This window comes from Phyllobates terribilis, unplaced genomic scaffold (assembly GCF_046119375.1).
Source record: "Phyllobates terribilis strain yellow unplaced genomic scaffold, ASM4611937v1 Scaffold_3__8_contigs__length_932513732, whole genome shotgun sequence".
In the NCBI taxonomy this organism is placed as follows: Eukaryota; Metazoa; Chordata; class Amphibia; order Anura; family Dendrobatidae; genus Phyllobates; species Phyllobates terribilis.
In genome coordinates, this window is record NW_027362763.1 from 654,068,072 (window position 1) to 654,212,250 (window position 144,179).

General features: G+C 49.2%; 2 protein-coding genes across 2 annotated transcripts; one reads left to right on the forward strand and one right to left on the reverse strand.

The window, feature by feature from the left end:
* The first annotated feature begins 30,354 nt into the window (after positions 1-30,354).
* CMTR1 (cap methyltransferase 1) lies at positions 30,355-95,766 on the forward strand. Its single transcript, XM_073671687.1, has 25 exons — positions 30,355-30,492; positions 37,540-37,627; positions 38,278-38,418; positions 45,333-45,478; positions 46,277-46,435; positions 46,692-46,784; positions 48,167-48,238; positions 48,961-49,055; positions 49,664-49,736; positions 64,945-65,143; positions 65,531-65,649; positions 65,741-65,837; positions 65,938-66,070; positions 78,110-78,289; positions 80,874-80,930; positions 91,669-91,726; positions 92,519-92,587; positions 92,673-92,804; positions 92,886-93,008; positions 93,158-93,249; positions 93,715-93,783; positions 94,143-94,190; positions 94,336-94,448; positions 94,530-94,638; positions 95,065-95,766. The coding sequence occupies exons 3-25, from the start codon at positions 38,286-38,288 to the stop codon at positions 95,225-95,227; spliced, it is 2,532 nt and encodes an 843-aa protein (XP_073527788.1). The 5' UTR covers positions 30,355-30,492; positions 37,540-37,627; positions 38,278-38,285; the 3' UTR covers positions 95,228-95,766.
* A 31,201-nt stretch (positions 95,767-126,967) lies between these two features.
* CCDC167 (coiled-coil domain containing 167) lies at positions 126,968-142,186 on the reverse strand. Its single transcript, XM_073673287.1, has 4 exons — positions 142,032-142,186; positions 138,695-138,789; positions 129,006-129,058; positions 126,968-127,497 (listed from the first exon to the last, which is right to left on the reverse strand). The coding sequence occupies exons 1-4, from the start codon at positions 142,071-142,073 to the stop codon at positions 127,394-127,396; spliced, it is 294 nt and encodes a 97-aa protein (XP_073529388.1). The 5' UTR covers positions 142,074-142,186; the 3' UTR covers positions 126,968-127,393.
* Between the last annotated feature and the right edge of the window lie 1,993 nt (positions 142,187-144,179).

Here is a 144,179-nt window from a genome sequence, read left to right on the forward strand (position 1 = left end):
CAGTGCTGTTTGTATACAGTATATGAGGTAATAATGGTGGTATACAGGGTCCAGTACCTGTGCATAGTGATCAGTGCTGTCTGTATACAGTATATGAGGTAATAATGGTGGTATACAGGGTTCAGTACCTGTGTATAGTGATCAGTACAGTCTGTATATAGTATATGAGGTGGTAATAGTGATATACAGGGTCCAGTACCTGTGTATAGTGATCAGTGCTGTGTGTATACAGTATGTGAGGTAATAATGGTGATATACAGGGTCCAGTACCTGTGTATAGTGATCAGTACTGTCTGTATACAGGATATGAGGAAATAATGGTGGTATACAGTTAAGTACCTGTGTATAGTGATCAGTACTGTCTGTATACAGTATATGAGGTAATAATGGTGATATACAGGGTCCAGTACCTGTGTATAGTGATCAGTGCTGTCTTTATATAGTATATGAGGTAATAATGGTGGTATAAAGGGTCCAGTACCTGTGTATAGTGATCAGTACTGTCTGTATACAGTATATGAGGTAATAATGGTGGTATACAGGGTCCAGTACCTGTGTATAGTGGTCAGTGCTGTCTGTATACAGTATATGAGGTAATAATGGTGGTATACAGGGTCCAGTACCTGTGTATAGTGATCAGTACTGTCTGTATACAGTATATGAGGTAATAATGGTGGTATACAGGGTCCAGTACCTGTGTATAGTGATCAGTGCTGTCTGTATACAGGATATGAGGTAATAATGGTGATATACAGGGTCTAGTACCTGTGTATAGTGATCAGTGCTGTCTGTATACAGGATATGAGGTAACAATGGTGATATACAGGGTCCAGTAGCTGTGTATAGTGATCAGTGCTGTGTGTATACAGTATATGAAGTAATAATGGTGATATACAGGGTCCAGTACCTGTGTATAGTGATTAGTACAGTCTGTATACAGGATATGAGGTAAAAATAGTGATATACAGGGTCCAGTACCTGTGTATAGTGATCAGTGCTGTCTGTATACAGTATATGAGGTAATAATGGTGATATACAGGGTCCAGTACCTGTGTATAGTGATCAGTGCTGTCTGTATACAGTATATGAGGTAATAATGGTGGTATACAGGGTCCAGTACCTGTGTATAGTGATCAGTGCTGTGTGTATACAGTATATGAGGTAATAATGGTGATATACAGGGTCCAGTACCTGTATATAGTGATCAGTGCTGTCTGTATACAGTATATGAGGTAATAATGGTGATATACCGTGTCCAGTACCTGTGTATAGTGATCAGTATTGTCTGTATACAGTATATGAGGTAATAATGGTGGTATACAGGGTTCAGTACCTGTGCATAGTGATAAGTACAGTCTGTATACAGTATATGAGGTAATAATAGTGATATACAGGGTCCAGTACCTGTGTATAGTGATCAGTGCTGTCTGTATACAGTATATGAGGTAATAATGGTGATATACAGGGTCCAGTACCTGTGTATAGTGATCAGTGCTGTCTGTATACAGGATATGAGGTAATAATGGTGGTATACAGGGTCCAGTACCTGTGTATAGTGATCAGTGCTGTGTGTATACAGTATATGAGGTAATAATGGTGATATACAGGGTCCAGTACCTGTGTATAGTGATTAGTACAGTCTGTATACAGTATATGAGGTAATAATGGTGGTATACAGGGTCCAGTACCTGTGTATAGTGATCAGTGCTGTGTGTATACAGTATATGAGGTAATAATGGTGATATACAGGGTCCAGTACCTGTGTATAGTGATTAGTACTGTCTGTATACAGTATATGAGGTAATAATGGTGGTATACAGGGTCCAGTACCTGTGTATAGTGATTAGTACAGTCTGTATACAGTATATGAGGTAATAATGGTGGTATACAGGGTCCAGTACCTGTGTATAGTGATCAGTGCTGTCTATATACAGTATATGAGGTAATAATGGTGGTATACAGGGTCCAGTACCTGTGTATAGTGATCAGTGCTGTCTGTATAAAGGATATGAGGTAATAATGGTGGTATAGAGGGTCCAGTACCTGTCTATAGTGATCAGTGCTGTGTGTATACAGTTAATGAGGTAATAATGGTGATATACAGGGTCCAGTACCTGTGTATAGTGATCAGTGCTGTCTGTATACAGGATATGAGGTAATAATGGTGGTATACAGGGTCCAGTACCTGTGTATAGTGATCAGTGCTGTCTGTATACAGTATATGAGGTAATAATGGTGGTATACAGTTAAGTACCTGTGTATAGTGATCAGTGCTGTCTGTATACAGGATATGAGGTAATAATGGTGGTATACAGGGTCCAGTACCTGTGTATAGTGATCAGTGCTGTCTGTATACAGGATATGAGGTAATAATGGTGATATACAGGGTCCAGTACCTGTGTATAGTGATCAGTGCTGTCTGTATACAACATATGAGGTAATAATGGTGGTATACAGGGTCTAGTACCTGTGTATAGTGATCAGTACTGTCTGTATACAGTATATGAGGTAATAATGGTGGTATACAGGGTCCAGTACCTGTGTATAGTGATCAGTGCTGTCTGTATACAGGATATGAGGTAATAATGGTGATATACAGGGTCCAGTACCTGTGTATAGTGATCAGTGCTGTCTGTATACAGGATATGAGGTAATAATGGTGATATACAGGGTCCAGTACCTGTGTATAGTGATCAGTGCTGTGTGTATACAGTATATGAGGTAATAATGGTGATATACAGGGTCCAGTACCTGTGTATGGTGATTAGTACAGTCTGTATACAGTATATGAGGTAATAATAGTGATATACAGGGTCCAGTACCTGTGTATAGTGATCAGTGCTGTCTATATACAGTATATGAGGTAATAATGGTGGTATACAGGGTCCAGTACCTGTGTATAGTGATCAGTGCTGTCTGTATAGAGGATATGAGGTAATAATGGTGATATATAGGTTCCAGAACCTGTGTATAGTGATCAGTGCTGTTTGTATACAGTATATGAGGTAATAATGGTGATATACAGGGTCCAGTACCTGTATATAGTGATCAGTACTGTCTGTATACAGTATATGAGGTAATAATGTTGGTATACAGGGTCCAGTACCTGTGTATAGTGATCAGTACTGTCTGTATACAGTATATGTGGTAATAATGGTGATATACAGGGTCCAGTACCGGTGTATAGTGATCCGTACAGTCTGTATACAGTATAGGAGATAATAATGGTGGTATACAGGGTCCAGTACCTGTGTATAGTGATCAGTGCTGTGTGTATAAAGGATATGAGGTAATAATGGTGATATACGGGGTCCAGTACCTGTGTATAGTGATCAGTGCTGTCTGTATACAGTATATGAGATAATAATGGTGGTATACAGGGTCCAGTACCTGTGTATAGTGATCAGTTCTGTCTGTATACAGTATATAAGGTAATAATGGAGATATACAGGGTCCAGTACCTGTGTATAGTGATCAGTGCTGTTTGTAAACAGTATATGAGGTAATAATGGTGGTATACAGGGTCCAGTACCTGTGTATAGTGATCAGTACTGTCTGTATACACTATATGTGGTAATAATGGTGATATACAGGGTCCAGTACCGGTGTATAGTGATCCGTACAGTCTGTATACAGTATAGGAGATAATAATGGTGGTATACAGGGTCCAGTACCTGTGTATAGTGATCAGTGCTGTGTGTATACAGGATATGAGGTAATAATGGTGATATACGGGGTCCAGTACCTGTGTATAGTGATCAGTGCTGTCTGTATACAGTATATGACATAATAATGGTGGTATACAGGGTCCAGTACCTGTGTATAGTGATCAGTTCTGTCTGTATACAGTATATAAGGTAATAATGGAGATATACAGGGTCCAGTACCTGTGTATACTGATCAGTGCTGTTTGTATACAGTATATGAGGTAATAATGGTGGTATACAGGGTCCAGTACCTGTGCATAGTGATCAGTGCTGTCTGTATACAGTATATGAGGTAATAATGGTGGTATACAGGGTTCAGTACCTGTGTATAGTGATCAGTACAGTCTGTATATAGTATATGAGGTAGTAATAGTGATATACAGGGTCCAGTACCTGTGTATAGTGATCAGTGCTGTGTGTATACAGTATGTGAGGTAATAATGGTGATATACAGGGTCCAGTACCTGTGTATAGTGATCAGTACTGTCTGTATACAGGATATGAGGAAATAATGGTGGTATACAGTTAAGTACCTGTGTATAGTGATCAGTACTGTCTGTATACAGTATATGAGGTAATAATGGTGATATACAGGGTCCAGTACCTGTGTATAGTGATCAGTGCTGTCTTTATACAGTATATGAGGTAATAATGGTGGTATAAAGGGTCCAGTACCTGTGTATAGTGATCAGTACTGTCTGTATACAGTATATGAGGTAATAATGGTGGTATACAGGGTCCAGTACCTGTGTATAGTGGTCAGTGCTGTCTGTATACAGTATATGAGGTAATAATGGTGGTATACAGGGTCCAGTACCTGTGTATAGTGATCAGTACTGTCTGTATACAGTATATGAGGTAATAATGGTGGTATACAGGGTCCAGTACCTGTGTATAGTGATCAGTGCTGTCTGTATACAGGATATGAGGTAATAATGGTGATATACAGGGTCCAGTACCTGTGTATAGTGATCAGTGCTGTCTGTATACAGGATATGAGGTAACAATGGTGATATACAGGGTCCAGTAGCTGTGTATAGTGATCAGTGCTGTGTGTATACAGTATATGAAGTAATAATGGTGATATACAGGGTCCAGTACCTGTGTATAGTAATTAGTACAGTCTGTATACAGGATATGAGGTAAAAATAGTGATATACAGGGTCCAGTACCTGTGTATAGTGATCAGTGCTGTCTGTATACAGTATATGAGGTAATAATGGTGATATACAGGGTCCAGTACCTGTGTATAGTGATCAGTGCTGTCTGTATACAGTATATGAGATAATAATGGTGGTATACAGGGTCCAGTACCTGTGTATAGTGATCAGTGCTGTCTGTATACAGTATATGAGGTAATAATGGTGATATACAGGGTCCAGTACCTGTGTATAGTGATCAGTACTGTCTGTATACAGGATATGAGGTAATAATGGTGGTATACAGGGTCCAGTACCTGTGTATAGTGATCAGTGCTGTGTGTATACAGTATATGAGGTAATAATGGTGATATACAGGGTCCAGTACCTGTATATAGTGATCAGTGCTGTCTGTATACAGTATATGAGGTAATAATGGTGATATACAGGGTTCAGTACCTGTGCATAGTGATAAGTACAGTCTGTATACAGTATATGAGGTAATAATGGTGGTATACAGGGTTCAGTACCTGTGCATAGTGATAAGTACAGTCTGTATACAGTATATGAGGTAATAATAGTGATATACAGGGTCCAGTACCTGTGTATAGTGATCAGTGCTGTCTGTATACAGTATATGAGGTAATAATGGTGATATACAGGGTCCAGTACCTGTGTATAGTGATCAGTGCTGTCTGTATACAGGATATGAGGTAATAATGGTGGTATACAGGGTCCAGTACCTGTGTATAGTGATCAGTGCTGTGTGTATACAGTATATGAGGTAATAATGGTGATATACAGGGTCCAGTACCTGTGTATAGTGATTAGTACAGTCTGTATACAGTATATGAGGTAATAATGGTGGTATACAGGGTCCAGTACCTGTGTATAGTGATCAGTGCTGTGTGTATACAGTATATGAGGTAATAATGGTGATATACAGGGTCCAGTACCTGTGTATAGTGATTAGTACTGTCTGTATACAGTATATGAGGTAATAATGGTGGTATACAGGGTCCAGTACCTGTGTATAGTGATTAGTACAGTCTGTATACAGTATATGAGGTAATAATGGTGGTATACAGGGTCCAGTACCTGTGTATAGTGATCAGTGCTGTCTATATACAGTATATGAGGTAATAATGGTGGTATACAGGGTCCAGTACCTGTGTATAGTGATCAGTGCTGTCTGTATAAAGGATATGAGGTAATAATGGTGGTATACAGGGTCCAGTACCTGTGTATAGTGATCAGTGCTGTCTTTATACAGTATATGAGGTAATAATGGTGGTATACAGGGTCCAGTACCTGTGTATAGTGATCAGTACTGTCTGTATACAGTATATGAGGTAATAATGGTGGTATACAGGGTCCAGTACCTGTGTATAGTGGTCAGTGCTGTCTGTATACAGTATATGAGGTAATAATGGTGGTATACAGGGTCCAGTACCTGTGTATAGTGATCAGTACTGTCTGTATACAGTATATGAGGTAATAATGGTGGTATACAGGGTCCAGTACCTGTGTATAGTGGTCAGTGCTGTCTGTATACAGTATATGAGGTAATAATGGTGGTATACAGGGTCTAGTACCTGTGTATAGTGATCAGTACTGTCTGTATACAGTATATGAGGTAATAATGGTGGTATACAGGGTCCAGTACCTGTGTATAGTGATCAGTGCTGTCTGTATACAGGATATGAGGTAATAATGGTGATATACAGGGTCCAGTACCTGTGTATAGTGATCAGTGCTGTCTGTATACAGGATATGAGGTAGTAATGGTGATATACAGGGTCCAATACCTGTGTATAGTGATCAGTGCTGTCTGTATACAGGATATGAGGTAATAATGGTGGTATACAGGGTCCAGTACCTGTGTATAGTGATCAGTGCTGTGTGTATACAGTATATGAGGTAATAATGGTGGTATACAGGGTCCAGTACCTGTGTATAGTGATCAGTACTGTCTGTATACAGTATTTGAGGTAATAATGTTGGTATACAGGGTCCAGTACCTGTGTATAGTGATTAGTACAGTCTGTATACAGGATATGAGGTAATAATGGTGATATACAGGGTCCAGTACCTGTGTATAGTGATCAGTACTGTCTGTATACAGTATATGAGGTAATAATGGTGGTATACAGGGTCCAGTACCTGTGTATAGTGATTAGTACAGTCTGTATACAGGATATGAGGTAATAATGGTGATATACAGGGTCCAGTACCTGTGTATAGTGATCAGTGCTGTCTGTATACAGGATATGAGGTAACAATGGTGATATACAGGGTCCAGTAGCTGTGTATAGTGATCAGTGCTGTGTGTATACAGTATATGAGGTAATAATGGTGATATACAGGGTCCAGTACCTGTGTGTAGTGATTAGTACAGTCTGTATACAGTATATGAGGTAATAATAGTGATATACAGGGTCCAGTACCTGTGTATAGTGATCAGTGCTGTCTGTATACAGTATATGAGGTAATAATGGTGATATACAGGGTCCAGTACCTGTGTATAGTGATCAGTGCTGTCTGTATACAGGATATGAGGTAATAATAGTGATATACAGGGTCCAGTACCTGTGTATAGTGATCAGTGCTGTCTGTATACAGTATATGAGGTAATAATGGTGGTATACAGGGTCCAGTACCTGTGTATAGTGATCAGTGCTGTCTGTATACAGGATATGAGGTAATAATGGTGGTATACAGGGTCCAGTACCTGTGTATAGTGATCAGTGCTGTCGGTATACAGTATATGAGGTAATAATAGTGATATACAGGGTCCAGTACCTGTGTATAGTGATCAGTGCTGTCTGTATTCAGGATATGAGGTAATAATGGTGATATACAGGGTCCAGTACCTGTGTATAGTGATCAGTGCTGTCTGTATACAGTATATGAGGTAATAATGGTGGTATACAGGGTCCAGTACCTGTGTATAGTGATCAGTGCTGTCTGTATACAGTATATGAGATAATAATGGTGGTATACAGTTAAGTACCTGTGTATAGTGATCAGTGCTGTCTGTATACAGGATATGAGGTAATAATGGTGGTATACAGGGTCCAGTACCTGTGTATAGTGATCAGTGCTGTCTGTATACAGTATATGAGGTAATAATGGTGGTATACAGTTAAGTACCTGTGTATAGTGATCAGTGCTGTCTGTATACAGGATATGAGGTAATAATGGTGGTATACAGGGTCCCGTACCTGTGTATAGTGATCAGTGCTGTGTGTATACAGTATATGAGGTAATAATGGTGATATACAGGGTCCAGTACCTGTGTATAGTGATCAGTGCTGTCTGTATACAGTATATGAGGTAATAATGGTGGTATACAGGGTCCAGTACCTGTGTATAGTGATCAGTGCTGTCTTTATACAGTATATGAGGTAATAATGGTGGTATACAGGGTCCAGTACCTGTGTATAGTGATCAGTACTGTCTGTATACAGTATATGAGGTAATAATGGTGGTATACACGGTCCAGTACCTGTGTATAGTGGTCAGTGCTGTCTGTATACAGTATATGAGGTAATAATGGTGGTATACAGGGTCCAGTACCTGTGTATAGTGATCAGTACTGTCTGTATACAGTATATGAGGTAATAATGGTGGTATACAGGGTCCAGTACCTGTGTATAGTGGTCAGTGCTGTCTGTATACAGTATATGAGGTAATAATGGTGGTATACAGGGTCTAGTACCTGTGTATAGTGATCAGTACTGTCTGTATACAGTATATGAGGTAATAATGGTGGTATACAGGGTCCAGTACCTGTGTATAGTGATCAGTGCTGTCTGTATACAGGATATGAGGTAATAATGGTGATATACAGGGTCCAGTACCTGTGTATAGTGATCAGTGCTGTCTGTATACAGGATATGAGGTAATAATGGTGATATACAGGGTCCAGTACCTGTGTATAGTGATCAGTGCTGTCTGTATACAGGATATGAGGTAATAATGGTGGTATACAGGGTCCAGTACCTGTGTATAGTGATCAGTGCTGTGTGTATACAGTATATGAGGTAATAATGGTGGTATACAGGGTCCAGTACCTGTGTATAGTGATCAGTACTGTCTGTATACAGTATTTGAGGTAATAATGTTGGTATACAGGGTCCAGTACCTGTGTATAGTGATCAGTACTGTCTGTATACAGTATATGAGGTAATAATGGTGGTATACAGGGTCCAGTACCTGTGTATAGTGATCAGTGCTGCCTGTATACAGTATATGAGGTAATAATGTTGGTATACGGGGTCCAGTACCTGTGTATAGTGATCAGTACTGTCTGTATACAGTATATGAGGTAATAATGGTGATATACAGGGTCCAGTACCTGTGTATAGTGATCAGTGCTGTCTGTTTACAGTATATGAGGTAATAATGGTGATATACAGGGTCCAGTACCTGTGTATAGTGATCAGTACGGTCTGTATACAGTATATGAGGTAATAATGGTGATATACAGGGTCCAGTACCTGTGTATAGTGATCAGTGCTGTCTGTATATAGAATATGAGGTAATAATGGTGGTATACAGGGTCCAGTAACTGTGTATAGAGATCAGTGCTACCTGTATACAGTATATGAGGTAATAATGTTGGTATACGGGGTCCAGTACCTGTGTATAGTGATCAGTACTGTCTGTATACAGTATATGAGGTAATAATGGTGATCTACAGGGTCCAGTACCTGTGTATAGTGATCAGTGCTGTCTGTTTACAGTATATGAGGTAATAATGGTGATATACAGGGTCCAGTACCTGTGTATAGTGATCAGTATTGTCTGTATACAGTATATGAGGTAATAATGGAGAGATACAGGGTCCAGTACCTGTGTATAGTGATCAGTACTGTCTGTATACAGTATATGAGGTAATAATGTTGGTATACGGGGTCCAGTACCTGTGTATAGTGATCAGTGCTGTCTGTATATAGTATATGAGGTAATACTAGTGGTATACAGGGTCCAGTACCTGTGTATAGTGATCAGTGCTGCCTGTATACAGTATAATGAGGTAATAATGTTGGTATACGGGGTCCAGTACCTGTGTATAGTGATCAGTACTGTCTGTATACAGTATATGAGGTAATAATGGGTGATATACAGCGTCCAGTACCTGTGTATAGTGATCAGTGTTGTCTGTTTACAGTATATGAAGTAATAATGGTGGTATACAGGGTCCAGTACCTGTGTATAGTGATCAGTACAGTCTGTATACAGTATATGAAGGTAATAATGGTGGTATATAGGGTCCAGTACCTGTGTATAGTGATCAGTACTGTCTGTATACAGTATATGAGATAATAATGGTGGTATACAGGGTCCAGTACCTGTGTATAGTGATCAGTGCTGTCTGTATACAGTATATGATATAATAATGGTGATATACAGGGTCCAGTACCTGTGTATAGTGATCAGTATTGTCTGTATACAGTATATGAGGTAATAATGGAGAGATACAGGGTCCAGTACCTGTGTATAGTGATCAGTGCTGTCTGTATACAGTATATGATATAATAATGGTGATATACAGGGTCCAGTACCTGTGTATAGTGATCAGTATTGTCTGTATACAGTATATGAGGTAATAATGGAGAGATACAGGGTCCAGTACCTGTGTATAGTGATCAGTACTGTCTGTATACAGTATATGAGGTAATAATGTTGGTATACGGGGTCCAGTACCTGTGTATAGTGATCAGTGCTGTCTGTATATAGTATATGAGGTAATACTAGTGGTATACAGGGTCCAGTACCTGTGTATAGTGATCAGTGCTGCCTGTATACAGTATATGAGGTAATAATGTTGGTATACGGGGTCCAGTACCTGTGTATAGTGATCAGTACTGTCTGTATACAGTATATGAGGTAATAATGGTGATATACAGCGTCCAGTACCTGTGTATAGTGATCAGTGTTGTCTGTTTACAGTATATGAAGAAATAATGGTGGTATACAGGGTCCAGTACCTGTGTATAGTGATCAGTACAGTCTGTATACAGTATATGAGGTAATAATGGTGGTATACAGGGTCCAGTACCTGTGTATAGTGATCAGTACTGTCTGTATACAGTATATGAGATAATAATGGTGGTATACAGGGTCCAGTACCTGTGTATAGTGATCAGTGCTGTCTGTATACAGTATATGAGATAATAATGGTGGTGTACAGGGTCCAGTACCTGTGTATAGTGATCAGTACTGTCTGTATACAGTATATGAGGTAATAATGGTGGTATACAGGGTCCAGTACCTGTGTATAGTGATCAGTACTGTCTGTATACAGTATATGAGGTAATAATGGTGGTATACAGGGTCCAGTACCTGTGTATAGTGATAAGTGCTGTCTGTATACAGTATATGAGGTAATAATGGTGATAAACAGGGTCCAGTACCTGTGTATAGTGATCAGTACTGTCTGTATACAGTATATGAGGTAATAATGGTGGTATACAGGGTCCAGTACCTGTATATAGTGATCAGTACTGTCTGTATACAGTATATGAGGTAATAATGGTGATATACAGGGTCCAGTACCTGTGTATAGTGATCAGTGCTGTCTGTATACAGTATATGAGATAATAATGGTGATATACAGGGTCCAGTACCTGTATATAGTGATCAGTACTGTCTGTATACAGTATATGAGGTAATAATGGTGATATACAGGGTCCAGTACCTGTGTATAGTGATCAGTGCTGTCTGTATACAGGATATGAGATAATAATGGTGGTATACATGGTCCAGTACCTGTGTATAGTGATCAGTACTGTCAGTATATAGTATATGAGGTAATAATGGTGATATACAGGGTCCAGTACCTGTGTATAGTGATCAGTGCTGTCTTTATATAGTATATGAGGCAATAATGGTGGTATACAGGGTCCAGTACCTGTGTACAGCGATCAGTGCTGTCTTTATACAGTATATGAGGTAATAATGGTAATATACAAGGTCCAGTACCTGTGTATAGTGATCAGTACAGTCTGTATACAGTATATGAGGTAATAATGGTGATATACAGGGTCCAGTACCTGTGTATAGTGATCAGTGCTGTCTGTATACAGTATATGAGGTAATAATGGTGATATACAGGGTCCAGTACCTGTGTATAGTGATCAGTACTGTCTGTATAGAGTATATGAGGTAATAATGGTGGTATACAGGGTCCAGTACCTGTGTATAGTGATCAGTGCTGTCTGTATACAGTATATGAGGTAATAATGGTGATATACAGGGTCCAGTACCTGTGTATAGTGATCAGTGCTGTCTGTATATAGTATATCAGGTAATAATGGTGATATACAGGGTCCAGTACCTGTGTATAGTGATCAGTGCTGTCTGTATAAAGTAGATGAGGTAATAATGGTAATGTACAGGGTCCAGTACCTGTGTATAGTGATCAGTGCTGTTTGTATATTGGATATGAGGTAATAATGGTGATATACAGCGTCCAGTACATGTGTATAGTGATCAGTGCTGCCTGTATACAGTATATGAGGTAATAAGGGTGATACACAGGGTCCAGTACCTGTGTATAGTGATCAGTACTGTCTGTATATAGTATATGAGGTAATAATGGTGGTATACAGAGTCCAGTACCTGTGTATAGTGATCAGTGCTGTCGGTATACAGTATATGAGATAATAATGGTGATATACAGGGTCCAGTACCTGTGTATAGTGATCAGTACTGTCTGTATACAATATATGAGGTAATAATGGTGATATACAGGGTCCAGTACCTGTGTATAGTGATCAGTACTGTCTGTATACAGGATATGAGGAAATAATGGTGGTATACAGTTAAGTACCTGTGTATAGTGATCAGTACTGTCTGTATACAGTATATGAGGTAATAATGGTGATATACAGGGTCCAGTACCTGTGTATAGTGATCAGTGCTGTCTGTATACAGGATATGAGGTAACAATGGTGATATACAGGGTCCAGTAGCTGTGTATAGTGATCAGTGCTGTGTGTATACAGTATATGAGGTAATAATGGTGATATACAGGGTCCAGTACCTGTGTGTAGTGATTAGTACAGTCTGTATACAGTATATGAGGTAATAATAGTGATATACAGGGTCCAGTACCTGTGTATAGTGATCAGTGCTGTCTGTATACAGTATATGAGGTAATAATGGTGATATACAGGGTCCAGTACCTGTGTATAGTGATCAGTGCTGTCTGTATACAGTATATGAGGTAATAATAGTGATATACAGGGTCCAGTACCTGTGTATAGTGATCAGTGCTGTCTGTATACAGTATATGAGGTAATAATGGTGATATACAGGGTCCAGTACCTGTGTATAGTGATCAGTGCTGTCTGTATACAGGATATGAGGTAATAATAGTGATATACAGGGTCCAGTACCTGTGTATAGTGATCAGTGCTGTCTGTATACAGTATATGAGGTAATAATGGTGGTATACAGGGTCCAGTACCTGTGTATAGTGATCAGTGCTGTCTGTATACAGGATATGAGGTAATAATGGTGGTATACAGGGTCCAGTACCTGTGTATAGTGATCAGTGCTGTCGGTATACAGTATATGAGGTAATAATAGTGATATACAGGGTCCAGTACCTGTGTATAGTGATCAGTGCTGTCTGTATTCAGGATATGAGGTAATAATGGTGATATACAGGGTCCAGTACCTGTGTATAGTGATCAGTGCTGTCTGTATACAGTATATGAGGTAATAATGGTGGTATACAGGGTCCAGTACCTGTGTATAGTGATCAGTGCTGTCTGTATACAGTATATGAGATAATAATGGTGGTATACAGTTAAGTACCTGTGTATAGTGATCAGTGCTGTCTGTATACAGGATATGAGGTAATAATGGTGGTATACAGGGTCCAGTACCTGTGTATAGTGATCAGTGCTGTCTGTATACAGGATATGAGGTAATAATGGTGGTATACAGGGTTCAGTACCTGTGTATAGTGATCAGTGCTGTCGGTATACAGTATATGAGGTAATAATAGTGATATACAGGGTCCAGTACCTGTGTATAGTGATCAGTGCTGTCTGTATTCAGGATATGAGGTAATAATGGTGATATACAGGGTCCAGTACCTGTGTATAGTGATCAGTGCTGTCTGTATACAGTATATGAGGTAATAATGGTGGTATACAGGGTCCAGTACCTGTGTATAGTGATCAGTGCTGTCTGTATACAGTATATGAGATAATAATGGTGGTATACAGTTAAGTACCTGTGTATAGTGATCAGTGCTGTCTGTATACAGGATATGAGGTAATAATGGTGGTATACAGGGTCCAGTACCTGTGTATAGTGATCAGTGCTGTCTGTATACAGTATATGAGGTAATAATGGTGGTATACAGTTAAGTACCTGTGTATAGTGATCAGTGCTGTCTGTATACAGGATATGAGGTAATAATGGTGGTATACAGGGTCCAGTACCTGTGTATAGTGATCAGTGCTGTGTGTATACAGTATATGAGGTAATAATGGTGATATACAGGGTCCAGTACCTGTGTATGGTGATTAGTACAGTCTGTATACAGTATATGAGGTAATAATAGTGATATACAGGGTCCAGTACCTGTGTATAGTGATCAGTGCGGTCTGTATACAGGATATGAGGTAATAATGGTGGTATACAGGGTCCAGTACCTGTGTATAGTGATCAGTGCTGTCTGTATACAGTATATGAGGTAATAATAGTGAGATACAGGGTCCAGTACCTGTGTATAGTGATCAGTGCTGTCTGTATACAGGATATGAGGTAATAATGGTGATATACAGGGTCCAGTACCTGTGTATAGTGATCAGTGCTGTCTGTATACAGGATATGAGGTAATAATGGTGATATACAGGGTCCAGTACCTGTGTATAGTGATCAGTGCTGTCTGTATATAGTATATGAGGTAATAATGGTGATATACAGGGTCCAGTACCTGTGTATGGTGATTAGTACAGTCTGTATACAGTATATGAGGTAATAATAGTGATATACAGGGTCCAGTACCTGTGTATAGTGATCAGTGCTGTCTATATACAGTATATGAGGTAATAATGGTGGTATACAGGGTCCAGTACCTGTGTATAGTGATCAGTGCTGTCTGTATATAGTATATGAGGTAATAATGGTGGTATATAGGGTCCAGTACCTGTGTATAGTGATCAGTACAGTCTGTATACAGTATATGAGGTAATAATTGTGCTATACAGGGTCCAGTACCTGTGTATAGTGATCAGTGCTGTCTGTATACAGTATATGAGGTAATAATGGTGGTATATAGGGTCCAGTACCTGTGTATAGTGATCAGTACAGTCTGTATACAGTATATGAGGTAATAATGGTGGTATACACGGTCCAGTACCTGTGTATAGTGGTCAGTGCTGTCTGTATACAGTATATGAGGTAATAATGGTGGTATACAGGGTCCAGTACCTGTGTATAGTGATCAGTACTGTCTGTATACAGTATATGAGGTAATAATGGTGGTATACAGGGTCCAGTACCTGTGTATAGTGGTCAGTGCTGTCTGTATACAGTATATGAGGTAATAATGGTGGTATACAGGGTCTAGTACCTGTGTATAGTGATCAGTACTGTCTGTATACAGTATATGAGGTAATAATGGTGGTATACAGGGTCCAGTACCTGTGTATAGTGATCAGTGCTGTCTGTATACAGGATATGAGGTAATAATGGTGATATACAGGGTCCAGTACCTGTGTATAGTGATCAGTGCTGTCTGTATACAGGATATGAGGTAATAATGGTGATATACAGGGTCCAGTACCTGTGTATAGTGATCAGTGCTGTCTGTATACAGGATATGAGGTAATAATGGTGGTATACAGGGTCCAGTACCTGTGTATAGTGATCAGTGCTGTGTGTATACAGTATATGAGGTAATAATGGTGGTATACAGGGTCCAGTACCTGTGTATAGTGATCAGTACTGTCTGTATACAGTATTTGAGGTAATAATGTTGGTATACAGGGTCCAGTACCTGTGTATAGTGATCAGTACTGTCTGTATACAGTATATGAGGTAATAATGGTGGTATACAGGGTCCAGTACCTGTGTATAGTGATCAGTGCTGCCTGTATACAGTATATGAGGTAATAATGTTGGTATACGGGGTCCAGTACCTGTGTATAGTGATCAGTACTGTCTGTATACAGTATATGAGGCAATAATGGTGATATACAGGGTCCAGTACCTGTGTATAGTGATCAGTGCTGTCTGTTTACAGTATATGAGGTAATAATGGTGATATACAGGGTCCAGTACCTGTGTATAGTGATCAGTACGGTCTGTATACAGTATATGAGGTAATAATGGTGATATACAGGGTCCAGTACCTGTGTATAGTGATCAGTGCTGTCTGTATATAGAATATGAGGTAATAATGGTGGTAATAATGGTGGTATACAGGGTCCAGTAACTGTGTATAGAGATCAGTGCTACCTGTATACAGTATATGAGGTAATAATGTTGGTATACGGGGTCCAGTACCTGTGTATAGTGATCAGTACTGTCTGTATACAGTATATGAGGTAATAATGGTGATCTACAGGGTCCAGTACCTGTGTATAGTGATCAGTGCTGTCTGTTTACAGTATATGAGGTAATAATGGTGATATACAGGGTCCAGTACCTGTGTATAGTGATCAGTATTGTCTGTATACAGTATATGAGGTAATAATGGAGAGATACAGGGTCCAGTACCTGTGTATAGTGATCAGTACTGTCTGTATACAGTATATGAGGTAATAATGTTGGTATACGGGGTCCAGTACCTGTGTATAGTGATCAGTGCTGTCTGTATATAGTATATGAGGTAATACTAGTGGTATACAGGGTCCAGTACCTGTGTATAGTGATCAGTGCTGCCTGTATACAGTATATGAGGTAATAATGTTGGTATACGGGGTCCAGTACCTGTGTATAGTGATCAGTACTGTCTGTATACAGTATATGAGGTAATAATGGTGATATACAGCGTCCAGTACCTGTGTATAGTGATCAGTGTTGTCTGTTTACAGTATATGAAGTAATAATGGTGGTATACAGGGTCCAGTACCTGTGTATAGTGATCAGTACAGTCTGTATACAGTATATGAGGTAATAATGGTGGTATACAGGGTCCAGTACCTGTGTATAGTGATCAGTGCTGTCTGTATACAGGATATGAGGTAATAATGGTGGTATACAGGGTGCAGTACCTGTGTATAGTGATCAGTGCTGTCGGTATACAGTATATGAGGTAATAATAGTGATATACAGGGTCCAGTACCTGTGTATAGTGATCAGTGCTGTCTGTATTCAGGATATGAGGTAATAATGGTGATATACAGGGTCCAGTACCTGTGTATAGTGATCAGTGCTGTCTGTATACAGTATATGAGGTAATAATGGTGGTATACAGGGTCCAGTACCTGTGTATAGTGATCAGTGCTGTCTGTATACAGTATATGAGATAATAATGGTGGTATACAGTTAAGTACCTGTGTATAGTGATCAGTGCTGTCTGTATACAGGATATGAGGTAATAATGGTGGTATACAGGGTCCAGTACCTGTGTATAGTGATCAGTGCTGTCTGTATACAGTATATGAGGTAATAATGGTGGTATACAGTTAAGTACCTGTGTATAGTGATCAGTGCTGTCTGTATACAGGATGAGGTAATAATGGTGGTATACAGGGTCCAGTACCTGTGTATAGTGATCAGTGCTGTGTGTATACAGTATATGAGGTAATAATGGTGATATACAGGGTCCAGTACCTGTGTATGGTGATTAGTACAGTCTGTATACAGTATATGAGGTAATAATAGTGATATACAGGGTCCAGTACCTGTGTATAGTGATCAGTGCGGTCTGTATACAGGATATGAGGTAATAATGGTGGTATACAGGGTCCAGTACCTGTGTATAGTGATCAGTGCTGTCTGTATACAGGATATGAGGTAATAATGGTGGTATACAGGGTCCAGTACCTGTGTATAGTGATCAGTGCTGTCGGTATACAGTATATGAGGTAATAATAGTGATATACAGGGTCCAGTACCTGTGTATAGTGATCAGTGCTGTCTGTATTCAGGATATGAGGTAATAATGGTGATATACAGGGTCCAGTACCTGTGTATAGTGATCAATGCTGTCTGTATACAGTATATGAGGTAATAATGGTGGTATACAGGGTCCAGTACCTGTGTATAGTGATCAGTGCTGTCTGTATACAGTATATGAGATAATAATGGTGGTATACAGTTAAGTACCTGTGTATAGTGATCAGTGCTGTCTGTATACAGGATATGAGGTAATAATGGTGGTATACAGGGTCCAGTACCTGTGTATAGTGATCAGTGCTGTCTGTATACAGTATATGAGGTAATAATGGTGGTATACAGTTAAGTACCTGTGTATAGTGATCAGTGCTGTCTGTATACAGGATATGAGGTAATAATGGTGGTATACAGGGTCCAGTACCTGTGTATAGTGATCAGTGCTGTGTGTATACAGTATATGAGGTAATAATGGTGATATACAGGGTCCAGTACCTGTGTATGGTGATTAGTACAGTCTGTATACAGTATATGAGGTAATAATAGTGATATACAGGGTCCAGTACCTGTGTATAGTGATCAGTGCGGTCTGTATACAGGATATGAGGTAATAATGGTGGTATACAGGGTCCAGTACCTGTGTATAGTGATCAGTGCTGTCTGTATACAGTATATGAGGTAATAATAGTGAGATACAGGGTCCAGTACCTGTGTATAGTGATCAGTGCTGTCTGTATACAGGATATGAGGTAATAATGGTGATATACAGGGTCCAGTACCTGTGTATAGTGATCAGTGCTGTCTGTATACAGGATATGAGGTAATAATGGTGATATACAGGGTCCAGTACCTGTGTATGGTGATTAGTACAGTCTGTATACAGTATATGAGGTAATAATAGTGATATACAGGGTCCAGTACCTGTGTATAGTGATCAGTGCTGTCTATATACAGTATATGAGGTAATAATGGTGGTATACAGGGTCCAGTACCTGTGTATAGTGATCAGTGCTGTCTGTATATAGTATATGAGGTAATAATGGTGGTATATAGGGTCCAGTACCTGTGTATAGTGATCAGTACAGTCTGTATACAGTATATGAGGTAATAATTGTGCTATACAGGGTCCAGTACCTGTGTATAGTGATCAGTGCTGTCTGTATACAGTATATGAGGTAATAATGGTGGTATATAGGGTCCAGTACCTGTGTATAGTGATCAGTACAGTCTGTATACAGTATATGAGGTAATAATGGTGGTATACAGGGTCCAGTACCTGTGTATAGTGATCAGTGCTGTCTTTATACAGTATATGAGGTAATAATGGTGGTATACAGGGTCCAGTACCTGTGTATAGTGATCAGTACTGTCTGTATACAGTATATGAGGTAATAATGGTGGTATACACGGTCCAGTACCTGTGTATAGTGGTCAGTGCTGTCTGTATACAGTATATGAGGTAATAATGGTGGTATACAGGGTCCAGTACCTGTGTATAGTGATCAGTACTGTCTGTATACAGTATATGAGGTAATAATGGTGGTATACAGGGTCCAGTACCTGTGTATAGTGGTCAGTGCTGTCTGTATACAGTATATGAGGTAATAATGGTGGTATACAGGGTCTAGTACCTGTGTATAGTGATCAGTACTGTCTGTATACAGTATATGAGGTAATAATGGTGGTATACAGGGTCCAGTACCTGTGTATAGTGATCAGTGCTGTCTGTATACAGGATATGAGGTAATAATGGTGATATACAGGGTCCAGTACCTGTGTATAGTGATCAGTGCTGTCTGTATACAGGATATGAGGTAATAATGGTGATATACAGGGTCCAGTACCTGTGTATAGTGATCAGTGCTGTCTGTATACAGGATATGAGGTAATAATGGTGGTATACAGGGTCCAGTACCTGTGTATAGTGATCAGTGCTGTGTGTATACAGTATATGAGGTAATAATGGTGGTATACAGGGTCCAGTACCTGTGTATAGTGATCAGTACTGTCTGTATACAGTATTTGAGGTAATAATGTTGGTATACAGGGTCCAGTACCTGTGTATAGTGATCAGTACTGTCTGTATACAGTATATGAGGTAATAATGGTGGTATACAGGGTCCAGTACCTGTGTATAGTGATCAGTGCTGCCTGTATACAGTATATGAGGTAATAATGTTGGTATACGGGGTCCAGTACCTGTGTATAGTGATCAGTACTGTCTGTATACAGTATATGAGGTAATAATGGTGATATACAGGGTCCAGTACCTGTGTATAGTGATCAGTGCTGTCTGTTTACAGTATATGAGGTAATAATGGTGATATACAGGGTCCAGTACCTGTGTATAGTGATCAGTACGGTCTGTATACAGTATATGAGGTAATAATGGTGATATACAGGGTCCAGTACCTGTGTATAGTGATCAGTGCTGTCTGTATATAGAATATGAGGTAATAATGGTGGTATACAGGGTCCAGTAACTGTGTATAGAGATCAGTGCTACCTGTATACAGTATATGAGGTAATAATGTTGGTATACGGGGTCCAGTACCTGTGTATAGTGATCAGTACTGTCTGTATACAGTATATGAGGTAATAATGGTGATCTACAGGGTCCAGTACCTGTGTATAGTGATCAGTGCTGTCTGTTTACAGTATATGAGGTAATAATGGTGATATACAGGGTCCAGTACCTGTGTATAGTGATCAGTATTGTCTGTATACAGTATATGAGGTAATAATGGAGAGATACAGGGTCCAGTACCTGTGTATAGTGATCAGTACTGTCTGTATACAGTATATGAGGTAATAATGTTGGTATACGGGGTCCAGTACCTGTGTATAGTGATCAGTGCTGTCTGTATATAGTATATGAGGTAATACTAGTGGTATACAGGGTCCAGTACCTGTGTATAGTGATCAGTGCTGCCTGTATACAGTATATGAGGTAATAATGTTGGTATACGGGGTCCAGTACCTGTGTATAGTGATCAGTACTGTCTGTATACAGTATATGAGGTAATAATGGTGATATACAGCGTCCAGTACCTGTGTATAGTGATCAGTGTTGTCTGTTTACAGTATATGAAGTAATAATGGTGGTATACAGGGTCCAGTACCTGTGTATAGTGATCAGTACAGTCTGTATACAGTATATGAGGTAATAATGGTGGTATATAGGGTCCAGTACCTGTGTATAGTGATCAGTACTGTCTGTATACAGTATATGAGATAATAATGGTGGTATACAGGGTCCAGTACCTGTGTATAGTGATCAGTGCTGTCTGTATACAGTATATGATATAATAATGGTGATATACAGGGTCCAGTACCTGTGTATAGTGATCAGTATTGTCTGTATACAGTATATGAGGTAATAATGGAGAGATACAGGGTCCAGTACCTGTGTATAGTGATCAGTGCTGTCTGTATACAGTATATGATATAATAATGGTGATATACAGGGTCCAGTACCTGTGTATAGTGATCAGTATTGTCTGTATACAGTATATGAGGTAATAATGGAGAGATACAGGGTCCAGTACCTGTGTATAGTGATCAGTACTGTCTGTATACAGTATATGAGGTAATAATGTTGGTATACGGGGTCCAGTACCTGTGTATAGTGATCAGTGCTGTCTGTATATAGTATATGAGGTAATACTAGTGGTATACAGGGTCCAGTACCTGTGTATAGTGATCAGTGCTGCCTGTATACAGTATATGAGGTAATAATGTTGGTATACGGGGTCCAGTACCTGTGTATAGTGATCAGTACTGTCTGTATACAGTATATGAGGTAATAATGGTGATATACAGCGTCCAGTACCTGTGTATAGTGATCAGTGTTGTCTGTTTACAGTATATGAAGAAATAATGGTGGTATACAGGGTCCAGTACCTGTGTATAGTGATCAGTACAGTCTGTATACAGTATATGAGGTAATAATGGTGGTATACAGGGTCCAGTACCTGTGTATAGTGATCAGTACTGTCTGTATACAGTATATGAGATAATAATGGTGGTATACAGGGTCCAGTACCTGTGTATAGTGATCAGTGCTGTCTGTATACAGTATATGAGATAATAATGGTGGTGTACAGGGTCCAGTACCTGTGTATAGTGATCAGTACTGTCTGTATACAGTATATGAGGTAATAATGGTGGTATACAGGGTCCAGTACCTGTGTATAGTGATCAGTACTGTCTGTATACAGTATATGAGGTAATAATGGTGGTATACAGGGTCCAGTACCTGTGTATAGTGATAAGTGCTGTCTGTATACAGTATATGAGGTAATAATGGTGATAAACAGGGTCCAGTACCTGTGTATAGTGATCAGTACTGTCTGTATACAGTATATGAGGTAATAATGGTGGTATACAGGGTCCAGTACCTGTATATAGTGATCAGTACTGTCTGTATACAGTATATGAGGTAATAATGGTGATATACAGGGTCCAGTACCTGTGTATAGTGATCAGTGCTGTCTGTATACAGTATATGAGATAATAATGGTGATATACAGGGTCCAGTACCTGTATATAGTGATCAGTACTGTCTGTATACAGTATATGAGGTAATAATGGTGATATACAGGGTCCAGTACCTGTGTATAGTGATCAGTGCTGTCTGTATACAGGATATGAGATAATAATGGTGGTATACATGGTCCAGTACCTGTGTATAGTGATCAGTACTGTCAGTATATAGTATATGAGGTAATAATGGTGATATACAGGGTCCAGTACCTGTGTATAGTGATCAGTGCTGTCTTTATATAGTATATGAGGCAATAATGGTGGTATACAGGGTCCAGTACCTGTGTACAGCGATCAGTGCTGTCTTTATACAGTATATGAGGTAATAATGGTAATATACAAGGTCCAGTACCTGTGTATAGTGATCAGTACAGTCTGTATACAGTATATGAGGTAATAATGGTGATATACAGGGTCCAGTACCTGTGTATAGTGATCAGTGCTGTCTGTATACAGTATATGAGGTAATAATGGTGATATACAGGGTCCAGTACCTGTGTATAGTGATCAGTACTGTCTGTATAGAGTATATGAGGTAATAATGGTGGTATACAGGGTCCAGTACCTGTGTATAGTGATCAGTGCTGTCTGTATACAGTATATGAGGTAATAATGGTGATATACAGGGTCCAGTACCTGTGTATAGTGATCAGTGCTGTCTGTATATAGTATATCAGGTAATAATGGTGATATACAGGGTCCAGTACCTGTGTATAGTGATCAGTGCTGTCTGTATAAAGTAGATGAGGTAATAATGGTAATGTACAGGGTCCAGTACCTGTGTATAGTGATCAGTGCTGTTTGTATATTGGATATGAGGTAATAATGGTGATATACAGCGTCCAGTACATGTGTATAGTGATCAGTGCTGCCTGTATACAGTATATGAGGTAATAAGGGTGATACACAGGGTCCAGTACCTGTGTATAGTGATCAGTACTGTCTGTATATAGTATATGAGGTAATAATGGTGGTATACAGAGTCCAGTACCTGTGTATAGTGATCAGTGCTGTCGGTATACAGTATATGAGATAATAATGGTGATATACAGGGTCCAGTACCTGTGTATAGTGATCAGTACTGTCTGTATACAATATATGAGGTAATAATGGTGATATACAGGGTCCAGTACCTGTGTATAGTGATCAGTACTGTCTGTATACAGGATATGAGGAAATAATGGTGGTATACAGTTAAGTACCTGTGTATAGTGATCAGTACTGTCTGTATACAGTATATGAGGTAATAATGGTGATATACAGGGTCCAGTACCTGTGTATAGTGATCAGTGCTGTCTGTATACAGGATATGAGGTAACAATGGTGATATACAGGGTCCAGTAGCTGTGTATAGTGATCAGTGCTGTGTGTATACAGTATATGAGGTAATAATGGTGATATACAGGGTCCAGTACCTGTGTGTAGTGATTAGTACAGTCTGTATACAGTATATGAGGTAATAATAGTGATATACAGGGTCCAGTACCTGTGTATAGTGATCAGTGCTGTCTGTATACAGTATATGAGGTAATAATGGTGATATACAGGGTCCAGTACCTGTGTATAGTGATCAGTGCTGTCTGTATACAGTATATGAGGTAATAATAGTGATATACAGGGTCCAGTACCTGTGTATAGTGATCAGTGCTGTCTGTATACAGTATATGAGGTAATAATGGTGATATACAGGGTCCAGTACCTGTGTATAGTGATCAGTGCTGTCTGTATACAGGATATGAGGTAATAATAGTGATATACAGGGTCCAGTACCTGTGTATAGTGATCAGTGCTGTCTGTATACAGTATATGAGGTAATAATGGTGGTATACAGGGTCCAGTACCTGTGTATAGTGATCAGTGCTGTCTGTATACAGGATATGAGGTAATAATGGTGGTATACAGGGTCCAGTACCTGTGTATAGTGATCAGTGCTGTCGGTATACAGTATATGAGGTAATAATAGTGATATACAGGGTCCAGTACCTGTGTATAGTGATCAGTGCTGTCTGTATTCAGGATATGAGGTAATAATGGTGATATACAGGGTCCAGTACCTGTGTATAGTGATCAGTGCTGTCTGTATACAGTATATGAGGTAATAATGGTGGTATACAGGGTCCAGTACCTGTGTATAGTGATCAGTGCTGTCTGTATACAGTATATGAGATAATAATGGTGGTATACAGTTAAGTACCTGTGTATAGTGATCAGTGCTGTCTGTATACAGGATATGAGGTAATAATGGTGGTATACAGGGTCCAGTACCTGTGTATAGTGATCAGTGCTGTCTGTATACAGGATATGAGGTAATAATGGTGGTATACAGGGTTCAGTACCTGTGTATAGTGATCAGTGCTGTCGGTATACAGTATATGAGGTAATAATAGTGATATACAGGGTCCAGTACCTGTGTATAGTGATCAGTGCTGTCTGTATTCAGGATATGAGGTAATAATGGTGATATACAGGGTCCAGTACCTGTGTATAGTGATCAGTGCTGTCTGTATACAGTATATGAGGTAATAATGGTGGTATACAGGGTCCAGTACCTGTGTATAGTGATCAGTGCTGTCTGTATACAGTATATGAGATAATAATGGTGGTATACAGTTAAGTACCTGTGTATAGTGATCAGTGCTGTCTGTATACAGGATATGAGGTAATAATGGTGGTATACAGGGTCCAGTACCTGTGTATAGTGATCAGTGCTGTCTGTATACAGTATATGAGGTAATAATGGTGGTATACAGTTAAGTACCTGTGTATAGTGATCAGTGCTGTCTGTATACAGGATATGAGGTAATAATGGTGGTATACAGGGTCCAGTACCTGTGTATAGTGATCAGTGCTGTGTGTATACAGTATATGAGGTAATAATGGTGATATACAGGGTCCAGTACCTGTGTATGGTGATTAGTACAGTCTGTATACAGTATATGAGGTAATAATAGTGATATACAGGGTCCAGTACCTGTGTATAGTGATCAGTGCGGTCTGTATACAGGATATGAGGTAATAATGGTGGTATACAGGGTCCAGTACCTGTGTATAGTGATCAGTGCTGTCTGTATACAGTATATGAGGTAATAATAGTGAGATACAGGGTCCAGTACCTGTGTATAGTGATCAGTGCTGTCTGTATACAGGATATGAGGTAATAATGGTGATATACAGGGTCCAGTACCTGTGTATAGTGATCAGTGCTGTCTGTATACAGGATATGAGGTAATAATGGTGATATACAGGGTCCAGTACCTGTGTATAGTGATCAGTGCTGTCTGTATATAGTATATGAGGTAATAATGGTGATATACAGGGTCCAGTACCTGTGTATGGTGATTAGTACAGTCTGTATACAGTATATGAGGTAATAATAGTGATATACAGGGTCCAGTACCTGTGTATAGTGATCAGTGCTGTCTATATACAGTATATGAGGTAATAATGGTGGTATACAGGGTCCAGTACCTGTGTATAGTGATCAGTGCTGTCTGTATATAGTATATGAGGTAATAATGGTGGTATATAGGGTCCAGTACCTGTGTATAGTGATCAGTACAGTCTGTATACAGTATATGAGGTAATAATTGTGCTATACAGGGTCCAGTACCTGTGTATAGTGATCAGTGCTGTCTGTATACAGTATATGAGGTAATAATGGTGGTATATAGGGTCCAGTACCTGTGTATAGTGATCAGTACAGTCTGTATACAGTATATGAGGTAATAATGGTGGTATACACGGTCCAGTACCTGTGTATAGTGGTCAGTGCTGTCTGTATACAGTATATGAGGTAATAATGGTGGTATACAGGGTCCAGTACCTGTGTATAGTGATCAGTACTGTCTGTATACAGTATATGAGGTAATAATGGTGGTATACAGGGTCCAGTACCTGTGTATAGTGGTCAGTGCTGTCTGTATACAGTATATGAGGTAATAATGGTGGTATACAGGGTCTAGTACCTGTGTATAGTGATCAGTACTGTCTGTATACAGTATATGAGGTAATAATGGTGGTATACAGGGTCCAGTACCTGTGTATAGTGATCAGTGCTGTCTGTATACAGGATATGAGGTAATAATGGTGATATACAGGGTCCTGTACCTGTGTATAGTGATCAGTGCTGTCTGTATACAGGATATGAGGTAATAATGGTGATATACAGGGTCCAGTACCTGTGTATAGTGATCAGTGCTGTCTGTATACAGGATATGAGGTAATAATGGTGGTATACAGGGTCCAGTACCTGTGTATAGTGATCAGTGCTGTGTGTATACAGTATATGAGGTAATAATGGTGGTATACAGGGTCCAGTACCTGTGTATAGTGATCAGTACTGTCTGTATACAGTATTTGAGGTAATAATGTTGGTATACAGGGTCCAGTACCTGTGTATAGTGATCAGTACTGTCTGTATACAGTATATGAGGTAATAATGGTGGTATACAGGGTCCAGTACCTGTGTATAGTGATCAGTGCTGCCTGTATACAGTATATGAGGTAATAATGTTGGTATACGGGGTCCAGTACCTGTGTATAGTGATCAGTACTGTCTGTATACAGTATATGAGGCAATAATGGTGATATACAGGGTCCAGTACCTGTGTATAGTGATCAGTGCTGTCTGTTTACAGTATATGAGGTAATAATGGTGATATACAGGGTCCAGTACCTGTGTATAGTGATCAGTACGGTCTGTATACAGTATATGAGGTAATAATGGTGATATACAGGGTCCAGTACCTGTGTATAGTGATCAGTGCTGTCTGTATATAGAATATGAGGTAATAATGGTGGTAATAATGGTGGTATACAGGGTCCAGTAACTGTGTATAGAGATCAGTGCTACCTGTATACAGTATATGAGGTAATAATGTTGGTATACGGGGTCCAGTACCTGTGTATAGTGATCAGTACTGTCTGTATACAGTATATGAGGTAATAATGGTGATCTACAGGGTCCAGTACCTGTGTATAGTGATCAGTGCTGTCTGTTTACAGTATATGAGGTAATAATGGTGATATACAGGGTCCAGTACCTGTGTATAGTGATCAGTATTGTCTGTATACAGTATATGAGGTAATAATGGAGAGATACAGGGTCCAGTACCTGTGTATAGTGATCAGTACTGTCTGTATACAGTATATGAGGTAATAATGTTGGTATACGGGGTCCAGTACCTGTGTATAGTGATCAGTGCTGTCTGTATATAGTATATGAGGTAATACTAGTGGTATACAGGGTCCAGTACCTGTGTATAGTGATCAGTGCTGCCTGTATACAGTATATGAGGTAATAATGTTGGTATACGGGGTCCAGTACCTGTGTATAGTGATCAGTACTGTCTGTATACAGTATATGAGGTAATAATGGTGATATACAGCGTCCAGTACCTGTGTATAGTGATCAGTGTTGTCTGTTTACAGTATATGAAGTAATAATGGTGGTATACAGGGTCCAGTACCTGTGTATAGTGATCAGTACAGTCTGTATACAGTATATGAGGTAATAATGGTGGTATACAGGGTCCAGTACCTGTGTATAGTGATCAGTGCTGTCTGTATACAGGATATGAGGTAATAATGGTGGTATACAGGGTGCAGTACCTGTGTATAGTGATCAGTGCTGTCGGTATACAGTATATGAGGTAATAATAGTGATATACAGGGTCCAGTACCTGTGTATAGTGATCAGTGCTGTCTGTATTCAGGATATGAGGTAATAATGGTGATATACAGGGTCCAGTACCTGTGTATAGTGATCAGTGCTGTCTGTATACAGTATATGAGGTAATAATGGTGGTATACAGGGTCCAGTACCTGTGTATAGTGATCAGTGCTGTCTGTATACAGTATATGAGATAATAATGGTGGTATACAGTTAAGTACCTGTGTATAGTGATCAGTGCTGTCTGTATACAGGATATGAGGTAATAATGGTGGTATACAGGGTCCAGTACCTGTGTATAGTGATCAGTGCTGTCTGTATACAGTATATGAGGTAATAATGGTGGTATACAGTTAAGTACCTGTGTATAGTGATCAGTGCTGTCTGTATACAGGATGAGGTAATAATGGTGGTATACAGGGTCCAGTACCTGTGTATAGTGATCAGTGCTGTGTGTATACAGTATATGAGGTAATAATGGTGATATACAGGGTCCAGTACCTGTGTATGGTGATTAGTACAGTCTGTATACAGTATATGAGGTAATAATAGTGATATACAGGGTCCAGTACCTGTGTATAGTGATCAGTGCGGTCTGTATACAGGATATGAGGTAATAATGGTGGTATACAGGGTCCAGTACCTGTGTATAGTGATCAGTGCTGTCTGTATACAGGATATGAGGTAATAATGGTGGTATACAGGGTCCAGTACCTGTGTATAGTGATCAGTGCTGTCGGTATACAGTATATGAGGTAATAATAGTGATATACAGGGTCCAGTACCTGTGTATAGTGATCAGTGCTGTCTGTATTCAGGATATGAGGTAATAATGGTGATATACAGGGTCCAGTACCTGTGTATAGTGATCAATGCTGTCTGTATACAGTATATGAGGTAATAATGGTGGTATACAGGGTCCAGTACCTGTGTATAGTGATCAGTGCTGTCTGTATACAGTATATGAGATAATAATGGTGGTATACAGTTAAGTACCTGTGTATAGTGATCAGTGCTGTCTGTATACAGGATATGAGGTAATAATGGTGGTATACAGGGTCCAGTACCTGTGTATAGTGATCAGTGCTGTCTGTATACAGTATATGAGGTAATAATGGTGGTATACAGTTAAGTACCTGTGTATAGTGATCAGTGCTGTCTGTATACAGGATATGAGGTAATAATGGTGGTATACAGGGTCCAGTACCTGTGTATAGTGATCAGTGCTGTGTGTATACAGTATATGAGGTAATAATGGTGATATACAGGGTCCAGTACCTGTGTATGGTGATTAGTACAGTCTGTATACAGTATATGAGGTAATAATAGTGATATACAGGGTCCAGTACCTGTGTATAGTGATCAGTGCGGTCTGTATACAGGATATGAGGTAATAATGGTGGTATACAGGGTCCAGTACCTGTGTATAGTGATCAGTGCTGTCTGTATACAGTATATGAGGTAATAATAGTGAGATACAGGGTCCAGTACCTGTGTATAGTGATCAGTGCTGTCTGTATACAGGATATGAGGTAATAATGGTGATATACAGGGTCCAGTACCTGTGTATAGTGATCAGTGCTGTCTGTATACAGGATATGAGGTAATAATGGTGATATACAGGGTCCAGTACCTGTGTATGGTGATTAGTACAGTCTGTATACAGTATATGAGGTAATAATAGTGATATACAGGGTCCAGTACCTGTGTATAGTGATCAGTGCTGTCTATATACAGTATATGAGGTAATAATGGTGGTATACAGGGTCCAGTACCTGTGTATAGTGATCAGTGCTGTCTGTATATAGTATATGAGGTAATAATGGTGGTATATAGGGTCCAGTACCTGTGTATAGTGATCAGTACAGTCTGTATACAGTATATGAGGTAATAATTGTGCTATACAGGGTCCAGTACCTGTGTATAGTGATCAGTGCTGTCTGTATACAGTATATGAGGTAATAATGGTGGTATATAGGGTCCAGTACCTGTGTATAGTGATCAGTACAGTCTGTATACAGTATATGAGGTAATAATGGTGGTATACAGGGTCCAGTACCTGTGCATAGTGACGGCAGAGCCGCCACCTGTGCAGTTACATGCAGTCATGTGCAGTCTATGAGGTAATTCACATCTCTGTAGAATATGATGAGATTTCGGTAGTTTTCGGGCAGGCGCGCTGCGGGCAGCTTCTGACGTTATCGGTCAGCGTCGGGGGCGGAGTTGTCAGTCAGTGACGTCATTGGATGGCGCCAGGAGGCGGGAAGGACCCCGGCTCTGAGGGAGTAAACAGCCAGAGAAACGAAACCTGAGATCGCAGCAGCCGACAGTGCATCCTGTGTGTGTAACCTGCGTATAATGGCGGCTTCTCTCTGTATACAGTGTGTGATATCGTCTAGCTGTGTATAATATGATGCTCTGTGTATTTAGCACGTATTCCTCCTGTATAATGTACATACACCTATATAAAGTGTACCCCCCTGTATAATGTGTATATATACTTTTATATACAGTGTATCCCTCTCTGTGTAATGTACATATATCTCTATATACAGTGTATCCCCTCTATAATGTACATATACCTCTATATACAATGTATCCCCTCTATAATGTACCTATATCTCTATATATAGTATATCCCCCTCTGTATAATGTACATATATTTCTACATACAGTGTATCCCCCTCTCTATAATGTACATATACCTCTATACACAGTATATCCCCCTCTGTATAATGTGCGTATACCTCTATATACAGTGTATCCCCCTCTGTATAATGTACATATATCTCTATACACAGTGTATCCCCCTCTTTATAAAGTACATATATTTCTACATACAGTGTATCCCCCTCTCTATAATGTACATATACCTCTATATACAGTGTATCCCCCTCTGTATAATGTACATATACCTCTATATACAGTGTATCCCCCCTGTATAATGTACATACACTGTATATAGAGATATATCCCCCTCTGTATAATGTACATATATTTCTACATACAGTGTATCCCCTCTCTATAATGTACATATACCTCTATACACAGTATATCCCCCTTTGTATAATGTACATATATCTCTATATACAGTGTATCCCCTCTCTATAATTTACATATATCTCTATATATAGTGTATCCCCTCTATAATGTACATATACCTCTATATACAGTGTATCCCCCTCTGTACAATGTACATATACCTCTATATATAGTGTATGCCCTCTTTAATGTACATATATCTCTATATACAGTGTATCCCCCTCTGTATAATGTACATATATTTCTACATACAGTGTATCCCCCTCTCTATAATGTACATATACCTCTATACACAGTATATCCCCCTCTGTATAATGTACATATATCTCTATATACAGTGTATCCCCCTCTGTATAATGTACATATACCTCTATATACAGTGTATCCCCCTCTGTATAATGTACATATATCTCTATATACAGTGTATCCTCCTCTGTATAAAGTACATATATTTCTACATACAGTGTATCCCCCTCTCTATAATGTACATATACCTCTATATACAGTGTATCCCCCTCTCTATAATGTACACATACCTCTATATACAGTGTATCCCCTCTGTATAATGTACATATACCTCTATATACAGTGTATCCCCTCTGTATAATGTACATATATCTCTATATACAGTGTATCCCCTCTGTATAATGTACATATACCTCTATATACAGTGTATCCCCTCTGTATAATGTACATATATCTCTACATACAGTGTATCCCCCTCTGTATAATGTACATATATCTCTATATACAGTGTATCCCCCTCTCTATAATGTACATATACCTCTATATACAGTGTATCCCCCTCTGTATAATGTACATATACCTCTATATACAGTGTATCCCCTCTGTATAATGTACATATATCTCTATATACAGTGTATCCCCCTCTGTATAATGTACATATATTTCTACATACAGTGTATCCCCCTCTCTATAATGTACATATACCTCTATACACAGTATATCCCCCTCTGTATAATGTACATATATCTCTATATACAGTGTATCCCCCTCTGTATAATGTACATATACCTCTATATACAGTGTATCCCCCTCTGTATAATGTACATATATCTCTATATACAGTGTATCCTCCTCTGTATAAAGTACATATATTTCTACATACAGTGTATCCCCCTCTCTATAATGTACATATACCTCTATATACAGTGTATCCCCCTCTCTATAATGTACACATACCTCTATATACAGTGTATCCCCTCTGTATAATGTACATATACCTCTATATACAGTGTATCCCCTCTGTATAATGTACATATATCTCTATATACAGTGTATCCCCTCTGTATAATGTACATATACCTCTATATACAGTGTATCCCCTCTGTATAATGTACATATATCTCTACATACAGTGTATCCCCCTCTGTATAATGTACATATATCTCTATATACAGTGTATCCCCCTCTCTATAATGTACATATACCTCTATATACAGTGTATCCCCCTCTGTATAATGTACATATACCTCTATATACAGTGTATCCCCTCTGTATAATGTACATATATCTCTATATACAGTGTATCCCCCTCTGTATAATGTACATATATTTCTACATACAGTGTATCCCCCTCTGTATAATGTACATATATTTCTACATACAGTGTATCCCCCTCTGTATAATGTATATATATCTCTATATACAGTGTATCCCCTCTATAATGTACATATACCTCTATATACAGTGTATCCCCTCTATAATGTACATATATCTCTATATACAGTGTATCCCCCTCTGTATAATGTACATATTTTTCTACATACAGTGTATCCCCTCTCTATAATGTACATATACCTCTATACACAGTATATCCCCCTCTGTATAATGTACATATATCTGTATATACAGTGTATCCCCTCTCTATAATTTACATATATCTCTATATACAGTGTGTCCCCTCTATAATGTACATATACCTCTATATACAGTGTATCCCCCTCTGTATAATGTACATATACCTCTATATACAGTGTATCCCCTCTATAATGTACATATATCTCTATATACAGTGTATCCCCCTCTGTATAATGTACATATATTTCTACATACAGTGTATCCCCTCTCTATAATGTACATATACCTCTATACACAGTATATCCCCCTCTGTATAATGTACATATACCTCTAGTTACAGTGTATCCCCCTCTGTATAATGTACATATACCTCTATACACAGTATATCCCCCTCTGTATAATGTACATATACCTCTATATACAGTGTATCCCCTTGTATAATGTACATATACCTCTATATACTGCATATCACCCTGTATAATGTACATGTACCTCTATATACAGTGTATCCCTCTGTACAATGTACATATACCTCTATATACCGCTCATCCACCTGTATAATGTACATATACACATTGAATGCACAGTCATCGTTGAAAGTGTTGGCGCCCTTAAAATTGATCCAGAAAATGTAGTATTTCTCCCAGAACATTAGTACAATTAGGCTGTGTGCCCACTATGCGTTTTTAAGCGTTTCCGCAGTGGCAATTCCGCTGCAGAAACGCTTAAAAAACGCTTGGTAGAAGGTCTGCCATGTTCCCCAATGATAATCCGCATGTATTGTGCACATGCTGCAGAAATTTCCGCTGCGGATTATCATTGCGGAAAAAAACGCAGCACTACCAATTATTTTGCGGAAGCGCGGCGTTTTCGCCGCCATTGACTTGCATTGGAACGCATGGATTACGCACCACTACATGTGTACATGCAGAATCCATGCGTTTCAATGTGCGGATGGTACCCGGGTGTGGAGGACAGGAGACTCTCCTCCGGACCCGGGTACCATAGAACCTGTAAAAAAAAGAATAAAATAAATGTTATATTTACCTTCTGATGGTCCCCGCTGCGCTCGTCCTCCCATGCCGGCAGATCGCGGTGGACTGAAGGACCTGCGCTAACGTCATAGTCATGTGACGGTAGGTCCTTCAGTGCAGTGTACCGCGATCTGCCGGCAGCCAGGACGGAGCGAAGCAAGACTCCGGGGGCCATCAGAAGGTAAGTATAGATTTATTTTTTTATTTTTAACCATTTTTGAGGGTCACACTATATAAATCCATGCCGTATGCATGGATTTATATAGTGTGACCAAGTTGACAAGCACTTTCCAAGTGATGCTAAAATCTCTTGGAAAGCGCTTGTCAACCCGCATGCGGAAATGCATGAGAAGAACGCTTCACATCCGCATGTCCCTGGCAGGAAAAACGCATGTACAATCCGCAGGTACAATCCGCATGTACAATCCGCGTGCACAATCCGCATGCATTTTTTCTGCCAGGGGAGATTCAGAAACGCTCAGGAAAAATCCGGAGTATTTCTGCATCGTGGGCACATAGCCTTACACATGTTTTGTTGTACACGTGTTTATGTCCTTTGTGTGAATTGGAACAACACACAAAAAAAAGAAACAAAGTAAAAAAAAAAGTAGGCAAATTGGACATAGTTTCACACAAAACCCCCAAATAGGTCAGACACAATTGTTGGCACCTTTCCAAAATTGTGGGTAAAAAACTTTGTTTCCAGCATGTGATGCTCCTTCAAACTCACCTGTTGCAAGTAACAGGTGTGGGCAATATGAAAATCACACCTGAAACCAGATAAAAGGGGAAAAGTTGACACAATCTTTGCATTGTGTGTCTGTGTGCTTCACACTAAGCATGGAGAACAGAAAGAGGAGAAGAGAACTGTCTGAGGACTTGAGAACCAAAATTTCTGAAAAATATCAACAATCTGAAGGTCACAAGTCCATCTCCAGAGATGTTTATGTTCCTTTGTCCACGGCTGTACAACATAATCAAGAAGTTTACAACCCATGGCACTGTAGCTGATCTCCCTGGACGTGGACGGCAGAGAAAAATTGTGAAAGGTTACAACGCAGGATAGTCCGGATGGTGGATAAGCAGCCCCAATCAAGTTTCAAAGAAATTCCAGCTGTCCTGCAGGCTCAGGTGCATCAGTGTCAGCGCGAACTATCCGTCCACATGTGAATGAAATGAAACACTATGACAGGAGACCCAGGAGGACCCCATTGCCGACACAGATACATAAAAAAGCTTGACTGCAGTTTGCCAAAAATGTACGTCAGTAAGCCAAAATCCTTCTGGGAAGGCATCTTGTGGCCAGATGAGACCAAGATAGAGCTTTTTGGTAAAGCACATCATTTTACTGTTTACCGAAAACTTAATGAGGCCTACAAAGAAAATAACACAGTACCTACAGTCAGATATGGTGGAGGTTGAAAGATGTTTTGGGGTTGTTTGCTGCCTCTGGCACTGGGTGCCATGACTGTATGCAAGACATCATGAACTCTGAAGATTACCAAAGGATTTTGGGTCACAATGTAGTGCCCAGTATCAAAAAGCTGGGCTTGCGTCCTAGGTCATCGGTCTTCCAGCAGGACAATGACCCCAAACATACTTCAAAAAGCCACCAGAAATGGATGGAAACAAAGCTCTGGAGAGTCCTGAAGTGGCAGCAATGAGTCCGAATGTAAATCCCATTGATCACCTGGGGAGAGATCTTACAATTGCTGTTGGGAGAAGACGTCTTCACATATGAGAGACTTGGAGCAGATTGTAAGAAGAGTCCAAAATCCCAGCTGAGAGGAGTAAGAAGCTGATGGTTATAGGAAGCGACTGATCGCAGGGATTTATTCCAAAGGGCGCAACCAAATATTAAGGAGGGGGCAACAATTTTGTCCCGCCCATTTTGGGGGTTTTGTGTGAAATTATCTCCAATTTGCCTTTTTTTTTGTATTGTTCCAATTCACACAAAAGAAATAAACATAATAATAATCTTTTTATTTATATAACGCCAACATATTCCGCAGCGCTTTACCATTCAGACAATTTACAGACATTAATCGGTACTGTCCGCATTGGGGCTCACAGTCTACATGAATGATGTATAACATAACATGTGGAATTGCAATAATGTTCTGGGAGAAATACTTCATTTTCTGGATTCATTTTAAGGGTGCCAACACTTTTGGTCATAGCTGTAAGTCAACACTCCCCTGATAAAATGTCAGGTTTTTTGTGATGTAAATAAATCCTACCAAGAAGGATAATTTCAGGACTGTTTCCACCTATAGGCTGTGTGCCCACTATGCGTTTTTTAAGCAATTCCGCTGCAGAAACGCTTAAAAAACACTTGGTAGAAGGGCTGCCATGTTCCCCAATGATAATCCGCATGTGCTGTGTACATGCTTTGGAAATTTCCGCTGTGGATTATCATTGCGGAAAAAAACGCAGCACTACCAATTATTTTGCGGAAGCTCGGCGTTTTCGCCGCCATTGACTTGCATTGGAACGCATGGAATCCGCATCACTGGATCTGTACATGCAGAATCCATGCGTTTCAATGTGCGGATGGTACCCGGGTGTGGAGGACAGGAGACTCTCCTCCGGACCCGGGTACCATAGAACCTGTAAAAAAAAAATAAAAATAAAAAATAAATATATACTTACCTTCTGATGGCCCCCGGTGTCCTTGTCTTGGATTGCCGGCAGCTCGCGGTAGCCTAAAGGACCTTCTTCATCTGCTCCCGGCGGCGCCGCTCTTATCGGTCTGCAGCAGTCTGTGACCTGCCTTATCTCTGGTGTTTGCTGGGTCGATCCGGAGGTCTCTACTCAGTGTAGGTCTATGAGAGCCCGAGCGTGGCGCCTATAGACTTACCCTGAGAGCTTGTGACCGCTGCCTCAGCCTTCATGCCAGTCCGAAGTTCTGGTCGCAAGATGGCGGCGTGGGAGCGAAGCAGCGTCAGGAGCAAGTAAAGATGGCGGCTGTTAAGTATAATACTAGGGTCAGGGAACTTAGGTCAACAGCTCCCCACTCCAGTGCTGAAATAATAAAAAAAGCAACGCTGGAGTGGTGCTGTAAGAGACAAACAAATCTTTTCGAGTGGAAAAAGAAAAATGAAGAACTAACCTGATGTAGTTGCATAAATCTGCAAACCCTTCCACTAATAAGATGTGTATTATAATCACTATTAGGTGAATGATTATAGTAATATCTGTTATTTATGTTGCTTTACAGACGCTGTTTTACCTTCTGTTTTACCTTCTGTTTTACCTTCTGTTTTACCTTCTGTTTTACCTTCTGTTTTACCTTCTGTTTTACCTTCTGTTTTACCTCCTGTTTTACCTCCTGTTTTACCTCCTGGTTTACCTCCTGGTTTACCTCCTGGTTTACCTCCTGGTTTACCTTCTGTTTTACCTTCTGTTTTACCTCCTGTTTTACCTTCTGTTTTACCTTCTATCTGTGAATTCAGTCCGATCTCTTTGGTCTTTTATGTCTTGCACAGCGCTCCTCCGCCCTGACACGCTGGAGATGACCTGAGTCCATGTCCCCGGGGTCTTTCATCAGCTCCTGAGCGGCGACCTGTACCCTCTGTGAGTATAGCGCCCACTAGAGGCTTTATGTTAGTGGTCAGGGCTGGTTATAGTCCTGACCTGTGCTGCAGGGTATCAGTCGTCTGTGCAGGAATCCCATCCCCGGATGACGAGCTGATCTCCGGGGTCTTTGCTGCCAAGTGGCCCCACATTTTATTTGCATAAGATTTAAAGCATTTATGTGCAAACTATTTTTATCAAGGGACCTCTGAACCAGTTATGTCTGTCATATATCTGATAGATGCAGAACCCACCACTCGGACCCCGCAACAATTTCCAGAGGGTCCCTGACTCCGGTCCCACCTATGGCAGCTGACTGTGAATGTGGAGGTGACTGTGCATGGCCTGCTTAGGAATTAGCAGAGCTAGCAGTTTTTGTTGTTTGTGTCACTTCCATGTGTGGCCCCCTCTACATTTATCCTCCTCTTGGACCCTCGATCAGGAGGTAGGTGCTTGTCTTAGGGGTGGGATCCGCACCTATCAGATAGATCTAGTATATCCTGTTTATATGCCATTAATGTCTGCGCTGGCAATGATAAAGCTGATCATCCTGTTCACTGTTCTATCACTGCTACCTGCACAGGTCCAGAGTCGCTGATCATAGTTCTTGTGTGTACTTATAGCCAAGGATTTTGCTTGTCTGTCTTTAGAATTAAGAATGAAGCGACGCGCGGAGCGAGAGCTCCAGAGCAGCACTCAAAACCGGCAGAAAAAACGTATTGAAGAGCTGGGCCTCAACCTGAGCTCGACCTCTGATGATGACACTCAGTACAGCAATCATGGCACCCAAGGTAAGCCAGCCGCTGTGAGGGATGTGACGGTGCGATATCCCGGTAAGTGCCCCTGTGACCTCTCACCTGACAGATTACACGTGTCATACGGGGAAACACTACTGGTATCTGAGTCTTGCTGCAGCCCCTGTGACCCTGGACAGGACATTCTTTACCCCCTGCCCGGGTACAGGACATTCTTTACCCCTCTGCCCCTGTATGGAACATTCTTTACCCCCTGCCCCTGTATGGAACATTCTTTACTCCCTGCCCCTGTATGGAACATTCTTTACCCCCTGCCCGGGTACGGGACATTCTTTACCCCCTGCCCCTATATGGGACATTCTTTACCCCCTGCCCGGGTACGGGACCTTCTTTACTCCCTGCCCCTGTATGGGACATTCTTTACCCCCTGCCCGGGTACGGGACATTCTTTACCCCCTGCCCCTATATGAGACATTCTTTACCCCCTGCCCGGGTACGGGACCTTCTTTACTCCCTGCCCCTGTATGGGACCTTCTTTACCCCCTGTCCCTGTATGGGACCTTCTTTAACCCCTGCCCCTGTATGGGACATTCTTTACCCCCTGCCCCTGTATGGGACATTCTTTACCCCCTGCCCCTGTATGGAACATTCTTTACCCCCTGCCCCTGTATGGGACATTCTTTACCCCCTGCCCCTGTATGGGACATTCTTTACCCCCTGCCCCTGTATGAGACATTCTTTACCCCCTGCCCCTGTATGAGACATTCTTTACCCCCTGCCCCTGTATGAGACATTCTTTACCCCCTGCCCCTGTATGGGACATTCTTTACCCCCTGCCCCTGTATGAGACATTCTTTACCCCCTGCCCCTGTATGAGACATTCTTTACCCCCTGCCCCTGTATGAGACATTCTTTACCCCCTGCCCCTGTACGGGACATTCTTTACCCCCTGCCCGGGTACGGGACATTCTTTACCCCCTGCCCCTGTATGAGACATTCTTTACCCCCTGCCCCTGTATGGGACCTTCTTTACCCCCTGCCCCTGTATGGGACATTCTTTACCCCCTGCCCGGGTACGGGACATTCTTTACCCCCTGCCCCTGTATGAGACATTCTTTACCCCCTGCCCCTGTATGGGACATTCTTTACCCCCTGCCCCTGTATGGGACATTCTTTACCCCCTGCCCCTGTATGGGACCTTCTTTACCCCCTGCCCCTGTATGAGACATTCTTTACCCCCTGCCCCTGTATGGGACATTCTTTACCCCCTGCCCCTGTATGGGACATTCTTTACCCCCTGCCCCTGTATGGGACCTTCTTTACCCCCTGCCCCTGTATGAGACATTCTTTACCCCCTGCCCCTGTATGGGACATTCTTTACCCCCTGCCCCTGTATGAGACATTCTTTACCCCCTGTCCTTGTATGAGACATTCTTTACCCCCTGCCCCTGTATGGGACATTCTTTACCCCCTGCCCCTGTATGGGACATTCTTTACCCCCTGCCCGGGTACGGGACATTCTTTACCCCCTGCCCCTGTATGGGACATTCTTTACCCCCTGCCCCTGTATGGGACATTCTTTACCCCCTGCCCCTGTATGGGACATTCTTTACCCCCTGCCCGGGTACGGGACATTCTTTACCCCCTGCCCCTGTATGGGACATTCTTTACCCCCTGCCCCTGTATGGAACATTCTTTACCCCCTGCCCCTGTATGAGACATTCTTTACCCCCTGCCCCTGTATGGGACATTCTTTACCCCCTGCCCCTGTATGGGACATTCTTTACCCCCTGCCCCTGTATGGGACATTCTTTACCCCCTGCCCCTGTATGGGACATTCTTTACCCCCTGCCCCTGTATGGGACATTCTTTACCCCCTGCCCCTGTATGGGACATTCTTTACCCCCTGCCCCTGTATGGGACATTCTTTACCCCCTGCCCCTGTATGGGACATTCTTTACCCCCTGCCCCTGTATGGGACATTCTTTACCCCCTGCCCCTGTATGGGACCTTCTTTACCCCCTGTCCCTGTATGGGACCTTCTTTACCCCCTGCCCCTGTATGGGACCTTCTTTACCCCCTGCCCCTGTATGGGACCTTCTTTACCCCCTGTCCCTGTATGGGACCTTCTTTACCCCCTGCCCCTGTATGGGACCTTCTTTACCCCCTGTCCCTGTATGGGACATTCTTTAACCCCTGCCCCTGTATGGGACATTCTTTACCCCCTGCCCCTGTATGGGACATTCTTTACCCCCTGCCCCTGTATGGGAAATTCTTTACCCCCTGCCCCTGTATGGGACATTCTTTACCCCCTGCCCCTGTATGAGACATTCTTTACCCCCTGACCCTGTATGGGACATTCTTTACCCCCTGCCCCTGTATGAGACATTCTTTACCCCCTGCCCCTGTATGGGACATTCTTTACCCCCTGCCCCTGTATGGGAAATTCTTTACCCCCTGCCCCTGTATGGGACATTCTTTACCCCCTGCCCCTGTATGAGACATTCTTTACCCCCTGCCCCTGTATGGGACATTCTTTACCCCCTGACCCTGTATGGGACATTCTTTACCCCCTGCCCCTGTATGGGACATTCTTTACCCCCTGCCCCTGTATGGGACATTCTTTACCCCCTGCCCCTGTATGGGACATTTTTTACCCCCTGCCCCTGTATGGGACATTCTTTACCCCCTGCCCGGGTACGGGACATTCTTTACCCCTGCCCCTGTATGGGACCTTCTTTACCCCCTGCCCCTGTATGGGACCTTCTTTACCCCCTGCCTGGGTACGGGACATTCTTTAGCCGCTGCCCCTGTATGGAACATTCTTTACCCCCTGCCCCTGTATGGGACATTCTTTACCCCCTGCCCCTGTATGGGACCTTCTTTACCCCCTGCCCCTGTATGGGACCTTCTTTACCCCCTGCCCCTGTATGGGACCTTCTTTACCCCCTGCCCCTGTATGGGACATTCTTTACCCCCTGCCCCTGTATGGAACATTCTTTACCCCCTGCCCCTGTATGGAACATTCTTTACCCCCTGCCCCTGTATGGGACCTTCTTTACCCCCTGCCCCTGTATGGGACATTCTTTACCCCCTGCCCCTGTATGGGATATTCTTTACCCCCTGCCCCTGTATGGAACATTCTTTACCCCCTGCCCCTGTATGGGACATTCTTTACCCCCTGCCCGGGTGCCGGACATTCTTTACCCCCTGTCCCTACACTGGACATTCTTTACCCCCTGCCCGGGTACTGGACATTCTTTACTCCCTGCCCCTGTATGGGACATTTACCCCTTGTCCGGGTTCGGGACATTCTTTACCCCCTGCCCGGGTACGGGACATTCTTTACCCCCTGCCCCTGTATGAGACATTCTTTACCCCCTGCCCCTGTATGGGACCTTCTTTACCCCCTGCCCGGGTGCCGGACATTCTTTACCCCCTGCCCCTGTATGGGACATTCTTTACCCCCTGCCCCTGTATGGGACATTCTTTACCCCCTGCCCCCTGTATGAGACATTCTTTACCCCCTGCCCAGGTACGGGACATTCTTTACCCCCTGCCCCTGTATGGGACATTCTTTACCCCCTGCCCCTGTATGGGACATTCTTTACCCCCTGCCCGGGTGCCGGACATTCTTTACCCCCTGCCCCTGTATGAGACATTCTTTACCCCCTGCCCCTGTATGGGACATTCTTTACCCCCTGCCCCTGTATGGGACATTCTTTACCCCCTGCCCGGGTACTGGACATTCTTTACCCCCTGCCCCTGTATGGGACATTCTTTACCCCCTGCCCCTGTATGGGACATTCTTTACCCCCTGCCCGGGTGCCGGACATTCTTTACCCCCTGCCCGGGTACCGGACATTCTTTACCCCCTGCCCGGGTACTGGACATTCTTTACCCCCTGCCCCTGTATGGGACATTCTTTACCCCCTGCCCGGGTACTGGACATTCTTTACCCCCTGCCCCTGTATGGGACATTCTTTACCCCCTGCCCGGGTACTGGACATTCTTTACCCCCTGCCCCTGTATGAGACCTTCTTTACCCCCTGCCCGGGTACCGGACATTCTTTACCCCCTGCCCCTGTATGAGACATTCTTTACCCCCTGCCCCTGTATGGGACATTCTTTACCCCCTGCCCCTGTATGGGACATTCTTTACCCCCTGCCCCTGTACGGGACATTCTTTACCCCCTGCCCCTGTACGGGACATTCTTTACCCCCTGCCCCTGTATGGGACATTCTTTACCCCCTGCCCGGGTGCCGGACATTCTTTACCCCCTGCCCGGGTACCGGACATTCTTTACCCCCTGCCCCTGTATGGGACATTCTTTACCCCCTGCCCGGGTACTGGACATTCTTTACCCCCTGCCCCTGTATGGGACATTCTTTACCCCCTGCCCGGGTACTGGACATTCTTTACCCCCTGCCCCTGTATGAGACCTTCTTTACCCCCTGCCCGGGTACCGGACATTCTTTACCCCCTGCCCCTGTATGAGACATTCTTTACCCCCTGCCCCTGTATGGGACATTCTTTACCCCCTGCCCCTGTATGGGACATTCTTTACCCCCTGCCCCTGTATGGGACATTCTTTACCCCCTGCCCCTGTATGGGACATTCTTTACCCCCTGCCCGGGTACGGGACATTCTTTACCCCCTGCCCGGGTACGGGACATTCTTTACCCCCTGCCCGGGTACGGGACATTCTTTACCCCCTGCCCCTGTATGGGACCTTCTTTACCCCCTGCCCGGGTACGGGACATTCTTTACCCCCTGCCCCTGTACGGGACATTCTTTACCCCCTGCCCCTGTATGGGACCTTCTTTACCCCCTGCCCGGGTACGGGACATTCTTTACCCCCTGCCCCTGTATGGGACATTCTTTACCCCCTGCCCGGGTGCCGGACATTCTTTACCCCCTGCCCCTGTATGGGACATTCTTTACCCCCTGCCCGGGTGCCGGACATTCTTTACCCCCTGCCCCTGCACTCTGGGCACCAGCATGAGTGAGCTGTTTCCTCCAGGTTCTGTACTCTGCTTTACCCGGACAGTGACAGGTCCTTTCGGTGACCGACTGGACTCACCAGCAATACCGGGGAATCCTGACAGTGTGCCCCCCACACGCTGTCAGGATTTAGCAGTCACAGAATATCTACAGACTTTTATCAGAAGACCAGACAACCCTTCTAGCCTCCCTGACAAACCACTTGATATTGTCTCTTAATTATATAATAAATAATTGAAGAAAACAATATAAAGTTCGCCAGCGCTCATGGGGCATCACCGTATAGGAAAACTGCAGAGAAATGGCAAAATCAGAACTGCTCCCCTTATGATGCCATGTTAAGGGCATGACAACCATAGGGAGGTGCCAATATGGAAATGGGGATGGTGCAGCCTATGTCCCATGCAATAACCACCTCACGTGACATGTCAGGAGACCTACATCATGGGGACCTGTAGTCAGTCCGTACATCGCGGTCTGTACACGCATCATGAGGCATGGACATGTGAATGAAGCCTAAAAGGACATTCAAGAGTTAAATAACTGAAGAATGACGGCTCTTGTTTTGTATCACCTGGTCAGGTAGATTCACTGATCCGCAGGTTTGGGGGAGCCACAAAGACCAGAGGTGTTGAAGCAGGGGACTTGCTAAGACCTTATGGGACATGCTGTGGCCCAGCTTTCCCAGCATCACTGGACAGTAGCCCAGCATCACTGAGCTGTGGCCCAGCTTTCCCAGCATCACTGGACAGTAGCCCAGCATCACTGAGCTGTGGCCCAGCTTTCCCAGCATCACTGGACAGTAGCCCAGCATCACTGAGCTGTGGCCCAGCTTTCCCAGCATCACTAGACAGTAGCCCAGCATCACTGAGCTGTGGCCCAGCTTTCCCAGCATCACTAGACAGTAGCCCAGCATCACTGAGCTGTGGCCCAGCTTTCCCAGCATCACTAGACAGTAGCCCAGCATCACTGAGCTGTAGCCCAGCATCACTGAGCTGTGGCCCAGCTTTCCCAGCATCACTTGACAGTAGCCCAGCATCACTGAGCTGTGGCCCAGCTTTCCCAGCATCACTGAGCTGTGGCCCAGCATCACTAGACAGTAGCCCAGCATCACTGAGCTGTGGCCCAGCATCACTAGACAGTAGCCCAGCATCACTGAGCTGTGGCCCAGCTTTCCCGGTATCACTGAGCTGTGATTGCAGTGAGCCGAGTAGTGGGAAATCTGGGTTGAAGCATCGTAGTCTGGTGTGTCCTGTTGTGATCATAGCGGCTTCAGAATTTGTATAGAGGTTTTAACATTATACTGAACTGTTGCCCTTTACCTCAGGGGACTCCTTCACCTCGGGGGGGGGGGGCTCCTTCACTTAGGAGGACTCCTTCACCTTGGGGGGCTCCTTCACCTCGGGGGGGGACTCCTTCACTTAGGAGGACTCCTTCACCTTGGGGGGCTCCTGCACATACAGAGAGCTCCAGAGGCCCAGGACAGTGCATTAGATTAGCAATGCAGGAGCTGCGGTGGTGGCGGTGTACTGCTGTGAGGGTCCAGCCCTGATGTTGGCCATACTGTACCTTCTTTCACTCACACCCCAGAGCTTCGATATCTGATACCTGGCGATCACAGATCCTAGGCCGGGCCCAAGTATAATGTATATGTCGCACATAGTATAGCCAAGGTAAAGATGAAAAGTAAAGAGAAAGGAAACAGCAACATCTACTGGAGAATACAATAATAGTGGAGTGAGGAGAAGGTAAAGGAAACCTGAAGGACAGATCTAGAGTCTGCAGAAAGCAGCACCATGAAAGCTGCCGACCTATAGATCACCTGGAGCCCGAGAACCTCGCGCCCCGACGCCACAGAAGTTCATCATCAAATCATAACTGACCTCAGGGACTTGTCACAAGAGATTCTTCCTATAAATGTTAATTTTTCCTTTTTTCTCTTCAGAGTCTTCCACGAGTGGCTCCGACAGCGACACTGATGAGAAGAGACCGGTATTCGGCTCCGGGGGTAAAGAGAGTGCCTCAGACCCACTGGTGGAGGGAACGTCTTCTCGATACGCCATGTTTAACAGCGTCTCGCAGAAGCTCATGGTAACTATCGATTTACAGAAATGTTTCTTGGCAACGAATCTTCTCAGGGTCTGTTTCTTACAGACCGAGGGGAGATACCTTACCGATGTGTGATAGACTGCGTCTGGGTGTCCGCCTCCGGTAGGCGAATACATCCAAAAATGATGCACGATCACTCTGCCGGCAACATTGTAGCTCATGGCCCCGTCGGCGCATACGTCCGAATCTTGGTTTGTGGGGGGGGGGGGGGGGTGTGTGTTTGGACGTAAGCGCTGACGGGACCAACGAAAGTGGGCAAAAAAACGCTAAAATTTGCAGGTGTTATTAACACTTTTATTTGTTTACAGCTTGTAGGCCTGGAGACCCGACTACCCCTGCTGTAAACGCATCGGTGGCCAAACATTTGCAGTGCTTACAAGCTCTTCCCTGTCGATCTTGTAAGTTCTGCTGTAGCGCACTGTTATCTTCTAACCCCGACTAGCTTTCAGCAGCGCAGTGCTTACAAGCTAGACCGAGTAGTGGTGGTCGGTCTCCTAGGTAACAAGTTATAAACAGTAGAAAAAAAAAAATGTTAATATCGAATTTGGAAAGTCCGGCGATGGTTTGTGTAAGACGGCTGCCTCTTGTCCTAGACACGTCTTGAGCCGCATTAAACAACATGCCTCCGCGTAGAGACTGACTGCCAGGAAGATTTGACAGAGGGACCTGTCTTATGTATGGTGGGGCTCTGACTGCACCACTCGTCACTGTCATGGTGACAGACGCCCTCTGACAACTCTCTGGTTCTGGGGTGTCACCGATTCTTCTTTCTTCTATCAGGCAAAGATGGGTTTTCGTGAGGGTGAAGGTCTGGGAAAATTTGGACAAGGGCGAAAAGAGATCGTGGAGGCCTCGAAGCAGAAGGGCCGCAGGGGTCTTGGTCTGATCCTGAAGGGGTTTGAGAAGGAGCTGAACATAGACTGGAGGGACATGCCTGAGGTAAGCAAGGAGGAGGAGGACACACATGAACGCTGAGCCACGGGAGGAGGAGGAGGAGGACACACATGAACGCTGAGCCATGGGAGTAGGAGGAGGACACGCATGAACGCTGAGCCATGGGAGGAGGAGGACACGCATGAACGCTGAGCCATGGGAGGAGGAGGACACGCATGAACGCTGAGCCATGGGAGGAGGAGGAGGACACACATGAACGCTGAGCCACGGGGAGACCCAACCTTGCTCTCTGATATTGCAGGCCACCGCTTATGAAGAAGTGGACTGGTTCCCAGAGTGCAGCACTGAGATCCCGGACGCTGACGAGCTGTCCGACTGGATGACCGTGGGCAAGGTAATAAGTGCGGTACAGAAGTCTTATCGAATGTGCACATTGTAGATTCAGACTGATGGCAGCAAAGCCACGAAGGAAGGAACAGATGTAGATACAAGGGGTAAAAACACGTGACATAATCAGAATGTGTGTAACACCTTGGATTTTTCATAATACCCCCCCTTTTTTTTTTTACTGATTACAGCTTTACACCCCCCTCAGCGTTCTCTCTGCAACTTTATCAATGACTTATCATGGCAGCCATGGGTGCCCGCAGAAGGCCATCATGGGTGCCCGCAGAAGACCATCATGGGTGCCCGCAGAAGGCCATCATGGGTGCCCGCAGAAGGCCATCATGGGTGGCGGCAGAAGGCCATCATGGGTGCCCGCAGAAGGCCATCATGGGTGCCCGCAGAAGGCCATCATGGGTGGCGGCAGAAGGCCATCATGGGTGGCGGCAGAAGGCCATCATGGGTGCCGGCAGAAGGCCATCATGGGTGCCGGCAGAAGGCCATCATGGGTGCCGGCAGAAGGCCATCATTTGCTGCCATAGGGCTTCACAGGAAAATGTCAGTTACACTAGATACTGCGATATAAAGCAGAATAAAGCGATCACAGGTTCAAATCTGCTAAAGAGACTAAAAAAATAAAGAAAATGAAGAAAACAAATAATCAAAAAGTATAAAGTTTTACATTAAAGTATAAAAATGAAACGCCAGGATCGCTGATCTTTGTTCGCTGCACTTCCTACAAAAAAATGCAATAAAAAGCGATCAAAACATCATATGTTACCCCACAATATTATCAATAAAAACTTACAGGTAGGCGCTCAATAAAAAAGAAAAATAAAAAGTTTAGAGGTTTTCAGAAAGCAATGAAAAAACAATTTCTTGTTTTTTTTTTTTTTTTTTTTTTTTTTTATACAAAGCTCACTTTTTTTTTTTTTAGCCAATAAATCATAAATAGAAACCTAATAAGTTTAGGTATCGCCCGTAATCCTACAGACCCGGAGAATCATGTTTTTTCTGGTCATTTTTAGTGCACCATGAACGGTTGTGAAAACGAAACCCAAAAAGTTACGGCAGAATTGCTTCTTTTTTTTTTTCACCTTTTCACCCCACTTGGATTTATATTTCTCAGTGCAACGTGTGGGAAAAAAAAATGGTGCCATTTAAAACTACAACTCCATTCCACAGAAAGTGGGTAAGAAGTGATGCGACAGGTGTGAATGGAGCCAACATGAACGCGATAGCGATCTCCCCTGTGAACTACCTACAGTTTTTTTTAGGGTGACTCTGAATTTAAGGGTGCTGGTGATCCAAAATACATTATTAAGGAATGTAGTAAGTGACGCTCTCCCAGGTCAGTGACTTAACGCTTTTTACCGCCATCTTGTGTTTCAGAGGAAGGAGATCATCGACGACGAGACGGAGTTCTGCCGAGAGCCCCTTCTCAGAAGTCTCCTGGAGTGCAAGGTCTGAACCCTCCCGTGTCACCAGACTTCTGCCCCTCCCGTGTCGCCAGACTTCTGCCCCTCCCGTGTCGCCAAACTTCTGCCCCTCCCGTGTCGCCAGACTTCTGCCCCTCCCGTGTCGCCAGACTTCTGCCCCTCCCGTGTCGCCAGACTTCTGCCCCTCCCGTGTCGCCAGACTTCTGCCCCTCCCGTGTCGCCAGACTTCTGCCCCTCCCGTGTCGCCAGACTTCTGCCCCTCCCGTGTCGCCAGACTTCTGCCCCTCCCGTGTCGCCAGACTTCTGCCCCTCCCGTGTCGCCAGACTTCTGCCCCTCCCGTGTCGCCAGACTTCTGCCCCTCCCGTGTCGCCTGACTTCTGCCCCTCCCGTGTCGCCTGACTTCTGCCCCTCCCGTGTCGCCTGACTTCTGCCCCTCCCGCGTCGCCTGACTTCTGCCCCTCCCGTGTCGCCTGACTTCTGCCCCTCCCGCGTCGCCTGACTTCTGCCCCTCCCGCGTCGCCTGACTTCTGCCCCTCCCGCGTCACCTGACTTCTGCCCCTCCCGCGTCGCCTGACTTCTGCCCCTCCCGTGTCGCAATGACTTCTGCCCCTCCCGTGTCGCCTGACTTCTGCCCCTCCCGCGTCGCCTGACTTCTGCCCCTCCCGTGTCGCCTGACTTCTGCCCCTTCCGTGCCGCCTGACTTCTGCTCCTCCCGAGTCACCTGACTTCTGCTCCTTTCCCTGTAGAGTGCGTTTGATGAGTTGGAAGGTGAAGAGATGAGAAGAGCCAGGACGCGTTCCAACCCGTATGAGATGATCCGGGGGGTCTTCTTCCTGAACAGGTCAGCGCTGTGGGGGTTTTCCCTTCTAGACCTCTATGGTCAAAATGTGGTTCATGTCGTCATTTTCCGAGGCTCATAACGTTTTTATTTTCCTGCGGATGGCGCTGTGTGACGGCTTGGTTTTGGCGTGGTGATCTCTATCAGAAGCAGGTGATGGCCGGAGTGAAGTCCGTACACCGGCCCCTGTCCATCTGGCCACGTCATTGAGCAGGAATGGGTTAATAGCACAGGCTGATTAGAGAGTTCTGTCTGACAGGTTACTAAGGTTACATTGTAGCAACCTCATCATATCTCAGGTTGCCAGGCAACGAGTCCATCTTGGAACCAAAGACAGATACGTCTCCCAGTGCTGTCTCTGCTGTCTCTGTCTCTGCTGTCTCTGTCTCTGTTGTCTCTGCTGTCTCTGCTGTCTCTGTTGTCTCTGCTGTCTCTGTTGTCTCTGTTGTCTGCTGTTGCTTTAACCATATTTAATAAAAATAAATTGTCGGAGGAGGAGGAGGAGGAGGACGTCTATAACAACGGCTGACCGCATGGAGCGATGCCTGCCATCACTGTATATAATGGTTTCCTGCCATTGAGGTTAATATTTCTCATGATCTCTTCTACAGGGCAGCAATGAAGATGGCGAATATCGACCACGTGTTTGATTACATGTTTACTAACCCCAAGGACTCTCAGGGGGTGAGGATTTACCTTCATTTTTATAGCTAACTCCACCAGCAGAATAGTGAGTGCAGCTGTGGAGTATAATACAGGATGTAACTCAGGATCAGTAATGTAATGTATGTACACAGTGACTGCACCAGCAGAATAGTGAGTGCAGCTCTGGAGTATAATACAGGAGGTAACTCAGGATCAGTAATGTAATGTATGTACACAGTGACTGCACCAGCAGAATAGTGAGTGCAGCTCTGGAGTATAATACAGGATGTAACTCAGGATCAGTAATGTAATGTATGTACACAGTGACTGCACCAGCAGAATAGTGAGTGCAGCTGTGGAGTATAATACAGGATGTAACTCAGGATCAGTAATGTAATGTATGTACACAGTGACTGCACCAGCAGAATAGTGAGTGCAGCTCTGGAGTATAATACTGGAGGTAACTCAGGATCAGTAATGTAATGTATGTACACAGTGACTGCACCAGCAGAATAGTGAGTGCAGCTCTGGAGTATAATACAGGATGTAACTCAGGATCAATAATGTAATGTATGTACACAGTGACTGCACCAGCAGAATAGTGAGTGCAGCTCTGGAGTATAATACAGGATGTAACTCAGGATCAGTAATGTAATGTATGTACACAGTGACTGCACCAGCAGAATAGTGAGTGCAGCTGTGGAGTATAATACAGGATGTAACTCAGGATCAGTAATGTAATGTATGTACACAGTGACTGCACCAGCAGAATAGTGAGTGCAGCTCTGGAGTATAATACAGGAGGTAACTCAGGATCAGTAATGTAATGTATGTACACAGTGACTGCACCAGCAGAATAGTGAGTGCAGCTCTGCAGTATAATACAGGAGGTAACTCAGGATCAGTAATGTAATGCATGTACACAGTGACTGCACCAGCAGAATAGAGAGTGCAGCTCTTGGGTATAATACAGGAGGTAACTCAGGATCAGTAATGTAATGTATGTACACAGTGACTGCACCAGCAGAATAGTGAGTGCAGCTCTGGAGTATAATACAGGAGGTAACTCAGGATCAGTAATGTATGTACACAGTGACTGCACCAGCAGAATAGTGAGTGCAGCTCTGGAGTATAATACAGGATGTAACTCAGGATCAGTAATGTAATGTATGTACACAGTGACTGCACCAGCAGAATAGTGAGTGCAGCTCTGGAGTATAATACAGGAGGTAACTCAGGATCAGTAATGTAATGTATGTACACAGTGACTGCACCAGCAGAATAGTGAGTGCAGCTCTGGAGTATAATACAGGATGTAACTCAGGATCAGTAATGTAATGTATGTACATAGTGACTCCACCAGTAGAATAGTGAGTGCAGCTCTGGAGTATAATACAGGAGGTAACTCAGGATCAGTAATGTAATGTATGTACACAGTGACTGCACCAGCAGAATAGTGAGTGCTGCTCTGGAGTATAATACAGGATGTAACTCAGGATCAGTAATGTAATGTATGTACACAGTGACTGCACCAGCAGAATAGTGAGTGCAGCTCTGGAGTATAATACAGGATGTAACTCAGGATCAGTAATGTAATGTATGTACACAGTGACTGCACCAGCAGAATAGTGAGTGCAGCTCTGGAGTATAATACAGGATGTAACTCAGGATCAGTAATGTAATGTATGTACACAGTGACTGCACCAGCAGAATAGTGAGTGCAGCTCTGGGGTATAATACAGGATGTAACTCAGGATCAGTAATGTAATCTATGTACACAGTGACTGCACCAGCAGAATAGTGAGTGCAGCTCTGGAGTATAATACAGGATGTAACTCAGGATCAGTAATGTAATGTATGTACACAGTCACTGCACCAGCAGAATAGTGAGTGCAGCTCTGGAGTATAATACAGGATGTCACTCAGGATCAGTAATGTAATGTATGTACACAGTGACTGCACCAGCAGAATAGTGAGTGCAGCTCTGGAGTATAATACAGGATGTAACTCAGGATCAGTAATGTAATGTATGTACACAGTGACTGCACCAGCAGAATAGTGAGGGCAGCTCTGGAGTATAATACAGGATGTAACTCAGGATCAGTAATGTAATGTATATACACAGTGACTGCACCAGCAGAATAGTGAGTGCAGCTCTGGGGTATAATACAGGATGTAACTCAGGATCAGTAATGTAATGTATGTACACAGTGACTGCACCAGCAGAATAGTGAGTGCAGCTCTGGGGTATAATACAGGATGTGACTCAGGATCAGTAATGTAATGTATGTACACAGTGACTGCACCAGCAGAATGGTGAGTGCAGCTCTGGAGTATAATACAAGATGTGACTCAGGATCAGTAATGTAATGTATGTACACAGTGACTGCACCAGAAGAATAGTGAGTGCAGCTCTGGAGTATAATACAGGATGTAACTCAGGATCAGTAATGTAATGTATATACACAGTGACTGCACCAGCAGAATAGTGAGTGCAGCTCTGGGGTATAATACAGGATGTAACTCAGGATCAGTAATGTAATGTATGTACACAGTGACTGCATCAGCAGAATAGTGAGTGCAGCTCTGGAGTATAATACAGGATGTAACTCAGGATCAGTAATGTAATGTATGTATACAGTGACTGCGCCAGCAGAATAGTGAGTGCAGCTCTGGAGTATAATACAGGAGGTAACTCAGGATCAGTAATGTAATGTATGTACACAGTGACTGCACCAGCAGAATAGTGAGTGCAGCTCTGGAGTATAATACAGGATGTAACTCAGGATCAGTAATGTAATGTATGTACACAGTAACTGCACCAGCAGAATAGTGAGTGCAGCTCTGGAGTATAATACAGGATGTGACTCAGGATCAGTAATGTAATGTATGTACACAGTGACTGCACCAGCAGAATAGTGAGTGCAGCTCTGGAGTAAAATACAGGATGTAACTCAGGATCAGTAATGTAATGTATATACACAGTGACTGCACCAGCAGAATAGTGAGTGCAGCTCTGGGGTATAATACAGGATGTAACTCAGGATCAGTAATGTAATGTATGTACACAGTGACTGCACCAGCAGAATAGTGAGTGCAGCTCTGGAGTATAATACAGGAGGTAACTCAGGATCAGTAATGTAATGTATGTACATAGTGACTGCACCAGCAGAATAGTGAGTGCGGCTCTGGAGTATAATACAGGATGTAACTCCGGATCAGTAATGTAATGTATGTACTCAGTGACTGCACAAGCGGAATAGCGAGTGCAGCTCTGGAGTATAATACAGGATGTGACTCAGGATCAGTAATGTAAAGTATGTACACAGTGACTGCACCAGCAGAATAGTGAGTGCAGCTCTGGAGTATAATACAGGATGTAACTCAGGATCAGTAATGTAATGTATGTACACAGTGACTGCACCAGCAGAATAGTGAGTGCAGCTCTGGAGTATAATACAGGATGTAACTCAGGATCAGTAATGTATGTACACAGTGACTGCACCAGCAGAATAGTGAGTGCAGCTCTGGAGTATAATACAGGATGTAACTCAGGATCAGTAATGTAATGTATGTACATAGTGACTCCACCATTAGAATAGTGAGTTCCGCTCTGGAGTATAATACAGGATGTAACTCAGGATCAGTAATGTAATGTATGTACACAGTGACTGCACCAGCAGAATAGTGAGTGCAGCTCTGGGGTATAATACAGGATGTAACTCAGGATCAGTAATGTAATGTATGTACACAGTGACTGCACCAGCAGAATAGTGAGTGCAGCTCTGGAGTATAATACAGGAGGTAACTCAGGATCAGTAATATAATGTATGTACACAGTGACTGCACCAGCAGAATAGTGAGTGCAGCTCTGGGGTATAATACAGGATGTAACTCAGGATCAGTAATGTAATGTATGTACACAGTGACTGCACCAGCAGAATAGTGAGTGCAGCTCTGGAGTATAATACAGGAGGTAACTCAGGATCAGTAATGTAATGTATGTACACAGTGACTGCACCAGCAGAATAGTGAGTGCAGCCCTGGAGTATAATACAGGAGGTAACTCAGGATCAGTAATGTAATATATGTACACAGTGACTGCACCAGCAGAATAGTGAGTGCAGCTCTGGGGTATAATACAGGATGTAACTCAGGATCAGTAATGTAATGTATGTACACAGTGACTGCACCAGCAGAATAGTGAGTGCAGCTCTGGAGTATAATACAGGATGTAACTCAGGATCAGTAATGTAATGTATGTACACAGTGACTGCACCAGCAGAATAGTGAGTGCAGCTCTGGGGTATAATACAGGATGTGACTCAGGATCAGTAATGTAATGTATGTACACAGTGACTGCACCAGCAGAATAGTGAGTGCAGCTCTGGAGTATAATACAGGATGTAACTCAGGATCAGTAATGTAATGTATATACACAGTGACTGCACCAGCAGAATAGTGAGTGCAGCTCTGGGGTATAATACAGGATGTAACTCAGGATCAGTAATGTAATGTATGTACACAGTGACTGCACCAGCAGAATAGTGAGTGCAGCTCTGGAGTATAATACAGGAGGTAACTCAGGATCAGTAATGTAATGTATGTACACAGTGACTGCACCAGCAGAATAGTGAGTGCAGCTCTGGAGTATAATACAGGATGTAACTCAGGATCGGTAATGTAATGTATGTACACAGTGACTGCACCAGCAGAATAGTGAGTGCAGCTCTGGAGTATAATACAGGATGTGACTCAGGATCAGTAATGTAATGTATGTACACAGCGACTGCACCAGCAGAATAGTGAGTGCAGCTCTGGAGTATAATACAGGATGTAACTCAGGATCAGTAATGTAATGTATGTACACAGTGACTGCACCAGCAGAATAGTGAGTGCAGCTCTGGAGTATAATACAGGAGGTAACTCAGGATCAGTAATGTAATGTACACAGTGACTGCACCAGCAGAATAGTGAGTGCAGCTCTGGAGTATAATACAGGAGGTAACTCAGGATCAGTAATGTATGTACACAGTGACTGCACCAGCAGAATAGTGAGTGCAGCTCTCGAGTATAATACAGGATGTGACTCAGGATCAGTAATGTAATGTATGTACACAGTGACTGCACCAGCAGAATAGTGAGTGCAGCTCTGGAGTATAATACAGGATGTAACTCAGGATCAGTAATGTAATGTATGTACACAGTGACTGCACCAGCAGAATAGTGAGTGCAGCTCTGGGGTATAATACAGGATGTAACTCAGGATCAGTAATGTAATGTATGTACACAGTGACTGCACCAGCAGAATAGTGAGTGCAGCTCTGGAGTATAATACAGGAGGTAACTCAGGATCAGTAATGTAATGTATGTACATAGTGACTGCACCAGCAGAATAGTGAGTGCGGCTCTGGAGTATAATACAGGATGTAACTCCGGATCAGTAATGTAATGTATGTACTCAGTGACTGCACAAGCGGAATAGCGAGTGCAGCTCTGGAGTATAATACAGGAGGTAACTCAGGATCAGTAATGTAAAGTATGTACACAGTGACTGCACCAGCAGAATAGTGAGTGCAGCTCTGGGGTATAATACAGGATGTAACTCAGGATCAGTAATGTAATGTATGTACACAGTGACTGCACCAGCAGAATAGTGAGTGCAGCCCTGGAGTATAATACAGGAGGTAACTCAGGATCAGTAATATAATGTATGTACACAGTGACTGCACCAGCAGAATAGTGAGTGCAGCTCTGGGGTATAATACAGGATGTAACTCAGGATCAGTAATGTAATGTATGTACACAGTGACTGCACCAGCAGAATAGTGAGTGCAGCTCTGGAGTATAATACAGGAGGTAACTCAGGATCAGTAATGTAATGTATGTACACAGTGACTGCACCAGCAGAATAGTGAGTGCAGCTCTGGAGTATAATACAGGAGGTAACTCAGGATCAGTAATGTAATGTATGTACACAGTGACTGCACCAGCAGAATAGTGAGTGCAGCTCTGGGGTATAATACAGGATGTAACTCAGGATCAGTAATGTATGTACACAGTGACTGCACCAGCAGAATAGTGAGTGCAGCACTGGAGTATAATACAGGATGTCACTCAGGATCAGTAATGTAATGTATGTACACAGTGACTGCACCAGCAGAATAGAGAGTGCAGCTCTGGAGTATAATACAGGATGTAACTCGGGATCAGTAATGTAATGTATGTACACAGTGACTGCACCAGCAGAATAGTGAGTGCAGCTCTGGAGGATAATACAGGAGGTAACTCAGGATCAGTAATGTAATGTATGTACACAGTGACTGCACCAGCAGAATAGTGAGTGCAGCTCTAGAGTATAATACAGGATTTAACTCAGGATCAGTAATGTAATGTATGTACACAGTGACTGCACCAGCAGAATAGTGAGTGCAGCTCTGGGGTATAATACAGGATGTAACACAGGATCAGTAATGTAATGTATGTACACAGTGACTCCTCCAGCAGAATAGTGAGTGCAGCTCTGGATTATAATACAGGATCAGTAATGTAATGTATGTACACAGTAACTGCACCAGCAGAATAGTGAGTGCAGCTCTGGAGTATAATACAGGATCAGTAATGTAATGTATGTACACAGTGACTCCTCCAGCAGAATAGTGAGTGTAGCTCTGGAGTATAATACAGGATCAGTAATGTAATGTATGCACACAGTGACTGCACCAGCAGAATAGTGAGTGCAGCTCTGGAGTATAATACAGGAGGTAACTCAGGATCAGTAATGTAATGTATGTACATAGTGACTGCACCAGCAGAATAGTGAGTGCGGCTCTGGAGTATAATACAGGATGTAACTCCGGATCAGTAATGTAATGTATGTACTCAGTGACTGCACAAGCGGAATAGCGAGTGCAGCTCTGGAGTATAATACAGGAGGTAACTCAGGATCAGTAATGTAAAGTATGTACACAGTGACTGCACCAGCAGAATAGTGAGTGCAGCTCTGGAGTATAATACAGGATGTAACTCAGGATCAGTAATGTAATGTATGTACACAGTGACTGCGCCAGCAGAATAGTGAGTGCAGCTCTGGAGTATAATACAGGATGTAACTCAGGATCAGTAATGTATGTACACAGTGACTGCACCAGCAGAATAGTGAGTGCAGCTCTGGAGTATAATACAGGATGTAACTCAGGATCAGTAATGTAATGTATGTACATAGTGACTCCACCATTAGAATAGTGAGTTCCGCTCTGGAGTATAATACAGGATGTAACTCAGGATCAGTAATGTAATGTATGTACACAGTGACTGCACCAGCAGAATAGTGAGTGCAGCTCTGGGGTATAATACAGGATGTAACTCAGGATCAGTAATGTAATGTATGTACACAGTGACTGCACCAGCAGAATAGTGAGTGCAGCTCTGGAGTATAATACAGGATGTGACTCAGGATCAGTAATGTAATGTATGTACACAGTGACTGCACCAGCAGAATAGTGAGTGCAGCTCTGGAGTATAATACAGGATGTAACTCAGGATCAGTAATGTAATGTATGTACATAGTGACTGCACCAGCAGAATAGTGAGTGCGGCTCTGGAGTATAATACAGGATGTAACTCCGGATCAGTAATGTAATGTATGTACTCAGTGACTGCACAAGCGGAATAGCGAGTGCAGCTCTGGAGTATAATACAGGAGGTAACTCAGGATCAGTAATGTAAAGTATGTACACAGTGACTGCACCAGCAGAATAGTGAGTGCAGCTCTGGGGTATAATACAGGATGTAACTCAGGATCAGTAATGTAATGTATGTACACAGTGACTGCACCAGCAGAATAGTGAGTGCAGCTCTGGAGTATAATACAGGATGTAACTCAGGATCAGTAATGTAATGTATGTACACAGTGACTGCACCAGCAGAATAGTGCGTGCAGCCCTGGAGTATAATACAGGAGGTAACTCAGGATCAGTAATATAATGTATGTACACAGTGACTGCACCAGCAGAATAGTGAGTGCAGCTCTGGGGTATAATACAGGATGTAACTCAGGATCAGTAATGTAATGTATGTACACAGTGACTGCACCAGCAGAATAGTGAGTGCAGCTCTGGAGTATAATACAGGAGGTAACTCAGGATCAGTAATGTAATGTATGTACACAGTGACTGCACCAGCAGAATAGTGAGTGCAGCTCTGGAGTATAATACAGGGTGTAACTCAGGATCAGTAATGTAATGTATGTACACAGTGACTGCACCAGCAGAATAGTGAGTGCAGCTCTGGAGTATAATACAGGAGGTAACTCAGGATCAGTAATGTAATGTATGTACACAGTGACTGCACCAGCAGAATAGTGAGTGCAGCTCTGGGGTATAATACAGGATGTAACTCCGGATCAGTAATGTATGTACACAGTGACTGCACCAGCAGAATAGTGAGTGCAGCTCTGGAGTATAATACAGGATGTCACTCAGGATCAGTAATGTAATGTATGTACACAGTGACTGCACCAGCAGAATAGAGAGTGCAGCTCTGGAGTATAATACAGGATGTAACTCGGGATCAGTAATGTAATTTATGTACACAGTGACTGCACTAGCAGAATAGTGAGTGCAGCTCTGGAGGATAATACAGGAGGTAACTCAGGATCAGTAATGTAATGTATGTACACAGTGACTGCACCAGCAGAATAGTGAGTGCAGCTCTAGAGTATAATACAGGATTTAACTCAGGATCAGTAATGTAATGTATGTACACAGTGACTGCACCAGCAGAATAGTGAGTGCAGCTCTGGGGTATAATACAGGATGTAACACAGGATCAGTAATGTAATGTATGTACACAGTGACTCCTCCAGCAGAATAGTGAGTGCAGCTCTGGATTATAATACAGGATCAGTAATGTAATGTATGTACACAGTAACTGCACCAGCAGAATAGTGAGTGCAGCTCTGGAGTATAATACAGGATCAGTAATGTAATGTATGTACACAGTGACTCCTCCAGCAGAATAGTGAGTGTAGCTCTGGAGTATAATACAGGATCAGTAATGTAATGTATGCACACAGTGACTGCACCAGCAGAATAGTGAGTGCAGCTCTGGAGTATAATACAGGAGGTAACTCAGGATCAGTAATGTAATGTATGTACATAGTGACTGCACCAGCAGAATAGTGAGTGCGGCTCTGGAGTATAATACAGGATGTAACTCCGGATCAGTAATGTAATGTATGTACTCAGTGACTGCACAAGCGGAATAGCGAGTGCAGCTCTGGAGTATAATACAGGAGGTAACTCAGGATCAGTAATGTAAAGTATGTACACAGTGACTGCACCAGCAGAATAGTGAGTGCAGCTCTGGAGTATAATACAGGATGTAACTCAGGATCAGTAATGTAATGTATGTACACAGTGACTGCGCCAGCAGAATAGTGAGTGCAGCTCTGGAGTATAATACAGGATGTAACTCAGGATCAGTAATGTATGTACACAGTGACTGCACCAGCAGAATAGTGAGTGCAGCTCTGGAGTATAATACAGGATGTAACTCAGGATCAGTAATGTAATGTATGTACATAGTGACTCCACCATTAGAATAGTGAGTTCCGCTCTGGAGTATAATACAGGATGTAACTCAGGATCAGTAATGTAATGTATGTACACAGTGACTGCACCAGCAGAATAGTGAGTGCAGCTCTGGGGTATAATACAGGATGTAACTCAGGATCAGTAATGTAATGTATGTACACAGTGACTGCACCAGCAGAATAGTGAGTGCAGCCCTGGAGTATAATACAGGAGGTAACTCAGGATCAGTAATATAATGTATGTACACAGTGACTGCACCAGCAGAATAGTGAGTGCAGCTCTGGGGTATAATACAGGATGTAACTCAGGATCAGTAATGTAATGTATGTACACAGTGACTGCACCAGCAGAATAGTGAGTGCAGCTCTGGAGTATAATACAGGAGGTAACTCAGGATCAGTAATGTAATGTATGTACACAGTGACTGCACCAGCAGAATAGTGAGTGCAGCTCTGGAGTATAATACAGGAGGTAACTCAGGATCAGTAATGTAATGTATGTACACAGTGACTGCACCAGCAGAATAGTGAGTGCAGCTCTGGGGTATAATACAGGATGTAACTCAGGATCAGTAATGTATGTACACAGTGACTGCACCAGCAGAATAGTGAGTGCAGCTCTGGAGTATAATACAGGATGTCACTCAGGATCAGTAATGTAATTTATGTACACAGTGACTGCACTAGCAGAATAGTGAGTGCAGCTCTGGAGGATAATACAGGAGGTAACTCAGGATCAGTAATGTAATGTATGTACACAGTGACTGCACCAGCAGAATAGTGAGTGCAGCTCTAGAGTATAATACAGGATTTAACTCAGGATCAGTAATGTAATGTATGTACACAGTGACTGCACCAGCAGAATAGTGAGTGCAGCTCTGGGGTATAATACAGGATGTAACACAGGATCAGTAATGTAATGTATGTACACAGTGACTCCTCCAGCAGAATAGTGAGTGCAGCTCTGGATTATAATACAGGATCAGTAATGTAATGTATGTACACAGTAACTGCACCAGCAGAATAGTGAGTGCAGCTCTGGAGTATAATACAGGATCAGTAATGTAATGTATGTACACAGTGACTCCTCCAGCAGAATAGTGAGTGTAGCTCTGGAGTATAATACAGGATCAGTAATGTAATGTATGCACACAGTGACTGCACCAGCAGAATAGTGAGTGCAGCTCTGGAGTATAATACAGGAGGTAACTCAGGATCAGTAATGTAATGTATGTACACAGTGACTGCACCAGCAGAATAGTGAGTGCAGCTCTGGGGTATAATACAGGATGTAACTCAGGATCAGTAATGTATGTACACAGTGACTGCACCAGCAGAATAGTGAGTGCAGCTCTGGAGTATAATACAGGATGTAACTCAGGATCAGTAATGTAATGTATGTACACAGTGACTGCACCAGCAGAATAGAGAGTGCAGCTCTGGAGTATAATACAGGATGTAACTCGGGATCAGTAATGTAATTTATGTACACAGTGACTGCACCAGCAGAATAGTGAGTGCAGCTCTGGGGTATAATACAGGATGTAACTCAGGATCAGTAATGTATGTACACAGTGACTGCACCAGCAGAATAGTGAGTGCAGCTCTGGAGGATAATACAGGAGGTAACTCAGGATCAGTAATGTAATGTATGTACACAGTGACGGCACCAGCAGAATAGTGAGTGCAGCTCTAGAGTATAATACAGGATTTAACTCAGGATCAGTAATGTAATGTATGTACACAGTGACTGCACCAGCAGAATAGTGAGTGCAGCTCTGGGGTATAATACAGGATGTAACACAGGATCAGTAATGTAATGTATGTACACAGTGACTCCTCCAGCAGAATAGTGAGTGCAGCTCTGGATTATAATACAGGATCAGTAATGTAATGTATGTACACAGTAACTGCACCAGCAGAATAGTGAGTGCAGCTCTGGAGTATAATACAGGATGTAACACAGGATCAGTAATGTAATGTATGTACACAGTGACTCCTCCAGCAGAATAGTGAGTGTAGCTCTGGAGTATAATACAGGATCAGTAATGTAATGTATGCACACAGTGACTGCACCAGCAGAATAGTGAGTGCAGCTCTGGAGTATAATACAGGAGGTAACTCAGGATCAGTAATGTAATGTATGTACACAGTGACTGCACCAGCAGAATAGTGAGTGCAGCTCTGGAATATAATACAGTAGGTAACTCAGGATCAGTAATGTAATGTATGTACACAGTGACTGCACCAGCAGAATAGTGAGTGCAGCTCTGGAGTATAATACAGGAGGTAACTCAGGATCAGTAATGTAATGTATGTACACAGTGACTGCACCAGCAGAATAGTGAGTGCAGCTCTGGAATATAATACAGTAGGTAACTCAGGATCAGTAATGTAATGTATGTACACAGTGACTGCACCAGCAGAATAGTGAGTGCAGCTCTGGAGTATAATACAGCAGGTAACTCAGGATCAGTAATGTATGTACACAGTGACTGCACCAGCAGAATAGTGAGTGCAGCTCTGGAATATAATACAGGAGGTAACTCAGGATCAGTAATGTAATGTATGTACACAGTGACTGCACCAGCAGAATAGTGAGTGCAGCTCTGGAGTATAATACAGGAGGTAACTCAGGATCAGTAATGTAATGTATGTACCCAGTGACTGCACCAGCAGAATAGTGAGTGCAGCTCTGGAGTATAATACAGGATGTAACTCAGGATCAGTAATGTAATGTATGTACACAGTGACTGCACCAGCAGAATAGTGAGTGCAGCTCTGGAATATAATACAGGAGGTAACTCAGGATCAGTAATGTAATGTATGTACACAGTGACTGCACCAGCAGAATAGTGAGTGCAGCTCTGGAGTATAATACAACAGGTAACTCAGGATTGGTAAGTAGGTAGTTGCTGTGTACTCGTCACTTGTATACAGTTATACTAGCTATTGAACCCGTTCTACGCCCGGGTAGCGAGCATTTTTATTGGTATATGGTCTCCCATGCTGGTATGTGCTGCCCTCATCCCCATTCCTGGTATACATGGTACCCCTCATCCGAATCCTGGTATGCATGGCCCCCCCAGATCCCTATCTTGGTATGCATGGCACCCCCCATCCCCTATCTTGGTATGCATGGCACCCCTCTTCCCCCCATCCTGGTATGTATGGTACCCCTCATCCCCCAATCCTGGTATGCATGGTACCCCTCATCCCCCAATCCTGGTATGTATGGCCTCCTCATATCTCAATCCTGGTATGTCTGGTACTCCTCATCCCCCAATCCTGGTATGCATGGTACCTCTCATCCCCCAATCCTGGTATGTGTGGCCCTCTTATCCCCCAATCCTGGTATGTGTGGCCCCCTCACCCTCCAATCCTGGTATGCATGGTACCCCTCACCCCCCAATCCTGGTATGTGTGGTCCCCTCACCCCCCAATCCTGGTATGCATGGCACCCCTCACCCCCAGTCCTGGTATTCATGGCACCCCTCATCCCCAATCCTGGCATGTATGGCGCCCCTCATCCTGGTATGCATGGCCCCTCATCCGAATCCTGGTATGCATGGCACCCCTCATCCCCCAATCCTGGTATGTGTGGCCCTCTTATCCCCCAATCCTGGTATGTGTGGCCCCCTCACCCTCCAATCCTGGTATGCATGGTACCCCTCACCCCCCAATCCTGGTATGTGTGGTCCCCTAACCCCCCAATCCTGGTATGCATGGCACCCCTCACCCCCAATCCTGGTATTCATGGCACCCCTCATCCCTAATCCTGGCATGTATGGCGCCCCTCATCCTGGTATGCATGGCCCCTCATCCGAATCCTGGCATGCATGGCACCCCTCATCCCCCAATTCTGGTATGCATTGCACTCCTCATCCCCCTATCCTGGTATGCATGGCACCCCTCATCCCCCAATCCTGGTATGCCTGGTACCCCTCAATCCTGGTATGCATGGTACCCCTCATCCCTCAATCCTGGTATGCATGGTACCCCTCATCTTCCAATCCTGCTATGCATGGTACCCCTCACCCCTCAATCCTAGTATGCATGGTACCCCTCATCCCCCAATCCTGGTATGCATGGTACCCCTCATCCCCCAATCCTGGTATGCATGGTACCCCTCATCTTCCAATCCTGCTATGCATGGTACCCCTCACCCCTCAATCCTGGTATGCATGGTACCCCTCACCACTCAATCTTGGTATGCATGGTACCCCTCATCCCCCAATACTGGTATGCATGGTACTCCTCGATCCTTGTATGCATGGTACCCCTCACCCCTCATTCCTGGTATGCATGGCACTCCTCATCCCCCTATCCTGGTATGCATTGTATCCCTCACCCCTCAATCCTGGTATGCATGGTACCCCTCACCCCTCAATCCTGGTATGCATGGTACCTCTCATCCCTCAATCCTGGTATGCATGGTACCCCTTACCCCTCAATCCTAGTATGCATGGTACCCCTCACCACTCAATCCTGGTATGCATGGTACCCCTCATCCCCTATCCTAGTATGCATGGTACCCCTCAACCTCCAATCCTGGTATGCATTGGCCCCTCATCCCCAATCCTCGTATGCATGGCACCCCACATCCCCAATCTGGTATGCATGGCACTCCTCATCCCCCAATCCTGGAATGCATGGTACTCCTCATCCCCCAATCCTGGTATGCATGGCACCCCCCATCCCCACTCTGGTATGCATGGCACTCCTCATCCCCCAATCCTGGAATGCATGGTACCCCTCATCCCCCAATCCTGGTATGCATGGTACCCCTCATCCCCCAATTCTGGTATGCATGTTACCCCTCATCCCCCCAATCCTGGTATGCATGGCCCCCTCATCCCTCAATCCTAGTATGTCTGGTTCCCCTCTTCCCCCAATCCTGGTATGTCTGGTACCCCTCATCCCCCAATCCTGGTATGCTTAGCCCCCTCATCCCCCAATCCTGGTATGCATGGTCCCCTCACCCTCCAATCCTTGTATGCATGGCCCACTCATCCCCCAGTCCTGGTATGCATGGCCCACTCATCCCCTAGTCCTGGTATGCATGGCCCCCTCATCCCCCAGTCCTGGTATGCATGGTACCCCTCATCCCCCAGCCCTGGTATGCATGTTACCCCTCACCCCCCCAATCCTGGTATGCATGGTCCCCTCACCCCCCAATCCTGTTATGTGTGGCACCCCTCACCCCCCAATCCTGGTATGTGTGGCCCCCTCATCACTTTCACGCTGTACACACATACAAAAAAAATAAACAGTTATACTCACCTTCCTTCTCTGTGCTCCAGCGCTGCTGCGTCCTCTCTGCCGGAGGCCGGGGGAGGAGTGCGGCGCCGGAGCGAAGAGAGGCGCCGCTTCAACGCTCCTCCCGGTCAGGTAAGTATGGCGCCGGAGATCGCGGTAGACGTTCAGTGTGTACACACACCGCGATCTCCGGCGCCATACACCTCTTACCTGTAACGGCTCCAGAGCCAGACTGTGCGTCACGCATGCGCTGTCTATCGAGGCTTCAGACAGAGGGACGCATCCCCCGTTATATTATAGATATCAGACATCTGCTCTTTTATCACTAGTTGCGTTTTGTATATTTTCTTCCTTTCTGGTTATTGGTTTTGTCTTTTCCATCGTGTTATTTAGAAATCGCTGCTGAAAGAGCGAGAATCTGAGTTGCTTTACTTTGCGGATGTCTGCGCCGGACCCGGTGGATTTTCGGAGTACGTCTTATGGAGGAAAAAGTGGCACGCCAAAGGGTTTGGTATGACCCTCAAGGGTCCCAACGACTTCAAGCTTGAGGACTTCTACTCTGCTTCCAGCGAACTCTTCGAACCTTATTACGGTAAGTCTCATGATTGTCCTATAGAAATCACCTTGGCTACAAACCAAATAACATTGAAGACAAAGTCCTTCCATTACTTTATGTTGTAGACTTTGTTACCTTGATACTTAGGCCAGACATTTTCGGGTTTGGTCACATCTTAAGGCTTTTGTCAGGAGAGCAGAGCAACAAACTATTAGGAAAGGAAATCTCTACGGCTGCTGTGTTTAGCTCACAGAGGATTGTCCAGACCGATACATTGTAACAAACCTCTACGCTGTGAGAAGCCTCTGGATACAAATGAGAATATTCTCATTCGCGGGAGGCAGAGATCTTGATAATCGCTCTTTCTTATTGCCGATTCCAGTTTTATGTCGTTCCTGTCATTTCTCCTCTTCTACATTTCAGGTGAAGGTGGGGTGGATGGGGACGGGGACGTCACTCGTCCGGAGAACATCACGGCCTTCCGCAACTTTGTCATGGACAATACAGACCACAAGGGCGTGCACTTCATGATGGCGGACGGGGTACGTGAGACAAAAGCAGCGACATACAGGAAATCTGTCAGCCATGATGGATACGATCCTTAGCTGGGTCTCCACCTTGTTCTTCTTGCAGGGATTCTCTGTGGAGGGTCAGGAAAATATTCAGGAGATTCTCAGCAAACAGCTGCTGCTCTGCCAGTGCCTGGTGGGACTGTCTGTCGTCAGGACAGGTGACATCTGTCTGTCCGTCTGTCTGTCATGCCTTTCTTATTCCTCTAGCTTATTTTCTACGTTTTCTTACATTTCATTGTTTCTTTGTGACCAAATTAGGAGGACATTTCATCTGTAAGACCTTTGACCTGTTTACCCCGTTTAGTATCGGTCTCATCTACCTGCTGTACTGCTGCTTTGACCGCGTTTCTCTCTTCAAGTCAGTGACAAGCCGACCGGCTAACTCTGAAAGGTGAGAAACCGCACACCCTCCATACTACATTACTGATCCTGCGTTACATCCTGTATTATACTCCAGAGCTGCACTCACTATTCTGCTGGTGCAGTCACTGTGTACATACATTACATTACTGATCCTGCGTTACATCCTGTATTATACTCCAGAGCTGCACTCACTATTCTGCTGGTGCAGTCACTGTGTACATACATTACATTACTGATCCTGAGTTACATCCTGTATTATACTCCAGAGCTGCACTCACTATTCTGCTGGTGCAGTCACTGTGTACATACATTACATTACTGATCCTGAGTTACACCCTGTATTATACTCCAGAGCTGCACTCACTATTCTGCTGGTGCAGTCACTGTGTACATACATTACATTACTGATCCTGAGTTACATCCTGTATTATACTCCAGAGCTGCACTCACTATTCTGCTGGTGCAGTCACTGTGTACATACATTACATTACTGATCCTGAGTTACACCCTGTATTATACTCCAGAGCTGCACTCACTATTCTGCTGGTGCAGTCACTGTGTACATACATTACATTACTGATCCTGAGTTACATCCTGTATTATACCCCAGAGCTGCACTCACTATTCTGCTGGTGCAGTCACTGTGTACATACATTACATTACTGATCCTGAGTCACATCCTGTATTATACTCCAGAGCTGCACTCACTATTCTGCTGGTGCAGTCACTGTGTACATACATTACATTACCGATCCTGAGTTACATCCTGTATTATACTCCAGAGCTACACTCACTATTCTGCTGGTGCAGTCACTGTGTACATACATTACATTACTGATCCTGAGTTAACTCCTGTGTTATACCCCAGAGCTGCACTCCCTATTCTGCTGGTGCAGTCACTGTGTACATACATTACATTACTGATCCTGAGTTACCTCCTGTATTATACTCCAGAGCTGCACTCACTATTCTGCTGGTGCAGTCACTGTGTACATACATTACATTACTGATCCTGAGTTACATCCTGTATTATACTCCAGAGCTGCACTCACTATTCTGCTGGTGCAGTCACTGTGTACATACATTACATTACTGATCCTGCGTTACAGCCTGTATTATACTCCAGAGCTGCACTCACTATTCTGCTGGTGCAGTCACTGTGTACATACATTACATTACTAATCCTGAGTTACCTCCTGTATTATACTCCAGAGCTGCACTCACTATTCTGCTGGTGCAGTCACTGTGTACATACATTACATTACTGATCCTGAGTTACATCCTGTATTATACTCCAGAGCTGCACTCACTATTCTGCTGGTGCAGTCACTGTGTACATACATTACATTACTGATCCTGAGTTACCTCCTGTATTATACTCCAGAGCTGCACTCACTATTCTGCTGGTGCAGTCACCGTGTACTTACATTACATTACTGATCCTGCGTTACAGCCTGTATTATACTCCAGAGCTGCACTCACTATTCTGCTGGTGCAGTCACTGTGTACATACATTACATTACTGATCCTGAGTTACATCCTGTATTATACCCCAGAGCTGCACTCACTATTCTGCTGGTGCAGTCACTGTGTACATACATTACATTACTGATCCTGAGTTACATCCTGTGTTATCCTCCAGAGCTGCACTCACTATTCTGCTGGTGCAGTCACTGTGTACATACATTACATTACTGATCCTGAGTTCCCTCCTGTATTATACTCCAGAGCTGCACTCACTATTCTGCTGGTGCAGTCACTGTGTACACAAATTACATTACTGATCCTGAGTTACATCCTGTATTATACTCCAGAGCTGCACTCACTATTCTGCTGGTGCAGTCACTGTGTACATACATTACATTACTGTTCCTGAGTTACATCCTGTATTTTACTCCAGAGCTGCACTCACTATTCTGCTGGTGCAGTCACTGTGTACATACATTACATTACTGATCCTGAGTTACATCCTGTATTATACTCCAGAGCTGCACTCACTATTCTGCTGGTGCAGTCACTGTGTACATACATTACTAATCCTGAGTTACATCCTGTATTATACTCCAGAGCTACACTCACTATTCTGCTGGTGCAGTCACTGTGTACATACATTACTGATCCTAAGTTACATCCTGTATTATACTCCAGAGCTGCACTCACTATTCTGCTGGTGCAGTCACTGTGTACATACATTACTAATCCTGAGTTACATCCTGTATTATACTCCAGAGCTGCACTCACTATTCTACTGGTGCAGTCACTGTGTACATACATTACATTACTGATCCTGAGTTACATCCTGTATTATACTCCAGAGCTGCACTCATTATTCTGCTGGTGCAGTCACTGTGTACATACATTACTGATCCTGAGTTACATCCTGTATTATACTCCAGAGCTGCACTCACTATTCTGCTGGTGCAGTCACTGTGTACATACATTACTGATACTGAGTTACATCCTGTATTATACTCCAGAGCTGCACTCACTATTCTGCTGGTGCAGTCACTGTGTACATACATTACTGATCCTGAGTTACATCCTGTATTATACTCCAGAGCTGCACTCACTATTCTACTGGTGTAGTCACTGTGTACATACATTACATTACTGATCATCAGTTACATCCTGTATTATACTCCAGAGCTGCACTCACTATTCTACTGGTGCAGTCACTGTGTACATACATTACATTACTGATCCTGAGTTACATCCTGTATTATACTCCAGAGCTGCACTCACCATTCTGCTGGTGCAGTCACTGTGTACATACATTACATTACTGATCCTGAGTTACATCCTGTATTATACTCCAGAGCTGCACTCACTATTGTGCTGTTGCAGTCACTGTGTACATACATTACATTACTGATCCTGAGTTACATCCTGTATTATACTCCAGAGCTGCACTCACTATTCTGCTGGTGCAGTCACTGTGTACATACATTACTGATCCTGAGTTACATCCTGTATTATACTCCAGAGCTGCACTCACTATTCTGCTGGTGCAGTCACTGTGTACATACATTTCATTACTGATCCTGAGTTACATCCTGTATTATACCCCAGAGCTGCACTCACTATTCTGCTGGTGCAGTCACTATGTACATACATTACATTACTGATCCTGAGTTACATCCTGTATTATACTCCAGAGCTGCACTCACTATTCTGCTGGTGCAGTCACTGTGTACATACATTACATTACTGATCCTGAGTTACATCCTGTATTATACTCCAGAGCTGCACTCACTATTCTGCTGGTGCAGTCACTGTGTACATACATTACTGATCCTGAGTTACATCCTGTATTATACTCCAGAGCTGCACTCACTATTCTGCTGGTGCAGTCACTGTGTACATACATTACTAATCCTGAGTTACATCCTGTATTATACTCCAGAGCTGCACTCACTATTCTGCTGGTGCAGTCACTGTGTACATACATTACTGATCCTGAGTTACATCCTGTATTATACTCCAGAGCTGCACTCACTATTCTGCTGGTGCAGTCACTGTGTACATACATTACTGATCCTGAGTTACATCCTGTATTATACTCCAGAGCTGCACTCACTATTCTGCTGGTGCAGTCACTGTGTACATACATTACTGATCCTGAGTTACATCCTGTATTATACTCCAGAGCTGCACTCACTATTCTGCTGGTGCAGTCACTGTGTACATACATTACATTACTGATCCTGAGTTACATCCTGTATTATACCCCAGAGCTGCACTCACTATTCTGCTGGTGCAGTCACTATGTACATACATTACATTACTGATCCTGAGTTACATCCTGTATTATACTCCAGAGCTGCACTCACTATTCTGCTGGTGCAGTCACTGTGTACATACATTACATTACTGATCCTGAGTTACATCCTGTATTATACTCCAGAGCTGCACTCACTATTCTGCTGGTGCAGTCACTGTGTACATACATTACTGATCCTGAGTTACATCCTGTATTATACTCCAGAGCTGCACTCACTATTCTGCTGGTGCAGTCACTGTGTACATACATTACATTACTGATCCTGAGTTACATCCTGTATTATACCCCAGAGCTGCACTCACTATTCTGCTGGTGCAGTCACTATGTACATACATTACATTACTGATCCTGAGTTACATCCTGTATTATACTCCAGAGCTGCACTCACTATTCTGCTGGTGCAGTCACTGTGTACATACATTACATTACTGATCCTGAGTTACCTCCTGTTTTATACTCCAGAGCTGCACTCACTATTCTGCTGGTGCAGTCACTGTGTACATACATTACATTACTGATCCTGAGTTACATCCTGTATTATACTCCAGAGCTGCACTCACTATTCTGCTGGTGCAGTCACTGTGTACATACATTACTGATCCTGAGTTACATCCTGTATTATACTCCAGAGCTGCACTCACTATTCTGCTGGTGCAGTCACTGTGTACATACATTACATTACTGATCCTGAGTTACATCCTGTATTATACCCCAGAGCTGCACTCACTATTCTGCTGGTGCAGTCACTATGTACATACATTACATTACTGATCCTGAGTTACATCCTGTATTATACTCCAGAGCTGCACTCACTATTCTGCTGGTGCAGTCACTGTGTACATACATTACATTACTGATCCTGAGTTACATCCTGTATTATACTCCAGAGCTGCACTCACTATTCTGCTGGTGCAGTCACTGTGTACATACATTACTGATCCTGAGTTACATCCTGTATTATACTCCAGAGCTGCACTCACTATTCTGCTGGTGCAGTCACTGTGTACATACATTACATTACTGATCCTGAGTTACATCCTGTATTATACTCCAGAGCTGCACTCACTATTCTGCTGGTGCAGTCACTGTGTACATACATTACATTACTGATCCTGAGTTACCTCCTGTATTATACTCCAGAGCTGCACTCACTATTCTGCTGGTGCAGTCACCGTGTACTTACATTACATTACTGATCCTGCGTTACAGCCTGTATTATACTCCAGAGCTGCACTCACTATTCTGCTGGTGCAGTCACTGTGTACATACATTACCTTACTGATCCTGAGTTACATCCTGTATTATACCCCAGAGCTGCACTCACTATTCTGCTGGTGCAGTCACTGTGTACATACATTACATTACTGATCCTGAGTTACATCCTGTGTTATCCTCCAGAGCTGCACTCACTATTCTGCTGGTGCAGTCACTGTGTACATACATTACATTACTGATCCTGAGTTCCCTCCTGTATTATACTCCAGAGCTGCACTCACTATTCTGCTGGTGCAGTCACTGTGTACACACATTACATTACTGATCCTGAGTTACATCCTGTATTATACTCCAGAGCTGCACTCACTATTCTGCTGGTGCAGTCACTGTGTACATACATTACATTACTGATCCTGAGTTACATCCTGTATTATACTCCAGAGCTGCACTCACTATTCTGCTGGTGCAGTCACTGTGTACATACATTACATTACTGATCCTGAGTTACATCCTGTATTATACTCCAGATCTGCACTCACTATTCTGCTGGTGCAGTCACTGTGTACATATATTACATTACTGTTCCTGAGTTACATCCTGTATTTTACTCCAGAGCTGCACTCACTATTCTGCTGGTGCAGTCACTGTGTACATACATTACATTACTGATCCTGAGTTACATCCTGTATTATACTCCAGAGCTGCACTCACTATTCTGCTGGTGCAGTCACTGTGTACATACATTACTAATCCTGAGTTACATCCTGTATTATACTCCAGAGCTGCACTCACTATTCTGCTGGTGCAGTCACTGTGTACATACATAACATTACTGATCCTGAGTTACATCCTGTATTATACTCCAGAGCTGCACTCACTATTCTGCTGGTGCAGTCACTGTGTACATACATTACTGATCCTAAGTTACATCCTGTATTATACTCCAGAGCTGCACTCACTATTCTGCTGGTGCAGTCACTGTGTACATACATTACTAATCCTGAGTTACATCCTGTATTATACTCCAGAGCTGCACTCACTATTCTACTGGTGCAGTCACTGTGTACATACATTACATTACTGATCCTGAGTTACATCCTGTATTATACTCCAGAGCTGCACTCACTATTCTGCTGGTGCAGTCACTGTGTACATACATTACTGATACTGAGTTACATCCTGTATTATACTCCAGAGCTGCACTCACTATTCTGCTGGTGCAGTCACTGTGTACATACATTACTGATCCTGAGTTACATCCTGTATTATACCCCAGAGCTACACTCACTATTCTGCTGGTGCAGTCACTGTGTACATACATTACTGATACGGAGTTACATCCTGTATTATACTCCAGAGCTGCACTCACTATTCTGCTGGTGCAGTCACTGTGTACATACATTACTGATCCTGAGTTACATCCTGTATTATACTCCAGAGCTGCACTCACTATTCTGCTGGTGCAGTCACTGTGTACATACATTACTAATCCTGAGTTACATCCTGTATTATACTCCAGAGCTGCACTCACTATTCTACTGGTGTAGTCACTGTGTACATACATTACATTACTGATCATGAGTTACATCCTGTATTATACTCCAGAGCTTCACTCACTATTCTACTGGTGCAGTCACTGTGTACATACATTACATTACTGATCCTGAGTTACATCCTGTATTATACTCCAGAGCTGCACTCACCATTCTGCTGGTGCAGTCACTGTGTACATACATTACATTACTGATCCTGAGTTACATCCTGTATTATACTCCAGAGCTGCACTCACTATTGTGCTGGTGCAGTCACTGTGTACATACATTACATTACTGATCCTGAGTTACATCCTGTATTATACTCCAGAGCTGCACTCACTATTCTGCTGGTGCAGTCACTGTGTACATACATTACTGATCCTGAGTTACATCCTGTATTATACTCCAGAGCTGCACTCACTATTCTGCTGGTGCAGTCACTGTGTACATACATTACATTACTGATCCTGAGTTACATCCTGTATTATACTCCAGAGCTGCACTCACTATTCTGCTGGTGCAGTCACTGTGTACATACATTACATTACTGATCCTGAGTTACATCCTGTATTATATTCCAGAGCTGCACTCACTATTCTGCTGGTGCAGTCACTGTGTACATACATTACATTACTGATCCTGAGTTACATCCTGTATTATACTCCAGAGCTGCACTCACTATTCTGCTGGTGCAGTCACTGTGTACATACATTACTAATCCTGAGTTACATCCTGTATTATACTCCAGAGCTGCACTCACTATTCTACTGGTGTAGTCACTGTGTACATACATTACATTACTGATCATGAGTTACATCCTGTATTATACTCCAGAGCTGCACTCACTATTCTACTGGTGCAGTCACTGTGTACATACATTACATTACTGATCCTGAGTTACATCCTGTATTATACTCCAGAGCTGCACTCACTATTCTGCTGGTGCAGTCACTGTGTACATACATTACTAATCCTGAGTTACATCCTGTATTATACTCCAGAGCTGCACTCACTATTCTACTGGTGTAGTCACTGTGTACATACATTACATTACTGATCATGAGTTACATCCTGTATTATACTCCAGAGCTGCACTCACTATTCTGCTGGTGCAGTCACTGTGTACATACATTACATTACTGATCCTGAGTTACATCCTGTATTATACTCCAGAGCTGCACTCACTATTGTGCTGGTGCAGTCACTGTGTACATACATTACATTACTGATCCTGAGTTACATCTTGTATTATACTCCAGAGCTGCACTCACTATTCTGCTGGTGCAGTCACTGTGTACATACATTACTGATCCTGAGTTACATCCTGTATTATACTCCAGAGCTGCACTCACTATTCTGCTGGTGCAGTCACTGTGTACATACATTACATTACTGATCCTGAGTTACATCCTGTATTATACTCCAGAGCTGCACTCACTATTCTGCTGGTGCAGTCACTGTGTACATACATTACTGATCCTGAGTTACATCCTGTATTATACTCCAGAGCTGCACTCACTATTCTGCTGGTGCAGTCACTGTGTACATACATTACTGATCCTGAGTTACATCCTGTATTATACCCCAGAGCTGCACTCACTATTCTGCTGGTGCAGTCACTATGTACATACATTACATTACTGATCCTGAGTTACATCCTGTATTATACTCCAGAGCTGCACTCACTATTCTGCTGGTGCAGTCACTGTGTACATACATTACATTACTGATCCTGAGTTACATCCTGTATTATACCCCAGAGCTGCACTCACTATTCTGCTGGTGCAGTCACTATGTACATACATTACATTACTGATCCTGAGTTACATCCTGTATTATACTCCAGAGCTGCACTCACTATTCTGCTGGTGCAGTCACTGTGTACATACATTACATTACTGATCCTGAGTTACCTCCTGTTTTATACTCCAGAGCTGCACTCACTATTCTGCTGGTGCAGTCACTGTGTACATACATTACATTACTGATCCTGAGTTACCTCCTGTATTATACTCCAGAGCTGCACTCACTATTGTGCTGGTGCAGTCACTGTGTACATACATTACATTACTGATCCTGAGTTACATCCTGTATTATACTCCAGAGCTGCACTCACTATTCTGCTGGTGCAGTCACTGTGTACATACATTACTGATCCTGAGTTACATCCTGTATTATACTCCAGAGCTGCACTCACTATTCTGCTGGTGCAGTCACTGTGTACATACATTACATTACTGATCCTGAGTTACATCCTTATTATACCCCAGAGCTGCACTCACTATTCTGCTGGTGCAGTCACTATGTACATACATTACATTACTGATCCTGAGTTACATCCTGTATTATACTCCAGAGCTGCACTCACTATTCTGCTGGTGCAGTCACTGTGTACATACATTACTGATCCTGAGTTACATCCTGTATTATACTCCAGAGCTGCACTCACTATTCTGCTGGTGCAGTCACTGTGTACATACATTACATTACTGATCCTTAGTTACCTCCTGTATTATACTCCAGAGCTGCACTCACTATTCTGCTGGTGCAGTCACTGTGTACATACATTACAATACTGATCCTGAGTTACATCCTGTATTATACTCCAGAGCTGCACTCACTATTCTGCTGGTGCAGTCACTGTGTACATACATTACTGATCCTGAGTTACATCCTGTATTATACTCCAGAGCTGCACTCACTATTCTGCTGGTGCAGTCACTGTGTACATACATTACATTACTGATCCTGAGTTACATCCTGTATTATACCCCAGAGCTGCACTCACTATTCTGCTGGTGCAGTCACTATGTACATACATTACATTACTGATCCTGAGTTACATCCTGTATTATACTCCAGAGCTGCACTCACTATTCTGCTGGTGCAGTCACTGTGTACATACATTACATTACTGATCCTGAGTTACCTCCTGTTTTATACTCCAGAGCTGCACTCACTATTCTGCTGGTGCAGTCACTGTGTACATACATTACATTACTGATCCTGAGTTACCTCCTGTATTATACTCCAGAGCTGCACTCACTATTCTACTGGTGCAGTCACTGTGTATATACATTACATTACTGATCCTGAGTTACATCCTGTATTATACTCCAGAGCTGCACTCACTATTCTGCTGGTGGAGTCACTGTGTACATACATTACATTACTAATCCTGAGTTACCTCCTGTATTATACTCCAGAGCTGCACTCACTATTCTGCTGGTGCTGTCACTGTGTACATACATTACATTACTGATCCTGAGTTACATCCTGTATTATACCCCAGAGCTGCACTCACTATTCTGCTGGTGGAGTCACTGTGTACATACATTACATTACTAATCCTGAGTTACCTCCTGTATTATACTCCAGAGCTGCACTCACTATTCTGCTGGTGCTGTCACTGTGTACATACATTACTGATCCTGAGTTACATCCTGTATTATACTCCAGATCTGCACTCTCTATTCTGCTGGTGCAGTCACTGTGTACACACATTACATTACTGATCCTGAGTTATATCCTGTATTATACTCCAGAGCTGCACTCACTATTCTGCTGGTGCAGTCACTGTGTACATACATTACATTACTGATCCTGAGTTACATCCTGTATTATACTCCAGAGCTGCACTCACTATTCGGCTGGTGCAGTCACTGTGTACATACATTACATTACTGATCCTGAGTTACCTCCTGTTTTATACTCCAGAGCTGCACTCACTATTCTGCTGGTGCAGTCACTGTGTACATACATTACATTACTGATCCTGAGTTACATCCTGTATTATACTCCAGAGCTGCGCTCGCTGTTCTCCTGGTGTAGGAGGCATATTTGGGTCACCTGTGGACATAGTGATGTAGGTTGGGGGATGGGTCTTGACGCTGTTTCTTCTCCTGGCCGCAGGATACATTTGGATACTGTCGGTTATATTACAGTTTTGGGCTCTGCCTGTAGTGTGTGGGTCTGGCGCCCTCTCCCTGTTGTGTGCGGGTCTGGCGCCCTCTCCCTGTTGTGTGTGGGTCTGGCGCCCTCTCCCTGTTGTGTGTGGGTCTGGCGCCCTCTCCCTGTTGTGTGTGGGTCTGGCGCCCTCTCCCTGTTGTGTGTGGGTCTGGCGCCCTCTCCCTGTTGTGTGTGGGTCTGGCGCCCTCTCCCTGTTGTGTGTGGGTCTGGCGCCCTCTCCGTTGTGTGTGGGTCTGGCGCCCTCTCCCTGTTGTGTGTGGGTCTGGCGCCCTCTCCCTGTTGTGTGTGGGTCTGGCGCCCTCTCCCTGTTGTGTGTGGGTCTGGCGCCCTCTCCCTGTTGTGTGTGGGTCTGGCGCCCTCTCCCTGTTGTGTGTGGGTCTGGCGCCCTCTCCCTGTTGTGTGTGGGTCTGGCGCCCTCTCCCTGTTGTGTGTGGGTCTGGCGCCCTCTCCCTGTTGTGTGTGGGTCTGGCGCCCTCTCCCTGTTGTGTGCGGGTCTGGCGCCCTCTCCCTGTTGTGTGCGGGTCTGGCGCCCTCTCCCTGTTGTGTGCGGGTCTGGCGCCCTCTCCCTGTTGTGTGCGGGTCTGGCGCCCTCTCCCTGTTGTGTGCGGGTCTGGCGCCCTCTCCCTGTTGTGTGCGGGTCTGGCGCCCTCTCCCTGTTGTGTGCGGGTCTGGCGCCCTCTCCCTGTTGTGTGCGGGTCTGACGCCCTCTCCCTGTTGTGTGCGGGTCTGGCGCCCTCTCCCTGTTGTGTGCGGGTCTGGCGCCCTCTCCCTGTTGTGTGCGGGTCTGGCGCCCTCTCCCTGTTGTGTGCGGGTCTGGCGCCCTCTCCCTGTTGTGTGCGGGTCTGGCGCCCTCTCCCTGTTGTGTGCGGGTCTGGCGCCCTCTCCCTGTTGTGTGCGGGTCTGGCGCCCTCTCCCTGTTGTGTGTGGGTCTGGCGCCCTCTCCCTGTTGTGTGTGGGTCTGGCGCCCTCTCCCTGTTGTGTGTGGGTCTGGCGCCCTCTCCCTGTTGTGTGTGGGTCTGGCGCCCTCTCCCTGTTGTGTGTGGGTCTGGCGCCCTCTCCCTGTTGTGTGTGGGTCTGGCGCCCTCTCCCTGTTGTGTGTGGGTCTGGCGCCCTCTCCCTGTAGTGTGTGGGTCTGGCGCCCTCTCCCTGTTGTGTGTGGGTCTGGCGCCCTCTCCCTGTAGTGTGTGGGTCTGGCGCCCTCTCCCTGTAGTGTGTGGGTCTGGCGCCCTCTCCCTGTTGTGTGCGGGTCTGGCGCCCTCTCCCTGTTGTGTGCGGGTCTGGCGCCCTCTCCCTGTTGTGTGCGGGTCTGGCGCCCTCTCCCTGTTGTGTGTGGGTCTGGCGCCCTCTCCCTGTTGTGTGTGGGTCTGGCGCCCTCTCCCTGTTGTGTGTGGGTCGGCGCCCTCTTCCTGTGATATTCCGTATTGTAGAGATATTTTGCAGCCGGTGCTGTGTCGGTCGCTCGCTACGCTTCTTCTAGTTGCAGGTTCCCTGTATTTGAGCTTTGACCTTCCTGCTGAGTACAGTAGTGCCATCTGCCTACGCCTGTGGTCTTTGTCTCTCTCCGTAGATACGTGGTATGCCGGGGTCTCAAGGTGGGCTCAGAGGACGTACGTAACTACCTATTCACCGTCAACCTCCGCCTGAACCATCTGCGTAACACGGAGCAGGACGTGAATCTGGTGGTGCCCCTGGTGGTGCTGCGAGGGGACCGGCAGTTCTATGATTACATGGTGCGCTCTAATGAGAGGTGAGGACTTCGTTGTCCCAGATGCTCCGCACTGTCAGACCCCAGTGCTGCTGATGAACGGCTGGCGGCGGCGCAGGCTCAGCGCGCTGCACTGACTTCTGGGGGGAGTTACATAAATAATGGCGCTGAGCAGCCCCCCTCTATATATACCAGTCTTAACAGAGGTTTATGGCTTGTTCTGTGGAACAAAACCCCGTAATGAACCTGTACGGGGGGATGACCATTAGCTGCAATGTTAAAAACAAAACAACTATACATGAATTGCACAACTACAGATAATTCCAAAATTAACATCTTTATTGTATAAAAGCAAGAAACCAATAAAAGGGAAACAAAATCCAACAGGTGGGATAACATCAATGTGACCAAATGCAACAGGTGGGATAACATCAATGGGACCAAATGCAACAGGTGGGATAACATCAATGGGACCAAATGCAACAGGTGGGATAACATCAATGGGACCAAATGCAACAGGTGGGATAACATCAATGGGACCAAATGCAACAGGTGGGATAACATCAATGGGACCAAATCCAACAGGTGGGATAACATCAATGGGACCAAATGCAACAGGTGGGATAACATCAATGGGACCAAATGCAACAGGTGGGATAACATCAATGGGACCAAATGCAACAGGTGGGATAACATCAATGGGACCAAATGCAACAGGTGGGATAACATCAATGGGACCAAATGCAACAGGTGGGATAACATCAATGGGACCAAATCCAACAGGTGGGATAACATCAATGGGACCAAATCCAACAGGTGGGATAACATCAATGGGACCAAATCCAACAGGTGGGATAACATCAATGGGACCAAATCCAACAGGTGGGATAACATCAATGGGACACAAGTATATCAACAATACATAAGAGGTAGTAGATGGTATTTTTAAATGAAATAATATATCATAGTGAAAGTAAAGACTACCAGAAAAGTAGATACTAAGTAAATAAATAGCTCAGCATGTAAAAACCTAGAGTATATCACTAAATGTACCAAATAACATACCTGTGTCCCATTGATGTTATCCCACCTGTTGGATTTGGTCCCATTGATGTTATCCCACCTGTTGGATTTGGTCCCGTTGATGTTATCCCACCTGTTGGATTTGGTCCCGTTGATGTTATCCCACCTGTTGGATTTGGTCCCATTGATGTTATCCCACCTGTTGGATTTGGTCCCATTGATGTTATCCCACCTGTTGGATTTGGTCCCATTGATGTTATCCCACCTGTTGGATTTAGTCCCATTGATGTTATCCCACCTGTTGGATTTAGTCACATTGATGTTATCCCACCTGTTGGATTTGGTCCCATTGATGTTATCCCACCTGTTGGATTTAGTCACATTGATGTTATCCCACCTGTTGGATTTGGTCCCGTTGATGTTATCCCACCTGTTGGATTTGGTCCCATTGATGTTATCCCACCTGTTGGATTTAGTCACATTGATGTTATCCCACCTGTTGGATTTAGTCACATTGATGTTATCCCACCTGTTGGATTTGGTCCCGTTGATGTTATCCCACCTGTTGGATTTGGTCCCGTTGATGTTATCCCACCTGTTGGATTTGGTCCCATTGATGTTATCCCACCTGTTGGATTTAGTCACATTGATGTTATCCCACCTGTTGGATTTAGTCACATTGATGTTATCCCACCTGTTGGATTTTATTTGCCTTTTATTGGTTTCTTTGCTTTTATACAATAAAGATGTTAATTTTAGAATTATCTGTAGTTGTGAAATGTATGTATAGGTTGTCCTGATTTGGTGGCTGCACCGCCATTTATTCTTTATTTTTGATTTGTTGCTAATGTTAAAAACAAGTAGGACGCTTAGTTCTAAAAAAACAACTATAAAACGGAACCTAGACGGACCCCCAAAACAATCAGTGGAGACCCTCTCCTTTCACGGCAACCGTTCACTTTTGCACATGAACTCTGTTTCTAAACTGGAAAAGACAAGAGATATGTGCAAATTTACATGTGAACAGAGTCTGAAGGGAACGATCCACTAGTCAGACAAGCCTTTCTCAATCCCTGTTTCCTCCCAGTAAAATAACAACACTTATACTCCCTTCCGCTGCCGGCGCTGGCTCTCCAGGGGCTTGCTTGACATTTGCCGCAGAGATCGCGTGACATAACAATCAGCGCTGGCTTCACTCTCCTCCCCTACGGACTTAGTTGACACCTGTAAGGAGTGGGGAAGTCGGAGCTGCCGCTGGCTCTCTCCTGAAGTCTTGATTTGTCTGAAGGAGGAGACGGTAAGGCCAGCGCTGATTGGTCGCATTGATATGTGACGCGAGGCCCGGGATAGCCAGTGTGAACACCGCTGAAACAGCGGAGGTAAGTATAAGTGTTGTTACTTTACTGGGGGGAAACACAGGGATTCAAAAAAGCTTTTTTTTTTTTCATTCCCTGCTGCCTAAAACTTAATAATAGAGTTCAGGACTGGAGAACTTGTGTTAATGATTGCTTGATACAGTGTAACCAACCCTCAGCAGTGTGAGCAGGGTTGGTCAATTATGTGTCTGGTATCTAGTAACTTTCTCCTTCTGTCTCCCCTGCAGGTATTGTGAGGTTCAGATAAAAGCTTTGGCTAAAATCCACGCCTTCGTCCAAGACTCGTAAGTAAAACTGTGAAAGAGAAGCAGAAGTTTATGCCTGCGCCCTCCCTGATATGTGCTGTGCATAGGCCTGAGGCTCCGGTGGATCCGGTGATAATTAGAAGCCGCTAGCAGAATGCAGGTGTTGTCGGCAGCCTGTATCCTGCCTGTGTCTGTAGGTGCAGGAGTTGTCGGCAGCCTGTATCCTGCCTGTGTCTGTAGGTGCAGGCGTTGTCGGCAGCCTGTATCCTGCCTGTGTCTGTAGGTGCAGGCGTTGTCGGCAGCCTGTATCCTGCCTGTGTCTGTAGGTGCAGGCGTTGTGGGCAGCTTGTATCCTGCCTGTGTCTGTAGGTGCAGGCGTTGTCGGCAGCCTGTATCCTGCCTGTGTCTGTAGGTGCAGGCGTTGTCAGCAGCCTGTATCCTGCCTGTGTCTGTAGGTGCAGGCGTTGTGGGCAGCTTGTATCCTGCCTGTGTCTGTAGGTGCAGGTGTTGTCGGCAGCCTGTATCCTGCCTGTGTCTGTAGGTGCTGGTGTTGTCGGCAGCCTGTATCCTGCCTGTGTCTGTAGGTGCAGGTGTTGTCGGCAGCCTGTATCCTGCCCGTGTCAGTAGGTGCAGGCGATGTCGGCAGCCTGTATCCTACCCGTGTCAGTAGGTGCTGGTGTTGTCGGCAGCCTGTATCCTGCCTGTGTCTGTAGGTGCTGGTGTTGTCAGCAGCCTGTATCCTGCCTGTGTCTGTAGGTGCAGGCGATGTCGGCAGCCTGTATCCTGCCCGTGTCAGTAGGTGCAGGCGATGTCGGCAGCCTGTATCCTACCCGTGTCAGTAGGTGCTGGTGTTGTCGGCAGCCTGTATCCTGCCTGTGTCTGTAGGTGCTGGTGTTGTCAGCAGCCTGTATCCTGACTGTGTCTGTAGGTGCTGGTGTTGTCGGCAGCCTGTATCCTGCCTGTGTCTGTAGGTGCTGGTGTTGTCGGCAGCCTGTATCCTGCCTGTGTCTGTAGGTGCTGGTGTTGTCGGCAGCCTGTATCCTGCCTGTGTCTGTAGGTGCTGGTGTTGTCGGCAGCCTGTATCCTGCCTGTGTCTGTAGGTGCAGGCGGTGTCAGCAGCCTGTATCCTGCCTGTGTCTGTAGGTGCTGGTGTTGTCGGCAGCCTGTATCCTGCCTGTGTCTGTAGGTGCTGGTGTTGTCGGCAGCCTGTATCCTGCCTGTGTCTGTAGGTGCTGGTGTTGTCTGCAGCCTGTATCCTGCCTGTGTCTGTAGGTGCAAGTGTTGTCTGCAGCCTGTATCCTGCCTGTGTCTGTAGGTGCTGGTGTTGTCAGCAGCCTGTATCCTGCCTGTGTCTGTAGGTGCTGGTGTTGTCGGCAGCCTGTATCCTGCCTGTGTCTGTAGGTGCAGGCGTTGTTGGCAGCCTGTATCCTGCCTGTGTCTGTAGGTGCTGGTGTTGTCGGCAGCCTGTATCCTGCCTGTGTCTGTAGGTGCTGGCGTTGTCGGCAGCCTGTATCCTGCCTGTGTCTGTAGGTGCTGGCGTTGTCGGCAGCCTGTATCCTGCCTGTGTCTGTAGGTGCTGGTGTTGTCGGCAGCCTGTATCCTGCCTGTGTCGGTAGGTGCAGACGATGTCAGCAGCCTGTATCCTGCCTGTGTCTTTAGGTGCTGGTGTTGTCGGCAGCCTGTATCCTGCCTGTGTCTGTAGGTGCTGGTGTTGTCGGCAGCCTGTATCCTGCCTGTGTCTGTAGGTGCTGGTGTTGTCGGCAGCCTGTATCCTGCTTGTGTCTGTAGGTGCTGGCGTTGTCAGCAGCCTGTATCCTGCCTGTGTCTGTAGATGCTGGTGTTGTCAGCAGCCTGTATCCTGCCTGTGTCTAGGTGCAGGCGTTGTCAGCAGCCTGTATCCTGCCTGTGTCTGTAGGTGCTGGTGGTGTTAGCAGCCTGTATCCTGCCTGTGTCTGTAGGTGCTGGTGTTGTCGGCAGCCTGTATCCTGCCTGTGTCTGTAGGTGCTGGTGTTGTCGGCAGCCTGTATCCTGCCTGTGTCTGTAGGTGCTGGTGTTGTCGGCAGCCTGTATCCTGCCTGTGTCTGTAGGTGCAGGCGTTGTCAGCAGCCTGTATCCTGCCTGTGTCTGTAGGTGCTGGTGTTGTCGGCAGCCTGTATCCTGCCTGTGTCTGTAGGTGCAGGCGTTGTCAGCAGCCTGTATCCTGCCTGTGTCTGTAGGTGCTGGTGTTGTCGGCAGCCTGTATCCTGCCTGTGTCTGTAGGTGCTGGTGTTGTCGGCAGCCTGTATCCTGCCTGTGTCTGTAGGTGCTGGTGTTGTCAGCAGCCTGTATCCTGCCTGTGTCTGTAGGTGCTGGTGTTGTCGGCAGCCTGTATCCTGCCTGTGTCTGTAGGTGCTGGTGTTGTCGGCAGCCTGTATCCTGCCTGTGTCTGTAGATGCTGGTGTTGTCAGCAGCCTGTATCCTGCCTGTGTCTGTAGGTTCTGGCGTTGTCAGCAGCCTGTATCCTGCCTGTGTCTGTAGGTGCTGGCGTTGTGGGCAGCTTGTATCCTGCCTGTGTCTGTATGTGCTGGCGGTGTCGGCAGCCTGTATCCTGCCTGTGTCGGTAGATGCAGGCGTTGTCAGCATCCTGTATCCTGCCTGTGTCTGTAGGTGCTGGTGTTGTCAGCAGCCTGTATCCTGCCTGTGTCTGTAGGTGCTGGCGGTGTCAGCAGCCTGTATCCTGCCTGTGTCTGTAGGTGCTGGTGTTGTCAGCAGCCTGTATCCTGCCTGTGTCTGTAGGTGCTGGCGGTGTCAGCAGCCTGTATCCTGCCTGTGTCTGTAGGTGCTGGTGTTGTCGGCAGCCTGTATCCTGCCTGTGTCGGTAGGTGCAGGCGTTGTCAGCAGCCTGTATCCTGCCTGTGTCTGTAGGTGCTGGTGTTGTCAGCAGCCTGTATCCTGCCTGTGTCTGTAGGTGCAGGCGTTGTCAGCAGCCTGTATCCTGCATGTGTCTGTAGGTGCAGGCGTTGTCAGCAGCCTGTATCCTGCCTGTGTCTGTAGGTGCTGGTGTTGTCGGCAGCCTGTATCCTGCCTGTGTCTGTAGGTGCTGGTGTTGTCGGCAGCCTGTATCCTGCCTGTGTCTGTAGGTGCTGGTGTTGTCGGCAGCCTGTATCCTGCCTGTGTCTATAGGTGCTGGTGTTGTCGGCAGCCTGTATCCTGCCTGTGTCGGTAGGTGCAGACGATGTCAGCAGCCTGTATCCTGCCTGTGTCTTTAGGTGCTGGTGTTGTCGGCAGCCTGTATCCTGCCTGTGTCTGTAGGTGCTGGTGTTGTCGGCAGCCTGTATCCTGCCTGTGTCTGTAGGTGCTGGTGTTGTCGGCAGCCTGTATCCTGCTTGTGTCTGTAGGTGCTGGCGTTGTCAGCAGCCTGTATCCTGCCTGTGTCTGTAGATGCTGGTGTTGTCAGCAGCCTGTATCCTGCCTGTGTCTAGGTGCAGGCGTTGTCAGCAGCCTGTATCCTGCCTGTGTCTGTAGGTGCTGGTGGTGTTAGCAGCCTGTATCCTGCCTGTGTCTGTAGGTGCTGGTGTTGTCGGCAGCCTGTATCCTGCCTGTGTCTGTAGGTGCTGGTGTTGTCGGCAGCCTGTATCCTGCCTGTGTCTGTAGGTGCTGGTGTTGTCGGCAGCCTGTATCCTGCCTGTGTCTGTAGGTGCAGGCGTTGTCAGCAGCCTGTATCCTGCCTGTGTCTGTAGGTGCTGGTGTTGTCGGCAGCCTGTATCCTGCCTGTGTCTGTAGGTGCAGGCGTTGTCAGCAGCCTGTATCCTGCCTGTGTCTGTAGGTGCTGGTGTTGTCGGCAGCCTGTATCCTGCCTGTGTCTGTAGGTGCTGGTGTTGTCGGCAGCCTGTATCCTGCCTGTGTCTGTAGGTGCTGGTGTTGTCAGCAGCCTGTATCCTGCCTGTGTCTGTAGGTGCTGGTGTTGTCGGCAGCCTGTATCCTGCCTGTGTCTGTAGGTGCTGGTGTTGTCGGCAGCCTGTATCCTGCCTGTGTCTGTAGATGCTGGTGTTGTCAGCAGCCTGTATCCTGCCTGTGTCTGTAGGTTCTGGCGTTGTCAGCAGCCTGTATCCTGCCTGTGTCTGTAGGTGCTGGCGTTGTGGGCAGCTTGTATCCTGCCTGTGTCTGTATGTGCTGGCGGTGTCGGCAGCCTGTATCCTGCCTGTGTCGGTAGATGCAGGCGTTGTCAGCATCCTGTATCCTGCCTGTGTCTGTAGGTGCTGGTGTTGTCAGCAGCCTGTATCCTGCCTGTGTCTGTAGGTGCTGGCGGTGTCAGCAGCCTGTATCCTGCCTGTGTCTGTAGGTGCTGGTGTTGTCAGCAGCCTGTATCCTGCCTGTGTCTGTAGGTGCTGGCGGTGTCAGCAGCCTGTATCCTGCCTGTGTCTGTAGGTGCTGGTGTTGTCGGCAGCCTGTATCCTGCCTGTGTCGGTAGGTGCAGGCGTTGTCAGCAGCCTGTATCCTGCCTGTGTCTGTAGGTGCTGGTGTTGTCAGCAGCCTGTATCCTGCCTGTGTCTGTAGGTGCAGGCGTTGTCAGCAGCCTGTATCCTGCATGTGTCTGTAGGTGCAGGCGTTGTCAGCAGCCTGTATCCTGCCTGTGTCTGTAGGTGCTGGTGTTGTCGGCAGCCTGTATCCTGCCTGTGTCTGTAGGTGCTGGTGTTGTCGGCAGCCTGTATCCTGCCTGTGTCTGTAGGTGCTGGTGTTGTCGGCAGCCTGTATCCTGCCTGTGTCTATAGGTGCTGGTGTTGTCGGCAGCCTGTATCCTGCCTGTGTCTGTAGGTGCAGGCTTTGTCAGCAGCCTGTATCCTGCCTGTGTCTGTAGGTGCTGGTGTTGTCGGCAGCCTGTATCCTGCCTGTGTCTGTAGGTGCTGGTGTTGTCGGCAGCCTGTATCCTGCCTGTGTCTGTAGGTGCTGGTGTTGTCAGCAGCCTGTATCCTACCTGTGTCTGTAGGTGCTGGCGGTGTGGGCAGCCTGTATCCTGCCTGTGTCTGTAGGTGCTGGCGGTGTCAGCAGCCTGTATCCTGCCTGTGTCTGTAGGTGCTGGTGTTGTCGGCAGCTTGTATCCTGCCTGTGTCGGTAGGTGCAGGCGTTGTCAGCAGCCTGTATCCTGCCTGTGTCTGTAGGTGCTGGTGTTGTCAGCAGCCTGAATCCTGCCTGTGTCTGTAGGTGCAGGCGTTGTCAGCAGCCTGTATCCTGCCTGTGTCTGTAGGTGCAGGCGTTGTCAGCAGCCTGTATCCTGCCTGTGTCTGTAGGTGCTGGTGTTGTCGGCAGCCTGTATCCTGCCTGTGTCTGTAGGTGCTGGTGTTGTCGGCAGCCTGTATCCTGCCTGTGTCTGTAGGTGCTGGTGTTGTCAGCAGCCTGTATCCTGCCTGTGTCTGTAGATGCTGGTGTTGTCGGCAGCCTGTATCCTGCCTCTGTCTGTAGGTGCAGGCGTTGTGGGCAGCTTGTATCCTGCCTGTGTCTGTATGTGCTGGCGGTGTGGGCAGCCTGTATCCTGCCTGTGTCTGTAGGTGCAGGCGTTGTCAGCAGCCTGTATCCTGCCTGTGTCTGTAGGTGCTGGCGGTGTCAGCAGCCTGTATCCTGCCTGTGTCTGTAGGTGCTGGTGTTGTCGGCAGCCTGTATCCTGCCTGTGTCTGTAGGTGCAGGCTTTGTCAGCAGCCTGTATCCTGCCTGTGTCTGTAGGTGCTGGTGTTGTCGGCAGCCTGTATCCTGCCTGTGTCGGTAGATGCAGGCGTTGTCAGCAGCCTGTATCCTGCCTGTGTCTGTAGGTGCTGGTGTTGTCAGCAGCCTGTATCCTGCCTGTGTCTGTAGGTGCTGGTGTTGTCGGCAGCCTGTATCCTGCCTGTGTCTGTAGGTGCTGGCGGTGTCGGCAGCCTGTATCCTGCCTGTGTCTGTAGGTGCTGGTGTTGTCGGCAGCCTGTATCCTGCCTGTGTCGGTAGGTGCAGGCGTTGTCAGCAGCCTGTATCCTGCCTGTGTCTGTAGGTGCTGGTGTTGTCAGCAGCCTGTATCCTGCCTGTGTCTAGGTGCTGGTGTTGTCAGCAGCCTGTATCCTGCCTGTGTCTGTAGGTGCTGGCGGTGTCAGCAGCCTGTATCCTGCCTGTGTCTGTAGGTGCTGGTGTTGTCAGCAGCCTGTATCCTGCCTGTGTCTGTAGGTGCAGGCTTTGTCAGCAGCCTGTATCCTGCCTGTGTCTGTAGGTGCTGGTGTTGTCAGCAGCCTGTATCCTGCCTGTGTCTGTAGGTGCTGGTGTTGTCAGCAGCCTGTATCCTGCCTGTGTCTGTAGGTGCTGGTGTTGTCAGCAGCCTGTATCCTGCCTGTGTCTGTAGGTGCTGGTGTTGTCGGCAGCCTGTATCCTGCCTGTGTCTGTAGGTGCTGGTGTTGTCAGCAGCCTGTATCCTGCCTGTGTCTGTAGGTGCTGGTGTTGTCGGCAGCCTGTATCCTGCCTGTGTCGGTAGGTGCTGGTGTTGTCGGCAGCCTGTATCCTGCCTGTGTCGGTAGGTGCAGGCGTTGTCAGCAGCCTGTATCCTGACTGTGTCTGTAGGTGCAGGCTTGTCAGCAGCCTGTATCCTGCCTGTGTCTGTAGGTGCTGGTGTTGTCAGCAGCCTGTATCCTGCCTGTGTCTGTAGGTGCAGGCTTTGTCAGCAGCCTGTATCCTGCCTGTGTCTGTAGGTGCTGGTGTTGTCAGCAGCCTGTATCCTGCCTGTGTCTGTAGGTGCTGGTGTTGTCAGCAGCCTGTATCCTGCCTGTGTCTGTAGGTGCTGGTGTTGTCGGCAGCCTGTATCCTGCCTGTGTCTGTAGGTGCTGGTGTTGTCGGCAGTCTGTATCCTGCCTGTGTCTGTAGGTGCTGGTGTTGTCGGCAGCCTGTATCCTGCCTGTGTCGGTAGGTGCTGGTGTTGTCGGCAGCCTGTATCCTGCCTGTGTCGGTAGGTGCTGGTGTTGTCGGCAGCCTGTATCCTGCCTGTGTCGGTAGGTGCTGGTGTTGTCGGCAGCCTGTATCCTGCCTGTGTCGGTAGGTGCTGGCGGTGTCAGCAGCCTGTATCCTGCCTGTGTCTGTAGGTGCTGGTGTTGTCGGCAGCCTGTATCCTGCCTGTGTCGGTAGGTGCTGGTGTTGTCGGCAGCCTGTATCCTGCCTGTGTCGGTAGGTGCTGTTGTTGTCGGCAGCCTGTATCCTGCCTGTGTCGGTAGGTGCTGTTGTTGTCGGCAGCCTGTATCCTGCCTGTGTCGGTAGGTGCTGGCGGTGTCAGCAGCCTGTATCCTGCCTGTGTCTGTAGGTGCTGGTGTTGTCGGCAGCCTGTATCCTGCCTGTGTCTGTAGGTGCTGGTGTTGTCGGCAGCCTGTATCCTGCCTGTGTCGGTAGGTGCTGGCGGTGTCAGCAGCCTGTATCCTGCCTGTGTCTGTAGGTGCTGGTGTTGTCGGCAGCCTGTATCCTGCCTGTGTCTGTAGGTGCTGGTGTTGTCGGCAGCCTGTATCCTGCCTGTGTCTGTAGGTGCTGGCGGTGTCAGCAGCCTGTATCCTGCCTGTGTCTGTAGGTGCTGGTGTTGTCGGCAGCCTGTATCCTGCCTGTGTCGGTAGGTGCTGTTGTTGTCGGCAGCCTGTATCCTGCCTGTGTCGGTAGGTGCTGTTGTTGTCGGCAGCCTGTATCCTGCCTGTGTCGGTAGGTGCTGTTGTTGTCGGCAGCCTGTATCCTGCCTGTGTCGGTAGGTGCTGTTGTTGTCGGCAGCCTGTATCCTGCCTGTGTCGGTAGGTGCAGGCTTTTGGTGTCTGCTGATTCCAGTCCACATGACTAGTTATTTTTTTTAGTTTCTTTCTTGTGAACCTAACCTCATATATATTCCTGATACTTCACTCTTAAACACAATGGACGCCTGTAATATGTGAGGAAAGTGACCTTCACATATATTGGACGATACCTTGAGGACATCTGCCATCTTCATTCCTTCATTAACAATCTGCTCCCATTTTTGGACTTCTCTCATGTGGCCGTGTCCCTCCTAGTAATACATGATGGACATGAAGTCTGTGACCATGATCAGCACAGCTTCATTCCCAGAGCGATTTCCCCTTATAGACCATGAACGATCTGTTCTCGCTTGTGCGGATGAGAAGACTGGATGCACCCTCCGTCCCCCTGTCGCCTTCCGTGGGTCCACCTTTTTTTCCTGTACACTTACACATAGCCTGTGTGATTACTCCTTGGCTGCCCCTCTCCACACTGTGATTTGTAGTATACAACCTTCCATCGTCTCCCTTATGCTATTTCTAATGCTGACAGAAGACACGGCTAGCAGTGTGGTGTGTGATCTGTGTTGTAAACAGCAGCATAGTCAGCTGTGAATTTATAGCAGCACAGCGAGCTTGGTACAGGAGTTCCACAGACGCTACAGCAGCATGTCCAGCAATGTACACGCTTTACACAGACGTAACATCAGCATAGTAAGCGTTTTACTGGAGTTACACCGACTAAAACAGTCGGCTATATATAGGAGTTAACACACACTCTACAGTAGAACAGCCAGCTGCTTACAGGAGTTACGCAGATTCTACAGCAGCACAGCCGGCTATGCAGTAGAGTTACACAGACTGTACAGCAGCACAGCTGACTGTGTAGGAGAATTACACAGACTCTACAGCAGCACAGCTGACTCTGTATGTGAGTTGCACAGACAACAGCAGCACAGATGGCTATGTAGGAGAATTACACAGAGTACAGCACAGCTGGCTGTGTAGGAGAGTTACAGAGACTCTACAGCAGCACAGCTGACTCAGTAGGAGAGTTACACAGACTGTACAGCAGCGTAGCTGACTATGTATTATAGTTACAGAGACTACAGCAACACAGTTGGCTGTGTAGGAGAGTTACACAGACTCTACTGAAGCACAGCCGGCTATGTAGCAGAGTTACACAGACTCTACTGAAGCACAGCCGGCTATGTAGCAGAGTTACACAGACTCTACTGAAGCACAGCTGGCCATGTAGCAAAGTTACACAGACTCTACTGAAGCACAGCCGGCTATGTAGCAGAGTTACACAGACTCTACAGAAGCACAGCCGGCTATGTAGCAGAGTTACACAGACTCTACAGAAGCACAGCCGGCTATGTAGCAGTTACACAGACTCTACTGAAGCACAGCCGGCTATGTAGCAGTTACACAGACTCTACTGAAGCACAGCCGGCTATGTAGCAGAGTTACACAGACTCTACTGAGGCACAGCTGGCCATGTAGCAGAGTTACACAGACTCTACTGAAGCACAGCCGGCTATGTAGCAGAGTTACACAGACTCTACAGAAGCACAGCCAGCTATGTAGCAGAGTTACACAGACTCTACAGAAGCACAGCCGGCTATGTAGCAGAGTTACACAGACTCTACAGAAGCACAGCCGGCTATGTAGCAGAGTTACACAGACTCTACAGAAGCACAGCCGGCTATGTAGCAGAGTTACACAGACTCTACTGAAGCACAGCCGGCTATGTAGCAGAGTTACACAGACTCTACTGAAGCACAGCCGGCTATGTAGCAGAGTTACACAGACTCTACTGAAGCACAGCCGGCTATGTAGCAGAGTTACACAGACTCTACTGAAGCACAGCCGGCTATGTAGCAGAGTTACACAGACTCTACAGAAGCACAGCCGGCTATGTAGCAGAGTTACACAGACTCTACAGAAGCACAGCCGGCTATGTAGCAGAGTTACACAGACTCTACTGAAGCACAGCCGGCTATGTAGCAGAGTTACACAGACTCTACTGAAGCACAGCCGGCTATGTAGCAGAGTTACACAGACTCTACAGAAGCACAGCCGGCTATGTAGCAGAGTTACACAGACTCTACAGAAGCACAGCCGGCTATGTAGCAGAGTTACACAGACTCTACAGAAGCACAGCCGGCTATGTAGCAGAGTTACACAGACTCTACAGAAGCACAGCCGGCTATGTAGCAGAGTTACACAGACTCTACAGAAGCACAGCCGGCTATGTAGCAGAGTTACACAGACTACAGAAGCACAGCCGGCTATGTAGCAGAGTTACACAGACTACAGAAGCACAGCCGGCTGTATATTCGAGTTACACAGATTGGGCAACTGCATAATATAAGGAAATTGTTTAGAAAGTTGTTTAAAGATGTAGTCCAGGATTAGAAAAACTGATCTCCTTTCTTCAACAGCACCACACTTGTCTACAGGTTAGGTCTGGTACTGCAGCTCATTTCTTTTTAAATGAATGGTGCAGAGCTGCAATACTGCACACAACCTGTAGACAAGGTTGGTGGTGTGTTTGGAAAAAGGCAGCCATGTTTTCTGAGCCCGAACTACTGGTTTAATGACAAATTCAATGTTACGATGATGTTTGAAGCCTTGAAGTGCAGTTCGGTGTCTGGACAGAGGAAAGGGGAGAATTCCCTTTATTAGTAGCTTCTGCTTAAAGGGCCGATGTCGTCTGTGAACGACCCCTTTATGTCCTTTATCAGGACATATATCTGCTTAAAGGGCCAGTGTTGTCTGACGAACCCGTTATGTCGCTTATCAGGACATATAGACTGAATGTGATGGGACGTGATTCAGTCGGTAGTGGGTCACGGCCAAAAAGTATAATAGGACGGTGAGATATTGTTGTTAATGATGGAGGGTCCAGTCTCTGTCTGCAGGTAATACATGGATTGGTTTTTATGCCGGTGTTCACACTTGTGTATTGATTATTAGGCCATCATAATGAAGACGTCTGCTCTGGTTCGCTGAGTATTTGTGTGTGTTTTTTTTTGCAGGACCCTGAGCGAGCCGCACCAGGCGGACCTGCGGAAAGAGTGTCTGAAGCTGTGGGGGGTGAGTAGACGAGCCGCGTCTCCGCGATGTGTCAGTGCGCACATCCGCACAGTTCATGCAGCCTCGAGGCGCATTACGGCATCATGAGCACGAGATGAATTGTGAATGCAGCTCTGGATGTGACTGGAGACGGGGCCTGTGCAGCAGGAGTGAGTGAAGGGGCAACAGGAGTGAGTGAAGGTGCAGCAGGAGTGAGCGAAGGTGCAGCAGGAGTGAGCGAAGGTGCAGCAGGCGTGAGCGAAGGTGCTGCAGGCGTGAGCGAAGGTGCAGCAGGCGTGAGCGAAGGTGCAGCAGGCGTGAGCGAAGGTGCTGCAGGCGTGAGCGAAGGTGCAGCAGGCGTGAGCGAAGGTGCAGCAGGCGTGAGCGAAGGTGCAACAGGCGTGAGCGAAGGTGCAGCAGGCGTGAGCGAAGGTGCAGCAGGCGTGAGCGAAGGTGCAGCAGGCGTGAGCGAAGGTGCAGCAGGCGTGAGCGAAGGTGCAGCAGGCGTGAGCGAAGGTGCAGCAGGCGTGAGCGAAGGTGCAGCAGGCGTGAGCGAAGGTGCAGCAGGCGTGAGCGAAGGTGCAACAGGCGTGAGCGAAGGTGCACCAACAAATCGGAAAAACTTCTTCTTAACCAGATGTAGCTGCCGACACGATGGCCGCCGCGCTACGCTGATAGTGCAGATGGCCTGCAGCATGCTGTGACATTGCTGTGTGCGCGGTTATGTGGATCCATGTAAGGGCCACGCCGCAGCTGCAATAATCCTGGAAGGGGACGTGTTTTGCAGCGAGTCAGTCGTCTTTCTTCCTCCAGATTCCTGACCAGGCTCGAGTGGCCCCCACTAATACCGACCCCAAGACCAAGTTCTTCCAGCTGATCCAGGTACGGCCGCGCTCCACCTCTGCTTCTTACTTCATCTTTATTGGTCCTCGTATAAGAAACGCGCCATCCGTCCCTCTGCTTCCAGAGCCGAGACATTGACGTTTACAGTTACAAGCCCACCCCGCTGACCACCAAGACCCTGGAGAAGCTGAGCCACGTGCTGGACTACAGGTGCATGGTGTCCGGGAGCGAGCAGAGGTTCCTGCTAGGATTAGGGGTAAGACTGCCTAAATGTGACGCACGCTCTCCATATGATGCCAGGCCTTGTATTTAACCCCTTGTGTCACTGTCTGCTCAGAGATCTCAGATCTACACCTGGGGGGGGCGTCCTGCCGACCGCTGGACTAAACTGGAACTGAAGACGGAACTGCCCCGAGACACCCTGCTGTCCGTGGAGGTCGTCAATGAGCTGAAGGGCGAGGTGAGTGCTAAATGTAACGCCGAGACCCCCCAGATCAGATAAAAGCTGTGTGACCCCCCATAGTGATTATTACCCAGAGTTCCTTGTTATGTGGCCATATTGGTCCTTCCTCAGTTAAAGGACACTTTTTTTTTTTTTTTGTTTGCCAGGGAAAAGCACAGAGAAAGATCCTCGCCATTCACATCCTGGACGCCCTCTTCCTTAATGGCATGGACGTGCGATCCCACCACTTCACCCAGAGGTGAGTCCTGGTGCGCGGCGGACCAGGGGACACTGACTGCTGACCATTATTCTCGAGAGGTTTTTACTTCTTCAGGATCCAATGTTGTATTTTTGTGGAACGTGTACCAATTTAACCCCCTTGTCGTCTGTAGCATAGGACATATGCCATAAATGTGTGATAGATACCAGGGCCCACCTGCTTCTCGCACCTTTCCCGTCACACCGCGGCAGTGATCACAACGAGGGGTCGGGGTACCCCCCCGCCATCCTGAAGGGAGAAACATGCCCATAGGTGGGACCCCCCTACGTATTGGACATTATTCTTTTTTAAAATTTGTGCTAGAAAAAAAAAAAAAGCCTGGCGTTAAGGGGTCATGAGAGAGGAAAATTCAGTAAAATCTCCCAATATCGAGGAGATTCAGATGTCACACGGACCCCTCCGATCAGGATGATGGTGGTCCTAACGTGTCCTCTCCCTCCTCAGGATACAGCTGGCTGAGAAGTTTGTGAAAGCCGTATCTAAGCCCAGTCGTCCGGACATGAACCCCATCCGGTGAGTAACGCCTGCGGACTGCGAGGCCCCCCCCCGAGTCCTGCACAGGTGACACACTGGGGCGACCACTAGTGGCCGCCATCACTCTTGCCCATAGGAGTCGCTGCAGGCCTGATAGACTAACTCACACCTACACTGTGCTTCTACTTTGTCACAGTGTGTCAGTGCAGACAATCCTCAGTGAGCTAAACACAGCAGACACCGAAAGCTCCCCCCCTGTCCAGGTCTCCAGGGGGACACCAAGTCTTTAGGTCAGGGTGGGTTTTAGGCCCCCCGGTTTTATCTAGTGATTACTCCCATTCCCTGATACCAAGTTGCAGCACTTTTTTCAGTACTAACATCTGCCGCGTCTCCCACAGGGTGAAAGAAGTCTACCGACTAGAGGAAATCCAGAAGATCTTCTTGAGGTGATTCCCTCGCTCACCGACAACATGGACACATCAGATGGGGAGGATTATTATCCCCAACGTGCCCTAACAGGCATCTGTAGCTGGGAGTTGTAGTTCCACAAGAGCTGAGAATGTAATTCATTGTCCTCTTCTTTGGTCTTAGGTTGGAGATGAAGATCATTAAGAGCTCGGGTGGGATGCCGCGACTCTCCTACACCGGCAGAGATGACCGCCACTTCGTGCCATCCGGACTGTACATTGTGACGACGATGAACGGTGAGTGCGGAGCTTGCCGTGGGTGCAGATGCTCGGACCCCCCCACCGCGCGTATAATGAATGACCTGTGTCCTCCTATAGACCCCTGGACCATGGTCTTCAGCAAGAGCCAAAACCGCAAATACTTCTACAACCACAAGACCCGCTTCTCCACTTTCGTGGTCCCAGTCGAATCCATTGCACCATTTCAGTAAGTCCGGAGTAGGGAACGCCCTCGTATCATGTACCCGACTCGTATCCTCGTGTTTCAGTTCCTTACCAAGTTCTCTGACTGCTGTCGGTGAATTGAAACTATATCTTATGTTATCTATATATTTATATAGACTTAAAACCGGTCCTGACCTTTATGTGTTTCACACAGCTGAGGTTCTGCTACAATTGTATTCATTGTGGACAATCCTCAGCCTGAACACTGGATTTATAGGTTGTGACTGCACCGATACATTGTCACAAACTGTCACGACAGCAGAGATTTGTGCTGCTTCGTTCACGGACTGAAACATTGCAACAAACCCTCAGCTGTGAGAGACATTAGATCGGGACAGGATTGCAGCCACTGACTCTACAGAATGTCCCAATTTAATAACCGCAAGCTCTTTTGTGTCTTGTCTCGCAGCGTCTGCTTCTCGGCGCGCCTCTTCTGGGAGTGGGGCGAGGGGGTGCAGATCCACGAGTCTCAGAAACAAGACCCCAACACGGACAAGCTCTCCAAAGATGCCGTCCTGCACTTCATCCGGATGCATCAGCCCTTGTCCTCGGGGGGTCGAGAGGAAAGGTAGTGACCGGACGGACAGAGCTGCCGGACCCACCACCACCACTTCTTCTTCATCATCGGCTGCTCTCCTGTTGGAGCCGGGGCGGCCTTCAGAGACTTGTGTGGAGGGGGACATGGAGGAGACGCAGCCCCGCTCCTTCCGACTTCATTACAGAGACGTTTATTGCACTGCGGACGAGGCCGATGGCGAATATTCTCTTTTAGCTCCCCGGATTTACTTCTGCTGAACTGCAGGACGTTTATTCTCTCCGACATTATAGTCGCCCGTCCTGAGAGCCGAGTGCAGGGGATTGGGGGGCTCGAGGTTGCCCCCTATGACTCTATGGACACAATTGTGATAAATGGATTGGAATAGCAGACCTGCAGCGTGGAGGTGGGGAGAGGGATCTGCTGCAGCCTTGCCACCCCCTCCATCAATCCTTGTACTCGCTTTGAATCATTGTCCCGCCAGCGTGTGTTTTAATGCATGGTTTGCCTTGTACCCATGTCATCAGGAGCACACCCCACTCCTACAGCAATAAAGCACTAGAGTTTGGATATAAAGCCGGGTCTTTGCTCCTCTGGCGGGATCAGTACAGATCGTATAATCTGTGCCTAATAGTGTGTTGAAGCCGCTGTGTACAATGTGTACACTGTATGGAGAAGAGTACGAGCCTCACGTCTTTAAAAAAGTCTGTTTTTTGCTTCAGTCTCATTCCCCCCGGTGTACAACATCCAGCACCATTGCCCTCTGTCTATAGCATCCGGCCTCATTCCATCCAGTGTATAACGGCCATTGCCATCAGCACAAACACTGCGCTCCTCCCGGCGCTTCATGGCCGAGCAGCTGTACATTACCAAGCACAAGGCCGGACGTGAGATAGAGCGGTGTAAAGCCGCCACCACTGGACTCTGGTGGAGACGTGTTCTGCGCAGTGATGGATCGCACGTCTACATCTGCGTCTGGTGATTCCAGGAGGACGTTACCCCCTGACTGCATGGTGCCGCTGATAAGATGGTGGAGGAGGATAATGCTATGGGCTGTTATCGAGGTGGCTGCGGACCCTAAGCTCCACTGATGGGAAATCATTAGTGATAAGCAAGTATGTTTTGTTAACCCTTTCGCCGAGTATGCTCGGGCCGAGCTCCGAGTCGTTACAGCTGCTCGGTGATATGTTTGAATCGCTCCCGTGTGCAACTGTTTGACAGCTTTAATATATGTGAGGAATGTGATAGAAATCATCGTCAGGTCAAGCAATTCTAGCTTCAGGTTTGGGGGACCAGTTTGGAGAAGACCCTGATCTGTCCCCCATGAGTGTCCCTAGTGCACAAGCTCCATGCAGACATGGAGGAGAACATGAGCGGCCACACAGAGCCCCATACAGACATGGAGGAGAACATGAGCAGCCGCACAGAGCCCCATACAGACATGGAGGAGAACATGAGCGGCCGCACAGAGCCCCATACAGACATGGAGGAGAACATGAGCAGCCGCACAGAGCCCCATACAGACATGGAGGAGAACATGAGCGGCCACACAGAGCCCCATACAGACATGGAGGAGAACATTAGCGGCAGCACAGAGCCCCATACAGACATGGAGGAGAACATGAGCGGCCGCACAGAGCCCCATACAGACATGGAGGAGAACATGAGCGGCCGCACAGAGCCCCATACAGACATGGAAGAGAACATGAGCGGCCGCACAGAGCCCCATACAGACATGGAGGAGAACATGAGCGGCAGCACAGAGCCCCATACAGACATGGAGGAGAGAACATGAGCGGCCACACAGAGCCCCATACAGACATGGAGGAGAACATGAGCGGCCACACAGAGCCCCATACAGAGCCCCATACAGACATGGAGGAGAACATGAGCGGCCGCACAGAGCCCCATACAGACATGGAGGAGAACATGAGCGGCCACACAGAGCCCCATACAGACATGGGGGGAGAACATGAGCGGCCACACAGAGCCCCATACAGACATGGAGGAGATCATGAGCGGCCGCACAGAGCCCCATACAGACATGGAGGAGAACATGAGCGGCCGCACAGAGCCCCATACAGACATGGAGGGAGAACATGAGCGGCCGCACAGAGCCCCATACAGACATGGAGGAGAGAACATGAGCGGCCTCACAGAGCCCCATGCAGACATGGAGGAGAGAACATGAGCGGCCACACAGAACCCCATACAGACATGGAGGAGAACATGAGCGGCCGCACAGAGCTCCATACAGACATGGAGGGAGAACATGAGCGGCCGCAGAGCCCCATACAGACATGGAGGAGATCATGAGCGGCCGCACAGAGCCCTATATAGACATGGAGGAGAACATGAGCGGCCGCACAGAGCCCCATACAGACATGGAGGAGATCATGAGCGGCCGCACAGAGCCCCATACAGACATGGAGGAGAACATGAGCGGCCGCACAGAGCCCTATATAGACATGGAGGAGATCATGAGCGGCCGCACAGAGCCCCATACAGACATGGAGGAGATCATGAGCGGCCGCACAGAGCCCCATACAGACATGGAGGAGAACATGAGCGGCCGCACAGAGCCCTATACAGACATGGAGGAGAACATGAGCGGCCGCACAGAGCCCCATACAGACATGGAGGAGAACATGAGCGGCCGCACAGAACCCCATACAGACATGGAGGAGAACATGAGCGGCCGCACAGAGCCCCATACAGACATGGAGGAGAACATGAGCGGCCGCACAGAGCCCCATACAGACATGGAGGAGAACATGAGCGGCCGCACAGAGCCCCATACAGACATGGAGGGAGAACATGAGCGGCCGCACAGAGCCCCATACAGACATGGAGGGAGAACATGAGGGTCCACACAGAGCCCCATACAGACATGGAGGAGAACATGAGCGGCCGCACAGAGCCCCATACAGACATGGAGGAGAGAACATGAGCGGCCGCACAGAGCCCCATACAGACATGGAGGAGAACATGAGGGGCCGCACAGAGCCCCATACAGACATGGAGGAGAACATGAGCAGCCGCACAGAGCCCCATACAGACATGGAGGAGAACATGAGGGGCCGCACAGAGCCCCATACAGACATGGAGGAGAACATGAGCGGCCGCACAGAGCCCCATACAGACATGGAGGAGAACATGAGGGGCCGCACAGAGCGCCATACAGACATGGAGGAGAACATGAGGGGCCGCACAGAGCCCCATACAGACATGGAGGAGAACATGAGGGGCCGCACAGAGCGCCATACAGACATGGAGGAGAACATGAGCGGCCGCACAGAGCCCCATACAGACATGGAGGAGAAGATGAGCGGCCGCACAGAGCCCCATACAGACATGGAGGAGAAGATGAGCGGCCGCACAGAGCCCCATACAGACATGGAGGAGAAGATGAGCGGCCGCACAGAGCCCCATACAGACATGGAGGAGAAGATGAGCGGCCGCACAGAGCCCCATACAGACATGGAGGAGAACATGAGCGGCCGCACAGAGCCCCATACAGACATGGAGGAGAACATGAGCGGCCGCACAGAGCCCCATACAGACATGGAGGAGAACATGAGCGGCCGCACAGAGCCCCATACAGACATGGAGGGAGAACATGAGCGGCCGCACAGAGCCCCATACAGACATGGAGGGAGAACATGAGCGGCCGCACAGAGCCCCATACAGACATGGAGGAGAACATGAGCGGCCGCACAGAGCCCCATACAGACATGGAGGAGAACATGAGGGGCCGCACAGAGCCCCATACAGACATGGAGGAGAACATGAGGGGCCACACAGAGCCCCATACAGACATGGAGGAGAACATGAGGGGCCGCACAGAGCCCCATACAGACATGGAGGAGAACATGAGGGGCCGCACAGAGCGCCATACAGACATGGAGGAGAACATGAGGGGCCGCACAGAGCCCCATACAGACATGGAGGAGAACATGAGGGGCCGCACAGAGCGCCATACAGACATGGAGGAGAACATGAGGGGCCGCACAGAGCGCCATACAGACATGGAGGAGAACATGAGGGGCCGCACAGAGCCCCATACAGACATGGAGGAGAACATGAGCGGCCGCACAGAGCCCCATACAGACATGGAGGAGAACATGAGCGGCCGCACAGAGCCCCATACAGACATGGAGGAGAACATGAGCGGCCGCACAGAGCTCCATACAGACATGGAGGAGAACATGAGCGGCCGCACAGAGCCCCATACAGACATGGAGGAGAACATGAGCGGCCGCACAGAGCTCCATACAGACATGGAGGAGAACATGAGCGGCCGCACAGAGCCCCATACAGACATGGAGGAGAACATGAGCGGCCGCACAGAGCCCCATACAGACATGGAGGAGAACATGAGGGGCCGCACAGAGCGCCATACAGACATGGAGGAGAACATGAGCGGCCGCACAGAGCCCCATACAGACATGGAGGAGAACATGAGCGGCCGCACAGAGCCCCATACAGACATGGAGGAGAACATGAGGGGCCGCACAGAGCCCCATACAGACATGGAGGAGAACATGAGCGGCCGCACAGAGCCCCATACAGACATGGAGGAGAACATGAGGGGCCGCACAGAGCCTCATACAGACATGGAGGAGAACATGAGGGGCCGCACAGAGCCCCATACAGACATGGAGGAGAACATGAGCGGCCGTACAGAGCCCCATACAGACATGGAGGAGAACATGAGCGGCCGCACAGAGCCCCATACAGACATGGAGGAGAACATGAGGGGCCGCACAGAGCCCCATACAGACATGGAGGAGAACATGAGGGGCCGCACAGAGCCCCATACAGACATGGAGGAGAACATGAGCGGCCACACAGAGCCCCATACAGACATGGAGGGAGAACATGAGGGGCCGCACAAAGCCCCATACAGACATGGAGGAGAACATGAGCGGCCGCACAGAGCCCCATACAGACATGGAGGAGAACATGAGGGGCCGCACAGAGCCCCATACAGACATGGAGGAGAACATGAGGGGCCGCACAGAGCCCCATACAGACATGGAGGAGAACATGAGCGGCCGCACAGAGCCCCATACAGACATGGAGGGAGAACATGAGGGGCCGCACAAAGCCCCATACAGACATGGAGGAGAACATGAGCGGCCGCACAGAGCCCCATACAGACATGGAGGGAGAACATGAGCGGCCGCACAGAGCCCCATACAGACATGGAGGAGAACATGAGCGGCCGCACAGAGCCCCATACAGACATGGAGGGAGAACATGAGCGACCGCACAGAGCCCCATACAGACATGGAGGAGAACATGAGCGGCTGCACAGAGCCCCATACAGACATGGAGGAGAACATGAGCGGCCTCACAGAGCCCCATACAGACATGGAGGAGAACATGAGCGACCGCACAGAGCCCCATACAGACATGGAGGAGAGAACATGAGCGGCCGCACAGAGCCCCATACAGACATGGAGGAGAACATGAGCGGCCGCACAGAGCCCCATACAGACATGGAGGAGAACATGAGCGGCCGCACAGAGCCCCATACAGACATGGAGGAGAACATGAGCGGTCACACTGAGCCCCATACAGACATGGAGGAGAGAACATGAGCGGCCGCACAGAGCCCCATACAGACATGGAGGAGAACATGAGCGGCCGCACAGAGCCCCATACAGACATGGAGGAGAACATGAGCGGTCACACTGAGCCCCATACAGACATGGAGGAGAACATGAGCGGCCGCACAGAGCCCCATACAGACATGGAGGAGAACATGAGCGGCCGCACAGAGCCCCATACAGACATGGAGGAGAGAACATGAGCGGCCACACAGAGCCCCATACAGACATGGAGGAGAACATGAGCGGTCACACTGAGCCCCATACAGACATGGAGGGAGAACATGAGCGGCCGCACAGAGCCCTATACAGACATGGAGGAGAACAAGAGGGGCCGCACAGAGCCCCATACAGACATGGAGGGAGAACATGAGCCCCATACAGACATGGAGGAGAACATGAGCGGCCGCACAGAACCCCATACAGACATGGAGGAGAACATGAGCGGCCGCACAGAGCCCCATACAGACATGGAGGAGAACATGAGCGGCCGCACAGAGCCCCATACAGACATGGAGGAGAGAACATGAGCGGCCACACAGAGCCCCATACAGACATGGAGGAGAACATGAGCGGCCGCACAGAGCTCCATACAGACATGGAGGAGAGAACATGAGGGGCCGCACAGAGCTCCATACAGACATGGAGGAGAACATGAGGGGCCGCACATAGCCCCATACAGACATGGAGGAGAACATGAGCGGCCGCACAGAGCCCCATACAGACATGGAGGAGAGAACATGAGCGGCCGCACAGAGCCCCATACAGACATGGAGGAGAGAACATGAGCGGCCGCACAGAGCCCCATACAGACATGGAGGAGAACATGAGCGACCGCACAGAGCCCCATACAGACATGGAGGAGAACATGAGGGGCCGCACAGAGCCCCATACAGACATGGAGGAGAACATGAGCGGCCACACAGAGCCCCACACAGACATGGAGGAGAACATGAGCGGCCACACATAGCCCCATACAGACATGGAGGAGAACATGAGCGGCCGCACAGAGCCCCATACAGACATGGAGGAGAACATGAGCGGCCGCACAGAGCCCCATACAGACATGGAGGAGAACATGAGCGGCCGCACAGAGCCCCATACAGACATGGAGGAGAACATGAGCGGCCGCACAGAGCCCCATACAGACATGGAGGAGAACATGAGCGGCCACACAGAGCCCCACACAGACATGGAGGAGAACATGAGCGGCCACACATAGCCCCATACAGACATGGAGGAGAACATGAGCGGCCGCACAGAGCCCCATACAGACATGGAGGAGAACATGAGCGGCCGCACAGAGCCCCATACAGACATGGAGGAGAACATGAGCGGCCGCACAGAGCCCCATACAGACATGGAGGAGAACATGAGCGGCCGCACCGAGCCCCATACAGACATGGAGGAGAGAACATGAGCGGCTGCACAGAGCCCCATACAGACATGGAGGAGAACATGAGCGGCCGCACAGAGCCCCATACAGACATGGAGGAGAGAACATGAGCGGCCGCACAGAGCCCCATACAGACATGGAGGAGAGAACATGAGCGGCCGCACAGAGCCCCATACAGACATGGAGGAGAGAACATGAGCGGCCGCACAGAGCCCCATACAGACATGGAGGAGAGAACATGAGCGGCCGCACAGAGCCCCATACAGACATGGAGGAGAGAACATGAGCGGCCGCACAGAGCCCCATACAGACATGGAGGAGAACATGAGCGGCCACACAGAGCCCCATACAGACATGGAGGAGAGAACATGAGCGACCGCACAGAGCCCCATACAGACATGGAGGAGAACATGAGCGGTCGCACAGAGCCCCATACAGACATGGGGGGAGAACATGAGCGGCCGCACAGAGCTCCATACAGACATGGAGGAGAACATGAGCGGCCGCACAGAGCCCCATACAGACATGGAGGAGAACATGAGCGGCCGCACCGAGCCCCATACAGACATGGAGGAGAGAACATGAGCGGCCGCACAGAGCCCCATACAGACATGGAGGAGAGAACATGAGCGGCCGCACAGAGCCCCATACAGACATGGAGGAGAGAACATGAGCGGCTGCACAGAGCCCCATACAGACATGGAGGAGAACATGAGCGGCCGCACAGAGCCCCATACAGACATGGAGGAGAACATGAGCGGCCGCACAGAGCCCCATACAGACATGGAGGAGAACATGAGCGGTCGCACAGAGCCCCATACAGACATGGAGGAGAACATGAGCGGTCGCACAGAGCCCCATACAGACATGGAGGAGAACATGAGCGGTCGCACAGAGCCCCATACAGACATGGAGGAGAACATGAGCGGTCGCACAGAGCCCCATACAGACATGGAGGAGAACATGAGCGGTCGCACAGAGCCCCATACAGACATGGAGGAGAACATGAGCGGTCGCACAGAGCCCCATACAGACATGGAGGAGAACATGAGGGGCCGCACAGAGCCCCATACAGACATGGAGAACATGAGGGGCCGCACAGAGCCCCATACAGACATGGAGGAGAACATGAGGGGCCGCACAAAGCCCCATACAGACATGGAGGAGAACATGAGCGGCCGCACATAGCCCCATACAGACATGGAGGAGAACATGAGCGGCCGCACATAGCCCCATACAGACATGGAGGAGAACATGAGCGGCCGCACAGAGCCCCATACAGACATGGAGGAGAACATGAGCGGCCACACAGAGCCCCATACAGACATGGAGGAGAACATGAGCGGCCACACAGAGCCCCATACAGACATGGAGGAGAACATGAGCGGCCGCACAGAGCTCCACACAGACATGGAGAACATGAGCGGCCGCACAGAGCCCCATACAGACATGGAGGAGATCATGAGCGGCTGCACAGAGCCCCATACAGACATGGAGGAGAACATGAGCGGCCGCACAGAGCCCCATACAGACATGGAGGAGAACATGAGCGGCCGCACAGAGCTCCACACAGACATGGAGAACATGAGCGGCCGCACAGAGCCCCATACAGACATGGAGGAGATCATGAGCGGCTGCACAGAGCCCCATACAGACATGGAGGAGAACATGAGCGGCCGCACAGAGCCCCATACAGACATGGAGGAGAGAACATGAGCGGCAGCACAGAGCCCCATACAGACATGGAGGAGAGAACATGAGCGGCCGCACAGAGCCCCATACAGACATGGAGGAGAGAACATGAGCGGCCGCACAGAGCCCCATACAGACATGGAGGAGAGAACATGAGCGGCCGCACAGAGCCCCATACAGACATGGAGGAGAGAACATGAGCGGCCGCACAGAGCCCCATACAGACATGGAGGAGAGAACATGAGCGGCCGCACAGAGCCCCATACAGACATGGAGGAGAACATGAGCGGCCACACAGAGCCCCATACAGACATGGAGGAGAACATGAGCGGCCGCACAGAGCCCCATACAGACATGGAGGAGAACATGAGCGGCCGCACAGAGCCCCATACAGACATGGAGGAGAACATGAGCGGCCGCACAGAGCTCCATACAGACATGGAGAACATGAGCGGCCGCACAGAGCCCCATACAGACATGGAGGAGATCATGAGCGGCCACACAGAGCCCCATACAGACATGGAGGAGAACATGAGCGGCCGCACAGAGCCCCATACAGACATGGAGGAGAACATGAGCGGCCGCACAGAGCTCCATACAGACATGGAGAACATGAGCGGCCGCACAGAGCCTCATACAGACATGGAGGAGAACATGAGCGGCCGCACAGAGCCCCATACAGACATGGAGGAGAACATGAGCGGCCGCACAGAGCCCCATACAGACATGGAGGAGAACATGAGCGGCCGCACAGAGCTCCATACAGACATGGAGAACATGAGCGGCCGCACAGAGCCCCATACAGACATGGAGGAGATCATGAGCGGCTGCACAGAGCCCCATACAGACATGGAGGAGAACATGAGCGGCCGCACAGAGCCCCATACAGACATGGAGGAGAGAACATGAGCGGCAGCACAGAGCCCCATACAGACATGGAGGAGAGAACATGAGCGGCCGCACAGAGCCCCATACAGACATGGAGGAGAACATGAGCGGCCGCACAGAGCCCCATACAGACATGGAGGAGATCATGAGCGGCCGCACAGATCCCCATACAGACATGGAGGAGAACATGAGCGGCCTCACAGTGCCCCATACAGACATGGAGGAGAACATGAGCGGCCGCACAGAGCCCCATACAGACATGGAGGAGAACATGAGCGGCCACACAGAGCCCCATACAGACATGGAGGAGAACATGAGCGGCCACACATAGCCCCATACAGACATGGAGGAGAACATGAGCGGCCGCACAGAGCCCCATACAGACATGGAGGAGAACATGAGCGGCCACACAGAGCCCCATACAGACATGGAGGAGAACATGAGCGGCCGCACAGAGCTCCACACAGACATGGAGAACATGAGCGGCCGCACAGAGCCCCATACAGACATGGAGGAGATCATGAGCGGCTGCACAGAGCCCCATACAGACATGGAGGAGAACATGAGCGGCCGCACAGAGCCCCATACAGACATGGAGGAGAGAACATGAGCGGCAGCACAGAGCCCCATACAGACATGGAGGAGAGAACATGAGCGGCCGCACAGAGCCCCATACAGACATGGAGAACATGAGGGGCCGCACAGAGCCCTATACAGACATGGAGGAGAACATGAGCGGCCTCACAGTGCCCCATACAGACATGGAGGAGAACATGAGCGGCTGCACAGAGCCCCATACAGACATGGAGGAGAACATGAGCGGCCTCACAGTGCCCCATACAGACATGGAGGAGAACATGAGCGGCTGCACAGAGCCCCATACAGACATGGAGGAGAACATGAGCGGCCTCACAGTGCCCCATACAGACATGGAGGAGAACATGAGCGGCCGCACAGAGCCCCATACAGACATGGAGGAGAACATGAGCGGCCGCACAGAGCCCCATACAGACATGGAGGAGAACATGAGCGGTCGCACAGAGCCCCATACAGACATGGAGGAGAACATGAGCGGTCGCACAGAGCCCCATACAGACATGGAGGAGAACATGAGCGGTCGCACAGAGCCCCATACAGACATGGAGGAGAACATGAGCGGTCGCACAGAGCCCCATACAGACATGGAGGAGAACATGAGCGGTCGCACAGAGCCCCATACAGACATGGAGGAGAACATGAGGGGCCGCACAGAGCCCCATACAGACATGGAGAACATGAGGGGCCGCACAGAGCCCCATACAGACATGGAGGAGAACATGAGGGGCCGCACAAAGCCCCATACAGACATGGAGGAGAACATGAGCGGCCGCACATAGCCCCATACAGACATGGAGGAGAACATGAGCGGCCGCACATAGCCCCATACAGACATGGAGGAGAACATGAGCGGCCGCACAGAGCCCCATACAGACATGGAGGAGAACATGAGCGGCCACACAGAGCCCCATACAGACATGGAGGAGAACATGAGCGGCCACACAGAGCCCCATACAGACATGGAGGAGAACATGAGCGGCCGCACAGAGCTCCACACAGACATGGAGAACATGAGCGGCCGCACAGAGCCCCATACAGACATGGAGGAGATCATGAGCGGCTGCACAGAGCCCCATACAGACATGGAGGAGAACATGAGCGGCCGCACAGAGCCCCATACAGACATGGAGGAGAACATGAGCGGCCGCACAGAGCTCCACACAGACATGGAGAACATGAGCGGCCGCACAGAGCCCCATACAGACATGGAGGAGATCATGAGCGGCCGCACAGAGCCCCATACAGACATGGAGGAGAACATGAGCGGCCGCACAGAGCCCCATACAGACATGGAGGAGAGAACATGAGCGGCAGCACAGAGCCCCATACAGACATGGAGGAGAGAACATGAGCGGCCGCACAGAGCCCCATACAGACATGGAGGAGAGAACATGAGCGGCCGCACAGAGCCCCATACAGACATGGAGGAGAGAACATGAGCGGCCGCACAGAGCCCCATACAGACATGGAGGAGAGAACATGAGCGGCCGCACAGAGCCCCATACAGACATGGAGGAGAGAACATGAGCGGCCGCACAGAGCCCCATACAGACATGGAGGAGAACATGAGCGGCCACACAGAGCCCCATACAGACATGGAGGAGAACATGAGCGGCCACACATAGCCCCATACAGACATGGAGGAGAACATGAGCGGCCGCACAGAGCCCCATACAGACATGGAGGAGAACATGAGCGGCCGCACAGAGCTCCATACAGACATGGAGAACATGAGCGGCCGCACAGAGCCCCATACAGACATGGAGGAGATCATGAGCGGCCACACAGAGCTCCATACAGACATGGAGAACATGAGCGGCCGCACAGAGCCTCATACAGACATGGAGGAGAACATGAGCGGCCGCACAGAGCCCCATACAGACATGGAGGAGAACATGAGCGGCCGCACAGAGCCCCATACAGACATGGAGGAGAACATGAGCGGCCGCACAGAGCTCCATACAGACATGGAGGAGATCATGAGCGGCCGCACAGAGCCCCATACAGACATGGAGGAGAACATGAGCGGCCGCACAGAGCCCCATACAGACATGGAGGAGAGAACATGAGCGGCAGCACAGAGCCCCATACAGACATGGAGGAGAGAACATGAGCGGCCGCACAGAGCCCCATACAGACATGGAGGAGAACATGAGCGGCCGCACAGAGCCCCATACAGACATGGAGGAGATCATGAGCGGCCGCACAGATCCCCATACAGACATGGAGGAGAACATGAGCGGCCTCACAGTGCCCCATACAGACATGGAGGAGAACATGAGCGGCCGCACAGAGCCCCATACAGACATGGAGGAGAACATGAGCGGCCACACAGAGCCCCATACAGACATGGAGGAGAACATGAGCGGCCTCACAGAGCCCCATACAGACATGGAGGAGAACATGAGCGACCGCACAGAGCCCCATACAGACATGGAGGAGAGAACATGAGCGGCCGCACAGAGCCCCATACAGACATGGAGGAGAACATGAGCGGCCGCACAGAGCCCCATACAGACATGGAGGAGAACATGAGCGGCCGCACAGAGCCCCATACAGACATGGAGGAGAACATGAGCGGTCACACTGAGCCCCATACAGACATGGAGGAGAGAACATGAGCGGCCGCACAGAGCCCCATACAGACATGGAGGAGAACATGAGCGGCCGCACAGAGCCCCATACAGACATGGAGGAGAACATGAGCGGTCACACTGAGCCCCATACAGACATGGAGGAGAACATGAGCGGCCGCACAGAGCCCCATACAGACATGGAGGAGAACATGAGCGGCCGCACAGAGCCCCATACAGACATGGAGGAGAGAACATGAGCGGCCACACAGAGCCCCATACAGACATGGAGGAGAACATGAGCGGTCACACTGAGCCCCATACAGACATGGAGGGAGAACATGAGCGGCCGCACAGAGCTCCATACAGACATGGAGGGAGAACATGAGCGGCCGCACAGAGCCCTATACAGACATGGAGGAGAACAAGAGGGGCCGCACAGAGCCCCATACAGACATGGAGGGAGAACATGAGCCCCATACAGACATGGAGGAGAACATGAGCGGCCGCACAGAACCCCATACAGACATGGAGGAGAACATGAGCGGCCGCACAGAGCCCCATACAGACATGGAGGAGAACATGAGCGGCCGCACAGAGCCCCATACAGACATGGAGGAGAGAACATGAGCGGCCACACAGAGCCCCATACAGACATGGAGGAGAACATGAGCGGCCGCACAGAGCTCCATACAGACATGGAGGAGAGAACATGAGGGGCCGCACAGAGCTCCATACAGACATGGAGGAGAACATGAGGGGCCGCACATAGCCCCATACAGACATGGAGGAGAACATGAGCGGCCGCACAGAGCCCCATACAGACATGGAGGAGAGAACATGAGCGGCCGCACAGAGTCCCATACAGACATGGAGGAGAGAACATGAGCGGCCGCACAGAGCCCCATACAGACATGGAGGAGAACATGAGCGACCGCACAGAGCCCCATTCAGACATGGAGGAGAACATGAGGGGCCGCACAGAGCCCCATACAGACATGGAGGAGAACATGAGCGGCCACACAGAGCCCCACACAGACATGGAGGAGAACATGAGCGGCCACACATAGCCCCATACAGACATGGAGGAGAACATGAGCGGCCGCACAGAGCCCCATACAGACATGGAGGAGAACATGAGCGGCCGCACAGAGCCCCATACAGACATGGAGGAGAACATGAGCGGCCGCACAGAGCCCCATACAGACATGGAGGAGAACATGAGCGGCCGCACAGAGCCCCATACAGACATGGAGGAGAACATGAGCGGCCGCACAGAGCCCCATACAGACATGGAGGAGAGAACATGAGCGGCCGCACAGAGCCCCATACAGACATGGAGGAGAGAACATGAGCGGCCGCACAGAGCCCCATACAGACATGGAGGAGAGAACATGAGCGGCCGCACAGAGCCCCATACAGACATGGAGGAGAGAACATGAGCGGCCGCACAGAGCCCCATACAGACATGGAGGAGAGAACATGAGCGGCCGCACAGAGCCCCATACAGACATGGAGGAGAGAACATGAGCGGCCGCACAGAGCCCCATACAGACATGGAGGAGAACATGAGCGGCCACACAGAGCCCCATACAGACATGGAGGAGAGAACATGAGCGACCGCACAGAGCCCCATACAGACATGGAGGAGAACATGAGCGGTCGCACAGAGCCCCATACAGACATGGGGGGAGAACATGAGCGGCCGCACAGAGCTCCATACAGACATGGAGGAGAACATGAGCGGCCGCACAGAGCCCCATACAGACATGGAGGAGAACATGAGCGGCCGCACCGAGCCCCATACAGACATGGAGGAGAGAACATGAGCGGCCGCACAGAGCCCCATACAGACATGGAGGAGAGAACATGAGCGGCCGCACAGAGCCCCATACAGACATGGAGGAGAGAACATGAGCGGCTGCACAGAGCCCCATACAGACATGGAGGAGAACATGAGCGGCCGCACAGAGCCCCATACAGACATGGAGGAGAACATGAGCGGCCGCACAGAGCCCCATACAGACATGGAGGAGAACATGAGCGGTCGCACAGAGCCCCATACAGACATGGAGGAGAACATGAGCGGTCGCACAGAGCCCCATACAGACATGGAGGAGAACATGAGCGGTCGCACAGAGCCCCATACAGACATGGAGGAGAACATGAGCGGTCGCACAGAGCCCCATACAGACATGGAGGAGAACATGAGCGGTCGCACAGAGCCCCATACAGACATGGAGGAGAACATGAGGGGCCGCACAGAGCCCCATACAGACATGGAGAACATGAGGGGCCGCACAGAGCCCCATACAGACATGGAGGAGAACATGAGGGGCCGCACAAAGCCCCATACAGACATGGAGGAGAACATGAGCGGCCGCACATAGCCCCATACAGACATGGAGGAGAACATGAGCGGCCGCACATAGCCCCATACAGACATGGAGGAGAACATGAGCGGCCGCACAGAGCCCCATACAGACATGGAGGAGAACATGAGCGGCCACACAGAGCCCCATACAGACATGGAGGAGAACATGAGCGGCCACACAGAGCCCCATACAGACATGGAGGAGAACATGAGCGGCCGCACAGAGCTCCACACAGACATGGAGAACATGAGCGGCCGCACAGAGCCCCATACAGACATGGAGGAGATCATGAGCGGCTGCACAGAGCCCCATACAGACATGGAGGAGAACATGAGCGGCCGCACAGAGCCCCATACAGACATGGAGGAGAACATGAGCGGCCGCACAGAGCTCCACACAGACATGGAGAACATGAGCGGCCGCACAGAGCCCCATACAGACATGGAGGAGATCATGAGCGGCTGCACAGAGCCCCATACAGACATGGAGGAGAACATGAGCGGCCGCACAGAGCCCCATACAGACATGGAGGAGAGAACATGAGCGGCAGCACAGAGCCCCATACAGACATGGAGGAGAGAACATGAGCGGCCGCACAGAGCCCCATACAGACATGGAGGAGAGAACATGAGCGGCCGCACAGAGCCCCATACAGACATGGAGGAGAGAACATGAGCGGCCGCACAGAGCCCCATACAGACATGGAGGAGAGAACATGAGCGGCCGCACAGAGCCCCATACAGACATGGAGGAGAACATGAGCGGCCACACAGAGCCCCATACAGACATGGAGGAGAACATGAGCGGCCACACAGAGCCCCATACAGACATGGAGGAGAACATGAGCGGCCGCACAGAGCCCCATACAGACATGGAGGAGAACATGAGCGGCCGCACAGAGCCCCATACAGACATGGAGGAGAACATGAGCGGCCGCACAGAGCTCCATACAGACATGGAGAACATGAGCGGCCGCACAGAGCCCCATACAGACATGGAGGAGATCATGAGCGGCCACACAGAGCTCCATACAGACATGGAGAACATGAGCGGCCGCACAGAGCCTCATACAGACATGGAGGAGAACATGAGCGGCCGCACAGAGCCCCATACAGACATGGAGGAGAACATGAGCGGCCGCACAGAGCCCCATACAGACATGGAGGAGAACATGAGCGGCCGCACAGAGCTCCATACAGACATGGAGAACATGAGCGGCCGCACAGAGCCCCATACAGACATGGAGGAGATCATGAGCGGCTGCAGAGAGCCCCATACAGACATGGAGGAGAACATGAGCGGCCGCACAGAGCCCCATACAGACATGGAGGAGAGAACATGAGCGGCAGCACAGAGCCCCATACAGACATGGAGGAGAGAACATGAGCGGCCGCACAGAGCCCCATACAGACATGGAGGAGAACATGAGCGGCCGCACAGAGCCCCATACAGACATGGAGGAGATCATGAGCGGCCGCACAGATCCCCATACAGACATGGAGGAGAACATGAGCGGCCTCACAGTGCCCCATACAGACATGGAGGAGAACATGAGCGGCCGCACAGAGCCCCATACAGACATGGAGGAGAACATGAGCGGCCACACAGAGCCCCATACAGACATGGAGGAGAACATGAGCGGCCACACATAGCCCCATACAGACATGGAGGAGAACATGAGCGGCCGCACAGAGCCCCATACAGACATGGAGGAGAACATGAGCGGCCACACAGAGCCCCATACAGACATGGAGGAGAACATGAGCGGCCGCACAGAGCTCCACACAGACATGGAGAACATGAGCGGCCGCACAGAGCCCCATACAGACATGGAGGAGATCATGAGCGGCTGCACAGAGCCCCATACAGACATGGAGGAGAACATGAGCGGCCGCACAGAGCCCCATACAGACATGGAGGAGAGAACATGAGCGGCAGCACAGAGCCCCATACAGACATGGAGGAGAGAACATGAGCGGCCGCACAGAGCCCCATACAGACATGGAGGAGATCATAAGCGGCCGCACAGATCCCCATACAGACATGGAGGAGAACATGAGCGGCCTCACAGTGCCCCATACAGACATGGAGGAGAACATGAGCGGCTGCACAGAGCCCCATACAGACATGGAGGAGAACATGAGCGGCCTCACAGTGCCCCATACAGACATGGAGGAGAACATGAGCGGCCGCACAGAGCCCCATACAGACATGGAGGAGAACATGAGCGGTCGCACAGAGCCCCATACAGACATGGAGGAGAACATGAGCGGTCGCACAGAGCCCCATACAGACATGGAGGAGAACATGAGCGGTCGCACAGAGCCCCATACAGACATGGAGGAGAACATGAGCGGTCGCACAGAGCCCCATACAGACATGGAGGAGAACATGAGGGGCCGCACAGAGCCCCATACAGACATGGAGAACATGAGGGGCCGCACAGAGCCCCATACAGACATGGAGGAGAACATGAGGGGCCGCACAAAGCCCCATACAGACATGGAGGAGAACATGAGCGGCCGCACATAGCCCCATACAGACATGGAGGAGAACATGAGCGGCCGCACATAGCCCCATACAGACATGGAGGAGAACATGAGCGGCCGCACAGAGCCCCATACAGACATGGAGGAGAACATGAGCGGCCACACAGAGCCCCATACAGACATGGAGGAGAACATGAGCGGCCACACAGAGCCCCATACAGACATGGAGGAGAACATGAGCGGCCGCACAGAGCTCCACACAGACATGGAGAACATGAGCGGCCGCACAGAGCCCCATACAGACATGGAGGAGATCATGAGCGGCTGCACAGAGCCCCATACAGACATGGAGGAGAACATGAGCGGCCGCACAGAGCCCCATACAGACATGGAGGAGAACATGAGCGGCCGCACAGAGCTCCACACAGACATGGAGAACATGAGCGGCCGCACAGAGCCCCATACAGACATGGAGGAGATCATGAGCGGCCGCACAGAGCCCCATACAGACATGGAGGAGAACATGAGCGGCCGCACAGAGCCCCATACAGACATGGAGGAGAGAACATGAGCGGCAGCACAGAGCCCCATACAGACATGGAGGAGAGAACATGAGCGGCCGCACAGAGCCCCATACAGACATGGAGGAGAGAACATGAGCGGCCGCACAGAGCCCCATACAGACATGGAGGAGAGAACATGAGCGGCCGCACAGAGCCCCATACAGACATGGAGGAGAGAACATGAGCGGCCGCACAGAGCCCCATACAGACATGGAGGAGAGAACATGAGCGGCCGCACAGAGCCCCATACAGACATGGAGGAGAACATGAGCGGCCACACAGAGCCCCATACAGACATGGAGGAGAACATGAGCGGCCACACATAGCCCCATACAGACATGGAGGAGAACATGAGCGGCCGCACAGAGCCCCATACAGACATGGAGGAGAACATGAGCGGCCGCACAGAGCTCCATACAGACATGGAGAACATGAGCGGCCGCACAGAGCCCCATACAGACATGGAGAACATGAGCGGCCGCACAGAGCCTCATACAGACATGGAGAACATGAGCGGCCGCACAGAGCTCCATACAGACATGGAGAACATGAGCGGCCGCACAGAGCCTCATACAGACATGGAGGAGAACATGAGCGGCCGCACAGAGCCCCATACAGACATGGAGGAGAACATGAGCGGCCGCACAGAGCCCCATACAGACATGGAGGAGAACATGAGCGGCCGCACAGAGCTCCATACAGACATGGAGAACATGAGCGGCCGCACAGAGCCCCATACAGACATGGAGGAGATCATGAGCGGCCGCACAGAGCCCCATACAGACATGGAGGAGAACATGAGCGGCCGCACAGAGCCCCATACAGACATGGAGGAGAGAACATGAGCGGCAGCACAGAGCCCCATACAGACATGGAGGAGAGAACATGAGCGGCCGCACAGAGCCCCATACAGACATGGAGGAGAACATGAGCGGCCGCACAGAGCCCCATACAGACATGGAGGAGATCATGAGCGGCCGCACAGATCCCCATACAGACATGGAGGAGAACATGAGCGGCCTCACAGTGCCCCATACAGACATGGAGGAGAACATGAGCGGCCGCACAGAGCCCCATACAGACATGGAGGAGAACATGAGCGGCCACACAGAGCCCCATACAGACATGGAGGAGAACATGAGCGGCCACACATAGCCCCATACAGACATGGAGGAGAACATGAGCGGCCGCACAGAGCCCCATACAGACATGGAGGAGAACATGAGCGGCCACACAGAGCCCCATACAGACATGGAGGAGAACATGAGCGGCCGCACAGAGCTCCACACAGACATGGAGAACATGAGCGGCCGCACAGAGCCCCATACAGACATGGAGGAGATCATGAGCGGCTGCACAGAGCCCCATACAGACATGGAGGAGAACATGAGCGGCCGCACAGAGCCCCATACAGACATGGAGGAGAGAACATGAGCGGCAGCACAGAGCCCCATACAGACATGGAGGAGAGAACATGAGCGGCCGCACAGAGCCCCATACAGACATGGAGGAGATCATAAGCGGCCGCACAGATCCCCATACAGACATGGAGGAGAACATGAGCGGCCTCACAGTGCCCCATACAGACATGGAGGAGAACATGAGCGGCTGCACAGAGCCCCATACAGACATGGAGGAGAACATGAGCGGCCTCACAGTGCCCCATACAGACATGGAGGAGAACATGAGCGGCCGCACAGAGCCCCATACAGACATGGAGGAGAACATGAGCGGCCGCACAGAGCCCCATACAGACATGGAGGAGAGAACATGAGCGGCCGCACAGAGCCCCATACAGACATGGAGGAGAGAACATGAGCGGCCGCACAGAGCCCCATACAGACATGGAGGCGAACATGAGCGGCCGCACAGAGCCCCATACAGACATGGAGGAGAGAACATGAGCGACCGCACAGAGCCCCATACAGACATGGAGGAGAACATGAGGGGCCGCACAGAGCCCCATACAGACATGGAGGAGAGAACATGAGCGACCGCACAGAGCCCCATACAGACATGGAGGAGAACATGAGCAGCCGCACAGAGCTCCATACAGACATGGAGGAGAACATGAGCGGCCGCACAGAGCCCCATACAGACATGGAGGAGAACATGAGCGGTCACACAGAGCCCCATACAGACATGGAGGAGAACATGAGCGGTCGCACAGAGCCCCATACAGACATGGAGGAGAACATGAGCAGCCGCACAGAGCTCCATACAGACATGGAGGAGAGAACATGAGCGGCCGCACAGAGCCCCATACAGACATGGAGGAGAGAACATGAGCGGCCGCACAGAGCCCCATACAGACATGGAGGAGAGAACATGAGGGGCCGCACAGAGCCCCATACAGACATGGAGGAGAGAACATGAGGGGCCGCACAGAACCCCATACAGACATGGAGGAGAACATGAGCGGCCGCACAGAGCCCCATACAGACATGGAGGGAGAACATGAGCGGCCGCACAGAGCCCCATACAGACATGGAGGAGAACATGAGGGTCCGCACAGAGCCCCATACAGACATGGAGGAGAGAACATGAGCGGCCGCACAGAGCCCCATACAGACATGGAGGAGAACATGAGGGTCCGCACAGAGCCCCATACAGACATGGAGGGAGAACATGAGCGGCCGCACAGAGCCCCATACAGACATGGAGGAGAACATGAGCGGCCGCACAGAGCCCCATACAGACATGGAGGAGAACATGAGCGGCCGCACAGAGCCCCATACAGACATGGAGGAGAGAACATGAGCGGCCGCACAGAGCCCTATACAGACATGGAGGAGAGAACATGAGCGGCCGCACAGAGCACCATACAGACATGGAGGAGAACATGAGCGGCCGCACAGAGCACCATACAGACATGGAGGGAGAACATGAGCGGCCGCACAGAGCACCATACAGACATGGAGGAGAGAACATGAGCGACCGCACAGAGCACCATACAGACATGGAGGAGAACATGAGCGGCCGCACAGAGCCCCATACAGACATGGAGGAGAGAACATGAGCGGCCGCACAGAGCACCATACAGACATGGAGGAGAACATGAGCGGCCGCACAGAGCACCATACAGACATGGAGGGAGAACATGAGCGGCCGCACAGAGCCCTATACAGACATGGAGGAGAACATGAGCGGCCGCACAGAGCCCCATACAGACATGGAGGAGAACATGAGCAGCCGCACAGAGCCCCATACAGACATGGAGGAGAACATGAGCGGCCGCACAGAGCCCCATACAGACATGGAGGGAGAACATGAGCGGCCGCAGAGCCCCATACAGACATGGAGGAGAGAACATGAGCGACCGCACAGAGCCCCATACAGACATGGAGGAGAGAACATGAGCGACCGCACAGAGCCCCATACAGACATGGAGGAGAACATGAGGGGCCGCACAGAGCCCCATACAGACATGGAGGGAGAACATGAGCGGCCGCACAGAGCCCCATACAGACATGGAGGAGATCATGAGCGGCTGCACAGAGCCCCATACAGACATGGAGGGAGAACATGAGCGGCAGCACAGAGCCCCATACAGACATGGAGGAGAACATGAGCGGCCGCACAGAGCCCCATACAGACATGGAGGAGAACATGAGCGGCCGCACAGAGCCCCATACAGACATGGAGGAGAACATGAGCGGTCGCACAGAGCCCCATACAGACATGGAGGAGAACATGAGCGGCCGCACAGAGCCCCATACAGACATGGAGGAGAACATGAGGGGCCGCACAGAGCCCCATACAGACATGGAGAACATGAGGGGCCGCACAGAGCCCCATACAGACATGGAGGAGAACATGAGGGGCCGCACAAAGCCCCATACAGACATGGAGGAGAACATGAGCGGCCGCACATAGCCCCATACAGACATGGAGGAGAACATGAGCGGCCGCACAGAGCCCCATACAGACATGGAGGAGAACATGAGCGGCCACACAGAGCCCCATACAGACATGGAGGAGAACATGAGCGGCCGCACAGAGCCCCATACAGACATGGAAGAGAACATGAGCGGCCGCACAGAGCTCCACACAGACATGGAGAACATGAGCGGCCGCACAGAGCCCCATACAGACATGGAGGAGATCATGAGCGGCTGCACAGAGCCCCATACAGACATGGAGGAGAACATGAGCGGCCGCACAGAGCCCCATACAGACATGGAGGAGAACATGAGCGGCCGCACAGAGCCCCATACAGACATGGAGGAGAACATGAGCGGCCGCACAGAGCCCCATACAGACATGGAGGAGAACATGAGCGGCCGCACAGAGCCCCATACAGACATGGAGGAGAGAACATGAGCGGCAGCACAGAGCCCCATACAGACATGGAGGAGATCATGAGCTGCCGCACAGAGCCCCATACAGACATGGAGGAGAGAACATGAGCGGCCGCACAGAGCCCCATACAGACATGGAGGAGAACATGAGCGGCCACACAGAGCCCCATACAGACATGGAGAACATGAGCGGCTGCACAGAGCCCCATACAGACATGGAGGAGATCATGAGCGGCTGCACAGAGCCCCATACAGACATGGAGGAGAACATGAGCGGCCGCACAGAGCCCCATACAGACATGGAGGAGAGAACATGAGCGGCAGCACAGAGCCCCATACAGACATGGAGGAGATCATGAGCTGCCGCACAGAGCCCCATACAGACATGGAGGAGAGAACATGAGCGGCCGCACAGAGCCCCATACAGACATGGAGGAGAACATGAGCGGCCACACAGAGCCCCATACAGACATGGAGGAGAACATGAGCGGCCACACATAGCCCCATACAGACATGGAGGAGAACATGAGCGGCCGCACAGAGCCCCATACAGACATGGAGGAGAACATGAGCGGCCGCACAGAGCTCCATACAGACATGGAGAACATGAGCGGCCGCACAGAGCCCCATACAGACATGGAGGAGATCATGAGCGGCCACACAGAGCTCCATACAGACATGGAGAACATGAGCGGCCGCACAGAGCCTCATACAGACATGGAGGAGAACATGAGCGGCCGCACAGATCCCCATACAGACATGGAGGAGAACATGAGCGGCCTCACAGTGCCCCATACAGACATGGAGGAGAACATGAGCGGCCGCACAGAGCCCCATACAGACATGGAGGAGAACATGAGCGGCCACACAGAGCCCCATACAGACATGGAGGAGAACATGAGCGGCCACACATAGCCCCATACAGACATGGAGGAGAACATGAGCGGCCGCACAGAGCCCCATACAGACATGGAGGAGAACATGAGCGGCCGCACAGAGCTCCATACAGACATGGAGAACATGAGCGGCCGCACAGAGCCCCATACAGACATGGAGGAGATCATGAGCGGCTGCACAGAGCCCCATACAGACATGGAGGAGAACATGAGCGGCCGCACAGAGCCCCATACAGACATGGAGGAGAGAACATGAGCGGCAGCACAGAGCCCCATACAGACATGGAGGAGAGAACATGAGCGGCCGCACAGAGCCCCATACAGACATGGAGGAGATCATAAGCGGCCGCACAGATCCCCATACAGACATGGAGGAGAACATGAGCGGCCTCACAGTGCCCCATACAGACATGGAGGAGAACATGAGCGGCCGCACAGAGCCCCATACAGACATGGAGGAGAACATGAGCGGCCGCACAGAGCCCCATACAGACATGGAGGAGAGAACATGAGCGGCCGCACAGAGCCCCATACAGACATGGAGGGAGAACATGAGCGGCCGCACAGAGCCCCATACAGACATGGAGGAGAACATGAGCGGCCGCACAGAGCCCCATACAGACATGGAGGAGAGAACATGAGCGGCCGCACAGAGCCCCATACAGACATGGAGGCGAACATGAGCGGCCGCACAGAGCCCCATACAGACATGGAGGAGAGAACATGAGCGACCGCACAGAGCCCCATACAGACATGGAGGAGAACATGAGGGGCCGCACAGAGCCCCATACAGACATGGAGGAGAGAACATGAGGGGCCGCACAGAGCCCCATACAGACATGGAGGAGAACATGAGCGGTCACACAGAGCCCCATACAGACATGGAGGAGAACATGAGCGGTCACACAGAGCCCCATACAGACATGGAGGAGAACATGAGCAGCCGCACAGAGCTCCATACAGACATGGAGGAGAGAACATGAGCGGCCGCACAGAGCCCCATACAGACATGGAGGAGAGAACATGAGGGGCCGCACAGAGCCCCATACAGACATGGAGGAGAGAACATGAGGGGCCACACAGAACCCCATACAGACATGGAGGAGAACATGAGCGGCCGCACAGAGCCCCATACAGACATGGAGGGAGAACATGAGCGGCCGCACAGAGCCCCATACAGACATGGAGGAGAACATGAGGGTCCGCACAGAGCCCCATACAGACATGGAGGAGAGAACATGAGCGGCCGCACAGAGCCCCATACAGACATGGAGGAGAACATGAGGGTCCGCACAGAGCCCCATACAGACATGGAGGGAGAACATGAGCGGCCGCACAGAGCCCCATACAGACATGGAGGAGAACATAAGCGGCCGCACAGAGCCCCATACAGACATAGAGGAGAACATGAGGGTCCGCACAGAGCCCCATACAGACATGGAGGGAGAACATGAGCGGCCGCACAGAGCCCCATACAGACATGGAGGAGAACATGAGCGGCCGCACAGAGCCCCATACAGACATGGAGGAGAACATGAGGGGCCGCACAGAGCCCCATACAGACATGGAGGAGAACATGAGGGGCCGCACAGAGCCCCATACAGACATGGAGGAGATCATGAGCGGCTGCACAGAGCCCCATACCGACATGGAGGAGAACATGAGGGTCCGCACAGAGCCCCATACAGACATAGAGGAGAACATGAGGGTCCGCACAGAGCCCCATACAGACATGGAGGAGAACATGAGCGGCCGCACCGAGCCCCATACAGACATGGAGGAGAACATGAGCGGCCACACAGAGCCCCATACAGACATGGAGGAGAACATGAGCGGCCGCACAGAGCCCCATACAGACATGGAGGAGAGAACATGAGCGGCCGCACAGAGCCCCATACAGACATGGAGGAGAACAAGAGGGGCCGCACAGAGCCCCATACAGACATGGAGGAGAACAAGAGGGGCCGCACAGAGCCCCATACAGACATGGAGGAGAACATGAGCGGCCGCACAGAGCCCCATACAGACATGGAGGAGATCATGAGCGGCTGCACAGAGCCCCATACAGACATGGAGGAGAACATGAGCGGCCGCACAGAGCTCCATACAGACATGGAGAACATGAGCGGCCGCACAGAGCCCCATACAGACATGGAGGAGAACATGAGCGGCCACACAGAGCTCCATACAGACATGGAGGAGAACATGAGCAGCCGCACAGAGCCCCATACAGACATGGAGGGAGAACATGAGCGGCCGCACAGAGCCCCATACAGACATGGAGGGAGAACATGAGCGGCCGCACAGAGCCCCATACAGACATGGAGGAGAACATGAGCGGCCACACAGAGCCCCATACAGACATGGAGGGAGAACATGAGCGGCCGCACAGAGCCCCATACAGACATGGAGGGAGAACATGAGCGGCCGCACAGAGCCCCATACAGACATGGAGGGAGAACATGAGCGGCCGCACAGAGCCCCATACAGACATGGAGGGAGAACATGAGCGGCCACACAGAGCCCCATACAGACATGGAGGAGAACATGAGCGGCCGCACCGAGCCCCATACAGACATGGAGGAGAGAACATGAGCGGCCACACAGAACCCCATACAGACATGGAGGAGAACATGAGCGGCCGCACAGAGCCCCATACAGACATGGAGGAGAGAACATGAGCAGCCGCACAGAGCCCCATACAGACATGGAGGAGAACATGAGCGGCCGCACAGAGCCCCATACAGACATGTAGGAGAACATGAGCGGCCGCACAGAGCCCCATACAGACATGTAGGAGAACATGAGCGGCCGCACAGAGCCCCATACAGACATGGAGGAGAACATGAGCGGCCGCACAGAGCTCCATACAGACATGGAGGAGAACATGAGCGGCCGCACAGAGCCCCATACAGACATGGAGGAGAACATGAGCGACCGCACAGAGCACCATACAGACATGGAGGAGAGAACATGAGCGACCGCACAGAGCACCATACAGACATGGAGGGAGAACAAGAGGGGCCGCACAGAGCCCCATACAGACATGGAGGAGAACATGAGCGGCCGCACAGAGCCCCATACAGACATGGAGGAGATCATGAGCGGCTGCACAGAGCCCCATACAGACATGGAGGAGAACATGAGCGGCCGCACAGAGCTCCATACAGACATGGAGAACATGAGCGGCCGCACAGAGCCCCATACAGACATGGAGGAGAACATGAGCGGCCACACAGAGCCCCATACAGACATGGAGGAGAGAACATGAGTGGCCGCACAGAGCCCCATACAGACATGGAGGAGAACATGAGCGGCCACACAGAGCCCCATACAGACATGGAGGGAGAACATGAGCGGCCGCACAGAGCCCCATACAGACATGGAGGGAGAACATGAGCGGCCGCACAGAGCCCCATACAGACATGGAGGGAGAACATGAGCGGCCGCACAGAGCCCCATACAGACATGGAGGGAGAACATGAGCGGCCACACAGAGCCCCATACAGACATGGAGGAGAACATGAGCGGCCGCACCGAGCCCCATACAGACATGGAGGAGAGAACATGAGCGGCCACACAGAACCCCATACAGACATGGAGGAGAACATGAGCGGCCGCACAGAGCCCCATACAGACATGGAGGAGAGAACATGAGCAGCCGCACAGAGCCCCATACAGACATGGAGGAGAACATGAGCGGCCGCACAGAGCCCCATACAGACATGTAGGAGAACATGAGCGGCCGCACAGAGCCCCATACAGACATGTAGGAGAACATGAGCGGCCGCACAGAGCCCCATACAGACATGGAGGAGAACATGAGCGGCCGCACAGAGCTCCATACAGACATGGAGGAGAACATGAGCGGCCGCACAGAGCCCCATACAGACATGGAGGAGAACATGAGCGACCGCACAGAGCACCATACAGACATGGAGGAGAGAACATGAGCGACCGCACAGAGCACCATACAGACATGGAGGGAGAACATGAGCGGCCGCACAGAGCCCTATACAGACATGGAGGAGAACATGAGCGGCCGCACAGAGCCCCATACAGACATGGAGGGAGAACATGAGCGGCCGCAGAGCCCCATACAGACATGGAGGAGAGAACATGAGCGACCGCACAGAGCCCCATACAGACATGGAGGAGAGAACATGAGCGACCGCACAGAGCCCCATACAGACATGGAGGAGAACATGAGGGGCCGCACAGAGCCCCATACAGACATGGAGGGAGAACATGAGCGGCCGCACAGAGCCCCATACAGACATGGAGGAGAACATGAGCGGCCGCACAGAGCCCCATACAGACATGGAGGAGAACATGAGCGGCCGCACAGAGCTCCATACAGACATGGAGAACATGAGCGGCCGCACAGAGCCCCATACAGACATGGAGGAGAGAACATGAGGGGCCGCACAGAGCCCCATACAGACATGGAGGAGAGAACATGAGGGGCCGCACAGAACCCCATACAGACATGGAGGAGAACATGAGCGGCCGCACAGAGCCCCATACAGACATGGAGGGAGAACATGAGCGGCCGCACAGAGCTCCATACAGACATGGAGGAGAACATGAGGGTCCGCACAGAGCCCCATACAGACATGGAGGAGAGAACATGAGCGGCCGCACAGAGCCCCATACAGACATGGAGGAGAACATGAGGGTCCGCACAGAGCCCCATACAGACATGGAGGGAGAACATGAGCGGCCGCACAGAGCCCCATACAGACATGGAGGAGAACATGAGCGGCCGCACAGAGCCCCATACAGACATAGAGGAGAACATGAGGGTCCGCACAGAGCCCCATACAGACATGGAGGGAGAACATGAGCGGCCGCACAGAGCCCCATACAGACATGGAGGAGAACATGAGCGGCCGCACAGAGCCCCATACAGACATGGAGGAGAACATGAGGGGCCGCACAGAGCCCCATACAGACATGGAGGAGAACATGAGGGGCCGCACAGAGCCCCATACAGACATGGAGGAGATCATGAGCGGCTGCACAGAGCCCCATACCGACATGGAGGAGAACATGAGGGTCCGCACAGAGCCCCATACAGACATGGAGGAGAGAACATGAGCGGCCGCACAGAGCCCCATACAGACATGGAGGAGAACAAGAGGGGCCGCACAGAGCCCCATACAGACATGGAGGAGAACATGAGCGGCCGCACAGAGCCCCATACAGACATGGAGGAGAACAAGAGGGGCCGCACAGAGCCCCATACAGACATGGAGGAGAACATGAGCGGCCGCACAGAGCCCCATACAGACATGGAGGAGAACAAGAGGGGCCGCACAGAGCCCCATACAGACATGGAGGAGAACATGAGCGGCCGCACAGAGCCCCATACAGACATGGAGGAGATCATGAGCGGCTGCACAGAGCCCCATACAGACATGGAGGAGAACATGAGCGGCTGCACAGAGCCCCATACAGACATGGAGGAGAACATGAGCGGCCGCACAGAGCTCCATACAGACATGGAGAACATGAGCGGCCGCACAGAGCCCCATACAGACATGGAGGAGAACATGAGCGGCCACACAGAGCCCCATACAGACATGGAGGAGAGAACATGAGTGGCTGCACAGAGCCCCATACAGACATGGAGGAGAACATGAGCGGCCGCACAGAGCCCCATACAGACATGGAGGGAGAACATGAGCGGCCGCACAGAGCCCCATACAGACATGGAGGAGAACATGAGGGGCCGCACAGAGCCCCATACAGACATGGAGGAGATCATGAGCGGCTGCACAGAGCCCCATACCGACATGGAGGAGAACATGAGGGTCCGCACAGAGCCCCATACAGACATAGAGGAGAACATGAGGGTCCGCACAGAGCCCCATACAGACATGGAGGAGAACATGAGCGGCCACACAGAGCCCCATACAGACATGGAGGAGAACATGAGCGGCCGCACAGAGCCCCATACAGACATGGAGGAGAGAACATGAGCGGCCGCACAGAGCCCCATACAGACATGGAGGAGAACAAGAGGGGCCGCACAGAGCCCCATACAGACATGGAGGAGAACATGAGCGGCCGCACAGAGCCCCATACAGACATGGAGGAGAACATGAGGGGCCGCACAAAGCCCCATACAGACATGGAGGAGAACATGAGCGGCCGCACATAGCCCCATACAGACATGGAGGAGAACATGAGCGGCCGCACATAGCCCCATACAGACATGGAGGAGAGAACATGAGCGGCCACACAGAGCCCCATACAGACATGGAGGAGAACATGAGGGTCCACACAGAGCCCCATACAGACATGGAGGAGAACATGAGCGGCCGCACAGATCCCCATACAGACATGGAGGAGATCATGAGCTGCCGCACAGAGCTCCACACAGACATGGAGAACATGAGGGGCCGCACAGAGCCCCATACAGACATGGAGGAGAGAACATGAGCGGCCGCACAGAGCCCCATACAGACATGGAGGAGAGAACATGAGGGGCCGCACAGAGCCCCATACAGACATGGAGGGAGAACATGAGCGACCGCACAGATCCCCATACAGACATGGAGGAGAACATGAGCTGCCGCACAGAGCCCCATACAGACATGGAGGAGAGAACATGAGCGGCCGCACAGAGCTCCACACAGACATGGAGGAGAACATGAGCGGCCGCACAGAGCCCCATACAGACATGGAGGAGAACATGAGCGGCCACACAGAGCCCCATACAGACATGGAGGGAGAACATGAGCGACCGCACAGATCCCCATACAGACATGGAGGAGATCATGAGCTGCCGCACAGAGCCCCATACAGACATGGAGGAGAGAACATGAGCGGCCGCACAGAGCCCCATACAGACATGGAGGAGAGAACATGAGCGGCCGCACAGAGCCCCATACAGACATGGAGGAGAACATGAGCGGCCGCACAGAGCCCCATACAGACATGGAGGAGAACATGAGGGGCCGCACAGAGCCCCATACAGACATGGAGGAGAACATGAGGGGCCGCACAGAGCCCCATACAGACATGGAGAACATGAGGGGCCGCACAGAGCCCCATACAGACATGGAGGAGAACATGAGCGGCCACACAGAGCCCCATACAGACATGGAGGAGAGAACATGAGCGGCCGCACAGAGCCCCATACAGACATGGAGGAGAACATGAGCGGCCGCACAGAGCCCCATACAGACATGGAGGAGAACATGAGGGGCCGCACAGAGCCCCATACAGACATGGAGGAGAACAAGAGGGGCCGCACAGAGCCCCATACAGACATGGAGGAGAGAACATTAGCGGCAGCACAGAGTCCGGACCCCAACCCCATCCAACTCCTATAATGGAGATTGTGAGCCCACCCTCCCCCCAACATCAGGGTCTGATCCCACAAATGCTCTTCTGGATAAAGGGGTGAAAACTCCCACAAACTCCTCCAAAATCTTGTAGAAATTCGAGAAGAGCGAGAGCAATTATATCTGCAAAGGAGCGAATCCATATTAAAGGGGTTCTCCGGTCCAAACCAATAAGTCTGCAGTAACTCTGTGTGACTTCAGACTTATGAATCCCTCCAGAGCACGCATCGTCTGCTGCGAGGAATCGCCGGTTTCTGAGCCGGGACTGGAGGGTATTTATATGTTTTACATACTCCTGGCCAGTGGGTGCGGACTCGCTTCCATAGCTGCGATGCTCTGCGTGCTCCGACACCGTTACTATCATAGCTGCCATGCTCTGCGTGCCCCGACACCTTTACTATCATAGCTGCGATGCTCTGCGTGCCCAGACACCGTACTATCATAGCTGCGATGCTCTGCGTGCTCCGACACCATTACTATCATAGCTGCGATGCTCTGCGTGCCCCGACACCTTTACTATCATAGCTGCGATGCTCTGCGTGCCCAGACACCATACTATCATAGCTGCGATGCTCTGAGTGCCCCGACACCGTTACTATCATAGCTGCGAGGCTCGGCGTGCCGACACCACACTATCATAGCTGCGACACGCTGCGTATCCTGATACCATAAGATCATAGCTGCGATGCTCTGCTTGTCTTGACACAATACAAGAGGAGGTTGGACCGATTTGGCGCACATTAGAAAAAAACACACACGAGCTAAAAACTCCAAAAACAAGATAAAAAAGGTGCAAATGCAGCAATGAATGGGGCCGTGTTGTCCGGCTGCAGCGCCGGGCGTTATTATGGGGAGTCAGAAGCCGCCCCGCATACGGTGACACACCACCACAGACACAGTGACATGGTCTCCGATAGTCCAGCACGTCTGATAATCTGGCGCAGAACGACATATCCGGAGCCTCCCGTGTGATGGTGGCCGGTGCCGGCAGTGACCACCTTCTGCACCCACCGCCCGGCGAGTAATGGAGCCCAGGATGTGAAAACACGGTTTATTTTCTTATACAAAATATATGAAAAGAAACATTCAGTCGTCAGCAGCGCTCCTGGAGCTCGTCAGCAGCGCTCCTGGAGCTCGTCAGCAGCGCTCCTGGAGCTCGTCAGCAGCGCTCCTGGAGCTCGTCAGCAGGCAGGTGACAGCGAGGCGCTCACTAATATTCACGAGCGGGTGCCATTTTTGGAGAGGGAGGGTCACTAGATGAAACCTAACTTCATCTTCCCATTCAGAGGCTGTGATTGCGCAGATCCAAGTTAACGGGTAGCGCTAAACATGGCTCCTCTCAGGGGGAGGAGATGGAAAGTGGTGGCGAGCCTCGAATCTGCCCCACGACCCCGACATTCTGTTCTGTGACCCCGGGAGACATCATGGAGGAATCTCTGCCCGCTCGTCCTCCGCGTCGCCCGTCACATGGTCCAACAGTAATACACCAGCGCTATAAGGAAGAAGAGGGCGAAGGACACCATGGCGTTCTTACGGTTCTCATGTCGTAGAGATTTCAGCTCCTTCTCTGAACATGGAAACAAAACAGCTCGTAAGTCACTCTGATATCACCACCATATCCTTCCTGCACTGTGTAATACTGCACCCTGTGCCACGTCCCGCACCCTCACCCTGCGCTGTGTAATACTACACCCTGTGCCACATCCCGCACCCTCACCCTGCACTGTGTAATACTGCACCCTGTGCCACGTCCCGCACCCTCACCCTGCGCTGTGTAATACTACACCCTGTGCCACGTCCCGCACCCTCACCCTGCACTGTGTAATACTACACCGTGTGCCACGTCCCGCACCCTCATCCTGCGCTGTGTAATACCGCACCCTGTGCCACGTCCCGCACCCTCACCCTGCGCTGTGTAATACCGCACCCTGTGCCACGTCCCGCACCCTCACCCTGCGCTGTGTAATACTGCACCCTGTGCCACGTCCCGCACCCTCACCCTGCACTGTGTAATACTGCACCCTGTGCCACATCCCGCACCCTCACCCTGCGCTGTGCAATACCGCACCCTATGCCACGTCCCGCACCCTCACCCTGCACTGTGTAATACTACACCCTGTGCCACATCCCGCACCCTCACGCTGCGCTGTGTAATACCGCACCCTATGCCACGTCCCGCACCCTCACCCTGCACTGTAATACTGCACCCTGTGCCACGTCCCGCACCCTCAACCTGCACTGTGTAATACTGCACCCTGTGCCACGTCCCGCACCCTCATCCTGAGCTGTGTAATACCACACCCTGTGCCACGTCCCGCACCCTCATCCTGCGCTGTGTAATACCGCACCCTATGCCACGTCCCGCACCCTCATCCTGCGCTGTGTACTACCGCACCCTGTGCCACGTCCCGCACCCTCACCTTGCGCTGTGTAATACCGCACCCTGTGCCAGGTCCCACACCCTCATCCTGCGCTGTGTAATACGGCACCCTGTGCCACGTCCCACACCCTCATCCTGCGCTGTGTAATACCGCACCCTGTGCCACGTCCCGCACCCTCACCCTGCGCTGTGTAATACCGCACCCTGTGCCACGTCCCGCACACTCACCCTGCGCTGTGTAATACCACACCCTGTGCCACGTCCCGCACCCTCATCCAGCGCTGTGTAATACTGCACCCTGTGCCACGTCCCGCACCCTCACCCTGCGCTGTGTAATACTGCACCCTGTGCCACGTCCCGCACCCTCATCCTGCGCTGTGTAATACTACACCCTGTGCTACGTCCCGCACCCTCACCCTGCACTGTGTAATACTGCACCCTGTGCCACGTCCCGCACCCTCACCCTGCGCTGTGTAATACCGCACCCTGTGCCACGTCCCGCACCCTCACCCTGCGCTGTGTAATACCACACCCTGTGCCACGTCCCGCACCCTCATCCTGCGCTGTGTAATACTGCACCCTGTGCCACGTCCCGCACCCTCATCCTGCGCTGTGTAATACTGCACCCTGTGCCACGTCCCGCACCCTCACCCTGCGCTGTGTAATACTGCACCCTGTGCCCCTCCCCTGCTTACCGTAATAAGACATCTTGTTGGTGAGCATGTTCTTCTCCTTCTCTAACGATTTCCTTAAAATGATGAGAAAAGACATCAAATTAGCAGCAGAAACAATAGATCTAATGGTCCAATATCTCTGCCGTACGTCGTCTGTTACATTCCATTCAATACTCACTGATACCTGTCTGTCCTTCCCTGATGGTGGAAGGTGTTATTCTGTGTAGCCGGCCATGGTGCTAGTTCTGTCTTTGATCAACTAGCCATCTCCTGGTGTTTTGATCAGCTGCTAATTTATCCACAATAAATACCAAAAAACAGATGGAAGCAGAAAAGGCGGAATCAATAAAACAATTTCTTTATTTAAGTACTCATTCCCCGAGGAAGCTGTCGCGAAACGTGCGTCGGGGTAAGGTGCTTCCCACCAACCAGGTTGTATACTGTCTCGTTATATGTTTACTAGCTATTGAACCCGTTCTATGCCCGGGTGGCAAGCATTTTTATTGGTATATGGTCTCCCATTCTGGTATGTGCTGCCCCCCTCCTGGTATTTGTGCTGCCCCCATCTTCTCCCCACCATCCTATCCTGGTATGCATGGCACCCCTCACCCCCAATCCTGGTATGCATGGTCCCCACAATCCTGGTATATGCATGGTCCCCTCACCCAACAATCCTGGTATACGCATGGTCCCCTCACCCAACAATACTGGTATACGCATGGTCCCCTCACCCAACAATACTGGTATACGCATGGTCCCCTCACCCAACAATCCTGGTATATGTATGGTCCCCTCACCCAACAATCCTGGTATATGTATGGTCCCCTCACCCAAGAATCCTGGTATATGTATGGTCTCCTCACCCAAGAATCCTGGTATATGTATGGTCTCCTCACCCAACAATCCTGGTATATGTATGGTCCCCTCACCCAACAATCCTGGTATGTGTGGTACCCCTCACCCACCAATCCTGGTATGCATGGTCCCCTCACCCCACAAACTTGGTATATGCATGGTCCCCTCACCCCCCAATCCTGCTATGTGTGGTACCCCTCACCCCCCAATCCTGGTATGCATGGTCCCCTCACCCCCCAATCCTGGTATATGCATGGTCCCCTCACCCAACAATCCTGGTATATGCATGGTCCACTCACCCAACAATCCTGGTATATGCATGGTCCACTCACCCAACAATTCTGGTATGTGTGGTACCCCTCACCCCCCAATCCTGGTATGTGTGGTACCCCTCACCCCCCAATCCTGGTATGCATGGTAGCCCTCACCCCCCAATCCTGGTATGCATGGTCCCCTCACCCCCCAATCCTGGTATGCATGGTCCCCTCACCGCCCAATCCTGGTATGCATGGTCCCCTCACCCCACAATCTTGGTATATGCATGGTCCCCTCACGCCCCAATCCTGATATGTGTGGTACCCCTCACCCCCCAATCCTGGTATGCATGGTCCCCTCACCCCACAATCCTAGTATATGCATGGTCCCTTCACCCCACAATCCTGGTATGTGTGGCCCCCGGATAGCGCTATGTGCATGCACCGATCCAACGCCTCACTCCTGCTCCGGTCTCCGGCGAAGAGAGGTGCTGCGGCAATGCTCCTCCCGGTCAGGTAAGTATGGCGCCGGAGATCGCGGTATACATTCAGTGTCTACACATACCGTGATCTCCGGTGCCATATACTCCTCTTACCTGTAACGGCTGGATGCTTGATTCTGTCTGGAGCCAGACTGCGCGTCGCGCATGCTCAGTCTATCGAGGCTTCAGACAGAGGGACGCATCCCCGGTTATATTATAGATATTGACAGATATTGGGCTACTGCCATTGTATCAGGCTTGGGTATATTGCACGTTACCTGTGATTTCATTTTCCTTCTCTGGTTTTGAGAATGTGTATATTGCAGGTGGTGTGGCCCTTTATGTCACTTCTCCTGTCCTTTTATTGATATTTTATTAGGAGTACTGGTTTTATTGATTACGCCTTTTCTGCTTCCATCTGTTTTTTGGTATTTATTGTAATTGGAAGTGCGTATATATAGTTGACTGCGTTTATTATTAGGCTACTTAATTTATCCACAAGTAGCTGCCACAATGCCCCTCACCTGATGGATTAGTCTGCCCTATAAATTTAGAAGCGGCTTAAGGGGTGCACGTGTGTGTGGGGCATGCAGGTGTCTTCTTGAGCAAAGTGTCATCGGCGCCAAGTGTGTGCAGTTATTTCATTCGGCAGTTAGTCAGGGCAGGGAGTCAGGTAACTACACTTTATACCCTCTTTAATTAAGCACTTAAAAGATAGTACACATTCACATTAAGAAATGTTTCTATATGTTTTCACTCTCTCCCCCGTAGTCCTTCACTTTCTATTAACCCCCCTAATCCCTACACCAAGTAATGAACTATTCATCTCTCCCTCCATCCTCCCCATCCATCTCACCTCCTCCTCAGAACTATTCCTCAACATTCAATCCTCTGTTTCTAAACACAGACAGCCACCTCATGCTCTCTCCTGCTTCCACCTGCTAACACTTTTTCTGCTCCTCCTCACTGCCGGCGATATCTCTCCAAATCCTGGTCTTCCTCACCACATCACCACAGTCACTTCTACCTCTCATCCACGACCTACAACAAATTTCCGTAACCTCAATAACCTTATACCCATCCGCCCAGCCCCCACTTTCCCAGTACCACTAACAGGAGCTCTATGGAACGCTCGCTCCGTCAGCAACAAACTTTCCTACAGTCATGAGCTTTTCATTACTAACAAACGTTCCTTCCTCTGCATCACACAAACCTGACTCACCCCCTCTGACACAGCTTCTCCAGCTGCACTTTCTTATGGTGGATTCCACCTTTCAGCAGCAGAAGGGAAGGAAGGGAGACACAGATCCATTCCTAGTGGGTAGGCGGAGCCCCACAGGATAGTTCACCTCAGATTAGAAAAAGTGACGACCGGCCCCTCCAGCTTAGGCTCCTCCTACTCCCATGTCCTTCAGTCTAAAATTTGAGGTCGCAGAGGATAGTCGCTGCCTTTGCAGCTCCTCAGAAGAATTTTTTATTTTACATTTCCGGAGACCTGGACCCCCCGTGGTCTAGAGGTCTCAGGGGGTCTCGGCGCTCCTGGGACCCCTGACCCTCCCCTGGCAGATCTGCGTACCCCCTAAGGAGGTCCCCGCAGAAGCCTGCCGGCCCCGGGGGATACAGGGCGCTTCCTGGCGGAGACGCACACCGCTTCTGGGGGTCCCTGCGCTCTCCGCCGTGGGGGGGAGCAAAGGGCCACGGCGCCACACATCCCTGGGGGTCCCTGTGGCGCTCAGCTGGGTAAGTGCTCTCAAAGCTTGAGTGCTTCAGCGGCTGCGGCGGCAGCCGCTGTTACTGTTTCATGTGGTGACTGCTGTTTTGTCCTTGCAGGATATCACCGCTGCAGGCGTTTGTGTGATTCTCTGCTGGCAGGGGAGCAGGGACGGAGGAGCGCGGGCTCCGTTAGTAGCGGCGGCGGGGGGCGTGGCTTTGCGCCTTTCAGCTGCCTGTCATCATAGCTCAGGCAGGAAGTGCCAAGGAAAGCGCGTGCTGGAGCTGACCAAGCCCCTTCTTCCGGGCCCTTCTGCCGGCGTCCATTGCCTCGTGCAACCTCCTGCTCCCCGCTCTCTCCTAGTCTGTTAGGTTAACTTTTGCTCTGCAGGCAGCTGGGGTAGCTCTTCTCCCTCTAAGGAAGAGCTTTAACCCTTCAGTGCTTGTTTTTTTTTGTGTAGGAACAGGCTGTGGTAGCGGAATCACACATCCTCGGTTACTGTACCCATTGTAAGGGGTTATTACTGCCTTATCCGCGATGCTCGCAACTGTGTGGGGGCATGTCGGATCAGGGACCGCGGATCTCTCTCCCGGTCCGCTTCAGGATCGGTCACGCGTATCTGATACGCCGGGGTCTTCGACGGTGTCAGGTTCGACACTGGTTGGGGGTCTCAGTGATGTTAAAGTGGAGGCGCTCATGGGGGTCTGGCCTCATCAGGGCTGTTAACCCTTTCTGGATGTGCATGCTTCTGGGATCAGAGGGTGCATCACTGGCAAGTCAAGTGCCGGTAGTGGTCGTCTGTCCTTTCGGCCCAGGGGACAGTTCGGTCAGCCCTCTTGGAGATCGGGTCGTCCCTCGTCTTCCGGAAAAAAGACCACCCAGAAATCCCGTACTCCCTGGAAACAACATTTCCGTCAGGACAAACGGGAGGTTGACAAAAAGCCCACTAAGGCAGACTGACGCCAGGAACCCTCTCGAGGGCTCTCGGGTGGGAGGTCGTCTGCTACAATTTGGGTCGATTTGGGCGTCCCACGTATCGGACGCCTGGGTGACGCGGGTTATGTCGGCAGGCTATTTCATAGAGTTTCATTCTCGACCCCCGGACAGGTTTCGTCAGTCACGCATCCCGTCCGAGCCCAAGATGGCTGCCGCACTGCTGCGGGAGGTCGACTCTCTTCTGCAGCAGGGTGTGGTGGTTCCGGTTCCGCCGGAGGACCGGGGAAGGGGGTTTTACTCCAACCTCTTTGTGGTCCCCAAAAAGGAGGACAAGTTTCACCCCATTCTGGATCTCAAAGAATTGAATGTTCATGTCCGGACCCGGAAATTCCGTATGGAGTCTCTTCGCTCTGTCGTGGCGGCCCTGTCGCAGTACGATTTCTTGGCGTCGATCGACATCCGCGACGCCTATTGCATGTCCCTATCAGCAGGGCTCACCAGCGCTTCCTGCGTTTTGCCATAGGTCAGGCCCATTACCAGTTTGTGGCCCTACCATTCGGGTTGGCCTCGGCGCCCAGGGTTTTTACAAAGATTCTGGCGCCGCTCATGGCGCTCCTTCGAGGGCAAGGGGTTACGATTCTCCCCTACCTGGACGACCTGTTAATTGTGTCGCCCACAGCGGAGTTGGCGGTGACAGCTCGCGATCTCTCCCTTCAGCACCTGGAGGACTTCGGGTGGCTGGTCAATTGGAAGAAGTCGTCATTGGAGCCGTCGCAGTCAAGCCTGTTCTTGGGGATGCATTTCGACACGGTACGAGCAGTGGTGTTCCTGCCTCTGGACAAACAAGCGAACCTTCGTCACCATGTCCAGGCTATGAGGTCGGCGATGGCGATGTCCCTTCGGAAGTGTATGCGCCTTCTGGGTCTGATGGTGGCGGCAATGGAAGCGGTACCGTTTGCACAATTTCATTCCCGGGGTCTCCAAGATTTTATTCTGACCCGTTGGGATCGATCGCCAGCTTCGCTAGATCGCTGTGTCGGTTTCTCCCGCAGGGTGAGAGAGTCTCTGGGATGGTGGTTACGTCCGGAGGCTTTATCCCTGGGGAAATCCTTCCTCCTCCCACGGTGGTCGGTCATTACCACTGATGCCAGCCTGTCTGGCTGGGGGGGGGGGGGGGCGGGTTTGGAACGATCTCTGGGTTCAGGGGGTCTGGTCGTCAGAGGAGTCGTCTCTGCCGATCAACATCCTGGAGTTGAGAGCGATATTTCTCTGCCTCCGACATTGGACGGTCCCTTTGAGCGGTCTGCAGGTCCGGATTCAGACGGACAATGCGACAGCTGTCGCATATATCAACCATCAGGGCGGGACGAGGAGTTCCAGACTCATGATGGAGGTTTCTCGGATCCTGGTATGGGCCGAGTCCAGGGTTCCAGCCATCTCCGCGATTCACATCCCAGGAGTGCTGAATATCACGGTGGACTTCCTCAGTCGCGAGCAGGTGGATCCCGGAGAATGGAGTCTTCATCCGGAAGTTTTTGCAGTGCTGTGCTCCCGTTGGGGGACTCCCCAAGTGGACTTGATGGCATCCAGGCTGAACGCCAGGATTCCGACGTTCATGTCCAGGTACAGGGACCCGGAGGCTGTGGCGGTAGATGCTCTAGTGGCCCCGTGGGACCAGTGCGAGCTGATCTACGTGTTTCCGCCGGTATCCTTACTTCCTCTGGTGATCTGGCGGATCAAACTCAAACGAATTTCGACGATTTTGGTGGCGCCGGATTGGCCGCGGAGGGCGTGTTATTCAACGCTGGTGTCTCTTCTGGCGGCGCCTCCGTTTCCACTGCCTCTTCGCCCGGACCTGTTAACCCAAGGGCCCATTCGCCATCTGGACCTGAAGTCGCTTCGTTTGACGGCGTGGCACTTGAGACCGAGATCTTGACCCGTCGTGGGTTTTCGGCCGAGGTCACTGCCACCTTGCGGGCGGCCAGAGGTCCAGCTACGACTAGGATTTATCACAGAACTTGGGAGGCCTTCTATTCATGGTGTTCTGGATCGTCAAGGAACCCGAGGGTTTTTTTGCATTCCCAACTTCTTGGCTTTTCTGCAATGTGGTTTGGCCAAGGGTCTGGCGGTTGGTACCTTGCGGGGTCAGGTATCTGCACTAGCCGTGCTTTTTCGGAAGGCTACTGCCTCGCGCAAGGATGTGCATTCGTTTTTTCGCGGGGTTGCACGTCAGTTTCCGCCTCGGAGGGCGTTTGTGGCTCCTTGGCGGCTCAATCTAGTCTTGGAGGCGCTTCAGTATGGGCCGTTTGAGCCTATGGATTCGGCTACGCTTTACTTGCTTTCTTGGAAGGTGGCCTTCCTGGTGGCGGTCACCTCCTTGAGAAGGGTTTCTGAGTTGGCGGCACTGTCTTGCTCGCCCCCTTTTCTGGAGTTCCACTCGGATCGCGTGGTGCTTCGTACCCGTGGCAATTTTTTGCCTAAAGTGGTGTCGAGTTTCCACGTCAATCAGGATATCGTGTTGCCCTCCCTCTGTCCGAATCCGAAGAGTCCAAAGGAGCGGGCCTTGCACTCTTTGGATTTGGTGCGGGCATTGAAGTTCTATCTCACTATCACGCAAGGGTTTCGGAAGTTGGACTATCTTTTTGTGATTCCTGCTGGTCGTCGGCGTGATCAGCGGGCTTCCAAGGACACTATAGCTCGGTGGATACGTTCGGCTATCCTGGAGGCGTACCGGCTTAAGGGCGAGCCTTGTCCGGTTAAGGTTCGAGCTCATTCCACGAGAGCTGTTGGTTCGTCGTGGGCTTTTCGTCAGGGGGCCTCGGCAGCACAGCTCTTCTGGGCGGCTACCTGGCGCTCCGTTCACACTTTTACTAAATTTTATAAAGTGGATGTGAGTGCTTCCGCCGATGCGGCCTTGGGACGCAGGGTCCTGCAGGCGGCAGTGGTTTAGGTTATCTCTTTATCCAGTTTTGGCGCTTGTTGCGCGCTTGACTAAGTTGTTGGCGATTCTGCCACGGTTTCCCACCCTTGAGTTCTGGACTGCTTTGGGACGTCCCACTAGTAATGGATCTGTGTCTCCCTTCCTTCCGTTCTGCTGCTGAAAGACGGATTTTGGTAAGACCTTACCTGTAAAATCCTTTTAAGCGAAGGAAGGAAGGGAGACACAGCACCCTCCCAGGGCAGAAGTGCATTATTGTTTTCCAGATGCGGCGCGACTCCTCTCTGATGGCGGTCATCTGGGCGGGGGTCGGCGCGCTAGGGCTCTGTTCCAGCATTGCCAGCTCATCGCAGTTGTCAGGTCCAGTGAGTAGTGCCTGGGACTGTGTGTTCTTTCTGTTATATGCATAACCTTTTCTCTCGCATTTCTGAATTTTCGGAAGGGGTTGTGTTGTTCCGCTGGTGTTGTCTGCTCTTCCTTAGCTTGTGTACAGACTGAGGAACATGGGAGTAGGAGGAGCCGGTCGTCACTTTTTATAAATCTGAGGTGAACTATCCTGTGGGGCTCCGCCTACCCACTAGTAATGGATCTGTGTCTCCCTTCCTTCCCTGCTGCTGCTGAAAAGGATTTTACAGGTAAGGTCTTACCAAAATCCGTCTTTTTCACCCCCTGCCCCAGCGGCAAGCATGGTGGAGGAGTTGGTATTCTCCTGTCAGATATCTGCTCCTTCTCCCCAATTCCACTACCGCCCTCCGTTACTGCCCCCACATTTGAGGTGCACTGTGTGCGCATCTACTCCAGCCTCCAACTGGCCGTCATTTACCGCCCCCCAGGACCAGCCACCACCTTCTTCAACCACTTCACCACCTGGCTGCTTCATTTCCTCTCCGTTGACATCCCCACTATTATCATAGGCGACTTTAACATCCCCATTGACACTTCCCACTTGTCTGTCTCTAAGTTCCTATCCCTCACTTCCTCCTTCGGCCTCGCTCAATATTGTTCCGCAGCCACCCACAAAGATGGCCACACACTGGACCTCATCTTCACCAGCCTCTGTGCCCTATCTAACTCGCCTCTCCCTCTTTCTGACCACAACCTCCTCACATTCTCTACCCTCTCCTCTCCAGGTCCACAATCCCCACTCCACAAATTTGCACAGCCTTGCAGAAATCTCAAACACCTTGACCTACACTCACTCTCTGAATCCCTCCTCCCTCTTACAGACATAAGTTCCTTACACGATGCAGATGTTGCTGCGTCTTTATACAACACCACAATAGCTGCAGCTCTCGATTCGGTCGCCCCCTCACACACACCAAAGCTCGCACAATCAATAGGCAACCCTGGAGCACCAGCCTGACTAAAGAACTGCGATGGGCTTCCAGGGTTGCTGAGCGGCGATGGAAAAAGTCCCACTCCAACGAGCACTTCATCGCATTTAACCAGTCCCTCAGTACTTTCAAGTCCACACTCACTGCAGCAAAACAAACCTACTTCTCATCTCTCATATCTTCCCTGTCTCACAACCCTAAACAGCTATTCAACAATTTCAATTCTCTCCTCCGTCCCCCAGCGCCTCCTCCCTCTCCTCTCAGTGGAGGACTTTGCCTCATTCTTCAAACAGAAGATTGATAACATCAGAGAAAGCTTTCGCCTATAGTCTCCACAGCCCCTCCTCCTATCTACTCAATCCTCCTCCACCATTACAGAAGATCAACTTTCCTCTTTACTCTCCAAGTCATACCACACGTGAACTTGACCCAATCCCATCCCACCTCATCACTAATCTTACCACAGTCTTCATCCCAATTCTAACCCACCTTTTCAACCTGTCACTACCAAATGGTGTCTTCCCCTCATGCTTCAAACTTGCCTCGATCACACCCATCCTCAAAAAGCCCTCCCTCGACCCATACTGTTTGACTAGCTATCGCCCCATATCACTTCTCTCCTATGCCTCAAAACTACTCGAACATGTCCACTTTGAACTGTCCTCCCACCTCTCCTCCTGCTCCCTCTTTGACCGCCTACAATCTGGTTTCCGACCGCACCATTCTACTGAAACTGCCATGACTAAAGTCATCAACGACCTACTAACTGCCAAATCCAAGCGACACTACTCTGTCCTCCTCCTCCTAGACCTGTCATCTGCCTTCGGCACAGTGGACCATTCCCTCTTATTACAGATTCTCATCTCTCAGCATCACAGACTTGGCCCTATCCTGGATCTCCTCATATCTAACAGACCGGACATTCAGTGTCTCCCACTCACACACCACCTCCTCATCTCACCTCCTATCTGTCGGTGTCCCCCAAGGTTCAGTTCTAGGACCTCTGCTCTTCTCCATCTACACCTTTGGCCTGGGTCAGCTCATACAGTCTCATGGCTTCCAGTACCACCTCTATGCTGTTGACACACAGATCTACCTCTCTGGCCCCGATATCTCCTCAGGGAACCGCGGAGCGATGTGTATTGTAATTGGAAATGCTTCACCATCCCCACCCCTCGCACCCCCATATCTGGTCCTCACCTCCCCTCCTCCGTCAGCTCATCTCTGCGCAGTCTGTAGTCGATGTCCTCCATGTTGCTCCTGCAGGCCTCCAGCTTCTCCTCCACGCCATCTATCTGCAAGAGAAACCATCGGAGCGATGAGAAAATGAGCAGTAGCCCCACCGAGACCACCGGGACGTGAGCGCTGACATGGCCGCCCCGCGCGGTTCTCTACATAAACAGCTGTCAGGAATAAACGGGCCGGCACCTGTCAGTATGAGTGCAATGTGTAGGTGCGCAGTCACACTGGCCAATACCAGCTATGCGGCTTATTCCTGTGGTTTTGCTTTAGCTCCCCATACTCTGCAGTTATAGGGGTGCGACTTCTTCCCCTTTTTGGGCCAAACATCATGTCTACAGTGGCATGTAAAAGTTTGGGCATTGGACCACTTTCCTTTTTGTAATTTTTAAAATGTAAAAGATGAATCAAAAAAAATATTCATACTCACCTCTCCGGCGACCCCCGGTCTGCTGCCGGCGGCGATCCTCGCTCCTCGGTGGCCCGCGGTGTTCTGGCAGGACCTGCGGTGACGTCAATAAGTCAGGTGATGGTCGCGTGACCATCAGCTGACTAAATGACGTCACCGCAGGTCCTTTTAGACCATCGCGAGACACGGGGAGATCAGACGCGTCGGAGAAAACACCGGGGGCCATCAGAAGGTGAGTACAATGTTTATTTTTTATTTTAAATTCTTTTTTTTTTTTTTTTTACAGGTTCTATGGTACCAGGGTCTGGATGAGTCTCCTGTCCTCCAGACCCGGGTACCATCCGCACATTGAATCGCTTAATAACTGCATGTGTACATGTAGTCATGCGGTTCAATGCAAGTCAATGGCGGCGATTTCGCCGCAAAATTGCACAATAATTGGTAATGCTGCGGATTTTTCCGCAATGATAATCCGCAGCGAAAATTTCCGTAGCATGTGCACAGCACAAGCAGATCATCATTGGGAAACATGGCAGACATCTTAACAAGCGATTTTAATGCGTTTCCGCAGCGTAAATACCGCCGCGGAAACGCATTAAATCCGCATTGTGAGCACACAGCCTAACAGGGATTTTCACCAGGGGCGCTCAAACTTTTACATACCACTGTACACAGCTTTCCCCGGCAGGTGCTGATACAGTCTTCTCTGGGTCCCGCTCTGCCCCCCGTGTACTGAGGCCTGCTGGCACTGAGTGAGGAAAACTAGAAGAGCCAGAAACACTCCTGATGAGGTCACCTTGTGGCGGTGGCTTTTACGCTCTTTTGATCAGAATAATTATAGGAAGCCCCCCGGTCATTACATTTATTTGCCGACGTTTACATCCAGGAATAAAGCAGTGAGGATGATGTCAGCTCCGTTCTTACCCACGGCGGAGCGGTCACTAGCGGATGAAGCACCGAGCAGGCGGGAGGCTGGACTACAGCGGCCCATGTGCAACTTCCCAAAGCACCATGCAGGGTCTACAGCATTCAGAAGGCAGCTCCCCGCACAGGGGCCGCGGTAACCAGGAGGCGGCTCCCCGGTAACCATGAGGCGGCTCCCCGCATAGGGGCCGCAGTAACCAGGAGGCGGCTCTCCGTACAGGGTCCACGGTAGCCAGGAGACAGCTCCCCGGTAACCAGGAGGCGGCTCCCTGCACAGGGGCCACGGTAACCAGGAGGCGGCTCCCCGCACAGGGGCCGCGGTAACCAGGAGGCAGCTCCCCATACAGGGTCCACGGTAACCAGGAGGCGGCTCCCCGGTAACCAGCTCCACATACAAGGTCTGTGGTAACCAGGTAGCGGCTCTCTGTACAGGGTCCGTGGTAACCAGGATGCGGCTCCCCGGTAACCATGAGGTGGCTCCCCGCACAGGGGCCGCGGTAACCAGGAGGCGGCTCTCTCCAATAACCAGGAGGCAGCTCCCCATACAGGGTCCACGGTAACCAGGAGGCGGCTCCCCGGTAACCAGCTACACGTACAAGGTCTGTGGTAACCAGGTAGCGGCTCTCCATACAGGGTCCGTGGTAACCAGGTAGCGGCTCTCCATACAGGGTCCGTGGTAACCAGGTAGCGGCTCTCCGTACAGGGTCTGTGGTAACCAGGAGGCAGCTCCACGTACAAGGTACACGGTAACCAGGAGGCGACTCTCCGTACAGGGTCCACGGTAACCAGGAGGCGACTCCCCGCACAGGGGCCGTGGTAACCAGGAGGCGGCTCTCTCCGATATCCAGGAGGCGGCTCCCCATACAGGGTCCACGGTAACCAGGAGGCGGCTCCCCGGTAACAAGGAAGCAGCTCCACGTACAAGGTCCATGGTAACCAGGTAGCGGCTCTCCGTACAGGGGCCGCGGTAACCAGGAGGCTGCTCCCCATACAGGGTCCACGGTAACCAGGAGGCGGCTCTCCGTACAGGGTCCGTGGTAACCAGGTAGCGGCTCTCCGTACAGGGTCCGTGGTAACCAGGTAGCGGCTCTCTGTACAGGGTCCGTGGTAACCAGGTAGCGGCTCTCCGTACAGGGTCCGTGGTAACCAGGTAGCGGCTCTCCGTACAGGGTCCGTGGTAACCAGGTAGCGGCTCTCCGTACAGGGTCCGTGGTAACCAGGTAGCGGCTCCACGTACAAGGTCCATGGTAACCAGGTAGCGGCTCTCCGTACAGGGTCCACGGTAACCGGGAGGCGGCTCTCCGTACAGGGTCCACAGTAACCAGGAAGCGGCTCCCCGGTAACCAGGAGGTGGCTCTCCGTACAGGTTCCACAGTAACCATGAGGCGGCTCCCCGGTAACCAGGAGGCGGCTCCCCGTACAGGGTCCACGGTAACCAGGAGGCGGCTCCCCGTACAGGGTCCACGGTAACCAGGAGGCGGCTCCCCGTACAGGGTCCACGGTAACCAGGAGGCGGCTCCCCGGTAACCAGGAGGCGGCTCCCCGTACAGGGTCCACGGTAACCAGGAGGCGGCTCCCCGTACAGGGTCCACGGTAACCAGGAGGCGGCTCCCCGTACAGGGTCCACGGTAACCAGGAGGCGGCTCTCCGTACAGGGGCCGCGGTAACCAGGAGGCGGCTCCCCGGTGACCAGGCTCCAGTTCTCGGGTGCAGATCAGACACTTGATCTCATTCTCCTATAACAACCAGACAGGATCCTAGTTGCTTTGAAAAGTTCTGATTTGGTTACTATGGCGATTGCACCTGACCGGTTACCAAGGATGTTTCCGCTTTCTGTGACGTCACTCTCCGGCGATCACTGTGGTAGTATGACTTCACAACCAAAGAGGTGCGGAGAGGACATGAGGAGTCTCCTGGAGCGTCTGGGCCCCGCGCTCCTCACCCCCGGGGCCCCGCGCTCCTCACCTCCGTGGCCAGGCTCAGCCGCTCCCGCTTCTTTCTCCCCATCCCGCGCTTCCCGGACACGTCTCCCTCCAGGTGATGACACAGGAGCCGGCATGTCTGAACCTGGCAGGGCGGAGCCTAAAGCCGCGGCCGCCATGTTGGAGAAGGGCAAATGGCTGAGTCTCCTGGGCGACCGCCATGTCTGCTGAGGGCAGCGGTGACAGCTGCTGCAGAACTACAGTTCCCATCATGCTTCAGGACAGTGGCCGCTCTGCAGCTGTGGTGGAGGTCTGCGGGGCCCCCACCATGCTGTCAGGACCTGAGCACAGTGGGAGTTTTCCTCCTTTGCTGTTTGGATCTTTGTATTTTGTGCCATTTAATGTGATGGATCCGCGTCACACAAAGGCCTTGTCTGTAGAGGGCAAATATTGGCGGCCTAAGGCCTTCAGCATAACCGGGGTAACCGGGGGGGAAGCCTGGGGATCCAGGACAGTGAAGGAGTTAACAGTATTCCAGGTTTTGTGGGGCAATGAAAGAGTTAATATCTCTATCCCTGGTGGTCCAGAGCAGGGAAGGGGTAAATGTCTCTATCCTTGGTGGTTTAGGGTCAGTGACGGGATTAACCCCTTCACCACCTTGGGTTTTTCTGTTTTTGCATTTTCATTTTTTTGCTCCCCTTCTTCCCAGAGCCAGAACTTTTTTTTATTTTTTCGTTCACTATGGCCATGTGAGGGCTTATTTTTTGCGGGACGAGTTGTACTTTAAAACGCCATCACTGGTTTTACCATATCGTGTACTGGAAAACGGGGAAAAAAATTCCAAGTGCGGTGAAATTGCAAAAAAATGCAATTCCAGAGTTGTTTTTTTGGGTTTCTATTTTTTAGCATGTTCACTGATTGCTAAAACTAACCTGCCATCATTATTCTCCAGGTCATTACAACTTCGTAGACACCAAACATGTGTATGTTATTTTTTATTTAAGTGGTGGAAAAAAAATCCAAATGTTTTTTGTTGTTTTTTCCATTTCCATCTCCATTTTTCGGGATCTGGGGCCGGGTGAGGACTTATTTTTTGCGCGCCGGGCTGACGTTTTTATTGATACCTTTCGGGGTAGATCCGATGTTTTGATCGCCTTTTATTGCAATGTTGCGGCAACCGAGAAACCGTAATTCTGGCGTTTAGAATTTTTTTCTCATTACACCGTTTACCGATCGGATTAATTATTTTTTATATTGATAGATCTGGAGATTCTGAATGCGGCGATACCAAATATGTGTATGTGTTTTTTTTTTTTATTATTATTTTATTTTGAAAGGGGGGTGATTTAAACTTTTATATTTTTTTAAAAAAATAAAAATGTTTTTTACACTTTCTGCATGCTTCAATAGTCTCCATAGGAGACTAGAAGCTGCACTTGTCTGATTGCTTCTACTGCATACAGGCAACCAGCAGATCACCTGTATGCAGTAGAAATGCTCATGTGCTGAGCGCCGACCACTGGGTGGCGCTCATAGTAATTGAGACATGAGAACCACTGGGGTCTGCTGCAGACCCTGGGTTGTCATGCCCACCTGTCGGTGACCCGCGATCATGTGACGGAGTCACCGATGGACGGGGCCAATGCCGCACTTAAGGCGCGGCGATGTTAAACGCTGCTGTCAGAGATTGACAGCGTGATTTAACTACTTTACAGCCTGTGGCGTATTAGTACGCACCACATCAGCACCCCCCTGTTCAGCGTGGGCTCCGGCGCTGAGCCCGCACTGAACCGGGCACATGTCAGCTGATTCTTACAGCTGACATGTGCCCGCAACAGCCGCGGGTGGAATCGCGATCCACCCGCGTCTGTTAACCAGTTAAATGCCGCTGTCAATCTCTGACAGTGGGATTTAACATCGCCGCGCCGGAAGCGCGTCACTTACCCCGCCCATCGGTGACCCCGTCACATGATCATGGGTCACTGATGGGTGGTCAGGACAACCCTGGGTCTGCAGCAAACCCCACTGGTTGTCATGTGCTGATCACTATGAGCGCCACCTAATGGTCAACGCTCATGGCACAGGAGCATTTCTGCTACATAGTGGTGATCTGCTGATCCTCTGTATGTAGCAGAGGCGATCAGACAAGTGCTGCTTCTAGTCTCCTATGGAGACTATAGAAGCAAGGAAA

Coding starts and splice junctions, on each gene's coding strand:
- CCDC167 (XM_073673287.1), bottom strand. CDS start 142,073: ATGGGGAGAAAGAAGCGGGAGCGGCTGAGCCTGGCCACGGAG. Junction 129,059..138,694: donor GAGCTGACGGAGGAGGGGAG/GTGAGGACCAGA, acceptor CATCATTTTAAG/GAAATCGTTAGAGAAGGAGA. Junction 127,498..129,005: donor CAACAAGATGTCTTATTACG/GTAAGCAGGGGA, acceptor TTCCATGTTCAG/AGAAGGAGCTGAAATCTCTA.
- CMTR1 (XM_073671687.1), top strand. CDS start 38,286: ATGAAGCGACGCGCGGAGCGAGAGCTCCAGAGCAGCACTCAAAACCGG. Junction 48,239..48,960: donor GAAGTCTCCTGGAGTGCAAG/GTCTGAACCCTC, acceptor CTTTCCCTGTAG/AGTGCGTTTGATGAGTTGGA. Junction 66,071..78,109: donor CGACCGGCTAACTCTGAAAG/GTGAGAAACCGC, acceptor CTCTCTCCGTAG/ATACGTGGTATGCCGGGGTC.